The sequence below is a fragment of the Meriones unguiculatus genome, chromosome 3, assembly GCF_030254825.1.
Source record: "Meriones unguiculatus strain TT.TT164.6M chromosome 3, Bangor_MerUng_6.1, whole genome shotgun sequence".
Classification (NCBI taxonomy): Eukaryota; Metazoa; Chordata; class Mammalia; order Rodentia; family Muridae; genus Meriones; species Meriones unguiculatus.
The window spans coordinates 13,494,537-13,636,225 of record NC_083351.1 but is presented as its reverse complement, the minus strand read 5'-3'; the positions used below and the strand labels follow the sequence as shown (position 1 = coordinate 13,636,225).

General features: G+C 50.5%; 1 protein-coding gene and 3 long non-coding RNA genes across 5 annotated transcripts; 3 read left to right on the top strand and 1 right to left on the bottom strand.

Moving 5' to 3' along the window:
* Nucleotides 1-345: 345 nt before the first annotated feature.
* LOC132652725 (uncharacterized) lies at nt 346-2,494 on the top strand. Its single transcript, XR_009590296.1, has 3 exons — nt 346-445; nt 1,075-1,151; nt 1,555-2,494. It is a non-coding gene; the product is annotated as an uncharacterized LOC132652725 (long non-coding RNA).
* Nucleotides 2,495-15,529: 13,035 nt separating this feature from the next.
* On the top strand, nt 15,530-26,980 carry LOC132652724 (uncharacterized). The gene is made up of 4 exons (XR_009590295.1): nt 15,530-15,635; nt 24,975-25,174; nt 25,940-26,147; nt 26,911-26,980. It is a non-coding gene; the product is annotated as an uncharacterized LOC132652724 (long non-coding RNA).
* Nucleotides 26,981-66,012: 39,032 nt separating this feature from the next.
* Nucleotides 66,013-132,061, bottom strand: Vwa5b1 (von Willebrand factor A domain containing 5B1). 2 transcript variants are annotated; one of them, XM_060379211.1, is made up of 22 exons: nt 131,869-132,061; nt 112,081-112,243; nt 109,742-109,885; nt 107,895-108,165; nt 105,287-105,432; nt 104,252-104,383; nt 103,580-103,704; nt 99,118-99,294; nt 94,053-94,163; nt 91,874-92,076; nt 91,333-91,447; nt 90,879-91,064; nt 88,647-88,818; nt 87,141-87,334; nt 82,200-82,401; nt 81,488-81,808; nt 79,074-79,211; nt 76,360-76,494; nt 74,151-74,225; nt 73,473-73,542; nt 72,608-72,725; nt 66,013-71,173 (listed from the first exon to the last, which is right to left on the bottom strand). In XM_060379211.1, exons 2-22 carry the CDS (start codon nt 112,217-112,219, stop codon nt 70,676-70,678), a joined length of 3,672 nt encoding a protein of 1,223 aa, XP_060235194.1. In that variant the 5' UTR covers nt 112,220-112,243; nt 131,869-132,061; the 3' UTR covers nt 66,013-70,675. The 2 variants fall into 2 exon arrangements, with proteins under 2 accessions (XP_060235194.1, XP_060235195.1); XM_060379212.1 differs by lacking the exon at nt 131,869-132,061 and adding an exon at nt 131,207-131,700.
* On the top strand, nt 72,709-79,302 carry LOC132652960 (uncharacterized). The gene is made up of 3 exons (XR_009590543.1): nt 72,709-73,267; nt 74,866-75,000; nt 79,166-79,302. It is a non-coding gene; the product is annotated as an uncharacterized LOC132652960 (long non-coding RNA).
* Nucleotides 132,062-141,689: the final 9,628 nt, after the last annotated feature.

The following is a 141,689-nucleotide window of genomic DNA, read 5'->3' as shown; positions in this document are numbered from 1 at the left end:
GTGAACAGACCAATCCCTCAGCCCTCCCTGTGTAGGCTGGATGGAAGGAGTGGCTCTCTGATGGATCTTTTGCAGGCTCCCATCCCATGTGGGTGTGGGGAAACCCCTAGGAGATTGACACCCCCCTCCACCATCTGGTAGGGTCGGTTTTAGGTGACAAGTGATGGACAGAGGAAGCTGGAGGGCAGCTAGACTGAAATTCTTCTCTCTGGTATCCATAGGGAAGCAGAGTCGAGGCGCCCCGGGAAAAGGCAGAGCGAGAGCTAAAGCCTCAGCCGCCTGACTTAGCGGTTCTGCTTTCTGCTCCATCTCCTCCCCCATCTCCTAGGGCTTCTGGCCTGTGGGTGTAATCGAGAGGAGGCACAGTCAGGCAGGATGGAGCCTGCCCCAGCCCATACTTCATCCTGGCAGAAGGCTTCCTTGGGGCTGCTGTCCTCCGCGCCAGGTGATTATAGGGCTGGTGCAGCTCAGACACACCCTCCTGGGTCTCTCACTAGGGACCAGCCCTGACCTCACTGGCTGGAGCTGGTCCCGTTATTGAGTCAGGGATTCCAGGAGTGTTCTCACTTGCAGGGAGGAGGGAAGGGTTTTCTGCCCCTTCTGTGGGTGGTGCTGTTGCCTTGCTGCCGTGCACAGGTGTACACGTGCACACACACGCATAGGTGCCTGTGTGCATCACGTACACGAGCATGCATGTACACACGTGTGCACAAATGCGTGTGTGCCTGGGTTTGGGTGCACTGTGGACTTGTCCCACTGCTGCGTTGTGTGGCTCTCATTTCTACATGTGCTGAGTTTATCTGATGGCGCACTCGCATTGCATGGGGTACGTGTCCGCAAGCTCTCCCTCTACCGTCTCCTTGTCTGCTGGGTGGGCCTCCTGTACGTGTGATACGTGCAGAGGTTATGTTCTGTGTGCAAGGTGGGTTAGGGTCCCAGAAGCTGGCACTGGGCCGGCTCACAGCTGCGTGCACTGGGTATGTGCCTCAGGCTTGGTGTTCTGTCTGGGACTGCAAGCATGTCCTGCCTGCCTCCCAGTATTGTACCCCTAACCTGACCTGCATTCTGCCTCAGGGGTTCCAGCTCTTACAGCGTGGATGGGCCCAGGACATGGGAATGGCCCGTAAGGAGCTGGAGGGAGAAGGTCATTGGTAGGTAACTCCTGTGCCAAAGCCCAGTGCCAATCAGAGACCTGGACCCCCGCAGCTTCCCATGCAGGAGACAGGAGCAGGCATTGGAGGCTTCTCTCTCCTTTGACCATTGGCCCTGTCTCCCCCTTCACTTCTGGTTTTTGTTTAATTGTCTTATGTAGAAAAAGTCCTGACCCCTCTGTAGGCACACAGGTTCCTGGCCGCCTTTTGCCTGAACCTAACCTCATAGCTGGCCTTGCTTCACGTAAAGATGAAGCTCCCAGCTCTGTGTCAGTGCAGCCCCTCAAACCCCCATCACCACCCGACTCTCAGGGCCAACCCCAGACATCCCTGCGGCCACCCGGTGGGGGCAGGAGGCGATATCACTGGACACCTGTATCCCGTCCCCTCCCGTGTCCTCCAGGGATCAGGCAGAAGTGTCTACGCACCAGGCAGGAGCTCCTCACCCCCACCTCCACCCCGTCTGGGGCTGCCATGGCAACACAGAAGTTGGCTTGCCATCTGCTGTCTGTGGGGACCCCAGTCGGGCCTCTGCCATGCTGAGGATTACTGTGGGAAGACAGCTGACTTGTTCTGGGACAGTCATTGGCCACATCTGGTGCTTCTCAGCCCTGGAGTGTTTGGACATAATGAAGTCTGGAGTCCCTCAGGCTGCTTGCTGGAGAAGAGTGGACAACAAAAAAGCCCGTGTTTCCCCCTGCACAGCCTCTTCCAGGGGAGGGTTGAGGTTTATTCACACTTAAAGGTGCATGTTTAACCCCGGTGGCAAGGCAGGGAGTCCGAGGATACATAGAAACCTGGCCTTCAGTAGTAATTAGAAGCTTAAGTTAATAGATCATCAAAAGGGACGATTTTGGATATGGGATGTAGGATGTATGAAGTGTGCGTGCGCGCGCGCGCGCACACGCACGCCAGTGCATAGGAATGTGTGCCTATGTGAAGGCCGGAGGAGGTTGTCACGTGTCTTGCTCCATCATCCTTCACTTTGTTCCCTTCAGACATGGTTCTTCACTGAATCAGGAGCTAGACTGGCATCCAGAAAGCTAGAAAACCAGTAATCCTCCTGCCCCTGTCATTTGCGTTAAGGGGGCCCATGCCCCACTTGTTTTCATTTTAACTTGAGTCCTGGGGGTTTGAGCTACCTCCTCAGCCCCTAAACCAATGTAAACATTTTTTCTAACAGCTTTGGGTTATAGTGGGGTACTAAGCTTGTCCCTGAGCATTTTAATGAGGTGCGGGAGGTGCCTACACCCAGTTTGACTTGCATCTCTGAGGCCTTCGCTTCTGCTGTGGAGCTCAGCTTTCCACCTGGCAGATTCTCCCCACCCCACTGCTGGCTCCTCTCAGAACTTGGAAAAAAAAATAAAGTTTTCCCTTAGACGCTCTGTGTCTGGTGTGAAAAGAGCAGCAGAGAGGAGGCGGGAGTCAAGATTCCAGCAGAGGCAGGATGGGTTGGAGTCAGGCAGGGTTGGAGATGGAGGTGGGGGAGGAAGAGCTGTGTGGGAACCCAGAGAGGAGAGCGGGGAGGAGAAGGGAAGAGGCAAGTCTGTTGTTTGAGGTTGCCATTTTCCAGGAGAGGGCAGGGTGCCTTTGGGTAAGTGACTTCCCCTCCCTGTGCCTCAGTCTCCTTATCGGAAAAAGAAATGCACAAGCCTACATGAGCCAGAGCTGAAAGAGCTAGGGCAGTGTCAGTGAAGCCAGCACAGGGAGCGCTGCTAGTGGCCGCTTAGAGAAGGCAGTTTGCTCCCTTGTTCCTCTGTGGATTCTGTGGTAGAGATAGAAGTTTCCTGACCTGCCCTAGCTGTTGCTTAAGGCAGATCCGTCAACCCAGCAAGGATCCAGCTCTGGAAGACCCTGGGGGCCCCACAGGCTAAGGAAACCCACACAAGTTGAGCTTGGTGAACTGAGTTCACCCGAGCATCCCCCCACCCCAAGTCCTAGCCTAGGCCCAGCAAAAAGGACAAACCCAAAGATCAACAGGGAAGTCCTTCTCAAAGGTGGAGCCCCACCTCCTCCTATTATTGAGCTCTCTGATTTGAGTAGACTGCTCGGCAGTGACCTTCAGGGCTCTGCTTATCTCCATCTACCCAGTGCTGGTGTGATAAACACTTACCACCCAGCTAGGCTTCCGATATGTACTCTGAGGCTTCAACTCAGGGCTTCGTGCCCACTAAGCCGAAATCATCACCCGCTCCTCCCTGCCACCCCTCCCCCCTTTCCTTGAGGTGGTGCAAGAAGTAGGGAAGAGGCGGGAGCTCAAAGCCTCTCCACCAGTGGGAACCCTTTCTGTTGAAATGCAAGCACCTGCAAATTTATTGCAGCCAGCAATTTACCTTTTCTGCCAGCAAGAGAGATCTGCTCTTGTTCCTGAGTCACGGTGTTAATGGTGGCAGTGAGGGATAGGAGTGGAGACGTCTGTGGTTTGGGAAGGCAGAGGGGGGCGGTGAGAGGGGCCCTGGAGAGGGTTCAGGGTGAGGTCTCACTCCATTCATCCAGAGGCAGTGATTTTGTTGGCTGGAGCTCGAGGGCTTTATTAATAGCCGCCCGACATCCTTTCTGATCTAACAAACATTTCCTAAGTAAATAAATGTGGAAAGAGTTTGATCTGACACAGGATCCTAAGCTGGAAGTTATGCTGTGTAGGAAAAAAAAAAAGTCCACCGGGAAACCTTAGGTCAAGAATGCTTGGGGGTGGGAATCTGCGTGTAAAATGTCCGGCCCACAAGCTTGACGACCAGAGTTCAATCCTTGGAACCCACGCCGCGGTGGAGGGAGAGAACTGAGAGCACAAAGTTGTTCTCTGACCTCCACTTGAGTGCCATGGCACGTGTGTTCCCCTCCTCTCACCGTCTGTACACACACACACACACACACACACACACACCCCAAAAGAATGATGGGGGCCAACATTTGGTATCTTCTCCATAGCATGGGGCTCAGAAGGGTGACGTCATCCTGTCTCTGGGAGTGATATCACTATTTTGTCCTCTGTGGAGGACGCGGCCACCCCTGTGTTTGCTTCACAAAGAATATAGAATAAGCTACTGGGGCACGCAGACCCCAAATACACTGACTTAAGAGAAAAGCCTAAGCTTCCTCTCACGTGACAGTCCAGAGAGGCATGGTCCAGGACTGGTAGGAACCGCTTCTACAGCCTAGCATTCAGTTTGGGCAGCAAGGGGCCTGGAGCAGCCACAGGAGGTGAGGGAGGTGGAGGTGGAGAGACTCACTCTATCCTTTTAAGAGCACAACTCCAAAATTGTCCTCCTCACTTTTGCTGCCACCCCCATTGGCTGAATCCAAGTCACGTGGTCAAAGCTAGCCCCAAAGGAGGCTAGGAAATGTAGTCCTGAGGGTCAAAGGCCATAAAGACGGGAAGGCGGCAGGTAGACTCTGTGCTATCAGGCAGTGTGGGGAGTCATGGGCTGGGGAGATGGCTTGGTGCTTGCTGAGTCAGTGTGAGGAGCTGAGGTCAATCCCTAGCGCTCCCTAGAGCAGCTAGCAGGGTCCCAGCGTGGGGAAGGCAGAGGCAGGAGCCCCTCGCTGTGGCCTGGGGACTTGGCGCTCTGCTTGGCCAGGCCTTTAGAACCATGACTAAATTGGAGCTGGAGAGCAAGAGTGGCTCACACAGCCTGGAGGCTGGGCCCGTCTAGTGCTCCAGCCTGGAGGTTCCTCAAAGGCTGGGTGTCACATCTAGATACTTGTTCTGGACCTGGCATACTGTAACGTCTGTCTTAGCTACACTTCTCATGGCTGTGACAAAATGCCTGAAAATTTAAAGCAGTTAAAGGAAGGAAGGGTTTATTTTGCTCACAGTGAGGGGGTGCAGGCCGTCGTGGTGGCAAGAGGTCGAGGTTGCTGGTCACATGGCCCTCGGGAGTCAGGAAGCAAGAGAGGGTTTGGCCTGCTTTCTGATTTTTATTCATCCCAGGATGCCCAGCCCAGGGAATGGTGCCAGCCACATTTAAGGTGACCCTTCCCACCTCAATCTGCCTCCTGACCTGGATGATCCTGCATGGGTCCTGCAAATGTAGCTCTCCCCGCTCTCTGTATCCCTGTCTGTCTTGTTGTATAGAAACAGACTGGCCTTCAACTCTCACAGTATTTATTTAAAAAATATTAAGCATTTATTTTCATCTTAATTTGGTATGTGTGTGCACACACACTCATGTTTATGTGAGCGGACATGTGTGTGCTCACGTGCATATGTGTAAGCCACAGGTCAATTTGGGGTGTCATTCCTCAGGAGCTATCCACCACGTTTTTTGTGTTTTTTTTTTTCGGGGGGGGGGCAGCAGGGTCTTTCTCTGGGATTTAGAGTTTGACGATTAGGCTACTCTGGCTGGCCATTGGTCCCAGAGATCCTCCTGCCTCCATTTCCCCAGCCCTGGGGTTACAAGCCCACACCATTGTGCCCTGTTTTTTTTTTTTTTTGTTTGTTTTTGTTTTTTAAATTGTAAGTTCTGGGGATCGAACTCAGGTCCTTGAGTGGTACGAATCTACTGACTGAGCCACCTTCCCAGCCCACACAGTGTAGTCAGCATGGAAGTTTTGAACACCAGGGGAAAGGAAGAACTCCGCAGATGGCAGCGAGGGTGACTGTGGGAGTCTGGGAGAAAGCCGTGCTGGGCCAGGGAGACTCAAAAACATGTTGCTGTGCGTGTCTACAGTTGCTCCAGAGATCAGAAAAGATGGCCAAGGATGTAGTTTCCATAGTGTTTGCCACCGTGGAATCCTTTTGATTCAGTGGGAGAAGAAGAAGGCTCCCTGTACCAAGCCACAGGGTTTGCACGCTTTTAAACTGGTCACTTGGAAAGCAGAGTCAGGCAGAGCTCTTGAGTTTGACAAGGGCTCGGTCTACAAAATACGGAGTGAGGTCCAGGACAGCCACAGCTACACAGAGAAACCCTGTCTCAAAAATACAAACAAATGACCCCTCCCCGAGCAAACAAAACAGGCCCCTCAGCTAGCAAGGATAGGAGCAGAGCTTCAGATGAGGCCCTCTCTCACACACGACGGGAGAGAGCGCTGTGACTGAGTACAGAGTCTTAAGTAGGGCAGAACGCCGTTGGACACAAGCACCAGGTGCGCGCTTCAGATGAGCCTAGGCAAAGAGAGGGATTTATTGGTCCATGTAACTGATTTCAGGCATGGCTGGATCCAGGTGCTTGAACCATGCCCCCAGGGAGCAGATGGAGACCTGGTGCCCAGAAGGGACGTGACGCTCTCGAGGACTCAGTGGTGAGCACCAGAGTGAGCTGGGCCTCCTTCAGCTGCAGCTGATGCCCGTGGACCAGTTAGATCAGCACAGGCTTAGCTGGTGCCCGTCAGCACCTCTGAAAAGGCGCTGTGGGAGAGCCCTGCCTCGGGAAGCCTCGAGCAGACAAGGCTAGAGGGGACATGAGATCTGTGGCCGTGAAGGACCAGTCAGGCTACGGGAATAACTTTGTATCCGGGCTTGCTCAGTATACTTAGTGGGTGTGGCTGTAGGGGGCGGGGCGGGGCGGGGCTGCAGCCCGGGCAGGTCACACAGTCCGGTTCCTGGCTTCCAGGCAGGAGTTTGCTGAAGATCTGTCAAAGTGGGTTCTCACCAGTGTCTGTGTGTTCGCTCTCCTGTTCCTTGACTGTCTCTACCGAAGCCATCTCTAGGCCTCCAAATTCAACTTCTAGTAAAATGCCCATTCTTTCTGATTCAGGGGTCCCTACCCTAATAAACTCCCCTACCACCACATCCTGTCTGTCTGCAGAAACGGCCCCTTAAGCCATCTCAACGCTTCCATTGCTGCTCTGCAGCCCAGGCCTTCTCTACAGAGGTGGCTGTGAGCTCTTTTAAAGTCCCAGGTCCAGGGGCTGGAGGGATGGCTCGGCTACCAAGAGCACGTGTGCAGAGGACCCAGCACAAGGACCTGGCACCTCACAGGCAGCTGTGAGCGCAGCCCCCAGAGAATCAACCTTTCCAGTTGACACTGAATGCCCACAGCGTACAGGCACACATGCAGGCAAAACACCCGTGCACATTAAATACGTATTAAATCTAAAAACCACAATCCCCTAGGTCATTTGTCCTCATGGGATTTTGTGGTGGGGGCTGAAGTGGAACAGTGGGACTCTGCAAGCTCGAGGCCCTGGGTTCTTCATCCAGCTCTGAAACAGCTCCTGGCTCTCCCTCATCCTCAAAGTGAAACCCAAGCTGTGGATCCTTCAGCCCCTCCCCTGTCCCTTCTCCCCACACACTCTACACATGGGTGTCTCCTTCCAGCCTTTGAACAGCCCCTAACCCCTGTTCCATCTGCCCCAAACTCTCCTTCCTCTTCCGCTGTCTCATTCCCAACATCTCTTGGTTTTCAGTTGAATCTCTTTTTGAGATAAAGCTCTCATATAGCCCAGGCTTGACTCAAAACTCATGTAGTCGAGAATGACGTTGAACTGATTTTTCCGCCTCCCCCTTCGGGTGACAGGTGCCACCAGGCCGTTTACGTGGTGCTGGGGAAAGTGCAACAAGCTCTGCTACCCATTGAGCCACACCCTCAGCTCCTTTCTGGCCATTTGCGTCTTCTACTGAACCCCCATAGCATGAAGAGGAGATAAGGAAAGGTTCGGAGAAGGAGGAGGCTTAGCCAAGGTCACAGGACCAGCAGCTGGCCCGAGTCGTGTTAAAGATAGTTGGATATTCACTGTGTCTTTTCTTCCAAGGACAGACCAGATCGGGACCCCTGGACAGGGGAGGGTTGGAGAGGGAGAGCAGAGGCACTCTAGACTGTATCTCAGGGATGACATAGGGACCTCAGACTTGAAGGCAAAATATCTACCTGTGGGTGTGGCAGGCGTGAGTGAGCCAATGGCTGAATGTCCATATTAGTGGGCAAATAGGGACCTCACGGTGGACGTGTGTGTGTGTGTGTGTGTGTGTGTGTGTGTGTGTCAGTAGTGTGTGCGTGAGTCAGTATCTGCTCGTGTGCATGTGTCAGGTGAGTTCAGAGCTGGACTTGTGTGGACACAGTGTGCAGGGTTAGTGAAACCTGTCCAAGTCTTGGCTCTGTCACGTATTCCCAGGGTGAGTTAGCTTCCTGCTCAGTCTCTATGTGGCAAGTTTGGGAGTTGGAGCAACTCCCCATCCCAGGCTGGGCTGCTCAAAAGCACAGCCCAAGGCAGGCATGGCTTTATGTAAGGGACTGGTTGTGAGAGGTGCCTGAGAGGGAAGGGAGGAAGCTGGACAGAGCTGGAGGAAGTGTGGAGTCAGCTGGCTTCTAACCTCAGCCTGACCCTGTGGGGAGTCTGGAGCTGGAATGACCTCACAGAGCCTTTTCACCAGGAGAGGAGGCCAGCCCTTGTCTGCCTGTCCCTGGCTGTGTTCCCTTGTCTCTCAGCTGAAGAAGCAGGAATCCCCCAGGCATCCTTCAAAGCAGCAGCTTGGGTCCCACAACACCCCAGGGAAGATGCCAGTGTCACTGTTGGAAGCCAGCTTGGCAGCTGGGGGTGGGGGATGGGCACACCAAAGGCCTGTCCCTCTCCATCCCTCCCCTGAATGCTTGTTGGACATGCAGAGTCTAAGGCCCTGGAGCTCAGAGCTGTGACTTCTTTTTAACAAGACCCTAGTCCCGGGGCCTTAGTGTTTGGTAAGCTCTGTAAAAGTTACTCCTCAGTGTTATGATAAAAGAGGGGTTTGAAGCACCCGGGGAACAGCGTCCGGTCCCCAGTGGCTGCCGTGTTATTTCTGCTGAGGGGTCGTGTCTCTTTACTCATGTGTTTTTTTTTCTGGGGGGGGTGCTGGGGCATGCTAGGCAAGTTCTCTACTGCTGAGCACAACCCCGATCTTGAAACTTAGTGTGAGAATAAACCATACAGGAAGCTGGTTATGTAAGTGTAAGTATCAAGATCTAACAAAGCATGAAGGTGGGCCTCTTGCTGGACCCAACGCTTCTACGCGCCGGACCCGGTGAGACTCTAAAGCTTCTATGGCTGTAAAGCTGACTAGATGCAGGTATGGATGGAGATGAACTACTTCCTAATTTTAATTTTTTTTTTTTTTTTTTTTTGAGAAAAGGCTTCATGTAGCCCAAGCTGGCCTAGACCGTTCTATGTAGTCCGGGCTGGCTTTGAACCCCTGGTTCTCCCTCCTCCACCTCCCAAAGGCTAGGACGACAGGCACACCAGAGATGGGCTGCTCGAAAGCCTTGGCGACCAGAGGGTCCCCTTTCTTTTATAGCTGAGCAAAGCTGTCAGAGCTGGGGAGGATGGGAGTGTCCCGTCTCCGGGGGACCGGAGTGCTTCCCTTGTGCTGCCTCAGAGTGCTCACAGCTGAGAAATGTTCTCTGGCATGGGCGCACCCAGAGGAGCTTTCCGCGCATGTTCCCCGCACGCGCGAGCCGCCAGCGGCAGCATCCTCTCCCCGGGCGCTAACTGCGCTGGAGAAGGGGTGTGAGATTTAATTTGCACTAATTATCCCGAAGTGAGAGGAGTGGGAAATGAGCTGGCTAGGCACAAATCGGCCGCTGCCAGCAGCTCTCTGTCCCCAGGTTGCAGTTTATTTATGTGCAGGGGGTGGGAGTGGGGTGGAGATGCTGTCACCATGGCGACCGCAGCTGCTGGGACTTGGGGGGAGGGGTGGTTGGGTGAGATGGTGGCTGGGATCTAATTGGGTAGGTGTGTCTGTGTGACCGTTGGGGGTGGGGATAGGGCTGGGGGCTGTCATCTTCAGAGCCCAAGCCAGCTAGATGGGACAGAAGTAGAGGGGTGGATGAAGGTGGACTCACTCCCTGGTTCCCGTCTGGGTTAAAGCCTTTGCCTAGAGCATGTGGTGTCTCTCAGGAGATGAACTGCCCTGCTTGGAGGTAGGGATTATTTTTCTCTTGACTCAGCTTTGCAGGTGCGGGGTGTCCCTCTGAAGCCCTCAGAGCCTTAGGAGGAGTTGGAGGACAGAGATCCAGAATGCAGCTAACACAGGGGTCCTGGAGCGGGAAAAGGACCCTGGAGTTGGAAGGATGTGCCTCGCCACCCCTGACCCCGGGCCTTCCCTTGTCACTTTCCCTGCTCCCCTTTCTCAGTGTATGTATGCCTCCTCTCTCTCCCCTTCCCCTGCTGCTCCTGGCATAGACTCTTTCCTGCTACCACTAGAGGGCGCCCAGGCACCACTGTCATCCCAGGACACTGGGGTACCTGGGGGCCTTGGGTGGGGCAGGCATGTGGGGGAAGGCCTCCCAGCTTCTGGTTCCTTTAAGCCTGGGGTTGGGCCTGGCCTACCTGTGAAGTTGGTGCTTGTCTAGATCAGCTGACCTCTGTGGAGCCCTGCTATGCTAGGGGAGGGGCTTAAAGAGGGTGGCTTCTCTTGGGACCAGACAGAACCCCTCTTCCATCCCAACCTTCACACTTCCTTGGAGTGTGACCTGGGAACAGTTACATCATCTTTCCAAGCTACACTTTCCTTTTCTGTAAAATGGTTGGAGCTCTCCGTTACACCCCCTCCCACATTTCCTAAGAGTGCTGCCCTTGGGACCATGCCCTGGACACATGGTGGGACTCAGGTTGTCATGCTTGGCAGCAATGACTTTACAAGATGGGTCGTAAAACCAGTCTCTGCCTGCTGCCCTTCTGTGATGGGGACACACAGCCTTTGAAGGAGAATTTTCAGTTCATCTCAAAGCAAAGCAGGCCCTAGAAGTATCTCCGAGGGCCATTAGGTCACTGGGACCCAAGTGTGGATAGAGAGAGGATATAGATGAGCCACGAGGGAGACACACAGTCCTGGAAGATGAGTGGCAAGAACCAGTACCCTGGGCCTCCATCACTACCATCTAGGCTGTGTCCCTGGTTAACCCATCTATGAACTGGAGGCCACAGGGAACTCCTCTCCAGAGAGCAGGACTGCCCATATCGTACGTTATCCTAAGCTACTTTTATTTTTTTCTAGGTCGGGCTTTTGAAACAGGGTCTAGTTATATAGCTCAGGCTGGCCATATACCCCTAGACCTGCTGTCTGTGTCTAAGCTGTTCTGTTCACACTTGTCGTCTGCCGTGCAGGAGCCCGGCCATGCTATAAACCCTAGGTTGGGCGTGGGTGAGTGGCAGCATGAGGGGCCAGGGAACTGTAGCTGGAGGCTCTGTCCAAAAAGGAGACAGGCTGGCCTAGAGGTCAGGACATGCCCTCTGTGCCCTCCCTCCTCTCTCATCTCTGCTTGTACCGATCTCGTCAGCTACCCACAGCTCTGAGGCCTGTGTGCACCCTCTGCCTCTGATATGTACCACCTTCCTAACCCTTGCCACTCTCTCCAAGGCAGGAAAGCTTGTCCCTACTTTACAGACAAAGAAACAGATTCCGAGGAGTTGAGTGACTGCCCTGGGGAAGGGAGGTACTGAGTCAGACTTCAGAGTGGAATTCAAGCCTGGCCTGCTCAACTGGGGAGGAGGAGGGGAGCAAGAAAAGGATGGGGGCGGGAGAGATCCATCAGTTCCTCTTTGGCCCTGAGCAGTAGCTCTCTGGTATTGAAATGGGATTGCGAGAGGAGAGTTAATGCATTGTCCCGGCCACTGAGGGCGGAGGGTATCATGGTGGACACTGCACTAATAGCAGGGAAGGAAGCAAATGCAGGCCGAAAAGCTTTGACTAGACGCTTCCCCAGCTTCCCTCTCTCTTGCCATTGATGGGGGAGAGCAACCGTGACCCACGCCGTGGCTAAAACCGTCCGTATTTGAAAGTCACCCCTGATTCTTTCTTCTGGGAGTTTGATGTGAGGCAGCAATGACCGGTCTCCAAGACCCAAGCGTATCAGTCTTAAAGTCGGTTCTGCGTCTGAGTGGCTCCAGACACAGTGAATTATGAGTGAACCAACCAGCCATTGTGAGGATCCTGGCGAGTGCAATCCGCTCCTAGGGCCAAATCTGTGGAGTAACTTCATCTTTTCCAGTTATAGCCTCGCTGTCTCCTGATAGCTCTGGGATTGTCACTGCAACCTACATGCTAGAATGAGCTCAGCTTGAATGCAGCTCCTGTTGACCAGAGAAGGCAGGGTGCGGTGGGGTGAGAGTTCCCTTTTCTCCAGAGACTCCCCTGGTCCTTCCCTGCACTAGAAATCTCATAATGAAATTCTCTCTCCCCCTCTCTTTCCCTCTCTCTCTCTCTCCCTCTGTCTTTCCCTCTCACTAAATAAATGCATGTTTTTTTAAAAAAGAAACCCAGAAGACCACTCTGAGTACATCCCTCCACTTCCTCCTGACCTCCATTGCTTCTGAAGAGAAGTCAGCCGTCTTGCTGAAGTCTCTTGGAAAAGGTGACTTTTGCTTTCTTTTGCTGACTTTGAACTTCTTCACCCTCTCTTTACCCTTCAACAATTTCAACTACTCTGAAATTATCTTGCTTGGAGTTCTGTGCGTTTATTCAATGTGTGGATTAAAGTTTTCCATCATTTCTTTGAATTTCCTCCCTTCTCCTTCATTTGCTTCCTCTATGTCTGAGGCTTTTTTTTTTGCGTGTATTTGTATGTTGTGTGACCTCACAGGTCTCTGAGGCTCCGTTCATTTCTTTGCATTCTTTCTTCTGTCTTTTGTATTGTGCAACTCCTATTGTTTTTATTCATGTTTACTAAGTACGTTTCTCAGATCTATTTTGAGTCCCTCTAGTCAATTTCCCTTTCAGTTATTGCACTTTGGAGCAGCACCAGAGGCCATTTAGGGATGGAGAGCTGACTCAGATGTTAAGAGCATTACTGTTCTTGCAGAGGACCTGTATTACTTCCCAGAACCTGCACTGGGCAGCTTGCAATCATGTGTAACTCTAGCTCCAGGGGATCTGGTCATCTGATGTCTTCTTCTGGCCTCTGAGGATAACTGCATGCACATGTACACACACACACACACACACACACACACACACACACAATTATTCATTTTGTATATTTGATGAGGTATTATCCTAAAACCTTTCTTTATTGAAGCATGGATTTTTATCGTTGTTGTTCTTGGACAATATCTATATTCTCAAAATGCTGGGGATTGAACCCAGGGCCCTGTGTGTGTCCAGCAAGCACTCTACCACGTGAATTGTGTTTCTAGACCTTTGAAAATATTTTAAACAGTGATTTGCCTTTTAAATAGAGCATCCGATCATTGTTCCGGGCAGTTTCTGCTGATTGCTTTGTTGTTCATGAATGAGTAGAACATTCTTGTTCCTCTTACTGTTTCATTCTTTCTTTCATTGACAATTAGAGATTTTGTGTAATCTGTGGTAGCAATTCTGGCCTCCCATGCTGCTCTAGTTTACTGAGATCATTGTTAGATATTTGTTGTGGTCCCAGAGGACTCTTCTTATCTGTCTCCTTCCCAGATTTCTTTTTCCTGCAATATTAATCAGTTTATATTTAATTTGAGTAGCACGTGCATCTATCTGTCTCTTTATTCTTTTCACCACAAACTGTTGTTTCAAAACCCCGAACTTCCTACATGTTGTAAATGAAACCGGTTATTTTGAGACACTACTCCAGATCTCTGTTTCAAAGCTTGTCTTTCCCCCTCTGTCAAATCTGAGTCAAAGTTTTGGAGATGGGGGTGAGGACGGTGCCATGTTGTTCTCTCAGTGACCCCTCCCCTTCGGGAGCTGGTACTTGGTGAGGCAGGTTCTGGCTATAGCTTCTGGAACCCTCAGTTTGCTTCTCTTGGTGTGAAAACCTCTGTTTTTGTGACTGAGCTATTGGGAGGAGGGCAACTGGGGCCTCAGTATGTCTCAGTATGCCGTTCTGAGCTTGATCCTCCATCTTGCTGGCAGAGGCCAGGCAGGAGGGTACCTGCCTCTCTGCGGTACTCCTCAGAACTCTCTCAGCCATGCTCCTCCGAACTCAGCCCTGAGGCAGCAAGCAGTGAGGAGGGGACAGATGAGCAGAGAGGTGTTTCAGGCTATGCATTCCCTGGTGGGTTTCTGTAGAGCCGAGACGGGTGGGACAGAAAGGGGAACCTGCACATCTGACCCTTCCTTGCCGTGACAAACAGCCGAGAGAACAGCCTAAAGGGAACACTGATTTATTTTGGCTCATGGTTTCAAGTCATCACGGCAGGGAGGTTATGGGGATCAGAGTACTTCATGTGATGGTGGCCAGGAAGCAGAGAGAAAGAGTGGGAGAAGGTAGGTGTGAGGAAAACTGGGAGGAATGAAGGGAGGGAAAACCATGATCTGGATGTATTGTATGAGAAAAATAAATAGGAAGAAAGAAAGAAAGAAAGAATGTTCAAGCTGGTTCCCAACCTTGTTCTCTGTCTCTGTTTCTCTCTCTCTCTCTCTGTGTAATATCTGCATGTAGAGGTCAATCTCAGGTATTTTTCTTCAAGTTCGGTCTACCTTAGTTTCTTGAGGCAGGGTCTCTCATTGGCCCTGGACTCACCAAGTAGGCTAAAAGGGCTAGCTAGAGAGCCCTAGGGGGCCCACCTCTGTCCTGCCTCTCTAGTGCTGGAATTAGAAGTATAACGTGAGCCTATGACTCAAATTCAGGTCCTTATTCTCACACAGCAAGCTTCTTCCCAGCCGAGCTATCTTCCCAGCCTCCCATTTCCCCCCTTTAATTCTATCTGATGGACCCCAAGCCTGAGGTGCGGCACAGCCCACGCTCAGAGCCTCCGTTCACTCTCTGCGGGAACACCCTCACAGTCTCAAAGTGAGGCGTGCTTTATGAATCTTCTAGACGCTTCTCAGTTCAATCAAGGTGACAATCATGAGATTAAATCATGAGGCGTCTCAGGCTCTTGTTCTCACAGCATCGTGGTAGGTTTTCCTGAATAAACATTTCTTTATTTGCTGAAGTCCTGGGGCCATTTCTGGAGACTTTAAGTGGTTGTTTTTAAGTAATTCTCAGCGTTTTCCCTGGGGGACAATTCCACAGAGCTTCTTGCCTTGTGAGCTGGAGGGGGAGCAGAAAGCTGGCTGGCTGAGTTCACACTAACGAAGGTGATAGTTTTGCTTTTTGTCTTCTTCCTCCGTCTTTTTCTGTTCTTTGCTTTCTTTCCCAATATTGCTGTTTTTTTTTCTTTCTCCATTTAAGATTTTATTTCCCTGGAGTCACTAGCCATCTTTTGAGAAAAGTAGTTTGATTATATTGATACTTAAACACCCTGAGTTCTTGCCCTGACATGTTTTGTCCTTACCCGCTAGTCACATGGGAAATCGTTGTTATTGGGGTCTCCTGAGGGTGGTCAGAAGACGTCAGAGGGGGCACAGTACCCAGCATGCTCACAAGATGGGCTGCCACAGATGCCGAGGCTGCCTTGGTGTTAGGATGGATGTGGAGGAGGGGAGGTGCACTGACCCAGGGGTCTGGCTTGATGATTGTCTGGGTGTATCGTGTGTGTGTGTGTGTGTGTGTGTGTGTGTGTGAGTGTGAGTGTGTGTGTGTGCACACTCGGAGGTCAACTTCAGGTAGCTTCCTAAATTATTCTTCGGTTTGTTTCTTATGGCAGGGTCTTTGGCTTTTACCTGGATTTCACTGCTTCAGCTAACTTGGGGAGTCGGTGAGTCCTGGGGAGGGAACTCTTGCTGCCTGTCAGCTGTGGGGTTACAGGCGTGCATCGCTGAGCTTGCCATTTGTTGTTGTTGTTGGTTCCCCCCCCCCTTTAGGTATGGGCTATGGAGTCAAACTCAGGTACTCATGTTTGTGCCACGGACATTTTACCAACTCGGCCATCTCGCCAGCCCTTGCTGCGTCAATTTCAAATGCCAGTCTGCTCTGGCAGGTTGTCGACTCTAGCGCATGTTGGGGTCCCTAAGCCTTTGAGGAAGATTCTTTCCGCAAGCTGTGGCCTGATAGTATGTGTCTTCTTTGTTATAATGAATTGTGTGACGCTAGTTTACGTTTTAAAATAGTTGTCTATGTTATGTTTGTTTTGCTTGCACTCACGTGTAAGTGTGCACCATGTGGGTACAGTGCCCACAGAGGCTAAATAGATTGGGTTCCCGGAACTACAGTTCCAGGCAGCTGTCGGATGCCATACGGATGCTGGGAACCAAACCTCCGTCCTCTGCCAGAGCCGCAGGTGCCCTTTAACCACTGAGCCGGCTCTCCAGCCCTATGATGTTTAGTTTCAATTGTCAACTTGATACAATGTAGAATCACCAGGAAAGGAATGGGAGTTTGGATGGGAGTTTGTTTACATCAGGCTGGCTGGCTGGTGTGTGTGTGTGGGGGGGGGGATGGGGCGTGGGCGCATGCGCTTGCCTTAATTGATAAGGGAAGATCTAGCCCACCATCGTTGACACATTGACTAGTTTTGGGCCCTGGGCTGTGTAGGAGTGGAGAAAGCTAGCTGGATGTGAAGCACACATTCATGCCTCTCCGCTCTTGACGGTAGGTAGGTGTGATGTGGACAGCTGCTTCAGACTCTCGCCTCTGTGCCTTCTGTATAGGGGTTCACAGTAAGCTGGATCCCAAGATAAAATAAACTTTTCATACCTGAGGTTATCAAAATCCTCAAAATTGGGGTGTTTTTTAAAATAGCAATACGCAACAGTCATTTTTTTAGTGAACACTCACATCAACATTGAGCTTGATATGGGGTGAAAAAAACAAACAAACCAGGCTCAGGGGCCAGCTATGATGGTGCAGCTGAGACCTGGCCCTTTCGGCACATCTGTGGGCAGCTATGGTGTCATACTCTGTCTGTCATGCTGAGTAAATGTTTGTCGAGTGACTAACAGTGGTGGTGAATATTTTGTTGCGTGATTAACAGGGGTGACTGGCAATTACTGGTAGCTGTGTCAACAGTGAAGGGTTTAAACAAACTGATTCTGTCAGCTGAGCCTTTATCAGGGGCAGGAGTTTGACTGGGCCAATCTAGTTAGCGTTTGCAATCAGACCTGGGAGTCAGCTAGATAGTCAGAGGTTCTGGTGGGCATAAGAATGCCCAGGGCCTCTGGCAGCATTTAAAAATTAAATTTGTATTATTGTTGCTGCTGCTGTTATTGTATGTTGTGGGGTTCTGCGTGCCATAGCTTGTGTGAGGAGGTCAGAGGCAACTTCTTAGAGTCTATTCATGTCGTCAACATCCACCTTTACATGGATTCTGGGCATTGAACTCAGATCAAAAGACTTGTACATCAAACACGTCACCAGCTGAGCCATCTTGCCAGCTGACACTCTCCTTTTGGATGCTGAGCCGGTCTCAAGGCAAAGGTCTCTTGGGCTATCTAAGCCCTTCCCATGGAGAAGCATCTCTTCCAGGGGTGCATGGATTTGGTTCTGTCCAGTGGAGAGGCATCCTTTGTAGGGGTGCATGGCTTTGATCCTTAGCATGCTCCTTCTCTGCCTGCTTACTCGTTGGGCTCTGCCTCTCTTTGCTATTTGGTAGATGGAGAGAGTAGCCTGGTAATCAGCTACATGTTTGTTGAATGAACAATGATAAAGAGATTCTCTTGTCCCTTGGAGAGTGAGAGGCCAGCTTGTGTCGCCTCCCGCCTAGCCTCCTGTGATGCTAGCACAGCTTCTACAGCCACGGTACTCTGAGACGAAGAAGCCAGCATTGGCACACTGCCATGAACTATGGTCTGGAAGAGTATAGGTTTTTCAGCTCTGCACCAGTGCCCTTTTCTTATCTGGTATCTGATCCAGTGTCTCCTGTTGCATGGACTTGTGACATCTCCTCGGTGTCCCTTGGTCCCTGAAAGTATCAGCTTTTCTTTGCTTTTCTATGAACTGACTAAAGGATCCCTGGCCAGGTATTTTGGAGAATGTCTCTGAATTTGGGCCTGCCTGATGGTTTCTTCTTAAGCCTGAAAAGGGCCTCCTCCTGGCCCACCAGAAGGCCATGAAACCACAGCATTGCCATGGCATTGCTCGAGCATTATTCTTGACTACCAGGGAAGATAGTGTCTTAGTTACTTTTCTATTGCTGCAACAAAGCACCATGACCAAGGCAGCTTTTTCATTTTATTGGGGGCAGGCTTACAGCTTCAGAGGGTTAGTCTGTGGCTGTCAGGTGCAGAGCATGGCAGCAGGCAGGCGTCAGGAATGGTGCTGGAGCAGTAGCAAAGAGTTTACATCCTAATCTGCAAGTTAGAGCTAGAGAGAGCTGGAGACTGGGCCCAGGGTGGGCTTTTGAAACCTCAAAGTTTCAAAACCGCCTCCTCCATTAAAGCCACGCCTTCTAACCCTTCCCAAACAGTTCGACTCAGCGGGGACCAAGTTCTCAACTCTATGAGCCCACGGAGGCATTCACAATCACCCACGACAGCCGTGGTTTGTTCCTTCTTTCCCCTACAAAGCAGCTAACATTAAGGATGTTTTCAGAGGAAGAAACTGAGGCACAGCAACCTAAAGGGTCTTATCCAAGGTTATGTGCTTAGCGGGTCTTAATCTCAGCCACCAGGCTCGGATCTTTTTGTACCATGAGAGTACACACTGCCTGAGTCACTGTTCTCACTAGCCATCTGGATTCTCCATTTCCTCTGTGTCCTCATCTCTTACCCTACCCACCATTTCAATCTGCTTTGGCCACACTGGCCTCCTTTCTGCTTCATGATGTTACTCCAGGGACTTTATATATACTTCCCCTTCTTTCAGGGCACCTGCGTCACCCAGGGGCCCGTCCTTTTGCTGAGATATTATGCTCTGTATCTTGGTTCATTATCTTCTCTACTACAGCATGAAATCCATAAGGACAGATATTTTGGGTTGCCTTGTTCGTCAGAGGCCCTAGTGCTTGGAACTGAGTCTTGCATAGAGCAAGCACTCTGAAAATCTGTGTGTAAGGGCTGGCAATATATAGTTCAGTTGGCAGGCTGTTTGCCTAATAGGCATGATGTCCTGCGTTCAGTCCTCAGCACTGTACAGAACCAGATGTGGTGGCCCTTGCCTATAATCCCAGCATGCAGTAGGTGTTGGCAGGAGGATCAAAAGTTTAAAGTCATCCTTGACTATATAGCAAGTTCGAAGCTAGCCTGGGCTACATCACACACACACACACACACACACACACACAATCACACACAACCAAGCAAAAACATGTTCAGGAATACCTTGAGCTCACCTGACTTGGAGGAATTTCCCATCATCCTTTGAATCGGGTCATTTGAAAGCTTGAAAGCCTGTCAGAACTGGCACAGAGACTTCATCAGTAAAGAGGGAGGGTCTGTCTTGTTTAATACATCACCATGCACACGCTGAGTGCAAAATAGAAGTTTGTTAGGGAAGATAAAATGAAGAGACCCATCAGTGACTGGAGAAATCTGTACAGAAATCTACAAATGAAGCATTACTCTGGGGTGCTTGTCAGTCTCCACTGGTCCCTCCTCAAGAGCAGCCTTGATCTTAAAACACCCATTTAACACACACACACACACACACACACACACACACACACACACACACATGCATGTATTCCTCCTCCCAAGTCATGATTAGGAGACGTCATGTGTTTGCACACAGGCATCTTAGTGGCCTGACTGAAGGGGATGAGCAGGGAGATGAGGTGACAATTGCATACACAATATTGCACACAAAGAATTTGTTCTGATCAGAGGCTCTGGGGAAAACTGCAGAGTTTGGTGGTGTGGGTGGGAGGTGGAAATCAGACTCCTTTCATCAGGGAGGGCTCCAGAGACCACTAAAAATAACCCATGGTGCCTCCTATGGGCCCAGAGCTTTGCACCCAAATAGCTCATTTCATCTTCACCATGGAGATTCTAGGAGGAGAAACTGAGGCATGTAGAAGTGGGGTGTCTGGGCTGCAGAGCTGATTCCTCCAGACCGAACTGGAAGCTGCTTATCTGCCTCCTTTTTCTTCAGGTTTCTCCTCTCTTTCTCTCAATCCACTGCTCCCCTGTCCCCATAGTCTCTAGCCTAGGCTTGCCCAAGGCTCCATATGCAGCTGTAGGTGACCTTGAACACCCGGTCCTTCTGCCTGCACTTTTCAAGCTTGGGATTACAGGTGCGCACCACTGTCCCCAGGATCTGTGGAGCCGAGCACTAATCCCAGGGCACTGTGCACCAAGAAAATCACTTTACCCACTGAGGTACAGCCTCATCCCACTGTTTTCTCTCTCTCTAGCCCATGCACTCTCCCTCTCAGCTTGGGGCTTGCTCTTTTATAAGGAAGAAATAATCTAGTCCAGATTATATGTCTACACAGCCAGGGGAAGGGGCCGAAGTGTTCTCTCGGGGGACCCCACCATTCCTGTGTATTCCTCCTCAGAATCCCTTTGAGGCCCTCAGTTTCTAGATGAGGTGACTCAGCTCAAGATGGCTGCCCAGGAGGTGCCTTGCCACTGTGTGCCCCATGGTCCCTAGGCAGAGGGGTTGCATCATAGACAGAGGCCGGATGCTGGGGGCCAGATGGGGAAGAAGCCAGGCAGTGACACATTCTGTGTTTCTGTGTCAGCGTTGGCTCTGAAAATGAAATGCCTCTTAATTCCCTCATCAGATCTCCTCTCTTCCCTCTGTGCTGCTGGTCGGTGCCAGGAGGCCCCTGGCCACAGGATGATCATTTAACAAATCCAATAAAGCCTTTGATTTGTCTGGCTGCTGGCTTCCCAGAGCCTGGGCTTGCCTGGGAGGCATTATCTCACACTCACCTGTGTGCAGGATGGGGCGGGGCTGGGTGTGCTGCCAGTAGCTGGAGGCCACGTGGAGAAACAGAGGCCAAGGAGGCTGGTAGTGGGGACCTGCACATAGGTGAAACAGGTGCCCCAGGAGGCATCCTGAGACCTGGGTCCTGGGCCCAGTCCTGAGATGGCCTTTGGGTAATCCTAGGTTATGCTGGGCCACAGTTCTTCTGTAAAGTGGCAGGAATAGACTAGGCCAGTGGATCATCTGTCTGTCTTATCTATCTATCTATCTATCTATCTATCTATCTATCTATCTATCTATCGTCATCATCATCATCTACCATTCACCTATGATCTGTTATTTACCTAGTATCTATTTTATCTATCTATCTATCTATCTATCTATCTATCTATCTATCTATCTTCATTATCATTATTTATCAATCATCCACTATCTGTTTTTAGCAGCAAAGCCCAGTTTCCCCCAGTAGACTGCCAATAGAAGTCTCACCTTGTGTAGCTACTCTGCTTCCCTCTTTTTAAAATTAGTTATTTCATTAATTCAGAGACAGAGAGGTCTTGTCATATAGTCCAGGTTGGTCTTAAACACCTTGGTGCAAGTGATCCTCCTGCCTCAGTCTCCTGAGGACCTTGGATTACAGATGTAACCCACACATACCACTCCCCACTGCCCTCCCCCCCATGCCTGGTTCTTCCCTGTGGTCTAAGGCAGCAGGTGTATTTCTGCCTCAGGGCTTTGCATGGCTCCTCCTTGTGCCTGCATATCCTTTCCCTACAATGACCTGTGCTCTCATCTTTCAGTAGTGGTTCGGCCCTTGAATACAGTTTCTCAAGTCATGGTGACCCCCCCAACCATAAAATTGTTTTTGTTACTACTTCATAACTATAATTTCGCTGCTGATACGAACTGTAATGTAAATATCTATGTTTTCTGATGGTCTTGGGCAACCACTGTGAAAGAATTGTTCAACCCCAAAGGGGTCGTGACCCATAGGTTGAGAGCACCTGCTTCAGGGGCTGGTTCAGAAAACCTCCCTGGCCCTATTTTCAAATATCCTGCACCCCGACCCCAGACTTTCACTTCCATCCCATGCTCTGCCCCGATTCTGTGTAGTCTTCTTTCTGCTGTGTTCGCTGGCAGCATCTATCTTTATTCACTGAGGTGTCTCTAGCCTTGTAAGTCTCTTGCCTTCAAGCCCCCTCCCGGCCCTGCCCGCCTGAATCCCACTGGATTCTCTGCAATTCCGATGGTCCATAGGTATCTCAAAAAGCAATGGTCCATGTCACTGTTCATCTTTATGGAAGTGGTTCTTACACTGCGGTATAACATTTAGAGATGTTTTCCAGGGGTCTTGGGGAGGAAGAAGAAGAAGGGAGGAATTTGGGGCCTTTCCCACATAGCTGGCAGCTAATAGAGCCAAGCATGCCGACAGAGACCAGAGGAGGTAACATGGAAAGAGACAAGGATGGGTATTTAAGGATGGGTGCTAAGGGGGAGAGGTGGGTACTGAGTGGGCTTTGACCAGGGTAGTGAAGTCATCATGGCCTGGCCATCTGGGCCGTGAAGCAGAGAAGGTAGGTCTGAGCAGGAAGATCTGGGAGGATGTGGATGAGGCAGCCTGGGCCAAGGTGGTAGGGATGAAGTATGGAAGGGTATCCAGGAGAGGCAGGAAGTGAGGTGGAGCTGACATTGTTGTGGTGGTGGGAGGGACGGCATAGGGGTGATGCTAGTGTTCAGGATGGTTCTAGATCACTGCTGGCTGGGATGGTGGGGGAGGGCTGAGCTTGAGGCAGGAAGAACCCGCTCTCCTAGCTGGAGGGTGAGCTACACAACTCAGCTGCTTCCCCGCACCCCACCTCCCTATCTGCAAACAGCCTGGACTGGTGAGACCTTTGGTGGGCCACATCCCATAGACCTCAGGATTAGTGAGTGCCTCAGGAGCCTGGGGCAGAGAGTAGGGATGGCTCCTTGTCATTATAATCCCCCATGCAGGGGCGTGGCCAAGTATGGAATGCCCTGGAAGTGTCAGGGCTTGCATCAGCACCACAAATGGAACACACATTTGGGCACAGTTTCCTTCAGTACTGAGACATGGTTGCCCCTGGGGTAGGAGCTCTAGATGGTGCCAGCTAGGGTCATATTTTAGAGACTGGGGGTGGGCAGATACATACCTAGAATGTATGTGGAGACTGCGGAGACTGGAGGGCATTCTTTGGACCTTGGACTAAGTGTTCTGGAGCACCGATCTCAAGGATGGATTTCAAAATCCCAGGCCTGTCCCAGGTCTCTGGGGGTGCTTGGGAAGCCTGGGCTATCTTCTGGCATTCTAGGGGCATTGCTCAGAACTCAGGAAGCCGGCTGGAATCCTGGGATGATTTCCCCATCATTTACCTCATGGGCTTACTGGCTGTGATCTGCCGGTATGCATGGTGATAGGGAGGCAGTTGCTATGGTAACAGTAACTAGGTGGTGTATCAACTACCAGAATTTACTCCAAGCCGGTGACATTTCAGCTGGTGGAGAGTCACAATTTGCCCCTGCAAGGCTGAAGAACGGGGATCCCTGCCAACTCTGTTTTTGTGCCTCCCTTCCCCTTAACCTTAAATAACCTTCCCCACCCCCAGGCCCATAGATCTAGCTGTCCAATTTTCTTCCCCGGCACATGAATATTCAAAGGCAGCCCCAAAGCATATTCCAGCCTCATAAACTCCCTCTTGCCGCACTCCATTTAAATGCAGCTGCAGTGTCGGCTTTGCCCCATTTATCTGCCAGGAAAGTGAATTCCAGGAGTGAGGATAAGCGCCTTGTCCAAGTCACAGAAGCTTCTTTAAGTGGGGTTAGGGAGAGGTGAGGCGGGGCTCTATTCTCCTCTCAATTCAGGGCTTCAGACAAATCTTACAAATGCTGGAAACTTGTGTCCAGGGGCAGGAAAGGGAGCTCTGACTGATAGCAGAGCTGGGTCTCAGCCCGCAGGCTCAGGCTTGGCTTTCTCCTACGTGGGCACTTTTAAAAACCAGTAAGGCACAACCCTGCTTCAGCTAACAGACCCCACAGAGTAGAGAGGCCTGAAGAGCCACAGAGAGTCTCCTGGGAGTCACAGGTAGGGAAGGGAGGCCCATGGGCAAAGCAGGTGACCTCCAGCTTTCTCTTCAGGCTGCAACCCCTGATGACCCCCGCTGAGCCCTGCTACCCTGCGCTCTCCATTTCTACACACATTCATCTATTGTCCTTCCATGCATCCATCCATGGACCTTTCCATTCAAGCAAGCTTACTTCTTCCATAGCTCCCTAGTTTTGAAACTCCCTGTTTCAAAAGACAGACCAAGAGAAAAACATGGGCAATGTCAAGGGAATTATTTAGCATTTAATTTTTTTATTTTTTTTTAATTTTTTTTACTTTTTTTTTTTTTTTTGAGACAGGGTTTCTCTGTGTAACAAAGCCTTGGCTGTCCTGGAACTCTCTTTTTAGACCGAGCTGGCCTTGAACCCACAGAGATCTACCTGCTTCTGTCTCCTAAGTGCTGGGATTAAAGGTGTGTGCCATCACACCTGGCTGTTTTTTTTGTTGGTTGGTTGGCTGGTTTTGTTTTTATTTTGGTTTTTATTGGCATGCAGACAGGGGTTTTAATGATGATCCAATAGAAGACAGTGTGACCATCAGGAGACACTCTGAATCCGAACCAGGTGAAGAAGCAGTGGGGGAGCCTCTGACAACCTGAGGGTGAAGTTGTGCAGGTTGTGTTGCGTTTTCCACGAAGAACAGAATATTTTTAGGGCACCCACAGGGAAAGGAGAAGGGCTTGGGCCTCTAGGGTCTCTGGTCTGCAGAAGATGAGGGATGGCTAGTTATGTGTGCATGCGCAGGAGCCTCTGACCTGTCCCTATGTTGTAAGGGTCTAACGTTGTCATCAGGAGTAGGAGGGGACGGGGCATCTTCCTGTTCTCAAATTCACAACCTATTTTTCTTTTCTTTTACCTTAAGCTGGAATTGTTTAGATTTATTGATGAAACCCAGGGCCTCACACATGCTAGGCAATTGCTCTACCACTAAACCTCATGAGCAAAGAGAAGGAGGGTAGAGAGCATTCTGGCACTGGGCAGGAGGCTGCAGGCAGCTCCTCCTCCTCCTCTTCCTGCTTATCTTCCTTCTCTACTCCTCCTGTGTGTCTCTGTGCGTGACATATGTGTAGATATGCATAGTCCCATGTATATGGTCGCACATGTACATGTGTGCACTCAGAGGCCCAAGACTGATATCAGGAGTATTTCTCCATCACTCTCCCCCTCACAGATCCAAGCGTGGCTTCTCGGTTGAACCCAGATCTTGTTCATACAGCTGGTCTTATCAGCCAGCTTGCTCCGACAGGGATCCCCTGTGCCCACCTTTTCAGCGCTGCGATGGCAGAAAGACCACCGTGCCCACTGGGCGTGTACATGGGTTCTGCCCATCTGAATCCCGTTCCTCAAGCTTAAGCAGTGAGCACTTATCCGGTGAGTTGTGTCCCCAGCTCCCTGACCAGCTTGATTGCTCTTGACTCAAGGGCCCTTTATATTTTGAGGTGGCATAGTCCGGTATGTTTGCATGTAGCTGTAATATAAAGCCAATAACCATGACAAGGAAGAACTGGGTGGGGTGGGGGATGGGGGCTTGGGGATAGATAGGGGAGGGTACATGTCAGGCGTTAGGGGTGAAGCCTGGACCTCACCTGGTATGCGCACAGTGCCAGGTTATGCCTTTAGAAGCGCAATGGTCCTAGGGGAGTAGGAGGGGCCTGCTCCTTAGTTGTTTCTTTGCTGTGCTTTTAAATAATTGTGGGCCATAATAATGGCTTGGTCACTTCTTTTCCACTCATGTGCCTCCTCCTCCCTAGTCTCTCTTCCGTCACTTCTGCAGTGGGGGAAGGCTTGCTTCAGGGAAACAGTCTAAGCTGCCCTTTCTTTCCAGTCTCTCCCTAACCAGGAAAGAGCCCAGGTGCTATTGAGTTCTCTGAGGAGACTCATTTCCTCAGTGGGTGAGGGCAGCCGGGGACCCCACGGGCTTTTTAAGTCTTTTCTGAAGGCAAGTGGCCTCCTCAGGGACAGACTCGTTTCTGCAAACTCAGACGCCCTTGCCCCTCCTCCACGCTGTCTTGGGCTCCGACTTCAATCTTAGCGGTTCTCTTTTCTAAAGGTGGCTCTGTGGCTCCCCAAGGGCCCGTGGTAGGAGCTCTAAGCTTTAAGCACTGTTTTTCCTGCCAATTGATCTTTATTTTCCAGAGCCGAGATCTTGTTACATCACAAGGAGAAAAACTGGATTTTCTTCGAAGCAGTCGGAGTGAAAACACATGTACTGTGTGTTGTCCTCAAACCGTATTCCCATGTGTGCACTGTGAGCGCACAGAGGGTGGCTCCCTGGGACTTTAGCACCTTGGAGCATCTTCCTGTCACTCTGCACAGCTATGACGTCCCCTGGAGCCTCCTGGAGGTCGGTTCTGGCAGGAGAGGGGAGGCTCACTATGCACACGGTCTTGACATGTGTGTGGAAGTGTGTATCTGGGCGTGTCCGTGTGCCGTGATACTACTAAGTGCAGCTGTGAACGTTGGTCAATGCATGTAGCTCCCGCGACGGGGTGCTATTCCCAGCACTGTGTTATCATCCTCTTCTAAGGGCGTGGAATCTCGAGAGCCGGGGGAACAGCTCAGTTGGTAGAGTTGCTTGCTTTGCAAGCATGAGGGCCCAAGTTCGAGTCCCTGAACCCATTAAAAAAGGAGGAGGAGGAGAAAGCACAGTGTGGTGGCAGTTGTAATCGCGATGCTGGAAGGGTGGACACAGGTGGATCCGAGGCTTTGCTGGCCAGCTAGCCTAGACTCCCTGGGGAGTTACAGCTAATATGACTGTCTTAATAAGCAAGGTGGATGGCAAACTGGGGAATGATAGCCTGGGTAGGGCCCTGTTCTCTCTATGCGCAGGTATCACCACATGTACCTGCACACACGTGAACATCTGCAAACACACACACAGAGAGAGAGAGAGAGAGAGAGAGAGAGAGAGAGAGAGAGAGAACAAGGCCCAGGGAGATCACATAATTCTCCAATTTGAATCTTGAATGTCCCCTAAAGGCTCATGGGTTGAATGCTCGGTCACACGTCTGCGGGGCTGTTTCGAGGTTGTGAATTTTTAAGAGGTAGTGGGAAGCAATTAGGCCTTTGGGGACATGCGCTTGAAGGGGGTCTCCCCTCTCTTTCAGTTTTCCAGCTCTCACAAGGGGCGGATTCTTCCCACCGTACACCCCTGCCATGACAGACAGCTGTCACGGGCCTAAAGTCACAGATGGGCTGAAACTCCTGAAACTGTGCTAATAAACCTTTTCTCTCGTTGACTATCTCAGGAATTTTGTGACAGTGACGAAAGCTGACAAGTCCCCACAGCTCGTCCAAGGTTTCGCCACGAGGAAGTTGGAGTGCGGGGGGTGGGGGTGGGGTGGTGGGGGTGGTGGTAGTGGTTGGACTGAGGCGGTGGCTCCACCATTCACATCCCCAAGCCCCGAGGTATGTGGGAAAATGAAAGCTTTTGGTGGAAGCGCTTCAGGGGTTAAACTAGTGTGTGTCTTTCCCTCCTCCACACAGGTATGTAAGTGGATGACATAAGTTCTTCCCACAAGCACGAGACAGGCAGGTGGCCTAGTGTGTGCACCTGTGTCCCAAGCTGTCCTCTTGGGCGCCACCCGGAGTGCTTCAGCTTTCTCAGGGGCTGACACCCTGTGGCCGCTTCACCTGCCTCTCCAGCACTGGCCACCATGACCACGGCCCAGCTGAGTCCCCTCCCTTCATTCATCTGCTCCAAGAGAGATCTGTTACCTTTGGGACAAAAATGTCCACCAGGGACTCCTTTGAACCAGCTGGTCCCCACGGTGTGGCTTACACTAAGCTCTTTGCAGCAGCTTCTGGCTTGCTGCTTCTTGGCGGGGTGATCTTAAGCAAGTTTCTCCCCTCCCTGCCTCCCCTCCTCTCTTCTCTTGTCCCTTTCTCTTTCCCCTTCCTTTTCCTCTTCTATCTTTGCTTTTTTCTTTTTTTTTTTTTTTTTTGAGACACTAGCCCGGACCTCACCAGCTAGGCTAGGCTGACTGGCCCAGCAAAGGCCCCAGGCTTTGCCTGTCCCCACTGTCCCCAGCTGCTCACCACTGGAGTTCTGAGCGCATGCCACCACCATACCCCTCTTTTTTGGGGGGAGGGCAAATTCCGTGGCTTGAGCTCAGGTCCTCATGCTTACAAGGTAACTCTTACTGACAGAGCCACCTTCTCAGCCCATGGGCAAGTTTCTTAATGACTCCGAGCCTCTGTGTCCTTGTCTCTAAAATGGGGGTGACCCTGGGACCCCCTAAGACTAATGGAAGGCTTCTAGGACTCCCTATGTGGAAAGGGATGAGAGAGGCACCCACCCCTTGGCATCTCTCCTCACTGCTCATGCTCAGAGAGTCTGGGCAGGTATGTTTAGTTATTTGTCTTCTTCCCTTACAAGGGTGTGGACAAGCTCTTTCTCCTTTGCTAGGTCCTGGCTTAGTCCTGGCATGCGCTGATGTCGCTCAGCGTTGCCCAGCATCTGAATTCGGGAGTTTTGATTTTCTCCAGGGGGGCCTGTTTCTGCAGGAGTGGACTCCATCCCATTTCTTGGTCTCAGGGGTGGGCTCAGGCTGACTGCCCTATGCCAGGGATGCAAAGTAGGCCAGGCCTCCCTAGGGGGGTTGCCGTGGCAACAAGAAAGTTCTAATCAGCAGTGCCTGCTTAGATGGGGACACAGCCTGGTGAGATGGCTTTGGGGACCTCAGTGAGCTCTCTGTAAAGCCAGGGCTGAATTCTCAGCCTCCTGTCCTAGGGAAAGGGGCTCATGGGTGGGACAGCTGCTCAAAGCTGCAGGGGGGTCATGTGACGTGGCTGCATTATGGTTATCTTCCCACAAACTGCCCCAACACAGGGCAAGGGCGTGGCCGTGCCCTCAGCCCTGGAAACTGTGCCTGAGGTCCAGTATGTGCAGGCTAGTGGCTGCCAAAGGCAGAATCAGTCTGGGAGGTGGAGGGTATTCAGAAGTCTCCCATGACTCAAATTTCACAGGCTGACTTAGAGCTGTGTCAGAGACCCCCTCCCCAACACCTCAGGATGGCTTAAACCCAAGTTACCACCGATACATGCCACTGTGACTTCTGCAAAGGAGGCAGCAAACTGTGGTATCTGGAAACGGGACTAGGTTAGGATTTGGCTGATCACAGAAGTCCGGGGTCTGTTTGAGGGTTGTAGTGGGTGAAATGCACACAGGTTTTCCAAAGAGGGTCTTCTCTTTGACTCTGTCTACCCCATCAGACTCTCCCTGGGGGTGTGTGGCCAGGCATTGAAGGTTTTAGGAAGGCCTCCAGGACTCTGGTGATTGGTCAAGTTTGGGGACTTATGGTTACTAGAAATGAAGAAGCCTTAGTGGGTCTCTCAAGCAGAGGTAGGGTTGGGCACTTCTTGTACCCCCAGAGAGCCTGAGTCTGGAGAAGGATGCACACTGGCCCCGTTCTAACTGGTACCCCTGGCTCTCGGATTTCAGCAACGTCCTGCCTTCTCTGGCTTCAGCTTTTCCATGTTGATTCATGACTGGTCTGGCTGTTCCTAAGGGCTGAAGGCCCCAGCCCTTAGTTATGGGTCCTAGCTAAGATTCTGAATGGCAGCTGATGAGCAAGAGTGCCCCCCACTGAGCATCTTTCCAGAGTTTGCAGCTTGGTCCAGGTCTTGTGACCTCTCAAAGAAGTACCTTCACTTAAAAAAAAAGTCAGCTGGGTGTGGGGACCTTCAATCCTAGCACTCAGCACTCGAGAGGCAGAGGCAGACAGATCTCCTAGTTCCAGGCCAGCCTGGTCTACAGAGAGTTCCCTGGTTCCCTCCCTCCTTCCCTTCCTCTGTCCATGTCCATGTCCATGTCCATGTCCATGTCCATGTCTATGTCTATGTGCCATGACATTCACGTAAAGACCAGATGGCAATTTTGGCAGCTGGTTCTTTCTTTTCACCATGTGGTGTCCCAGGCTTGAACTCAAGTCCTAAGGCTTGGAGGCAGATGCCTTTACCTACTGAGCCGTCTCTCCATCTCCACATTTATCTTTTTGAGCACCAACTCTGTCTCTGGAGAGAGGGCCCAAGGCCCATTTCATGGAGGTGTGGGTTCATAAGAGCAGCATGGAGCAGCAGAACCGACTTGAATTCCAGTTCCTCTAGGCAGAGCTGTGTCACGCCAGGCTAGTGACACAACCTCTCTGAACTTTAGCTTCCCTATCTGTAAAACCATCTCCAGGGAGATGGATCCTAGTGGCCTGGGGGGTAACCATGGAGACTGAGCTGAGAATGGTCGCAAACCGCATAGTATGGGCTCGGACCCAACGCGGGCTGTGCTGAAGGAAGCCGCGGCCTGAGAGTTGGGCAGGCAGCCTGGACCTCAGCTCTGGTGCGGATGTGGCAGCTTTGCCTTCCTATCCTGAAGCAGCTTGGAACTTACAGCGCAGGAGGAGCTGAGAGGCCGCTGGTGTCTGTTTGCCGGACTCCTGCTGAGTCGGAGGGAGCTGGAGGTGGGGTGGGGGGAAGTGACTGAAAAGCAGTTTCCGTCTTGTTATCTTAATGCCTCCTCACAACAGCTCTGGTAATTGTTGGCTCTCTGTTCAGATGGGAGAGGAGAGACCGAGTTAACTGACTCAAGGTCACTCAGCATAGCAGCGGCTGGAGGGAGGCCAGGCCGAGGGTGTCCCTGTCTCTAAGGCGTGGTGATAAGCCTTCCCAGAATCTGCCCCCTCCCCTTTTGTCTATCTAAACTTCCCTCTTGCTGCAACCTCGGGCTATTGGTCCTGAAGAGCTTAGACGCTGAGCCAGGTGTCTAGGTTCAAATCCTGGCCTCACCACTTCCCAAGTCTGTGTGGGTAACTTGCTGGGGTCTTGGTCAAAAGGAGGCCATACTTGCATCCATTCTGAAGCACTGTTTTGGGGAGTCATACAGTCCATCAGTGTATGCCCTAATTTGGGCCTCAGCTTTTCCGTATGCCAAATGGGTGCTATTGACTGAGCACATATTTGGACCAGAGACCTTTGTGGTAAGAAATTGGTTTAATAGCCATAGCAAGCAATGAGTTCAGGCTTTTTAGTCCCAGTCTCCAGATGAGGAAACCAAGACCAGAAAAGTTAATTGACATAGCTGAAACAACCTGGCTGCTGGACAGGATAGTCCAGTTCATACTCAGCTTTGACTTCCATCTCCTCACCTTTGAGTGATGGTCCAGGTGTGTTCCAGTAGGCTGAGACTTTGCAATCCCTGCCCTACGCTGAAGAGGTAGACCCTCCTCCTACTTGTGGGCTCCAGTCCTATCTGGGGCTCCTTTCTTCCAGGCAGGCCTTTCACTGGTCCCAGACCCTGAGTGCTGGGGAATCGGCCTGTCTCTTCCGTGAGGCCTCTCTCCAGCCCTGCTCTGCTCCTGGAACTTCAGCAGGCAATAGCCTCGGGTTACATAACGAGCAGCAGGTTATGTAAGGGGTAAAGTAGGCCCTTGTGGGGCTGGGCACAGAGTGGTCCTCAGCAGAGAGCCTGGCTCCCACGCCCACACGGCTCAGCTGTCCACTTAGGCCTAGAACTGGGTCTGGGCCTGGCATGAGTAGGAGCATCAGCTGCCTGTCGGGGAGTAGCCTGGTCAGAGACCTAGAACCCCGGTTTGGGCCTTGCTCTTCATGATCTGACAAATCCCCTTTCTTTTGGGGCCTCTGTTTTCCTTTCTAGAAGTTAGGCAAAGGGTAGGCTGGAGTTCTCCAGCACCCTTCCCAGCTCCAGGGGCACAGCACTTTTATCTTGGAGAGGAGGCTCAGACTGACACTGGCTCATTCTCTGGACATTGTCCTCTCTGGGTCCACTTACTCAGAAAGGAATCCAATGTCAGCTTTTCTGGGGTACCTGGGGGTTCTGGAGGATGGCAAGAGAGAGGATGGGGCCATCTCATTCCCTCAGCTCCAGTCACACCTGGATATGTTTGAGCAGCCATACAGCATCTTAATATTCATGACAGCTGAGACTACCATTGGCTGAGCACTTCCTCCTGCCAGGTGCTGCGGGCCCTGTTCCAGCTCTAATGAAAACCCTGTGATAAATCCATGCAGGCCTGTTTTACAAACAGAAGCTGATGCCCAGAGAGGGCAAGTGGCCTAACCCAACTCATACAGCTAGTTCATGGCCATGCACAGTTTTGATTTCAGGCTTGTCAGGCTCTGGGGCCTGTGGTGGAGGAAAAGCAAACTCTGCCTGGTTCTCCCTGGGGACAGAAGTGGGGATGGCCGGATGGCCTAAACACACTGTTCTGTGGTCTGAGCTCCGAGGAGCGTCCATCCCCCTCAGTAGCCACCCCCGGACTCCCCCTGGACTCACCCCCCGCTGTGTTCCCTTTGTGCCACCCACAGTGGCCGAGAAAGCATCTGCAGAGTGGGCAGCACAACCTGTAGGCTGAGTGGGCAGCTGGCACAGAGGGCCTCAGGCTCTTGTATTTTTAAACCCTCTCTCTGGCCAGCACCCGTGACTGCTCAGGCATGTGGAGGCTTCTCCTTTGGGCCTCCCTGGGAAGGAGGCTGGCCACCACTGATGCTGGAGCCCTCCATCATAGCAACCATTTGTATGTGGAGTTTTGGGGAGTTGCTCAGCACTGGACTGGAAGTGGGACCTGGCAGTGCTGGGGGCCCTAGCTGTCCAAGCCTCGGGTAGGTCTGAGGCTACAACTTAGGAGGAGAAAACCAGGGTGCGATTAGCATTGGGTGGGAGAAGAGGGAGGGAGGGAGGGCTGAGCAGACGTTAGGTGTCCTGGGCAGAGGTGGGAGGCTCTTAGGGAGCATAGAAGCCATTCTTAGATGGGGAGAGGAAGTGAGTTAGTGGCAGAATGAGGACTCAAACCCAAAGCTCAAACCCTGGCACCCAAGAGTTATTGTGGATCAACTTTCTTTTCATCCTGGTCCTTGGGCAGTGCTGTTTTGGGGGGGCTCTATTCTTGGGAAGAGACTTTACTTGCCCTGTAGGAAGGCTGAAGAGGAGGAGGAGCAGGAAGAGGAGGAGGAGGTAGAACAGGAAGGGGAGGAGAAAGTGGAAGAGATAGGGGAAACCGCAGGAGGTGGAGGGGGCAGATAGGAACCTTTGTCCTGAGCCACCACGGGAGTCTTCGAGAAGGAACTGGCCCAGCTTCTATTGTCAAGGCCACCTGATGGTGGAGGAGAGACTGGAGTCTTGGGGTAACAGTGAGAGTGCTCCCTTCTAAACTGGGAGCATCTGCCAATCTCTCCGCTCAACCGCCAGCTGTCATGGAGCAGAAAATTGAAGTGCTGGGAGATGTATGCAAGAGAAAAACCATGAAACAAAAGACAGAGGTGGGATCCCTGGCCTCTGCCCCAAGATGGATGTTCTCATGGGGTATGACTGTCATGAGGACTTTCAGTCCTCACTTTTCTTACTTGTCACACTGGGGGAATCATTAGCACTTACAGGTACTCATTTTGTGCTGGGAGCAGGGAACAAACACACCCCTTCAATGTTTTTTGTCAACTTTACAGTGACCCATTTTTCTTTAGGGGCTTATTTGATTCTTAGTCGTGGGTGTCTGTGTGTGGGTATGCCCATGGGAGCGCAGATGCTCGTGGAGTCCAGTAGCGGTCTTCTGACGCCTCAGATCTACGATGATAGGTGGTGCGAGGCACCTGATGTAGCTGCTGGAAACTCAACTCTTGACTTTTCGAGCAGTGCATACTCTCGACCTGACCTCGGAGCCGTTTCTCCAGCCCCACAGTGACTCATTTTCCTGATGAGGATGTGGCGTCTCAGAGAGATGAAAGGTGATCTGGCTGATAGGCGGCAGAACCTGGCTTTTCTCAGCGCCCAGCGGTTGCCTTGCTCCTGGTGCCCCCTCCCAGGGTGACAGGGGCTTGATGAACCCTGGCTAGAGAGAAAGGAGGGCTGGAGCTGTGCCCAAGCAAGGTTGTCAGTGTCCTTTTTGGGCCTCCTCCCAGGAACTCCCTGGAGGAAGCTCAAGAAAAGTCCAGGCCCTTTACTTTCGCATGTCCTAGCATGCAAAGTCAGAGCCATAATCTTCTTGCTCCCAATGTGAAATTCTCCCATTGCCCCTGCTGCCTTCAGGCCGAATCCAAGCTTCGCAGCTCTTCCTGAGGGTCTTTTCCTAATGCGCCACCCCCTTCATCCCTCCTTCCCTATTTCCCCATGGCTTTTGACTATAGGCACAACACTTCAGACAAGGGAGGAGAGAGAGAGATGAAGGAGGTCCAAGATGACTTGAGAGCAGAAAAAAAAATTAAAAACGGATGGATGGGCTGGGTGTGATGGCGCACACCTGTAGTCCCAGCACTCTGGGACAGGCGGATCACTGTGAGTTCGAGGCCAGCCTGGTCTACAAAAGTGAGTCCAGGACAGCCAAGGCTACACAGGAAAATTCTGTCTCAAAAAAAAACAAACAAACAAACAAAAAAAAGCAAAACAAAACAAAAAACAAAAACAAAACCAAAAACCAAAAACAAAACAAAGCAGAAGTATGGACATAATGGTATTATGGAGTTTTTGCTTGGAAAAATACTTGGTTCCATTTTATTGTTGAGTAGTATTCCATAGGATGGATGATTTATTTAATCACCTGCCTATCAGGAAACATTTTGATTATTTTCAGTTTGTGACTCCCTCCCCTTAGTGTCTCCTATACTACGTTAACAGAGGCATTCCTACTTCCTTTTGATAACTGTGGTCATATATTTTCTTCAGTGTTTTAATCTCAGTGTTAATATCTTTTGTTTTGCAGTCCTGAGGGTTAAACTCAAGGCCAGGCACATGCCAGGTCAGGACTGTACTGTGGCACCACCTACCCTTGCACACTGTTGTTAAAGTGAATTTTTTGTACACCGTATATAGTTGGATTTTTTTTTTAAATTTATAACCCATTCTGCAAACCCATGTCTTTAAGTGAATGTATTTAGACCATTTACATTTAATGTAATTGGTTTGGTTGTGTCTAGCTGCCATTTACATTTTTGCTTTCTGTTTATTCTTTGTATTTAATTACTGTTTTCTTTGTCTTTTTGCGGGTTATTTGAACATTTTCTAGAATTCTGTTTTGGTATCTCTATAGTGTATTTGAGTGCACCTCTTTGTACACCTTTAAAATGCCTTTTATAGGTATTACTTTGTATATACATAATTTATTGTCTGCTGTTGTTGCCATTTTACCAGAATGAGTGAGATGCAGAAACTACCTTCTTTGAAGTCTCTTTTCTTTCTAATTGAAAATTACAATTATCCTAAATATTTTTCTCTGCACATATGGATAACAACATAAGGCAATCTTATGCCTTTTGCTTTATCATTGATAACTTAGAAAAGTCACCAGGAAAAGATGCCCATAATGCAGATCTATGTTTCTACTTTTTAGGCTCTTCCTTCCTGATGTCTCAAGATCGTTTCACCTCCTTAATATTTTAAAAACTCTCTTCTCATTCTTCAATTTTCCTTTTGTCTGATAATGCCTTTTTAAAAAACTGATACTGAAGATTGAATCCAGGGCTTAGTACATGCTAGGCAAGTACTCTACCAGTGACCTAGATCCCAAGCTCAGTATGATAATGTCTTGACTTTTTCTTTATTCCTGAAGCATAATTTCACCAGACATAGAATTTAGGATTGACAGCTCCCCACCCCCAAGCATTTGAAAATGCTGTGCTAGGCTTATTTGGGCTCTGTGTTTCCTGACAAACCACTGTCATCTGGGCCCTTTTCTCTCAGTTATTTAGTATTTTTGCCTTCAATATCTTCCCTCCCTCCCCCCGTTTCCAGTTTTGCACTGCTAGGGATCAAAGCCAAGACTCCACTAGGAGAATGTTCCACGCACACACTCAGATCTCTGCATCTTCTCCATTGTCTCTAGTTCACTGAAGTCTGATTTGTGGTATGTCTTAGCAGTGGTATGATTTCCTTAAGCTTATCCTAGCTTTTGAAACTGTAGGTTTATATCTTCAGCCAAAACTGGGGAATTTTCAGTCAATTTTTTATTTTATTACCCTCTTTCTTCTTTGCCCTGCAACATTCCTGTCCCACCACATTGCTTTTCAGTCAACGTGGTGGGACGGGCATGTTGCGGGGCTCACACCATATGGGGGTGTGTGGGACGGGGAGTCTTGGAGCAAGATCTAGGCCCTGTGACTTATTTCCTTCAGCTAGGCCCAGTATCTTAGTTTCTAGAACTTTCTTAACTGGCACTACCATCATCTGGGGAGTAAGCCTTTCCTGGGTCACTTCACATCCAAACTTTAACAGGGTGTGATCATCTGGTGTGATGGGAATCCTGGCTGTCCATGGTCTTCTTTCATACTGTGTGTGTGTGTGTGTGTGTAACTTCTTTCTCATAGCCTGGTGAGGGTAGGGTGCCAGGATCTCCACTTTCTCTCTTCTTGGCGTTTGACTGACATGGGTGGTTAGAGTCTAGAATTTTCCCATGTCTGAGGTTCCTGCTCTCTGTGGGTCTAGGTACAGTAAGATTCCCTTGAGGCTATTAAAAAACTCTCCTGTTGGTATTACCAATGCACTGGTGTCCCCAGCCTGTAGCCCAAGATAGTCAAGACAAAGAAAGGGCTCAAAGAACTGGCCATCTGTCGCCTCTTAGTCCCTGAGGTCCCTGCAAGCTTGCCTTCCCTTCTGGACTCTACTTACACTTGTTCTAGACATTACATCTAAGCTTCCTATCTGCACCCAGTAGTAAGAAGAGGAGAAAGTCTGTCTGCTCCGCCTTGGTTCAGAATTGATGGTTCTGAAATACATCTTGGTTTAGAACCAAAGTCGCTAGGTTCTGGAAGTATAGCTCTTAAAAAAGAAGTAGCTCTAAGCCAAGAGAAATAAGCTCCAGAGAGCGAATGGAGACAGATCAGTTGCCTTTAATTTGCCTTCTTTAGGCTGGAAGAGAAAGCAGTGCCTGCTAGTTTGCAGGGTCTGGGCAGGGCTGCACACTACAGTTGGCACAGCAGTGGGATTAGGGTTGTCACCACGAGAGCGAAGCCGCCTGCACAAACCCACTGCATGGCAAGGCGATAGGGATGAGATAAAAGGAGTAGAGGAGCCAGATTTAGACTGCTTTGGGGTTCCACCCGGGAGGTGCTCGGTCAGCCCCCAGGACTGGGATCCGGAGGAGTGGGAGAACTGAGCTAGGGAGCAGTGTTTTCAGGAATGTGTCGATCAGATGTGGTTGTGAGGGTGCTTAGAGATGCAGGCCTGTGTTACTTCTGCTCTTCCTGTCCAGCCTTTACTCTAGCTGTTATTGACAGGTCTGCATGCATGGGTAAGTCTGAGGTTGGTCCACTTTCTAACCTCAGGCTTTGAGTGAGCAGCTTGCAGGGAACTTTCCAGGCATGGGCACAGAGATTATTATTATTATTATTATTATTCAGATGGGTAAGCCCACCAAGACAGGAGAAGACAGCCAAGAGCCAATAGTTTATCTGTTCACCTATTGACTCAGACATTCATGTACTGATCCATGGATTTGCCCACCTGTCCACCCATCCATGAACACACCCAAGGTTGATTTTTCAGGTCTCCAGAAGAAGAAAGAAGAGAGAGAAGACATGAGAGAAGAAGGGATACATAGATATAGAAGGAGGGACCTAGAAATACAGAGATAGATAGATAGCTGATAGATAGATAGATAGATAGATAGATAGGTGATAGATAGATCAGCTCATTCAGCAATCTATCCATCTTCCTGCCAACTCACTTATTCCCACATCCTTCTGCCACTCACATACCTACCCATTTGGTTCACCCACCTACCTATCAATGCTTCGTTTCCTGTCTTCCCACCCAATCCATCCACCTTCCCATCCGTCCACCTCTCAGTCCACGCAGGCCAGACTGAACACGGCTGCTGAATGCCAGCCTTGAGACAAGGGCAACTGCTGTCTTTTGAGACAGCTGCCGAATAGGGGAGGTTAATGCTCGCGCACAGTTTGAGTGCATGTTAGAAGCTGCTGGAGTGTAGGAAGGCATAGCTTGTAGATCCCAGAGGAAGGGGCGACATACGCACTTTAAGAATGGGGAGTCTCAAGCTGGGCGCAGTGGTGAATGCCTGTAATCTCAGCATTCGGGGAGGCAGAGACGGGAAGATCTCTGTGAGTTCAAGGCCAGCCTCGTTTACAAAGCGAGTCTAGGACAGCCAGAGCTGCACAGAGAAACCCTGTCTCAAAAACAAACAAAAATGAAAGAAAGAAAGAAAGAAAGAAAGAAAGGAAGTTTCTATCTTCATGCCAGGATACCAGGCCTATCTTCATGCCAGCTTTAGAGAACTTGGGAAGCAGATGGTACTGTCATGAATGGTGGATTGGGAACTTAGTTGCCAAAGTTATACTAACTCTAGAGTGCAGGTGTTGCGTGGATTCCTTGGGAGACACAGAAAAACATCTATTAACTCCAGATAGAGAGGGCACAAAAGGGTTCCATCCAATTCTAGCTTGTCAAGCCAATGAGTTGATTGGGGTTGCATACAGACTTATAGGCGACTCCTAGCTGTGCCACCAAACAGTGCCACCCCCAGTCTGTGTAGCTCCAGAACAGCAGCAGCGCTGACGTCATCTGTGGCAGCTACACCACCATTGAGTACCCAGGTGGCTATTCACCCGTTATATAAAGGCAATAGGAATCTCAGGGAAGAGAGGGCCTTCCAGGAGGGGGCGGGCCTCAGGGCGGGAGGGGCCTCGAGAGGGAGGGGCCTCTGGATGACTGCACCAAGTCCTTGTGACTCTCCTGGTCCTTCTTTCTCCTTTCCTGTGTAACAAAATATTTAAGACCCCAGCTTAAAATCGCCTTGGGCAGGTGATTACAGCTGCTTTGCTTCAAGATGGTGGCTGTCGTGTCCAACCTGGAGCAAAGACCTCAGCAGGCAGCAGATAGAATGGTATGGCTCGTCAGTTCTCAAGAGTTCTTGGAGGGAAAGCCCAGCTGTCTAGATCTCTGTTGGGTTCAGGGGTAAATGACAGGTCTTTCCTGAAGAAACAATTCATGCGGGAGGAGAGACTTTCAAGTGCTTGTCTGTGTGTGTGTGTGTGTGTGTGTGTGTATGTATTCATGTTTGTGCGTGCATGTGTTCATGCCTGTGCACACATGTATGCGTTAGTGTATGTGTGCATGTGTCTCAGAGTCAACATCTGGAGTCATTCTGGATCACTACATACTTCCCTTTTTGAGACAGGGTCTTTCATTGAACCCGGAGCCCACCCCCTCTGCTAGCCAGCAGAAGGGACCCTCCATCCTTACCAACTCAGGACTGGAATTCTAAGCATACAAGGTAGAGTCCGGATTTATTAAAATATTTATTTATTTAGTGTACGAGTACCCTATCTGCATGTAGGCCTGCAGGCCAGAAGGGGGCACCAGATCTCATTACAGGTGGTTGTGAGCCACCATGTGGTTGCTGGGAATTGAACTCAGGACCTCTGGAAATAGTGCTCTTAACCTCTAAACCATCTCTCCAGCCCCCATATTGGAGGGGTCTTTAGGGGCCCTGGAGCCACCATCAGATATCCAGGGATGAATGTGTGCCCCAAGCACCCTACAATGTAGTTTTATTTTTCAAAGGTTCTATTTTTAATTTTGTGTATATGTATAGATCTCTGTTTGGGCCTATGTGTGCAGTGCAGTACCCAAGGAGGTCAGAAGAGGGAGTTGGATCCCCTGGGACTGGGAAGTTAAAGCCTTCCCAGCGGCCTTCCGTGAGGCTGGGCAATGGAACTTGGCTTCTCTGCAAGAGCAGTGTGCGCTCTTAACTGCTGATCCATCTCTCTGGCCCCCGACATGGGCTTTTTATTGGCTCAGTTTCACAGAAGACATATGGAGGCCCCAGGAGCTGACGAGACTCATACGGTCTCACGCAGGGAGAAGATGATGGAGATGGGATTTGAACTTGGGCACTTGGCTCCACTATTGGGGGAGGGGAGAAAGGGTGGCATGAGGGGTCTGCAGGAGCTCATCTTCTTTGGAGGGCTCTGGAGCTGCCCCGGTGGCAGTCTCGTCTTTAACCCCCAGGTCCCTGAGTGTGGGCTTTAGAGAGATGGACTAAGCCAGGCCTCCGCTGCCCTTTCCCCAGAAGGAGATTGAGCAGTGAGAATTGTAGCTGCCCACGCCCAGTATGGATCCTATGAGTTTATACAACCCCCTAAATGAAAATTATATATCACTGCAATTTATAATCAGCAGCCCGCCATTTGTAGCTGCAGGGGGAGGTGCTGAGGGCTCTGGGAAGCTGTCAACAGTGCTGGGCCTGCTGGGCTCTAGAAGGGAGGCAAGTCACTCAGTGTTGACATTGCCAGAGCCACAGTGGCAGGAGGGGGACCTGGGTCTGTGGCAGATTAAGCATTGGTTCAGTCCTGTGAATTTGACAGACACACACATCCGGCAGCCCTTCCAGAACCAGAACCCAGTCACAGTGACCGGCAGATAGCGGCTGTCATAGCTGCCTCTCCCACGGCCCCATACAGGAGGATTTGAGGCTACAGGCCTCAAATCCTCCCTTCTCACAGCCACCCTGAGAAGTCGGGACCTTGTCACCCTCCTTTCATGAAGGCGGAAACAGGCTCATCAGGGTTAAGCAACTCACTCAAGGCCACGCTGACAGGAATTAGGGGAAATCATCTTCAAAGAGCTGGGATTGCTTTAAACACCAGGCTGGGACCACAGTGCTGCCTGGACCTGACTCCTCCCTCCCCGACTCTCCAAATGAAGCTTCTACTTGGTTCTAACAGCTGAGGCTAACTCAGCATCATCCAAAACATAGGAGAGTACCGTCACTGGGTTCCATCCTAGATCTCAGAAGCAGGGTCTGGTGGCCCAGGAGTCTTCGCTTCCACAGGCCTCCACAGACCCTTGGGCACACAAGAACCTGAAGCCATGCTGCCTGGGAGAAGGCCAGCAACCCAGCACCTCCATTCACTAGCTGTGGGTAGCTTCCATCTGCTGCACGCCCCAATTTCCATGCCTCCAGAGTGGAATAAGGGCGGTCCTGGGTTAACTCCCATAAAATGCCTGGAGCAGCCCATGGTGCTGTCACTGTCCTTATGCAGGGACAGACATGTGACCCACTCCTGCCCAATGACTTCTGCTCGCCCCAGTGGGGGGAGTGGGGGAACAGTTCCTCCTTTCATTGGGGCAGGATGTATGCCCCCAGGTGCTACTGCCAGGGGCGAGCTTACCTGAGCTTAAAGCTCTAAGAAGCGAAGCCAAGTAGGGGACTTGGTTTGGTTTGTTTTGAACCAGGGTTATACGTGTCCCAGCCTAGCTTTGAACTTGCTATGTAGCTGAGGGTAACCTTGAACTTCTGGTCCTCCCATCTCCTCTCTCTGAATGCTGGGATTACAGGCATGCTCCACCACACCTGGCTTCTAGTAAGTGCAGGGGGATTGGATTCAGAGCCTTGTGCCCGGCAGGCAAGCACTCAGCCGACTGAACTACACCCCCAGCTCCACCAGAGACATTTTTGGAGCACTGGGATCCAAACCTGAAGCCAGCAGACTTGTCCAAACAGGAGCAAACACAGAAGTGGGTTCCTTTCACGGAAAGTCAAGCATTCGACTGAAGCTCCAGTCTGACCCGAAGAGTGACCGTCGGGGAGCCCAAGACTGGTCAGTGACTCGGGACAGGGCTCCAACAACCCAACACTAGACCAGCACCTTGCTGACTCATCCTGACGAGGTGACTCGGGACCTCAGTGGCACCGTCAGTGGTGGTTCTTGTAGAGGCGTCTGGTGATGGCCTGCTGCACTGCCATTGCTGCAAAGTGGCAGCCATCTGCACCATGTGGCCTCATCGTGGGTGGAAGTCCTTAAGCCATGTGGGGACTTTCCAGTGAAGACCCCTGGCCTTTCAAACATCACATGAATCTTTCCTTCTGAGGTTCCTGCAGCTGCAGTAGGCTCCTCAGCCGCCAGCTGGGGATGGATTGACATCAGAAGTTGAGGCCCTCCAGCATTAGTGATGTGTCCCTTTTCTTATTAAATTAAGGTGTGTGCTAGCTGCTTTCTGCCTCAGTTTCCCTGGCTTGCACTCTCTGGCTTTCTGCTTCTTTACCAGCCTAACCAGGTACCCCCTACCTGTTCTTAGGGCTTGCCCCATCTCCTCTTTTATTCCTTGCCACTCTCCACACCTTCCCTCCTTGCCTGGCTTCCCCTCCTTCAGCCCCATCCCCACCCCATCTGAGTCTCTCTCAGCTCATACCATATCCCTGTGCCTCTCCTTAGGTCTTTGGGTTTAGTCCCATCAGTTCTGTCTCAGGCAGCAACCTAGCACCTGTCTCTGTTTCTCCCTCCCTCTCCTGCAGGTGGCCCACTGCCAGTCGGGTACCAGCCGGGTTGCCATGGGAACCACCGAGCAGCTTAGGAAGCTGCCATAGATCTAATGACAGGCTGTGAGGCTTCAAGGAACAGTTCCCTTTCTGTATGAAACACCACTGACAGCCAATTAGGCAGAGACTGGGAGGGGGGTGGAGAGAAGGGACAGGAGCCACAGAAGATGTCAACCAAGGCAGGGCCAAGCAGGCCTCCTGGTCACCCAGGGCAGAAGGTTATAGCTACCCAACCCACACTGTCTATGTTTCACTGGTGCATTCAAACCCTCCGAGAAGAGAGTAATGATGTCTTCAGGACATTCTTTCTGTCAACCCTGTCATTCCATTCTGATTTTCTCATTCAGCCATTCATATACCAGACATCCCTATGGGTCATGGTCTCCAGAGACCTGCTGGACAGCGGTGGAGACAGATCCTTACATAGAAAGCTGCCCCTAGTGGACCCAGCCTCGCTGGTAGGAGGCACACAGGCCTGAGGAAGGCCTGGGGTGGGCAGGAGGCCCTCCTGGTTGGGCTGGGTGGAGAGAATAAGGGACCTGGGAGTGGTTTCACAGGGACCCGTGAGCTGTGTCTTTAGGGGAGAAGTAGGATCATGCTAGCCACACCACAGGGGCCCTAGACTTTGTTCTGCAGATGGGCGTGGCACATGTCTGAGGGTGTATCCCAGGAGATTTAGGCAAAGCAGGTGGGACCCAAAGAAGCCACTGTGGGTGGAGATACCTTATAGCGCCCAGGTGCCCTGGTGTCTGGGAGGCAAGGGTGGGGGATGGGCACGGGTCCCTACCTGTGGTCACTCTCCGCAGTGTTCAGCTAACAAAGTTTTAGCCGACTTCTGGGGCTAGAAGGAGCTTGGTCCTTTCTCAGAAGCCTCATCCCAACCAGAGAACTTGTTTACATATAATTTACATACATTTGCATGGGGCATCACTGGGCCCTGTAGTACAAGTGGAAAGCGCGTTCTTCTCACCAGGGTGCTTTCATCCTGCAAAGCCCAGGTGCAAAGACAGCAAGGTTCTCTGCTCTTCCCCAACCTAGCCCACTGCTCCTGAATTCCTCCCCTCCCCTCAGAGCCTTGACCTCACCTCCTACCCAGCAGTCAGCAAGAGAAGGCCATTCCAGCCCAGAAGCCAGGGTTTCTCCGGCTCTGGAGCTTCGTGTCTCTGTGACTTGGGTAGGCCGTGTTTCCTGCATGTCTGCTTGTCTGGGTGAGTCTGGTGCTTATGGCAGGAGCGGGATGGAGGGTGTCTGTTCACCCTGTGAGCACAGCACCCAGGGCCCCAGCATTTCAAGAAGACCATCTCCTGTCAAATGACCACCCAAGTTGACACACTGTTGCCACCAGTTCGGGACAGAGAGGCATTTGGGCCACGTGGGAGCAAAGAGACTATGCACTCACAGAAGAAAGTGTCTTTTGGGTAGAGAGCATCTGAGTAAAGAGGGGGTAGGAAGAGCCTGCCAGGCAGCAGAGTAATGTGCAAAGGCCCTGGGGTGGGAAAAGCAGATGGCTGCAGAAGGCAGTGTGGCTGAGTGGGGAGGGGTGTGAGGAGAGAGCAGATAGGAAGGGCTGCCGAGTCATCAAGGCCTTTCTTCGCTTTCCCTCCCCCTTTTTCTCTCCCTTTCGGAGACAGGGTCTTTCTCTGTAGTCTAACCTAGCTATGTTCCAGCCTCCCAAGCGCAGGGACTGTAGGCTCGGGCCATTGCACCGGGAAGGTGCTCTTTAACCCAGAGGCACCTTTGTTATGGGAGCCATGGAGCTATGAAGCAAGGAAGCGAGTAAGAGCGTGTGAATAATGGGTGGGGAGCAGCCGAAGGGCTGAGGGGCTGTCAGGGAGAGAGGAGGCAAGAGCCAGACAGGCCACAGCATGAGAGACAGGAAGAAGGGAAATCGAGCGGTGACCTACTTAGTGTGTGGCAGACCACCAAGAATAGTGTGAGTGTGTGTGTGTGTGTGTGTGCGTGTGTGTGTGTGTGTGTGCATCTGCGTGAGTGTGTGTGAGTGTGTGTATGTGTATGAATTAACTAGACTTTGAATAGGAAGTGGCAGATAATGGGCCAGGAAAGCCCAGACAGAGCTGAGACTGAATTATGAGTCTGCTGGGTTTTCACAGCCTCAGAGGCAGCTTTGCAGCAGCTGGCCAGGAGTCTGGGAGACAAGATGGGTGTGGGGTCCTACTTACTTACCACCGCCACCACCATTACTATCACTACATCAGCCCTTACTGCAACCATGACTATCAACAAACTACCACCACCATCACCATCACCATCAGTACCATCACCACCGCCATCATTCCCTTCACTGCCACCATCGCCACGACCATTGTCATTACCACCATCATCATAATTACCCTTATGGTCACCACCATTGCCAACCACCCTTATCACTGTGACTGTGACCGCTGCTGCCATCACCCCCACTTAACAGCGTCACCCCCAGAAGCCACAGAAACCATCTCCTCCCTTCCTAGAAGTGCTTGACTGCCCTTGTAGGGCTTATTTCTAACCCAAGGGCAGGCAGGACATTGGTAAATAACACCGTTGTCCTTGGGGTGTTTAAACATCTCTCTCTCCATCAGGCTGCAAGTACCTGCACGACTGACTCTCAGTGTTCTCAATACTGACCACAAGCCTACGAGGTGTAGGGTGTATTTGTTGAACGAACAGCTGGGGCCAGCATTTTGTGTTAAATATTTCATCTTCTCACCCCCTCGCTACATTTGGCTTGGGTTTCCAACCCACCTCTGTCCTTCACAGAGCTTGACCTGCACACAGTTGGTGTTGAATGTATGTCTGCGGTTTACTCCGGTACGCAGAGCCCTGTCCCCAGCAAGGAGAATCCAGGCTTAGATTGCCGCGTGCGGCTGCGGCCTCTCTTGGTGGAATGGATACAAGCTTGCTGCCCACGTGTCTCACTCACCTTCCCTGCGGAGCAGCGTATTAAGTGGCTGTTCGGCAGCTTGAGTGCACACACATTCCTTTCAAAATTATTACGTTCACCTTTTGTTGGCAGAACATGCCACACAAAACATCCCAACCCTCTTATTGAGTGTGGGCGTCTGCTTCCCGCTGCTGCCTCCACCACGGTACTGAGGCCCAGAAGCCCTGTCAGGGTTCCAAGCGCCTACTAGACCAAGGAGGAAACGAACCCATGGCCAGTGAGGGAGCTGACTGGACTAAGTAACTCAGGCAGAGAAGTCATCACTGTCCCAGCACCATTATCTCCACCATTGCCACTACTGCTGGCATCGCTGCCATAACCACCGTCATACCGTGATTATTACCAGTTCCGCCATTACCTCTGTCGTCAGTACCAGCACCTTCAGCGACATCACCACTATCACTGCCACCACCCGCTTTGTAGCACTTTCCTTCTAGATGAAAGCCTTCCATCTTAGAGGAAAGCTTCTTAAGACATAGGATGTCCAAGAGAGGTGGAACGTTCCATCCTGCAAGAAAGTTCCTTAAGCTCAGGAAATAAACAACTCAATGGCTTCAGGAAGTCCCTGAAACTGATCAGCTATACTAGTCAGTAAGGACTGTGGAAAGACACTCTCAGACAAGCTGAGAAGAGACCAGGAAGAGACCCTGACAAACTCAGATCTGTCTGGGAAAGACACTTTCCAAGCTGCTGAGCTACCTGAAGGCTGTTTCCAGCTTCTTGGGCTGTTACCCCTGCTGGGGTGGGCTTTGGTGGTGCAGCTGTCCTTGAGTCCTATCTGCTCCTGTAAGTAACCTCTCACCCATATTCCCATAAGTAACCCTGATAAAACTCTGGGTCCCCAAGCTGGACTTAGGTGGTATCCTTACTTTGGTATATTGTCAGTTCCCTGTCTGGAGTAAGTAGACATTTGTTCTTGTCTCTCCAGGAGGAGTGCCATAGGCCACCATTGTCATCAGTATCACCCTCTCCAACCTGATCATCACTGTTATATGTATGACATTATCACTACCACCATTGATGTCATCACCATCATCCCATCACAGCCACAATAAAGACAGCATTGCTGCCATCTTTACCTGTGGTAGGCATGCAGTCAAGTACCTCCTGTGCATACCTGACCTTGGAAGCAGGTACATTTTAGTACTTGTTCTTTCTGCTTTACTTTGTTTTGCTTGTACCAGTCTAACTGCATACCCCAGACTGATCTAGAGCTTGCTATCCTCTTGCCTTAGACTCCCAAATTTTGGGGTTACATGGATTCTCGGGTTACATCCATGCTCAGCCTTTTGTTCTTATTTTACCGGTGAGAAAGCAAACTCAGAGAAGTTAGGGATTTACAGAATGTGATACTTCCAAGCAGGGGAGAAGGCTAGCTCAAAAGCAAAACAAAGCAAAACAAAACAAAACAAAACAAAAAATAAAGCAGAGCCCCTCCCCCCCAAACCATGACCACCTCCAAAAAAATTCATGCCGGCAGGCGTTTAGTGAGTGTTTATTATCATGAGCCTTCTGTTACTAAGATCACAGAAAATGAGTGTGTCTCCTTCAGATACACACAATCAACACAAAACAGCCTGAAGAAGCATGTTTTATAGGAAATATAAAGCGAAGTACCCCGAGGGCCAGGAGAAAGACATCATTTGTGGTGGAGGCTCTGTAGACACAATTTTGAGAAGAATCTACTCTTACTTTTGGTTACCCAAAAGCCTTCTTGTCTTTGGCTGTCTTGTCCAGAGTCCAGCCAGCTCAAGGAGCGCTCGTCAGTCATCCTAGCTTTACGTACCCTGGCCCAGACGGTCTCGTTCCATGTATTTCCCAGACCAGCACGCCTTGGTTTCCTCGGGGAAAGGGAAACAAGATGGCCTGATGCTGTGAGGGAAAGATCAGTTGTAGGCAGAGCTGAGTTACCTTTCAGTTCCTAACAGGCTCACTATGTTTATCAAGAATGGGCCCTTGTCAAGACTTTTTTCCTCACTATGTGGATTATGTAGCAAACCATGGCAGTGCTGGGGGCCTGGCCTCTTGTTGTCACTCTTTCCTGACGCCTCTCAAGGAAACCTCAGGACACCTGTGTGGGCCACTGAAGAGGCCAAGATTCTCACTGGTCCATCAGTGGCTCACTGGTCCATGTGGCTGGCCTTGGCGGATGAGGGTCCCACGCCCACATCTGGGCCTCCAGGTCAGAAATACGGGCCAGCAGTTTCAGCCTGGCCTCCTGCCCAGAGCAGCTGCTGGCCTCCTTCCTGAGAGCCTGCGGCAGGCAAGAGGGAGAGCTGAAAGATTAGAAGCTGTTTGGTCTGGGTGATGCGTGTAACTCCCACCTTTTGGCACACTCTCAAGAGACCAAAGCACAGCAGTCAGTGTGCCTTTTGAAGGTTTCTGCGTACGAGACTGAAGTTCCTTTGCTGTGACTCATGCTCAGGTTGTCTTCAAGGAGGAGGCAAGATGGCTTAGCTCCAGGAGCTTACGCTCAACTGGCTCCTTTACTCTTCTGACAAATACTTTTTGACCTCCTCTGGTAGGACCAGGAGGGTCTGGGCTGGGAAGGGACCCTTGGGAGAGGACAAAACAGAGGCAGATTCGGCCATCATGACAGTGAAGGGCAGGTAGACGGTACTCCCGTGGCTACTGGAAGGAAAATGCAGTCCTAGACGATTTGGGGCCCTCCTCCAAAGAAGCAAGGGCTGCTGGGAGAAGGTGAAAGTGACGTGGGTGGCACAATGGCAGTGCTTATGGACAGCTACCGGGTGTTGGATGGGCTGAGCTTTCCCCTGAGAACAGTTTGGAAGCTCTGGCATGGGGACCCATGTTATCTCAGGAATTCTTACTGGATTGCTTCCAGAGCCACACCCCAATCTGAGTGCTTTGCTTTGTGTTTAGGGACACATTCATTTTATCCTTGCCCTTAGGCAATTAAAAAAAATTATTTTATGGATTTGGAAACTGAGGCACAGAAAGACTGGGCAGATATCCCGGCGATGTACAGTTAGGAAATCGTGGGGTGAGGGCTTGGGATGGGGTTGAGTTCCCAGTGGATGGAACAGACAGACATGGAAAAATGCCTCAAGGCAGAGCGTTCCCAGTCAGACTCCACAGGCAGCTGAGTGTAGGGTTCCAGGACAGCAGGGCCCCGGCAGGCCATAAGCAGGGGATGTGGAATGTGTACTGAGAAATCTCAGTACACACTGAGTTAGGATCTTGCCAGTAGTAGTACTGTAGGGCAGATCTGTTCTCCCCTCTGTGTATACTCAGCTCTGGATACATGGCCTGGCCCAGGATAGGGGTCACCCAACTGTCACTGTTACCTGATGAATGACTGAAAAGGTAAGTCCAGCAGTCACGCTGCTGACTCCCTCAGTTCCCACTGTCCGTCAGTTCCCAGGGCAGATGTTGAAATTCTGCTTCTGCAAGTCCAGTCCAGTAACCCTTGCTGGAGCTGGAGTCACACCTTTCTCTTATGCTTCCTGGATGAGTCTGACTTCAGCCAGCTGCCCCTGGGCACCCTGGGAAGCCAGTGGCAATGGCAGCGTGGGGTTGGGGTTCTGTTCCTCAGGTATGTCCAGGAGCACATCTGGAGCTCATTGCCTCTAGTCTGTCTCAGTGTGGCCAAGATAGCATCCTGGGCTGATTCACAGGTCCCTTTTCTGACTTAGGGCTGTTGGTATCAGTTCCTGGGCTGAGTCTTAGCGATCCCCAAACATAGGCTAGATCACAGCTGATCTTGAGATTTGCACATTCTATAAACTGCCTAGAAATCTGTTGAGAATCAGTCAGTTAGTCGATCAATCAATCAGTCAACCAACCAACCAACTAACCAATCATTATTCAACTAACCAATTAGTTAACCTAGAGAAGAGAGGGAGAAGCAGTAGAGGATGATGGGAGGAGGTGAATCAGGAGAACAGATGGAGGGGAGTGCCAGTGCAGCTGAGGGATAGTGTGTGTGGGTCAGGGGAGAGAACAAAGTACCGGGCAGAGGCTGAGGGGGCAGATGGGGCCCACAGAAGGGACAAGACAGCCCTCAGGTCAGTCCTGAAAAGAGTCTGACAGAAAGACTGTGTCATGCACCTGTTAGTTCAGTACTTCGGAGGATTCGGAATTTGAGTATAATTTGGGGGCTGCTACATGGTGAGACTCTGTCTCAAAAAAAAAAAAAAAAAAGAGAGAAGGAAGGAAGGAAGAAAGGAAGAAAGAAGGGAGCAAGAACAGGGAGGCAGGCAAGCCCTATACCAGCTATTCTTGATGAGATACCGGGAGAATGACACAATTTGCAGGTATTGAGGGAGGGGGCAGCAAGCCTCCCCACCTCTCCCCCATGGTTCCGGGGTTCAGTTGCTCTGAGCTGTTCCTCACAGTCAAAGGGCATGGTCATGGCCACAAGATCCATTTGCACCTGGAGGTGAGTCCTATCTCTGCCATGTACTAAAATGTTTGGCAAGTGATGTTTCCTTAGGCCTCAGTTTTTCATCTTTGAAGGGGAAGCACTTACCAAAGTACCCAAAAGTAGTACAAACAGCAAGTGACTCTGACCCTACAGGGCCACACTCTCAGTCCAGCCACTGCAGGCCAGTGCCTGCTCACGCACTTGTTTTCTGCCTGGTGCCCAGAAGCCTTGACCTCTGACCTGGAAGGCTCATCCTCAGGGAAGCCTACTCTCTCAGAGCAGGGCCAGACCTGGATTGGCTGGTCTCTGCATGGCTAGCACAAGGATGTCATGATCAGAGTGTGGACCAGGGTCTTAGCACCCAGCATGCGGCTCAGTACAGAAAAAGAACAAAAGGAAAATCACTTGAAACAGTAGATTAAAAATGGATAATAAAAATGAGTTAGTGAGGAGAGGTAAGGAGAGAAAGAAGGGAGCAGGAAGGAGAAACAAAAGAGAAAGGAAAGGAGGGAACAAAGTCAAAGAAGTGATGGGTGAGGCCAAGATGGTAAGAGGTGGGATAACCTTGGCTCACACCTTCACAGTGCCCCCCACTTCACAGAACTGACACCCTTCAAGCCTGCCTCCTCTCTCCTGCCTGCTCTCTCTCCCTTTAACATCACCCTGCCAGGGCTTCAGTGCCTCTGGCTCCTACAAAATACTCATTTTTCTCTTGCCTTCTCTGCATCTTAGGTGCCAAGAATGGTAGAATTATCAGAGGTAAAGCATGTCTGACGCCAGGCTTGGTGGGGATGAGTCATCCGAAGATGCTCTTTGTCCCCCAGGCTGGGATGCAGAATCTGGCTTAGCTGGGCTGAGTGTGCCCAGATGTTCCTGGCTTCAGAGGGTGGTAGTCTGACCCAGAAAGCAGCACAGGCTACACCGGTTTGGAAAATGTAGTGACAGGGATGGTCAGAGAAGCCTTGGCTGAGGTGGAGGGGGCAGAACTCCTGGATGCTGGGGGTGGGGTGGGAGCTGGTCCCGCTGGCAGAGCACTGCTATGGGCAGTTCCTTGGACAAGATACAGGGTATATGGGATGTGGAGGACAGGTGAAGCTGGCAGGGAAAGAGGGGCAGACATTCCAGATGGAGTGAGGGCTGGCCAGGAAAGAAAGATAGAAATAGAGACAGAAACATCGAGACATACATGTAGAGACAGATACACACAGAGACAGAGACACAGGGAGATACAGAGACATAGAGAGAGAAACAGACAGACCAACACACACACACACACACACACACACACACACACACACACAGAGAGAGAGAGAGAGAGAGAGAGAGAGAGAGAGAGAGAGAGAGAGAGAGAGATTCTGCAGACTGAGAGTTAGGTGCCAACCTACAAGGAATCATCCAACAGCTGCTTTTTACTCTGTGTGCCAGGGCCCATGCTCAGTGCTCTAGGAACCTTGACTCATTCTGTTCTTGCACTAGCCTTCTGCTGTAGACAACTCCATATGAGAAGATTACAGGATGGAGAGGTTGAGGAAATCCTAAAGTCCGTGGCTGGAGAATGAAAGCCAAGATTTGCACATGGAATTTAGATCCCCCTTTTTGTGGCCCCTGGGGGCCTTTTGTGCAGGCCCTCCTGACTATTGTAAAACGTAAAGCGAGCTGCCTTAAAATGTTAAATGGGAGGCCAGAAAGACGGTTCAGTAATTAAGCCCAGTGGCTGCTCTTCCAGAGGACCTGGGTTTGGTTCCCAGCACTCACGGTGGCTCACAGACATCCGTAATTACAGTTCTGAGGGGATCCACTGCCCTCTTCTGGCCTCCACAGGAACTAGGCACACATGTGGTCCACAAGACACACAGGAGGCAAAACGTCCACACACATAAAAATAAAAGTTAAAAACAAAACAAACAAACAAACAAACAAACAAAAAAAAAACACTTAAATGTTGGAAAGCAGAATTCAAGGATGAAAAATAGTGTTTAAGCCATGCATTTTTTTTTTCCAGACAAACTTTTGTGTTCAGATTTTATTTTTCTGTGATTTTTGGATTCCTGGACATAGAGACAGGCTGGGTCAGAGCAGGGCTAGATTGAGGAGTTGGCGGGTAAGAAGAGATCTTGGGGTCCTACCATGGAGGATGACATCCTTCACAGAAGGCTAGCTGATGTTCCTGGCTTCTGGCAAAGGGTCATGATCTGAGCCAGAGTTTCTGAGATGCCCTGTTGACCCCACCCAACACATGCTTAGAAGGCTGGTAGTTCCCGAGAGCCTTTCAGGCCTTCATGTTTCCTCTGTGCTCCTAGCGGCATCAATGACTCTAAAAGCCTGCTTGGGAGTCAGGTCACTTATTTCTCCCCAAACTCAGCAGGTGTGCCATTTAACAGAAAGGTGTGTGTGGGGGGTCTCTTTCTGAGTCCCTCTGTTTTGAGAGTAACTCTGTTCTTTCCATAATATCAGTTGCTTTGCACGTTTTTGATTCCAGGTCATATAATTCTGTCCCCTGAGCATAACGAAGAGCGATTGCTGGGCCCACGGTTGCCATGGCAACACCATCCCAAATTTCCTCCTTAGAGGGGCTAGAGAGGCCTGTGGTGAGGGTGGGGGCTGGCTTGGATGGGCCTGGAATCCGCTGGGTTTAGGGTATTGGGATTTTATTATCCAGATGCCTTTAAGGAAGCCCTGGGGCTCAGTGCAGAGGCTGAACTGTCACCAGTGACACTCAGTTCTGTCCCTCTGCTGTTGTTCCCACATGAAGAGAGGCAGGATCCAGGGTTCTTTTTTTTCCCTCCCCAAAAGATATGAGGGAGAGCTGAGTCCTGTGCAGACGGAGCCACCTGACAGGCGAAGAAAGGCTGCAGAGAAATTGTGTCAGGCTCTTTTGAAGTTCCAGGCAGGGAACAGGAGAGTGGAGGCTGCAAGCGGTGGGTGACAGGGATGAGCTTGTTCCCAGAAAACAGCACAGAAAAGTACCTGATGAGGAGCTGGTCCGGATGGAAATCAGGGGAGGGAAGAGCTAAGAGTCCTGAGCTTGCAGGCAGGACTCTGAGCCTGCCCTAGGCACCCCGGAAGAGCCCTGCACTAACAGGGGCTCACCTGTTGCTTCAAAGGACACCCTTTAGCTGAGAGAATGGAGCTGGGACAGGAAGTGTCCTGAGTCTGGGATGCTAGGGGAGGCTGTTCTCATTTCTCTCTCTCTCTCTCTCTCTCTCTCTCTCTCTCTCTCTCTCTCTCTCTCTCGCTTTTTAGAGAGTGCTCTGTGAGTCACTAATGGTCTCTCTCTCCTTTCTTCTGCATTTTGCCTCTTCTTTTTCCCTCTGTGTGTTCCAACTCCATACCCTCACCCATGACTTTCTCTTTCTTCTTCCTCTCTTTATTTCCCCTTTTCTCCTTCCACCCTTCCTGTGGCCTCTCTCTCTCTCTCTTCTCCTTCATCCTGGACCCCATCAGCTGACCAGAAGCACGGCAGTTCTCTGTGTCACGTGCCGCAAAGCCAATCTTAATTAAAATTAATTAGTTCAAAAGCCCACAGGGCTCCTTCTACCTCCCAGCTACCATCTGGGCCTAGCCCCATTTGCCCATAATCTAAACATCAACCACAAGGAAAATTACAGGAAAAAAGAAAAAAAGTAATCCGTTGCTCAAAATACCCAGAGCTAAGCAGACATGCATTTAGGCCAACACCTCCCACACTGGCTAGTGTTCTTTGAGCCCTGGAGTTGGGAGACACAGTTGAGCTGGGCTGTAGAAATCCCAGACACCAGAGCCTGCACAGCCCAGTCCACATCTCTGCTTTGTAGCACACAGAATGTGTGACTCTGGGCAAGTCCTTTGTTACTCTGAGCCTCAGTTTTCCTCTCTGAAAAATGGGAATAGTGATAGCACCCATTTCCTAGGAGAGTGACAGTGCTTGGCCCTTAAGGAAAATTCACTACATGTTATATTTTTCTACAAATGTTCCAAGGGAGCAAGAGTGGGAGCTTTGAACATTTCCCACCCGTGTCTCAGAAATAGTAAACCACAATGGCAGCACATCAGAAGGCCCAGATGTTCTACAGGCAAAGACCCATTTGACTAAGTTTGCCTTCATAATCCTAAGACTTACTTTAGCTGTGATACCCCCCTTTTTGTTTTTTTATTTGTTAGTAGTTTGCATCTGTCATTGTTTGAGAAGCACTTGTTTAAGATAACTCATTTTTTTGGGGGGTGGGGATCCTGATGAGTGAGGTGGCTGGAGAAAGCAGCTTTGAATCACTAGACTACCCGGGGCCAAATATGCCCTGTGCCAGCTTTTTCCCTCACTGACCACGAAGTCCCCAGGAATGTCATGGCTAGGTCTAGAGAAGGGAAATGAGAATGTTGTTCCCAAGGCCACACTGTCACCCAGAGGGAGACTCAAGAGTGTTCATAGGATTTCCAGGCCAAGGCTAAGCTACCTTATCACTCTTTTCTCCTTTGTTATTAAACACAAGTTGTTTTGTTTTTTTTGTTTTTGTTTTTTCCCCTCCTTCCTTCAAGACTTGGGCCCAGAGAAGGATATGAGAAGCCCCTTGGTTTACTTTCTAAAGAATTTAATTATTTGTTTTTTTCTGAGATAGGGTCTCATGTAGCCCAGCTGGCTTCCAACGTACTGTAGAGCTGAAGATGACTTTGAACTCCTAACTCTGCAATCTCTTCCCCTCTGGTCCTGGAATTACAGGTCTGTGATACTACCGCCATTTTATGAGGTTCTGGGGATCAAATCTGAGACCTCTTGTGTGTGCCAGGCAAGCACCGTGTGCCAACTGATCTGTGTTTGCAGTCCTGTTTTAATTTTTCAAGAGCCAGCTTCACTGGCAGAGGGATGGGTGGCCCATACAGCCAAGGCCTCCTCGCTGTCCATGGTGCTGAAACGCTGTAGTTCCCAGCTCTCACGGAAACAGTTGTGGGATATCCTGGGATGGGTGGGTATCCCACTTAATTATACGCCTCCCAAACCTCAGATCTCACCCACCTCAGAACCCTCAGGGCTCAGTGTCTGCCTCTGGAAGCTGGAAAATCTTTTGGGTGATGGTGTGAAACCTTGATGGGTATTAGGGCCTCCCATGTCTAGTTCTACACTGTTTGCTGGTGATATGTATTCCATATGAATGGCTAAATGCACATATTTATGGGCTATTTTTGTTGTTGTTGTTCTTTTTCAGTTTTACGGTGGCAGCAACTTTTTCACATTCTGGGAACTCTTGGTTCCACGAGTGTGGTCCTCTGAGGTCCATGGGGGCTAAGTGAGACAATTCCTGCTCCATCACTCTCTTTGGCCTCTAGGCCTAGTGATTGGGAGCTGGAATGTCCTAGTTTTTCTCATGTGTTTCTGGCCCTCATAATGTACCTTTCCATAGCTGCACAAGAAGGTGCTAGGTCAGTATTGACCATAGATTCTTCTTTCCCCTGGGACATGAAAGGAAATACTCTTTTGTGGAGAAGGCTGTGGCCGTCTACCATACTATATGATGGAGCCATCAGGCTTTAATATCCTGGGAGGAATCTGCCTATGTCTAATGCTGTGGAGAGCAGTGGATTCCCACTCGGGCCCTGTCTCAGCCTTTTATTTGCTACCCCAGAGCATACCCCAGGTAGGAAGATTTGGGGACCAAAGTGGTCAAGGCCACAGGGTTCATTGGCTGCAAAACTAGAGTGTGCTTTTTGTTGAACCATAGGGCTTACTAGGTACCTGCTACCAGTCCAGCACTGGCATAAAACAAAAACAAAACAAAAAACAAGGGGAGATCAGGGTGTCTAGGAAACAGATTGTATGGATTCTGAGGAGCTTAGGGTACAGACGCTCTGGGTTGGCCATAAGTTACAATGAAGTTTTAACTCTGCTCCCTTCCACCGTTATGGGCCTAGACACCTGGGGCCTCAGTTTCCCCATCATGCAGTGAGACTAATAAGAAAGTTGAGTTCTGTCAGACAATCGTGGTGATATCTGCAATGATTATTCTCCAGTGCGATGTCCCCTCCCATGCTAAGCTGTTGATTGAGGAAGTACAGGGGTCACAAAGAGGCAGGCACAGGCAGAACTGAACCACCAGTGGTGGGAGGAGCCTGCTGTAGGGCAGTGAGTTCCCTGTCACTGGAGGTGAGCAAGGCCCTGGTGAGGGCGTAGCTCAGAGGATGTGGGCATCTGCAGGAGAAATGGGCCAGCACCTGGATGTTCAACAATGCCCATCCCTCCCCTTTTCCACACCCTGGCACCAGCTCACTGGGGGCCTCTGTTTTCCAAAGCAGTAGGCAGCCTGCCTGGTAATTACTTTTGGACTTATTAAGCATAATTATCCCCTAATCGCACACAACCAGTAATTACTGTGGCTGTTACCAGGGGCCTACCCATGCAGTACTGCCTGCAGCACGAAGGTCCAAGTCCCAGCTGGGGCCTGAGGTGGAGTTAGGGCTCTGTGCCCCAGGGTGGGGGGATGTGTCGGTTGAGACACTTCATTTCAGTTCTCCAGTCTAGCCCTCTGCCACCAGGGTACCAGACTGGCAAAGGAATGGCTCACACACAGCCCCAGAGCTCTCTCCAGCTCCAACCAGCCAGCATCCTTCCCCACCCTGCCCACACTGGGCACTTGCCCGTGTCACCCGGCCCTTGCCCAGTGCCGTTTGCTCCCACCTGGAAGTCTCTTTCTCTCTTATCACCCCCTCCCTCAGACCTCCATTCTTCCTCTCCTCTCCTCTTTCCTTCAAATTTGAAAAATGGGCTCTACTTTGATGCCATCTGGGGAATGTTCTAGAGAGGAAGGTCACCCAGTACCGGGGTACAAGTGTGGAAACATGTTTGGCATGTTTGAGGAACAGGGAGGAGGCCTGGGGATGGGGTTGGACCAGGAGAGTGAGGTCAGGGCTAGAGGGTGGTGGTGGTGGAGTAAATTTCCAGGGCCTGTCAGGCCATTCTGAGAACAATGGCTTTTCCAGATGCCTTGTTTTTATAGCTCCACAGGGAGGGGTCAAGGTGGGAGCAGGGAGCCCAAGGAAGAGCTATTGATACGGAATGAGCTTGGCTAATACTGGGCAACAGAGAAGGAGTGGGAAGATTCTGGAAGCATCTCCAAAGCAGAGATGGTTAGATAATCTGATTGGTTACAACTAAGTGAGAGGAGAGGCATGGAGAGTGATTCTCAGGTTTTGGCCTCAAGGGTAGAAAGGGGAAGCTTCCCATTTTCTGATCCCAGACGATCTGGGTAGGGCTTGTTGGGGTAGGACCTGTTCACGGCTTATAGGCTAAGATCTTAGGCCCCAAGGGAGGTGTTCCATCTTGTGTCAGAAGAGACAGATCTTTTTGGAGGGGTACGTGGGAGCTCCTCAAGCCATGGCATTTAAATAAGGAAGCCTTTGATAGCTACTGTTGAGTAAGAGATGAGAGCAGCCAACAGCCCCAAAGGCTGCCCTATGAGTCCTTGTGTGGACATTGGCTGTGCAGATGTCAGTCTATCTAGACTGAGGAGACCCAGGAAGGGGGAGGGGGCGGGAGAGGAGGGTGCACAGGCTGGCCAGAGAGGGAAACGGAGCCTTGTTTCCTCTAGGCCTTCCGTCCACACTCCCTTGCTTCAGTTCATTCCATTTTTTTTTTCTCCCCTGAGACAGGGTCTCACTATGTAGCTCTGGCTGTCCTGGAACTCACTATGTAGACCAGGCTGGCTCTGCCTCCTGAGTACTGGGATTAAAGGTGTTGACCACTACACCCAGCTTATCCCATATTCTTTTTTTTTTTTTTTCTTCTTTATCTCTGTTTTTCTCTCTTAGTTTCAGACTCCATCTCTGCTCAGCCCCTAGCCATAGGTCTCGAGGCTCCCAGGGTTCGGGGATCCCTGGCAGTCGCAGGCCTGTGCCAGTCTCCAGAGATGGAGGCGTCACCACTGGCCCGCGGGTCCCGGTGCCTCCTGCTCGTGTAGTGTGCTCTAATATTTATTTACGTGCCTTTCTGACTATTATTTATTGAGGTATCGCTGCCAACTGTGCGCGGGCTTAATTGCTCTTAATGTGCCCCCTTCTGGTTCCCACGGCGACGTCTTCCTGGTTGCTGAGCCAGCGCTGTTCCAGGCGGGGGGAAGTCAAGGACAGAGTTTGGGGACTGCGAGGGACAGGGTGCAGGAGAGCTCAGAGTGCGAAGCCTGGGGGCAGGGGTGCAGCCCGCAGACTGGGGACCTGGGCAGCTTTGGATGGAAGCTAGTGCTCAGGTCCATGGGAACGGCTTGCAGTCTTGGGGGAGGGGCTGCTCGTAAGCCTGGGGTGGGGTCTAGATCCAGTAGGAGACTCTGGGATCAGGAGCCGCATGGGGATCGGGTTGGGGGTCCAGTAAGAGTGGAGGATCAAGAAGTAGATCAAAGAATCAGATTGGTGCCCTGTAGGGTTGGGGGACTTAGGGAGTCAGGAAACCAGGGCTGGGGCACCTCAGGACCTTGGCGTGACCCTGGGAATTCTCGGGGGATGTGGAGTGCCCCTTCCTCATTAGCACGAGGCTGGAGGGAATAAGGTTGAGACCAGCAGTGCTTGGGTCTGTGGGCGGACAAAGGGACGGCAGCGCATCCTGCTTCCCGGGGGCAGGCGGCTGCCTCTCCCTGCTCCACCCACGTAGGCGGCTGCCTCTGCGTTCGTTTCTCCCGACGTCAGCAACAGCCGCTGGAGCCGGAAGGAACTATTTAATTGGCAGGATTTTGGGTTAAAGACAGCTGTGGAGTCTCTGGGTTTTGAGGGGAGCGTGCACACCCGGGCGGGGACAGGAGGAGGAGAAAAAGATTGAGAAAGAAAACCCTGGCTTGCAGAGGCTCCAGAACAGCGAGTTCTCAATCCTCCCTAACGCTGAGGTCCTTGAATACAGTTCCTCACGTTGTGGCGACCCCCAAACATGAAAATATTTTCGTTTGCGACTTCATAACTGTAATTTTGCTGCTGCCATGAGTCATACTGTAAATATTTGTGTTTTCCGATGGTCTTAGGCGACCCCTGTGGAAGCAGTTGGTTCAATCCCCAAAGGGTGACGACCCACAGGTTGAGAACCACGGCTTTAGACACAGGCCACAGGGCTGGGGTGGGGGACCAACTGGGAGAGAGGAGCGGATCAAGAGGACCAACAATGATAAATGGAGGCAGCTGACGTGACTCTGGAGTGGATGGCCTGCACCGGCTGGTTCCTGCTGCTTGTCTGCTGTAGGTGGAGACCCTCTCCTGCCTCTTTTGTCAGGGCCACCTGTCTCCCAGCAGCTGCATACCTTGATTGGAAGAGGGTGTAACGTCGGAGTATCTCTCCATTTAATTATATCATTGGGCCTGCGGGTTAAGGTGTCTGCTGGTTTCCAGGCCTTCCCGAGCTTGGAACTCTATATTAATAACGCCAGAGAACTGTGCCCTGGCTCCAATCAATAAAGGTTGACTGAAAAGAAGCCATGCTTGGCCTCTGGGACCTCCTCCCAGCCATCCCAGGCCAAGTCCTGGCCAGGGAGGTGTGATTTTAGGATGGGCCAGCTGAGGCACTGTGACCTATCAGGCTAGTGAGATTCGAATGCTGGCTGGCCTGGAAGTCCTTGTGTTTTTCCCTCTGTCTGATACACGGTGGTTGAATTTCATTCAGTCTCTTGCCTACAGTGATGACTCCAAGAACCCAGGATGCTTTCTGGAATGGAACCTGCTCCGTTAGTGATTGCTGGAACACAGGACCACCATTATCTTTCTCTGACCCAGTTCCTCAGAACTCAGTTCTTCATGCCTGGTTCTGATTCATCCAGGCTCTGGGCCCTTAAAGCTGGGGACTTTGGTCCAGGTTGGGGAGGCCTGTCCTCAGGAAAGGTGACACAACCTTAGAAAGGGTGAGGTCAGGTGGGGACAGTACTCATTACTCTATTTCTTTCCATCCAGATTGTAGCCCCCTCCCTCCTCTCTTCCTGGTCCTACCCTCCCTCCCTTTTCTCCCCTCCCACCTTTCCTACTCCTCAGAAAAGGGGGGTCCCCACCAGCTCGCCCAAGCGCATCAAGTAGAATCAGGACTGAATGCATCCTCTTCCCCTGTGGCCTGGCGGGCAGCAGAGTCCTTGTCAGAGACAGCCCCCACTCCTCTAACTAGGGGACCCACATGAAGCCTGAGCTGCCCATTGGCTATGTCTGTGTAGGAGGCCTAGGTCCGGTCCATGCATGGTCCTTGGATGGTGTTTCAGTCTCTGTAAGTCCCCCTTGGCCCTGGTTGGTCTTCCTGTGGAGCTCCAGTCCCCTCCCTTCTATTCTCCTCGATCTTCCACAGTCTCCCTGCACTCCACCCAGTGTTTGGCTGTGAGTCTCAGCATCTGTTTCCACCCTCATTACACTTTCACTGCAAATTTAAAGGTCTGGAATCAAGATGTTGAACTCAGAGCCTCAAGCTGGAGGGAGGGCTCAAGTCTTTCTTCTTCTTTAAAAAAAAAAAAAGGAGAAACTGAGGCTCAGAGAGAGAAGGGACTTGCCTAGGAGTGTGTAGTCTGTGTACCTGAAATGCCTCATACTTTCACCCAAGGGCTGCACCTCATATCTTATTGAACAAGTTTTGGGGCAAAAGCCCTGGTTCTAGCAGCTCCAACAGGCAGAGGGCTCAGCTTCAGTACACTAACTAACAAGGAATGGTGAGAAGCAGAGAGATTTAATCAGTGCATAGTGAGAAGAGGGACAGGCAAAGGATGAGATAAAGGTACCCAGTGGCTCCAAATTCACCATCAGGGCACCGCTGAGAACTCTAGGTGTAAGCAGAGGGAGAATTGGGCCAAGGGTGGTAGGTTTGTGTGTGTAAGTGTTCATGGTCAAGGTGCGGGGTCTTACCCAGAATCCTTTCAGTTCCAGTCCTGTGAGGAGGTCTGATGTGAAACTGTGGCCCCTTTGCCAGTGCAGCGAGGCCTAGTGTTAAGTTTACAAGCTGACCTGCTCCAGGGAGTGGACTCTTCCCTCCCAGGAGCTGGTTCTCATCTCAGGGATGGGCTGTCCTGCTTGGCAGACATTGCTGTTTCTTGTGGGGCCAAGGGGAAAGTCGGTGTTTTTTTAACCAAATCAGCCTCTAAGTGTCTGTTACAGTATCAGGAGGGAGGCTTTCTTCAAACTGGAGCGTTGACAAGATATACCTGTGGGCCCAGCCTGTCTGTCACAGATTTCTAGCTCTTGATCCTCCCTGAATCTTCCCATCCAGGCATCTAGCTTCTGCCATGGCTCCCCTGAAAACACCACACTGCATGACCCTGGCTGGACTGGAAGTCCCAAAAGACCAGGCTGGCCTCGAACCTGCGATGATCCTTCCCTCTCTGCCTTCTAGGTGCTGGAATTATAGGCATGTACCAGTAGGCTTTTTTACTTCTACAACATGTGTGTGCGCACACACACACACACACACACACAGGCTTGCCTACAGGTCAGTCTGATGGGGGTATTTTCTCAACGGAGGTTTCTTCTTCTCAGATTACACTTACTTGTGTTAACCTGACAAACAAACAAACATTTAGGTAGGGCAGTTTGGTATACGTTTACTTGATTTTGTGTTGCTGTCTTTCTCTCTTTCACAGAGCGTTCTCCCCATGGAGACAATGGACAGGTTCAATGTTGCTCTCCTCAGTTCCTACACTGAAATTCTAACTTCCAGAATGAGATAGGATCTTTCTTTTCCTTTCCTTTTAATTTTTTGGGTACATGTATGTGGTATGCATGTATGTATGTATATTATGGATGTTAGCATGTGTATGGGTATATATGTGTGCGTGCATGTAGAAGTCCAAGATTGATGTCAGGAATCACCCTCAATTGCTCTCCTGCCTTGCTCACTGAGACAGTTTGTCTTAGTCAAACCCAATCTGATTGTTCCTGTTAATCTTGCTAGCCAGGTGGCTCTGGGAACCCTCTGTCTCCACACTCTGGGGCTGGAGGGAGGGCCACCATGTCCACTCAGCACTCACATGGGTTCTGGGGACCCAAACTCTGGCTCTCTTGTTTGTAGAAAAGTACTTTAATCACTGGACGACATCCTCAACCGTGAGACAGGTCTTTAGAGAGGTGTTTTAGGGACAGCAAGAAAACTGAGTGGGAAAAAGACGCACAGACTAACAACAACAACAACAATAATAATGCATTTTAAAAGGGGGCACTTTAGGTAAGTGAAGTCATCTGGACGGGCCCCGACTCAGTGTCTTTGTAAGAGAGCAGTGTTGGAGCCGGAAGCTGCCAGGGAGGCTACCGGGTGAAGAACGAAGCTGTGGTCTTGGACTCAGGGGTCCCCAGAGCTGCGGGACAGTAGCTGCCTGTGATAAACTCTCATGTGGGGTGCCCTACCGTGGCAGCCTTGCATAGCAGTGCAGCCAGGGACTTTGTTTCCGCCTCTAGCTGTATCTCAAAGTCTACCATGGACCCTGGGGTTTTAGTATGTAAGGTGGCTTGTAGAGGGAGGGAGTGGCTCTTGGTATGACACATAAGAAGTGACAAAAAAAAAAAAAGCAAGACCCACCCCTCCCCAGTCTATGTTAGAGAGAGCTTGCATGTGAGGCTTAGTTTGGACTCCCCGCCCCCACTGAGGCAGTGGGAGACAGAGAGGGCGTTTGAGGTTTCCCTGGTTGCAGTGTGGAGCCTGGATGCAAAATCACCATCTGCAGACCAGAACAGGCAGCATGGGAGGGCAGGGGTGTGAGCAGAGTGTGAGGTGACAGTCTGGATGGAGTATGTCTGCCAGGGAAGAGTGAAGAGGGGCAGTGGTCTCCACTCTGCCCTTTCCTTTTCTCCCCTGATTTTGGTGATATTTTCTAAGTCTAAATGTGTGCAAAGCTCATGGGACTTGGGTCATTTCAGATCCCTTCTTGAGTGGGTGACAGAGAGGCTGATCCCTGCCCGCAGACAGTGCTTGAGCAGGTGCCTGGGGAGCTGCAGAACCTTTGCTTTGACGACGGACAGTCCAATGGAGGAGACAGGAAGCTCGATTTGAGAAACTCCCTGTCTGATGGGGGACATGAAAGCCCGCCCGATGGGGACAGGCTTGGTACACAGCACACCTGTCCTGAGGGGGCTGTCTGAACACACACAGCTGGGCACTCCCAGTCCGATAGAGGAGACAGACCACCCCACCCCACCCCCCGAAAAACACGAAGTTACGATTGAGAGGAGGTCTGGGAAGCTTGCCTGAAAGAAAAAAGCATTGTGTAAGCTTGCAGGGAGTGGTGAGGTGAGGAGGAGGAGTGGGCCGAGAAGGCAAGGACCACATAGTCACTTTGGAGTCTGAACACACAGCTGTTAAGTACCGCCTGTCAGGGGGCTTCTGGGCTGCTACAAGATGCTATTTTATTATTTTATTTTGTTTTGTTTTAGCAGAGAAGAAAGGCTGTTGGCAGGAACAGCTTGGTTGCAGGTCTGCTTACTCCTCGGTTCCCTACAGCCAGGCTCTAGACAGTCCTGGTCTGGTCTGGGAAGGCAGTGCACACCCACAGCGCCCTCTGCTGGATGTCTGGATCGCACTGCCAACTTGAATACAGCCGCGGCCTGAGAAACAGGCCCCTGCTTTCTTGTGGTGTAGCCCCAGGTTCTGAAGCCACCCAGGCCGGCCACACAGGGAATGTGTCAGCGCCTGGGAAACGCATGTATCTGTCCTATGGAAGGCCTGAGGATGTTCTGGGACCGGTTTGTTCTGACAGCTGAGAAAGCGTCTCTACTGCTGTCTGAGCTGGCTTTAAAGGCAGGGTCTGGCCGACATCCTAGGTAGCTGGGCTAGGAAAGGACCTTTTGCATCACGTGTCGCTGAGATGACTCAGGGTTCATTGTGCAATAGAGGATTCGTGGCCCTTTCTCCTTCCAAGGCCCTAGATCTGGGGCAGCTGGATTTTGGGTGTGGGTGGGCTGGGTGCTCCCAGGAGAGGGTCACACTGGGAGAGTGAGCACAGCTGGGGCTTCCAGAAGAATGATGGCATTTGACAGAATCCACATGGCAGAGCAGGGTGAGGGTGAACTGAGAGCCTAGGGGAGCTCAGGCTATGGAGTGACAAGGGCAACAGTGCCCTGCAGGGCACAGGAGAGAATGCAGCATGCCAGAATCCTGGGTGTGGTCAGTTCCTGTCTTACAGAGATGCTGGAGTCAGCCCAGGAGTCCCTGCTATCCATCTGCACGTCCTTCCAAATGTGAGGGGCTGGGAGGTCCTTACTGCCATCCTGGCCCTGACCTTTAGAGGTCAATAGAATGAAGTACCAAGTTCTCCCCGAAGGCAGAGATGGTGTCACGGGGGCCTGGAGTGGAGACGGGACAGTGACAGGGCTTGCTGGTTGCACTGAAAGCTAGTTCTCTGCAGGCCAGCAGGGCGTCATTGAGTGCTTTAGCTCAGCCTGCTGCCCCCCCCCCCCCATGCTACGCCTACTGGACCTGGGAATGCTTTAGAGCAATATTGTGGGACTGGGGCGGGGGGGGATTCCTATTTTATTCAACCATTTCCCCTGCAATCCGAAAAGGGCTTATACTGTGCTGTGACCAAAATACCTGACAAGAAGCAACAAGGGGGGGTGTCTTTTTTTTTTTTGGCTTATAGTTCAAGGGGATACAGTTGGCCCTGGCTGGGGCAGTTGTCAGTAGGTCACCTCACATTACATCTGTAGCCAGGAAGCAGGTAGTGATGGAAGTTGGTACTTAGCTCATCTGCTGCCTTTTCCGTGCAGCCTGGGACCTCCGTCCATGAAGTGTCCCACCTGAAACTAAGGCAAGTGTCCATAATTTAGTTAAGCCAAGCTAGAAACATCCTCATGCCCAGAGATGAATATCCTGGGTGGTTCCAGGATCTATCCTGCTGACGATCAATACTGACCACTGTGGGGGTGACTAATTTTGGGGTGGGGGGAAAGGAGAGTTGCTTTGTGATGTCCAAATGAGTCTTATGCTTGTTTTGGGGGTCAAGTTGAGTTTTACCTCTGTGTGTCTGGCCTGACTCCCCACTCCCCGCACCTACCTTTCTTTTCTTGTTTCACTTACAAAAAAAAAAAATCAGAGTTCAGAATCCTATTTCAAACTATGTCAAACGTACAGAAAAATAGGGTATCCTATCCTTTGTAAGTTAGAAAGTCTCAGTTGGAAATGTCCTTCCGGGTCACTTACTACTACAGATGGCTTAGGATAGTATGCAACACAGGTGGCCTTGATCTCTGCTAAGAGGCCATGTGCACATCTGGCTCAGGCTCTCCACTGGATGGTGCCAACATCTGCATTGGTTTGACTGGCAGCTTTTTCAGCCTGAAGGATCTGCACAATTGATGCGCTTGGGTCTCTGGCTAATAACTGAATGGCGTTGGTACACACACGCCCCATTTCTTTAATGGTAAGCTTGAGGTTTTCATCACTCTGGCTCCCAGCACTCCTGGTGGGATGAAGGTACGTGTCCATGGTAGCAACCTGAGCAGCGACATTTTTCAGTGGTCCTTCACAGTGCTCTGTTGGGTGGCTGTTTCCTCTGGTGTGGATGTGGCTGGAGTCTGAAACCATAGCAGAAGTGACCGCCCCAGAGGTGGGTTAACACTTCCTCAGGAGGGAATGGGTGAAGAAGCTTGGGAGCTCTTCCTAAGGCCCTTCCTTCCCTGAGGTCAGATAAAAGGAAACAATTACAAGTTCAGGTTTGTCAGGAGCTTTCTGGGTGTGGGTTGCACTCTGCAGTGGCGTAGCTTCCCCCCAAGTCACCCAGGGTCTTCCCCTTTGAGTCACCCATGTTCCTGAGTAACCCCAATAAACTCATTGGTTCACTAAGCTGAACTTTTTTTCTTTCTTTTTCTTCTTTCTCTCTCTCCTTTCTTTTTCTTTCTTTCTTTCTTTCTTTCTTTCTTTCTTTCTTTCTTTCTTTCTTTCTTTCTTTCTTTCTTCTTTCTTTCTTTCTTTCTTTCTTTCTTTCTTTCTTTCTTTCTTTCTTTCTTACTTTCCTTTCCTTTCCTTTCTCTTATTCTTTCCTTTCTTTCTTCCTTTCTCTCCCTCTTCTTTCTTTCTTCCTTCCTTCCTCCCTCCCTCCCTTCTTTCTTCTCTTTCTTTCTTTCTTTCTTTCTTTCTTTCTTTCTTTCTTTCTTTCTTTCTTTCTTTCTTTCTTTCTTTCTTCTTTTTGTATTTCAAGACAGGGTTTCTCTGTGTACCCTTGGCTTTCCTGGACTTGCTCGGTAGACTAGGCTGGCCTCAAACTCACAGAGATCCTCCTGCCTCTGCCTCTCCAAGTGCTGGGATTCAGGCGTGCACCACCGCTCCCGGCTTAAGCTGGACTAATGCCTCACCCCCCCCCCCCCCCATCTAGGGTGAGTAGACATTTCTGTTCATCTCTCTAGAAAATATATCACAATATCCTATTCCACGATTTATTTCTTCCAGGTTGTTTCCTGGGATTTCCCAATTAAACCATATATGTGCCCATGGTTTATCTTTATCTCAGGCTCTGCTTCCAGGGAACCAACAGTGACCAACTTTTCCCTATTTGACCACAACTGTCTCAGTTTTAAAACACCCTGATGACCTTTCAGTCCCAGGCAAACCAAAACCATTGGTCACCTTCAGAGGAACTCTCACCAAGAAAGGTACAAGGTGTCCCTGTCTTGCTAGTCTGGGATCTGAGAACAAAAGCAGCAGACACAAGGATAATCTTGTCACATGGGCAGTTTTTATGAGCCGAAAGCCTGTAGGAGGACAGGAGCCACCATGGCAAAGAAGCCATTCCTTGGAAAATAGACACACACACACAGTTCTAGCGTAGGCATGGCTAAGTGGTGGAATCAGACAGCGGGCCCCTAGGACTTCTGCAACATCAGTGTAACCAGCTACTCCAGGCAAGAAGCAGGAAGCGTCCCAGGCACTTGGGGTCACTGGGGTGAGCGGGGAGGGAGGGGGAATAATACAACACAGCATGTGATAGGCACTTGAGGCTCTGGCAGGGACAAGCACCGGCCATGCCACTTAAGCCAAAGCCACCTGAGCAAATAGTTGAAGCTATCCCACAGGTCACCACACGAACGCACGCGCTTTGCCTTAGAAGCGGCTGTAATCCCAGGACAGTTGGCCCAGAGTCTGGGAGAATTGCAGCGCCAACAGGAGACATCTCACACGGGCATTGTCACCTGGGGAGGCAGTGCTGGGATGAGGCTGGTGGAGTCACTAGGCCAGATCAGTGGTGGACACAGGGGTCAGGGCCCTCTCCAGCAGGGAACTGTACAATTGGCTGGGCATGGTTACCGAGCCCCTGACCTGGGGACAGATCTTTGTGGATCAGGTTACCCAACCACACAATGCCATGCATGCCCGTGCCCCAGTTATTTTCAGTGGCACAGTAGAGAGAACCATGTTAAAATGTGCCTCTTTGTCGCTGCCGCTGTCAGGGAAGAATTCAAACAAACCAACCAACCAACCTCTGCTTAGTAGCAGTGAATGCATGCCCCATGCCTCCCCTCTCCTGCTGCAGGGCACTAGGACGTAGAATGCACTTCTTCCTGGGTTACCCTGAGATATAACAGTGTGTCACAACTGGGGCACAACTTAGAACCCCAAATGACAAGTTCTGGGGTGTCAGGCAGATTCCAATCAGGAGAATGGAGTAACCACTCTCTGGGGGAGGGCCGCTGTGGCCAGATGGAGCTGGCCCTTTCCACACTATCTCCTCTTATGGGTCCCTGCCAAGGGAGAGGGCGGGGCTGTGGTTAGTAGAGGAATTTTGTCTCTCAGATAGGGTGCAGACAGGACTTAGAGGAAACCCCTAGAAGCCTCTATTGGCTAAACCACCAAGCTGGAAGGCGGCGGGCCTTGCTTTTTCACCCCTCCAGAGAACAGATGAAAATCAGCAAGAGTTGGTATTGGGAGTAGATAATCCACCAATCAGCTACAACCATGCTGGCTCAGGTCACGGGGGACACTCACTTGCCTTCAGGCAGGGAGAGGATGGATTGGAAACCAAGGCCACATATTTACCAGTGCAGTGTGGGCTAAGTTACTGAGGCCAAGCTTCCCTGGGCTCCAGAGCTAGGCTGGGCCTTAGAGACAGGGCCTGCCTGTGTCAGGAGATAGACCCATAGGGCATCCTGTTGCAGGTACTCCCCTGCTCCACCAGGAAGCAGAACCCATGGTGGCACTCCTCTCTGGTTATCACTGTGGCCAGCTGTCCTCACACAATCAAGAATTTCTGAGCACTCAGGAGATCTATAGATTAGTGTAAGCCAAGCTCAGACCGTGCTAGGCTCAGGCTATGCCCACACATGCAAGACCAGGGGGCTGGAGAATGGTCAGTCAAGATAAACCCAGCCCTGGACCATTGAGTGCCAGAGGGAGCCATGGACACTCTTCCAGTACCCCTTGCCAAACTCTAAAGGGACAGGGACATCGTGCTCACGGGGGCACTTCACATGCCTTCCATACAGCAAGCACTCCATAAAGGCTGTTTAGATGTTAGTGGCAACTTAGGGAAATGCCCAAAGACCAGCATTTTTTTTAACCAGGCGTCTTTGGAAGAGCTGCATGCTGGGTGACCTCCTTGGGAACTGGTGGTGCTGTTAACCGATTAGCATCCTGACCTGCTTTGTTGTCTGTTTTCTGGGGGTTTCCCCAGCATGTTTGCCATACAGAAGTTCCTTGTGGATGAGCAACAGGCTTGGAAGTACACATCTCATAGAATCCTAGCATTCTACAAAAAAAATAAATAAATAAATAAAAGAGGGCCTTGGAGGAAGACAGCCAGTTGCCAGAAGCCACACAGCCCACTGGCGGCTGGGTTGGGACCAACCCATAGCTCCTCAATTCTTGGCCCAGGTTTTGACCACTGAAGGCCATGTTGAGGCTGACTGGGCAGTCCCACTGGACGTTTCTTCACACAGTGAGGACTTTGGTGTCCCTTTGACATGACCTTGAAAGCAAAGCTGGTTTAACAAACTAAACGAGTTCAAGTTCATCTAGCTCGCAGGGACAGCAGTATGCCCCTTTGAGATCTTTGTGCCACTCTGGTCTCTCAGCATGCACCCACTCTCTATGACTCTTATCTTTTCCTTAAGGCCCAACCCTTTGGTCATCTACTTGGTGAGGCAGGTAGTGGGTTACTGAGGCACAAGTCATCCCAGTACCGCCGAAGCAGTTTTTACAAACATGTCTTGTCTGGAAACTTCCTTCGCCAGTCCTTGGGTTATTGAAAACCAAGGGATTTGTTTCTTGGTACTGCGGTGCTGGGAGGGTGAGTTCAGGGCTATAGGGACCAGCATCTCTGTATACACCAAACACACTGCTGAGCTCTGGCAGCTGGTGCGTGGGCAGATCTTTCTAGGCATCTCATAGTGCTAACTCCACTGCCCCGAGCCATGGACACCGTCCTCTCCAGGTCCTGAGGCTCTGGGATTAAGCTCATGGGCTCACTAGACAGTGCAGCTTGCTCATTGCTAGAGGAAGAGAGGGGCCTGGGGTGCACACACAACATGTTCAAAGTCACACAGAGGGAGAGCAAATCCCTGTTTACCAAGAGGGAATCCGGGGAATGTCAGAAGGAAACTCACTAGCTCTAGAGTGCCGGGAGAAGGGAAGTCCCTCACTGTCCGAGGGAGCATCAAGACTGAGACCCAGGTCCACACGTTCTGACTCCCAGCCTGACCATTTTTCCACCCACGATGACCAGGCAGTGGGCACTACCCTTGCGGTCCTGGGAAAGCTAGAGCTGCTAAGTAAGGAAAGTGGTGGGAGTTTTGAGGAAGCAGGGGAGTTAACTTTCTCCTTGTATCTCCTTGGGACCTTGGGTGAGGCGGTTTCTCTCCAGACTGTGAATTAAAAGCACAAGAGACCCGTGAAGTAGGGAAGAGACTTTGCCTCTTCAAAAGGGGACCCTCTGGGAAGATACAGCAGTGTAGCTGGACATGACAGGGCATGAGGGCAAGGAGCAGAGCACCCAAATCCTGTTGGGCCTGCCTCTCCTCCTTTCACTTAGCAGGTGTTCTGTGGAAGCATCCCCTCCCCCCAACTCTAGCTGCTAATATAGACTGCATATCCTTTAGAATCTTTATGGGGCCCTGTCCTAGCTCAGTGCCCATAAGACCCTTGTGGGTTGGTTTAATCAAGATTTGTCTCACCAGAAAGAAATTGTTGGGAGGATTTCCTATCAGGGCCTTGGTGACTACTTTTGGAGACAAACATCAGAAACTAAGACCTAGGACTAAGGGTTTTACGAGGTCCACAGCTTCTGTCTAGGGTCCTTGGGGAGATCTAGGCACACTTCTGGGCAAGTGTGAGGGGAAGGCTTAAGGCCTAGACAGTCTGACACCAGTCCAGGGGTATCACATGATGCTCCTGGACTGGGGGATGCCCCCCACCAGCTCCTGCTTTGAAGTTTCGAGATCCTTTTATTCCTTTCCATCTACAGACACAATGCAGCCAAGCCTATTTTTTTTTTTTTTTCTACAGAGAAGTTTTCTCTCTGCAGGTCATTGCTAGAGACTCCACTATCCCAGAATGCAATGCACACGGAGGTGCTGTTCTAGCCCCTCAGTACAAATGGAGGGAGTCACTTGTGTAAGTTATTTAAGTCTGGTCTCTTTGCTGGCTCCGGTGAGCTTGCCTATCCTAGAAACTAGTTCTGCAGGCCACAGCTACAAGGCTGGAAGGGAGTCTTTCTCCCATGGTCCTCCCTACATCTTCTTAGACAGGAAGCCAAACTTCATACCACAGATGCAGTGCTCAACTACTAGGAGGAATCCCTTGCAAAGCCTTGGGAAGGATGGTTCTCTGTTTGGCTTGCTAGTGGGAGATAAAGCCCCTGGACTGTTACCAGGAAGATTCAAGCCTATGCCACAATGCAACTGACAGAGGAGGTCTCTCAGTACCCGGAGGAAGCTTCTGGGTCTGTCTTTGACAGGTTTTCTTATGGACTCCTCCCCCCCCTTTTTTTTTTTACTGGACTTGAACATTGCTCTCTCTAGTGCATGCCAACATTGCTCTCCAGGGAAACTCCTCTCTTCTCTCCTCTCTCTCTCTCTCTGTGTGCACACATGCGTGTTCATTTCTCTTGCCATGCCCCAGCAGCAGCAAATCCTGCAGCTGCTTGAAGGTCTGAATGGAAAGGAAGTTTAGGTCCATTTGAAAATCTATCTCACCTTCTTGTTTTGTAGATGGGGAAACTGAGGCCCTGATGGGGCAGTCACTGATCTATAAAGTTGGTAGGTGGTAGCAAGGTTGGGATTGAATTCAGGCCTACCCACTGCCAGTCCAAGGCTCTTTCTAACAAGACTATATTGAATACAGCTTTCAAAAAGTTCCCCTATCAATGCAAACAGCCCATCCCTCTCCCCCTCCCTTACACATAATCGGGGTTGTAACAGAGCATATTGAATTCCAGGTTCTCATCCCAGTGTCGAAGGAGCACAAACAGCTGGCGAGCCGTGGCCTTGAGCGCGCTCGGCGTGCGGCCCTCAGGCACCTCCTGCTGCTCCAGCCACGAGCTGGCCTTGGCAGCCACCAGCTCCCACTCGATGAAGAAGTTCGCTGAGCTGTGTTCCAGCCATGCCAGGGCCACCACAGTGGCCCACAGCTTTCCTGTGTACTCCAACATCGCGTTTGGCTCCGGATCTGAGCTGCCTTCGGCTTCGGGCTCTAGGGAGCCGTTGTCACAGGGTGGGGGAGGTGATGAGCTGGTGCAGTGCTGTGGACTCTTTAAACCTTGCCGGCGGGTGGTGGGGGACATTCGGAGGCAGATGAAGGGTGAGGTCCACTTGAGTTTCTCCATGGGGATTTGGATGGCCTCGCAGAAGGCCTGGTTGAGCAGAAAGGCTCCCGAGGCCAGCTGTAGCGACAACTGCGGGCAGGGAAACATCTCAGTGAGCTTCAAGCCCATGGAGGGCCAGGCCACACAATATCCAGATACACTATGTCTGTGCGCTCGTCAACCTCTGCTCCCTCTGCCTGTCTAGGGCATTTTCAGGATACCCAAGTCAACTGGCCATGCCCTCACTGTATCTTCCAGCATCGCAGGCCAATCACTCTCTAAGGCAAATGCACTCACTATCCCGGCTCTAAACCTGCCTCACCCTATGTAGATCCTCCTGGGCCACTGGGATTGCTCAGGCATGTTCAGCAGCCTCTGCTCTGCTCACCCATGTCCCTGCACACATCCTGGTCACTCTCCAGTCCTAACAGGCTTGGCAGTCCACTGCCTGTTCTCCTCACACCTTCCCTGCCCCTCTTCCCTCTCCCATGGCTGTTTATCTGTTTTGTACTCAAAGGGACCTCCATCCACAAAGCCTGGATTGCACGTTCTCTGAAATCCCACCCAGATCAATTTCCCATTTACTCAGATTTCTAACTCTAGTGTGTGATTTATAAAGCCTTGCACCATTGGCCCCATTTTTCCTGCACTCTCACACCTCAGGTCCTTTCTCCAGACGCCAAGCTGTCTCCCCTCTAGGCTTTTGGCCATGACTCCTCAAGATTTAGTTCTTGGAGTCATACTCCATCCTGTCAGCATCCCTACCTCAGGCCTTGGGGTCATACTATCAAAGCAAACCTTCCCTCTCCCTGCTCCCAAGGGGTGGGGTTGCCAGGTTCCTTCACTGGCTTAATCTCTAGTTCAAGGTCTTCTCCTCAGGGTCTGCATTGAGCCCGACTCAGCTAACACTGGCAAGTGATTACGTAAGTGCCCCGCTGCCCTGGCTATCTAGAGATTCCAAATGACCCCAAACATGCCCCTGGGTGTGTGGGGATGGAGCTATGAGGTGATGTTCCCAACCCGCACCTCTCTTTCATGTACCCATGAGCCCTAAGCTCAAGAACCCCCAGATGCAGCAAGACATGGCTGCCTTGTGTTATTGACTGAGCAGCAGCCTGCAGTGGAGGCTTCTCTCCTCACTGTAGTATGCTGGGCCCCCTACAGAGCCACTTTTGAAGCCAAGGCATGTCCTTGGTATGCAACTTTGACTTAAGCTGTGAGTCATTTCAAGGCTTATTTTTATGTACTGAAAACAGACATGTGGATGTTTTAGGACGTTGCAAAAGTCCTACAAAAATGTAAGGCAAGGATTGCAGAGAGCAGAGCAGTCTCTTGACGGTGGCGCTGGCTAATACCTGTACCCCAAGCTGGGACTCCTGGCCCCTCTTCCTGGGTGGGGATGTCTAGGAAGCTCAGGAGTGTTTTGGATAGGAACTCTGAGAAAAGAGCTCCTTCTGTGTGACCACCGGAAGGCATGGACAGGGGCTGAGCTGGGTGGGAGGGGCTCTGAGTTCTGGAGCTCACCAGTGGTAGGTAGTCAGAGCTCTGGCTGCCCAGGATTGGCTCTGAAGCCTTGGCCAGCGATTTGCTGAAGAAGCCTTTGGCAGCTCGGCTCAGTAGCTTGGACTTGTTGAGACTCAACCTGTGTAGAGAGAAACAGGTTCTCTGGTCATCCCAGCCCTCTAGCGTCTTGCCCAGGAGCCACCAAAAGGCAGGGCCAGAGGAACCCAACAGACGGTCTCCTCCAACCTCCTCACTTGACAGCCAGGGAAACTGAGGCCCGGAGAAAGGGGGAGGTGGCCACCCCTAACTAATCTGTTAGCAGCAATAGGGCAACGGCCAGATAAGTGTTTTCCTATGGCTGTCTATGGACACCATGCCCTTCCAAGTCCAGTGATGGAAAGACTCCTAAGATAGTTTGACAGTTCACAGTGTCAACCTGACAGGATCTAGAAGCAACGAAGAGACAACTCTCTGGGCTAATTGATGAGGGACAACCCACCCTGGATGGAAGCAGCTCCATTCCATGGACTGGAGTCCTGGACTGAATTGAAAGGAGAAAGCGAGCTGAGCTCTGGCATCCACCTCTCTCTGCTTCCTGACTGTGGATGCCATGTGACCAGCTGCCTCACGCTCCTGCCGCCATGCCTTCCCCGCCATGATGGACAAAAGACAAAGACAAAGGTATCTACTTATTGGCCTTCCCATGGGTATTTATGTTTAAAGAGACCTTGGAAATGGTGGGGGATATTTAGGCAGCTTGAGACCTGGCACACTGTGGTATCTTAAGGTGACAGGGCTTTTAGCATCCTTGAGGTGAGGCTGTCTATGCCTTTGACACCAGCAAAAGGAGAGAAAGCGTCATGTTCTCAGGGGAAATTCCACTTACTTGGATCCAAACATAGCCTCGGAGGTCTTCATGGAGGCCAGAGCACTACTGGATAAGTTGTGAGGGGGACCTGGAGAGCCACAGAATGATATACTGAGACTTGATAGGGGGGCTGTCCACTGAGTCACCTCCCAGCTGGGCGAACAGGTTTTGAGTGGAATGGAAGCTTGACTTTGAATAGATGGTGCCAGGGTGTGAATTGATTGATAAACAAGGGACAAGGGAGACATAGGTAGGGGCAGGGACAGTGGGTGAGGGTGACATAGGTAAGGGGCAGGTGAGCCTAGGTACTTGCAGGTAGCCCCTGGCAACTTCTGGGAGGTGACTGAAGGGCTGTGACAGTTCCACACCAACCACCTTGTTTCCCAGATCAAATACGGAGTTAACAGACTCTGCTAGAGGGTGGCATGGTGGGTGTGATGGAAGCAGGGGTCCCCAACTCTAGGCCCAAGTCTATAACAAACTTGCTAGGTGGCCTTTGGAGAATTGTTCCCTCTTTCAAGCCTCCTTCTTCCTCTTTAAACTCGGGGACAGTCCTCTCCACCTCTCGCTGACTGTTCCGAGGCCTCAGCGAAGGAAGGTCTGGGCACTCCGCTGGTGCTGAGACATCTCCCTGTCCCTGGTACCCCTCACGTTCCACCATCAGAATGAAAGAGTCAGCCCCAGCTGCCTGCTTACCGTCCGCAGCTGTGTGCTTCTCACGGCCAGGGGACAGGGTTTTACTGAAGGTTGAAGCAGAGTTTTCCTTGAGGGCTGCAACAGAGGACGCCAGTGGGGCCTGAGCACCCCTACCCTTCCCTTCTTCCTACCAGTCTGGGAACACCCCTACTCACTAGATGGTGGGCCCTTGGCAAAGTTACTTTATCAGTTTACATTGTAAATTGGAGCTAAAGAGACCTGTCTTACAGTCATTGGAAGGAGTCAGTTAACGCTCAGCGCTTCATCAGGTATTTGTCAAGTACTCTTGTGAAACCTCGAACCACAGACCCCACAGGGAATCTGGGGCAGATGAGGAGAGTGCATTGGGATGGGAGTCAGGGTCTGGGCGTGGCAGTCATCTCCTCCCCAGGTCTGTGCCTGCTGAGATGATCATTCCAGGTTTTCAGAAGGCACCAGTCCCTAGCCCTAGCTCATTAGAAGGCTTTGGGCCTCACTTTCCCTGTCTGTAAAACAGACATGATATTCATGGTCCACACCTGTGCTTGTTGGTGGTTTGAATGCAAGTGTCCTCATAGGCTCATGGATCCCCAGTTGGGAGGACAGTTTAGGGGAGATTTTGGAACCTTTAGGAGTCAAGTCTAACTGGAGGAACTATGTCAGTGGAGGTGGTCCTTGAGGCTTTAAATTCTCACCCCACTTCCCATTCTCTTTCTGCTCCTGTATGTGGATGAAGATGTGAGAAGCCAGCTTCCTGCTCTCGCCACCATCCTGCCTGCCCTTTCCCCTGCTCTCATCACCAGGATGGACTCCCCCTCTGGAACCATCAGGCACAAATGAATCCTTTCCTTTCTAAGTTGTTATTCTTGGGGTATGTTATCGCAGTGACAAAGGTATAACCAATGCAATGCCACACCACCATGATTATTGGGACTGACATCTAGAAGTATCCTGGGGGACAATCTGACGTAAGGGAGGATCTAAATTACAGAAAAGAGGCTCAAGCACAAACACATTCAGCAAAGCTTCTCTCCCCCAAATGAGACAGGGCTCATTGCCACAGCATTCAGAATGAGGATGAACTAGAGGCAGAGGGACTAAATGGCTGAGCAACCAGGAAGTAAGCACAGCATCACTTAACCTCACAGTTCACAGCCAGATACTGAGTCTAAGCCTTGATTCCATCACACACTGGCTGGGTGACCTTGGGTGAGTCGCTTAACATCTCTGTTGCCCACTTTCCTCCTTTCTTTGCCGAGGAGCAGAAAGTCTCTTAGGAAGCGTGTGAGGGGTTCAGAGTGGTGAGGAGGAAGCTGAGCACAAGGCCATCTCTCAGCACGGGCCCTGGCAGCTTTTGGTAAGGAATTCGGAGAACTACAGGAAGAGCTGTGGAGCTAAAGATGTGAACCTTGAACAAAGCATGACGGAAAGAAAGGGGCTCTTAATCTAAATGGAAGCTACAGCCTGCCAAGGGCTGCAGAGAAGGAATTTTCCCCGAAGCTCAATGACTGGGCTCTGCAGGTCCCATAATACAAAGAGACCAAGACATTGATTGTTCTTCATTCTGAAGAGTGTCACTGGGAATCCTTTCCTCTCCTTTGAGGATGCATTCTTACAGAGTGGGTGGCTGATGAGGGTCAGGGTGTGGCCTCTGACATCCCCCCAGGTTCAGTGGAGAGCGGGGTGTCCCCATTGGGTACAGAGGGTTGCAAGGGCTTAGGATGAGAACAGGCTATCTGGAGAGCCAGAAAGACAGGCATCAATGAAAGATGCAGAGCGGCCAGCCTGTCAATCAGCTCAAGGTCACACAAAGGTCATGTCACAGCTGTCTGAGCACCAGGCAATCAGATCAAGGCTGAAAGGGAGGTTGCTGGGAACCTAGAAAGCAGGAGATGGTGGGACCCAGGCAGCTGGGATGTCTTCCTTGGTTATCACTTTCTCTTGCTCATTCGGTTCCCAGAACTTGGTGTCTGGGAGAAGCCAGAGGCTGGAGGGAAGGCATCTGAGGATGCTTTGCAGGAAGGCCAGGCAGAGAGGCCCTGCCTGTTCTCTGTTTCCTGCCTTTGTACAAAAGAGTTATACCAGCCCCTTTGGTGCCTATGGTAGTCCACCAGAACCTGAGAGACGTGGCCTTTCCCTCCCCTTGCTTAAGGGTCTAAGACTGCAGACTCAGAGAGTCTGGCCCCTTAGGCCTCAGACGCAGGGTGCCTGAACTTTCTGAGCCACTTACCCAGGCTCTGGAATTTGCTGTCTCCTGCGGCCGAGGAGTGTTCTCTGAGCATGGCCTGGGACCGTGCAGAGCCTGCAGAGGAGCGCTTCCACTGCCGGGTCAGGTTCCGGAAGCTGACCATTCGTAGCATGCCACCTTTGTGGAGGACAAGGAAGGACAACGGATCAGATGGGTGTGAACCTGTTGCTTTCTGCCCTTTCCCCAATGCTGTCAGCAATGAAGGGATGTCCCTTCTGTCTTTCAACTAACCCAAGAGAGGCAAGCCTGGCATAACAAGACTATGAACTGAGTTTGAGCTCTGGCCCCATCCCTCACTAAGATGTGAACCCCTCTGAGCCTCAGTTTCCCTCTCTGTAGAATGGGGATAACAGTCTTTGCCTTAGCAGGTAAATATAACTGCTGACATACTGTGAAATGTCCCACGTCCCGGCCCCCTCCTCATACACAAGTCCTTAAAGCCCCGGGCATTGCCAATAGCAGGTGGAGAGGTAAAGCCAACTCCCCAAAGTATGTTTAGGGGGCCTCATTCTCAGAGGACACGAGTTTATGGGTCATTCCTTAAAAACAAGAGTTGTGTTGCTGGGCAGATGGCTCGGTCAGTGAAGCCTCGAAGGACTTGAGTTTGAGTCTCAAGTCCTTAGAAAGAGCTTGGTGTGGTGGTACGTGCTTTTAATCCCAGTGCTGGGGAGGCCGAGGCAGGAGGATGCCTGGGACTCTGTCCAGCCAGCCAGCTAGCCCACGCTCTGAGCTTCCAGTCATTGAGGCTGTCTCAACAACACCTGAGGTTGACCTCTGGCCTCCGTGTGTGGCCACACACAAATGTATGTGCACACACACACACACACACAAACACACACACACACACACACATGCACCCATGTGGTCACACACCTACAAATCCACAAATGAAAACAAAGTAACAGTCTCACTGGGAAGGCACTTGGAAAAGCTGTAGCCCACAGTCCATTCTCCTGGCCTCTCGATGTGAACCAGAACTTTAAGGGCTCTGAGACCTTCTGCAGCAGGGAAAGAGTTCAGCTGCATTTAACCCAAGGTCCTTGCACTTCCTGACTTGAGATTTTCTTTCTTTTTTTTTTTTTTTACACTAGACAGCTATTTACAGGCTAAGAAATGTGGGATTTGTTTCCTAGCACACATATGGGAAGGCTGGACTAGACCACAGGGGCTTTAGGATTTGGAGTAAGAAGCACCCTGGGTCCTTGCAGCCACATGGTGGGGGGGGGTGCTTCTCGGAAACAGGAGCAAGACGACAGCAAGGTCACAGTCGGTCTCTGGTCTGAGCTGGAAATGGCATGTGGAAATGGGATGAGAAGGGTAAAGGAGGGTGTTCTCAAGTTGTGGGTTGTGACCTCTTTGGGGTCAAATACTCCTTTCACAGGAGTCACGTATCAGATACCTTGTGTATCAGAAACACTATGATTCATAACTCTAGTGAAATTACAGTTACAAAGTGGCAAGGAAAATGCCTTTCTGGTTGGGTTCACCACACCACGTGGGAACTGTATTAAAGAGCCACAGCACTGGGAAGGCTGAGGACCACTATCCTACTCAGATACCCACAGACCTCGCAGACATACACATGGCCGTCACAGATGACACACACGAACACAGGCACTGTACACCTACGGCTGCACATACAGCTTGCCACTGGGCACACGTGGAGGTCAGAGAACAACCCTCAAAAGTTGGTTCTCTCTTAAACCTAGTGGCTTCCAGGGGTCAAACTTAGCTCCCCAGGCTCGGCAGCAGGTGCCTTTACCTGGTGTACCATCTTGCCGACCCCAGGTCACAACAAATATAAAGACAGTATGGAGGAGTGGGGGAGAATGCAGGCTTTGGACCAGGCCATTGGCATTCAAAGCTTAGCTCCTCCAGTCCTGCTGTGTGACCTCAGGCCATGTCACTAATGGGGCCATAATGGAGTTATTTTGCAGAACTGTTTCGAGGGTTAGACAATCTAAAATATGCTTTAAGGATGAGGATTGAGTGTGAAAACAAAGAACAAGTCAGCCTTAGCGATTGATCCCAGGGCCTCCCACACACCGGGCAAGCTATATCCCTGGCTCTCTTTTTGACTTCTTATTCTGAGACAAGGTCTTGCTTAGTTGCCCAGAGTAAGTAGCCTTGAAAACTGTGTGTGTGGCCCAGGTAGCCCTGGAACTGCAACCTTTCTGCCTCCATCTTCTGAGTAGCCAGGATGACAGGTCTGTGCCACCAGGGTGGGCCTGATGGGTGAAGGGATATCCCCACAGTGGAATACGCTGTATCATCAAAAAGAACATTTAAGCGTCCCTTCAGGGATGGATGATTTTTCACATCCACAATTTGAAAAAACAGAGTATGTGTCAGTGTGTTCTAGCTGAGGTCACCTTTTCTGTGTCTCTTGATTCCCCTCCACGTAGACACCCATCAAGGGCTTTCACGGCAGGGCTGTTCAAGCTCTCCTTCCTGGGTGACTGTTACTCTGACCCATCTGTACCTAGTGTGTGTCATTCTAGACTCTCTCCAAGGAGCTTGCATCATTCATTGTCCCTCCTGAGGAAGACCAAATCCCGTAAAGGCGGTTTGCTCTTCTCCCCCTGAGCGGCTGAGCCACCTGCTGGGAGCCATTTTTTTTCCTGCTTTTGCTTCACCCGCCTTGCACCCCTGTCTGCAGGGCTGAGGCGCTCCACCCCGGCACGCACACATCTTACCAGAGTTGGGGTACTTCACCACGGTGGGCAGGTACCGCCGCTTGCTTATGTCCACAGGCACGAAGACTGTGTATTTGCTGATCACATTGCAGGCCTTGCTGGTGTGCACGGCGTTCACCTGGTATCGACGGTTGGAGCCTGTAGGAGGAAGAGCCGGGGCTCACTGTCTGGGATCAGGAAGTCCTGCTTGTGTGGAGACTCTGGAAGCTAGAAGGAAAGCTTGACCAGCAGACTCTGTGCTGGGGATCACCTAGGTCTTGAAATCAATGGCGTGCCAAAGGACCAATTAAACACATCAAGACAACAAAAACAAAACAACAAAAAACCCCAAACCTTATCATTTCATAAGATAGAGGACATTTTAATGTAAAAAAATTACGTCATTATCTTAGAAGAAAAGGTAACTAATTCCTTTAAATAACTTGCGTTATTTAAAAGGTGTTCTGTGTTGTCTGTATTTTATATTCAAATTTCACAGATTTCCAATGGGAACCTTGTTACAGGGCTTTATGGGTTCTGGACTGGTGGGATCTGCTGCTCTGCTGTGGAGATTGAAAAGCAGTGGCCCGGCAGATGGTTCCGTGGACAAGAGTGCTTGCTAAGGGAGCATGAAGTTTGTGTTCCCAGCATACAAGTAAAAAGCTGGGTGTGGCCATGGCCACCTGTAATCCAGTGCAGGGGATGTGGAGGTTGGGGATAGGGCAAGGAGACAGGAGGATCCCTGGGGCTTTCTGGCCAGCCACCTAGCCAAAAAATCCCAAGCATCAGGCTTGGTGAAAGACTCTTGTCTGAAGGGAAGAAAGTGAAGAATGATAGAGAGACTCACCCAGCATACTCCTCTGGGGTCTGGATACACCCTTCCACCTCCATAATCCCCACTGCTTACCCAAAACACACGGATGACAGACAGACAGACAGACACAGAGACACAGACACAATCTCTCTCTCCCTCCTCTCTGTCTCTGTCTCTCTCTGTCTCTCTCTCTGAGCTTGAAAACCAGAGAAAAGGAGTCAGTGCAAGGTCACACAGTAAGTGTGTGACCTTCTGTCAAATAGTGATCCTTCTTTATGGCTCGATGCCTTCTGAGGGATGCTCAAGAAGCCAGGGAGTAGGGGAGTATTCATGGGGAGAAAAGAGTATCATTATCATGCATTACCCCAAAATACAAATTAAAAATAAACCGCATAGTATGTAGATGAAGAATAAACTTAGAACAAAGAAATTACGTAATTCTTATTGGCCCTTATCTCTGTTCTCCAAGCGTGTTCCATGGAGATTTCATGAGTCAAGTTCTGGAGAAAGACTGCCCCAGTTCCCGAACTAAATTAGCTCAGGACCCATCCCCCTGTTATACGTGGCTTGGATGCATGTGTTTCTGAACAGGACTTAATTAATTATCTGTGTAATTGTTTGATTAATGCTGGCCTCTGTTAGGCAGTGTCAGGTGCTCCTGGGAAAAGATGGGCTTGCTTTATCCTGTGCCAACTAACCCTTGGAGGCATCTACAGGGCCAAACACCTAGCCTGGCCCCCAGCCTGGTCCCCAGCTGACTGTCGGAAGTCATTGGGGCTGATGAGAGAATGCAGGATGTGGGCTGGGACTAGGGACCCTGGGTGAACAGTTCTGCCTCAGTGGAGCTCTTACCACTGTTGGGTCTCCAGAACCACCACAGGACCCTGCAGAGACGTGCTGGATATGGGGGGGGGTGAGTGCAGGAGAGTGGGAGAGATGGAGGGGACCACAGGTTGAGGATGCAGGGGTGTGGGAGGGTGGTTACGTGTCGGAGATAGGGGAGAAAAGGTTAATAGTGGGGCCTTCAGCAGAATGGAAGCCTTCCCTTTGGGCAAGGCATGGGGTGGGGTCTCCATGAGAGAATGGGTGGATCTAGGGGGTGGAACCAGCTCTTACTTTGAGGATAGATTTTGGGGCTGTGGGAGGGCTTTTACGAAGGGCAGGGATGAACGTTTGTTAAGGGGGAGAGTGGGTTTGGCATTGGGAGGTGCTGTGAAGAGGGGTGACATACATACATACATACATACATACATACATACATACATACAAGAGGGTAGGGCACTGGGAGGCTAGGGGGAAGACCTTGAGATATGGGCAAGGCTTTGCTGAGAAATGGGGTAGATACTCAGGTGTGGGAGGGGACGCTGGGTGGAGCTGGTTGGTGTGGCTAACCTAGGGTTACTGGGACAGTTAGAGCAAGGGCTTTGAGGGCTTTGGGGTGTGGGTGGGACTTCGAAGATTAGGGAGGGTATCTCGGGAAGCAGGTTGGGCACCAGGATGCTAGAGGGCAGGCCTTGGGGTGTGGGCGGGACTTTGGAAAGGAAGGGGTGTGGCCTTGAGCAGCGGGAAGGGCGCCGCGCTGCTAAAGGGAACACCACCGCCCTGAATCCTGGTTGCTCACCCAGCTCTATTTCGTCCTCACGCACTGCCAGCTGTTCGAAGTCCCGGATGATGGCGCGGGCTGCCAGGTGGTGGAAGGTCTCATTCCACAGGTCGGCGTCCTGTATATCTCCCTTCTCCAGGGCTGGCGGCTCCAGCTCAAAGCTCACCTCCCACTGCAAGCGCTTGTTGTTGCACAGACCTTTGACCAAAGCCTTGCCCAGCACAGGGCCTGGAGTGGCGGGCCTGCAGGGACTCCCCTGCCCCTCTGACTCAGCCATGGGGTCCCAGTCTGAGGATGTTTCCGTCTCGAAGGTGGGGTGTTGATGGGGTGGCTCTATGGCTGGAGGGACAAGAAGGCTGAACCCGACGGCCAGACAGGCAGCCACCCACGAACATCTCCCTCCCCTGGGGGCAGTCATTTCTAGAAAACACGAAGGCTAGCCCCACTTGAAGAAGAAGAAGACAGCTCCTTTCTAGTGGCCTAGTGCAGCACAGGTGGCTTGGGCTTGTCTCGGAGAGGACATAGCTATCTTTCCAGGAGCCTATCCCCGAGGGGCTGGATAGATGGGTTGAGATGGTCAGGTTGAGTGGGGGAGGTGGGACCAGAGAGGTTCTCAGAGCAAGAGTTTCACAAAGACACAGAGGCAGGTGCTGGTTCTCTGTCCCTATCATCATCTGAAATTGGGCCATAGCCTTCCTGTCCCCTGGGATCTTGGACCTTGGGCACTTACCCAGGTCCTCAGAGCTTCTGCTGTCAGGGCCAGACTTTGGGCTGGAACAGGGATCCAGATCCTTCATAGAGCTAGAGGCCTGGGGCTTCTGGCCAGACAGCATCAAGAGCTGGCAGCCCTGAGGCAGTAGGGAGGGCCTGCGGGCCCCTGGGCCGTGCAGCCTGGGGCCCTGCCTCAGGTCATGGCCACTGTTGAATAAGGGCTAAGGAGGAAAGCAAAGAGCAGGGGAAGTGAGGGAGAAGGGGGGATGCAGGAGGAGGAGGAGGAGGTGGAGAGAGAGGAGTACAAGAGGAGGGGGAAGGAGGGATGGCAAGGAAGGGAAGAGGGGATGAGGATGGAAGGATGAAGAAGAGGAAGGAGGAGGAATAGGGGGAGGAGGAAGGAGAGGATGAGAAGGGAGATGAGAAGGAAGAGGATGGGAGGAGGAGGAAGGGGGAATGAGGAGGAGTGGGAGGAGGACAAGAAGAGAGGAGGGAGGGAGGGATGACAGGAAGAAGAAATAGGGAGGAGGAAAAAGAGGAGGTTAGGAAGAGGAGGAGGAATGGGAGGAAAAAGGGGAAATGAAGGAGAAGGAGGTGAAGCCCATGGTGGCTAGAGCCTCCTTCTTCTGCCCCCACCCCATCCCATCCCACCCCTCCCACCCCATCTCCAGACTGCACAGGTCTTCCCAGGACAGGTCCCTCAGGGACCCAGGGACTCATGACTTAGTCTCCGCCACCCATGAGAAACAGTAACCAGAAAAATCCCAGGCCATGGGTCAACTCCAAGGCACAGAGAACCATGTACCATGGATAATTCCAAACCTACTTTCTTTTTTGGCACACGGCTTAAAACCTTCTTTGTGTGTAGTTAAAATTACCAACCCTTTCCCTTATGTCTCCCCATATGGTATGCTTAAAAGGCCTTTCCCACCCCCCCAAAAAAATCTTCCAGAAGAGTTTTGTTATTTTTGTTTGTGTTTTTTAAGTCTTTGATTCATATGCAATTTATTTTCCTGTAAGGAGAGAGGAACCAGCTTTAACTTTGATTTTTCCAAATGCTACAGACCTTAGTGCTGTTTACTGAATACAGGGGGCTCTCTGTGGTCTATCAGTTTGCTACACTATCCTTACAGAGCTTGCATGTGTGTTTGGCTTTGTTTACAGGCTTTTCGGTCTGTTTTGATAATTTCATCTATCTGTTCTCGGCTTGTTATAAACACGCATCTGAAAGCCAAGGGGTAGATGGGAAATACCCTTGCAACATGTATGTTGGAGTTTTTTTTTTTTTTTTTTTTTTTTTTTTAAAGAAAATGCTCTTGGTATAGCTTGAGCTCCCTGGGACTTCAGAATCCTTTGAGTCCCACCCAACCACTGATTTCTGTAAAAGCACGTGTTTTTTTTTTTTTTTTTTTTTTTAATGCATTTTAGTTTCTTTACCATGTGTGTTTGTGGGTAAAGCAGTGCCATCAAGCATGTGTGGCCAGAGGACGCACACGGGAGGAGTTCCTCCACTGCATGGGACTCAGCGATTGTCATGGAGCCCCAGGCCAGGCTGATAATGACACCATAGAACGGCAGCCCAGTGCCAGGTGACCCACCCACGACTGCCATGCTGCGTAGCAGAGACTGCATGGCTGCATAGTTCTACCGTGGCGGCTCACGCTAAGACTCTAGAATCTTTACCAGCTGCTCCGGACTGCCCTCCTCCTCCTCACAACACAAACTTCACGCCCAGAAGCCAACACAGGGAACCCCCCCACTTCAAGCACAAAAAGGCATGCCATTCCCTTGCCTTCTATAGCCCATTGGCCGAAGCTGCAGGGGGCACCCCACTTACTGCCCAGCCCACTTGCCCTCTTCTGGTGTACCCAATAAACAATCATTCTTATTCTGGCCTTAAAAAGGAAAGAAAAAGTTCTCTCGCATGTAATCGGAGGGAACAGACAAAGTTAGAATAGTGGAGCCACACACCCACGAGCAGTTTGTATCAGACATACCAATAAGCTGAGCAGAAATGGTCAGAGCCATGAGTTAAGACAAGTCACGTTTTTCCGTATTCGAGGTTGGTAAATATCTAAATGAGAGGCTTGACGTGTCAGGGTCTTGAATGGACGGTAAACGGGAATGGCAGTGGTACAAACTGGGACAATGGGCTGTCTGTCACCAGCTGAAATCCACGAGCCGGGTCAGCGATCCAACTCTTACAAATTCAACCCCGTGGGAACCACAGCGTTACAAGGGTCTATGTGTGTAAGCCGTGTGTATTTGCCACAGAGTAAAATGTGGCAGCCGTGAGTATGTGTTGCGGTACTGATAATCAGAGTAAAAATCTGGAAAGTGGGGAGGTGGGTGAGGTGTGCTGTCATGGGTGTCATACCAGTACTTAGGAGGCAAGGGAAGCAGATCTCTGTGAGTAGGAAGCCTGCTTGGCGTATACACCAAGTTCTAGGCCAGCCAGGGATATACAGCGAGACCCCGACTTTAAAAAAACAACCTGGAAATGGCATCGCCATTAGTAGGGGAGAGTGAGTAGGTTATGGTATATCCATGTAATGGAGTATTACGAAACACTGAAAAGAAGGAATTCTTCATACCAGTGTGGGAAGCTATTTGAGAAAAATTTGCCGTAAATTTTAAATTGTGATAGATCTCTGTGATGGCAAAAGAACCACTTGGTGATTGCCAGCCTCCCAGGACTGTTTATCAGAAAGGGTGATTTTACTGTATATAAAACTGAATTCAAAAGGCATTAAGAGGGACATCCTGAGTTTGATCCCTTGGCCCCACATGGTGGAAGGAGAAAACTGCCTCTCAGGAGTTGCCCACATGGGTGCTGGAGCATGCATGCCCACTCGACCACCCAAACATACACAGAGGAAACAGATGAGAGCAAAATTTATTTTTAAAAGAGGATTAAGACAGTAAGTTGGAGGGCAATTTGCATAAGCGGCTATTAAAATATGCATGTGTTCTGTATACGTGTTTGCACACGGTATTTCTAGAAAGACATAGTCAGAAGAAAGTGGGCGTTGGTGTAGGAGAGGGAGGCTTTACTTGTACTTTACACCCAGCTGAACTGTTTGAAGGATTTAATTCCGAATGCTGAGCATGTATTACTTTTGTGATGGAAGAATATTAAGATAAAATGAATTTCTCGTTTCTTAGACCGCACACATGTTCTGGTAGCGGAATGAGATGAGAGGGGGAAAAAAGCTTTTACAAGGTGCAATGGGATTTTGGAAGATACCAGTAAACCTTGGGGGCCTTTCACACTGTTAAGTATATATTCGTATGTTTTGGGATATTATGCCTCCTTATAAAAGGGGTATTTTATTGTCTCTAGGCCAAGGACCTGTATATGGCTCAGGGCATGGAAAGAAAAGGAGACTGGCTACTTTTAGGGTGCCTCTGAGGAGGCAGGTGCCCAGCTACAACTCCCTGGCCTCTCCACCCATGGGAGACAGGTATTCTCTACTGACCTCACCATCACCTGCAGTGGGTCAGAGAGAAATGGACTCTGCTATGGTTTCCATGGCAACAGAGGCCTCGACATGCTAGCCTCTCACCCAACCAGAGTCTCTGGGGAATCTACACGCACACACACACACACACACACACACACACACACACAGAGAGAGAGAGAGAGAGAGAGAGAGAGAGAGAGAGAGAGAGAGAGAGGAGAGCTGGAGAGAGACAGAGTGAGGGAGAAAGCCAGGCAGGAGATGAGGAGGAGACAGAACAAGAAGGAGGGAAGAGCTAAGGAACAAGCTTGAGAGAAGAAAGGAGAGCTCAGTGGATAGAGCTGCCATTGAAGAGCATCTCCTGCAGCCAGACACTGGACTCGGACTGCATCCTGCATCCACGAATGCCTCCTCCACCTGGAGTCAGCTCCCCCTCAGTGTCTGCTGGTGGATTATGGCTCACCTATCTACATACAATTTTCCCCATTTTGTAGATGAGGCAGTTGAGGTTCAGAAATGTATGAGGAAGAGTTTACCTGACTCCACAACTAACTAACATATCTTAAGTACATCAGGGGTCCTTGGAAAAACTCAGAGGAGAGCCCTCACGGGCCTGGAGGTATGTGGCCCATATATATATATGTGGAGATTGGGAGGGATGAGAAGGTGGACAGACACACAGGAGAGCATGGAAAGGCTGCTTTGATCCACACTTTTAGGACAAATTTACACCATTTCTGTCCTGAAGAAAACGCTTAAATTGTGATGTGGTTTAGCATAGTGGCCTCCACTGGGTGGTTTTACCTCCTGACCCTGGAGACAATCTATCAAGCCCAGGACCAATCCCCATGGTGGAGCCTTGATAGCAGCAATGCTGAGGTTACGGAGGGCTGACCTAGGAGGACACTGGGGACCTTTCCTGTGGTGTCTCTGTCTCCTATTGGCCTTGGGTGACTGTCATAGAAGCTGTGGAAGGAGCAGCCGTGGAGAGAAAGCAAGGGCCCCAAGGGCAAGGGCTTCCTGGGTCAAATCCACAGACGGGCCGTGTGGTTCTGGGTAAGTCAGCTTACCTCTTTGACCAGCTTCAGTTGCCACAAGTGAGGGTGGCTGCTCTCCAATGCCCCTCCTCTCCCAGGGGCCATAAAGTCTAATGCCAAGAGTCTACATTGGTATCCTGGCCTGATAGGGAAGGGCTGTGTACAGGACTGAGCAGTGAGCTTCTGATGAGGAAGGCATCATTAGGAGTTGACAGATGAAAGTCCGGCTAAGGATAGAGGGGTGTCTTACTAAGCCAGTGACGAGCCAGTCTGAGGGATCATCAAAAGATATGCTTCAAATGAAAACTAACATTGTTAGGAGGCTGGGTGTTTGTTCATCACCAGCTGGATCTGGACTCTGCGTCCTCCCTGAGACTTGGTGGCCCCATCCTTGTTTGTTGTGTGTGAGCATAGCCCAGCCAAGCTCCTCCCAGCACCTCCCACCCTACCCTGCTTAGGTACCTGCAGATCAATCTGCCAACACTGGCTCTCCGAGCTGCTCTGATTGTCAAGTTCTTGCAGCACCTTAGCTTTTCGCAGTGGGTATCTCCTGGTGGTCCCAGTTGGGTCGCTGGCTGTGATGGCGCGTGGGCAAGCCTTGTGCCTGGAGATCTGGTTAGTGCTGTATGCTCTCCGTCGCTGGGAGACATCCAGACCTGGGCAAGGGTAGCGAGAGGGGAGCTATCAGGGTTGAGAGTAGTGGGGGAAAGAATGGGACCCTATATGCCTCCTGTTTTGAGACTCTTAAGTTTCTCCTTTCTTACAGAAATATGTGCAAAGTGCCTCATTTAGCATCCAAAGCCTTGCCAGGTCTGGCCCTGGTCTATCTTCCCAGCAACTGTTCCTTCTGTCCTCCCCACCGTGTGTGTGTGTGTGTGTGTGTGTGTGTGTGTGTGCATGCGTGCACACGCAGGTAGGACCCAAAGTTGAAGTGGGGAATCTTCCTCAATTGTTTTCTACTCAACTAATTTTAAATTGGTTCTGGGGATGCAAACTCTGGTCCTCTTGCTTTGTATGGTAAGCTCTTGATTCACTGAGACATTTCTCCAGCCCCAATCTTATCTGTCTGTCTGCTTTATCTCATGTTGAATTTATTCAACGCTATGAAATGCTGCATGGATTTGCCTGTCATCTTTATGCAGGGGCCATGCCAATCTCTTCCTTGTCCTTCTGATTTTAGTATACAAGGTTGCCGAAGCGAGGCAGTATCTCTCACTAACTGGAGCTCACCCATAAGCTAGATCAGCTTGATCAGCAGGCCCATGGCATCCTCCTGTTCCTGTCTCTCAGCACTAGTGGGTACTAGGGATCAAAAATCAGATCCTTATGCTTTCCCAACAAGCATTTACCCACGGAGCCATCTCCCCAACCCCTTTTAGAGATGTGGTGTGGTCAGAGGGAACCAGAACTGGATGAGTAGCCCCTGACAGAAGCTCTCTGTGTGCCATGCCTCCACAGCTTTACAAGTGTGTTTCTGCTACCAGGAACTTCCTCTCCCTCCCCATGGTCCTTAGACTGTCCTCAGTCATCTATGATCTTGAGCTGATATGCTTTTCTCTCCCAGAGTCCCTGTTGTGGTCTCTGTCCTTCTGCCTTATCAGAGTTAGGGTCTAAAGGGGGCTCTTAGAAGGCAGGTACCAGATGGGAGCTGTCCTAACCCCTCCACCACACACTCACTGTGCTTCTTGTCAAAGAACCAGCAAATGCCCTTTGAGAATGGCGTCAAACTCTACAAAAGCAAATATGCTGGTCAACTCTTTAACATTTAAGAACTTAGCTAATTGCTGAGGTTCTACAGTCTTTATCTTCTCTGTACAGCACACATCATCATATCTACACCCACAGCTGCTAACTGGTCCCAGAGATGGTTTCCATCAAGTGCTTAGTGCATGGTAAATGCTCAACATAAAGTAGCAATCGTTATGGCCTCCATGGACAAGGGAACACAACAGGAAGCAGAGGACCAACCATGATGGGCGAGGGAGTCTCCATCACATGAATAGGCATCTTTGGTCTGCCCTGGGTTGAAGTTCTTGGCACAGTTTGCATTGCCTGGGCCATGGCCCTCCTCCTGAGAGTGGTAGAAGACAGAGCTGTTGGATTCCTGAGCATGCAGCATGCCATACTTTCGCCTTTTGTCCTGGAGACAGGAGAGTGAAGAAGGGTGAGAGTCAAGTTAGATTCAGTAAGGACTTCCATAGGCAGAAAAGGGTGTGCAGTGGGCCTGGGGCAGAAGTCCACCTCTGAGGGTCTAGCACAGTAAGGAATAAGTACTTGCTTGTTTGTTTAGGAACTGAGGTTGATTTCTGATCAAGAGACGGTGAACATGGAGCTGGATATTGTGGCTTTCATCTGTGATCCCAGAACTCCAGAGCTGTAGTACTAGGCTAGCCTGAGCTACACAGCGAGTTCCAGGACAGCCTGGACTACAAAGTACAATTCTTTCTCAATAACACAACACAAAGCAAAAATGTGTGTGTGAGAGAGAAAGAGAGAAAATAATCTCTTCTTATGGTGATATTTAAAACATTGACTTCACTACAAATTTTTTTAGAAATGTAATTCTAAATGTCACTTTTGTCTCCTAGTAGATAAACTATGTGTCCTTTCGTTCTACTCTTCATGACATAAACACACACACACACACACACACACACACACACACACAGCACACGTTTGGAGGTCATGTTTTATCAGTATCTTGAATTTTGTACTTCAAACATCCTGCCTGCCATTCCCTTCAACATCTGGCTGCAGGATATCACACCACCTTTCCATGGGAAGCATTTGCATCATGGCTTTTTGTCTTTACCGCCATAAAATCTGCGGTCATAAATCTGCTACACTGTTGCTATACCCCAGAGGCAGCATCTCAGGATGAAGGGTCTGTGTCTTTCTAATTTCACAAGTTATTTCTAGATTGCCTTTCAGGCAAGTAGTGGCGAGTCATACTCCCAGCAACAGCGTATGAAGGTGCTGCCTACCCAACATCTGCCCGTAGCTGAAGAAAGCACGGCCGGTCTCATGGGGGAAGAAAACAGAACTTTGAAAAATGGTGCATGCAGGTAGGTGCATTTGTGTGCATGTTTGTACGTCTGTTTCACACACATGAGAATGCACGTGTGTGTGTGTGTGTGTGTGTGTGTGTGTGTGTGTGTGTGTGTAGAAGCCAGAGAGCAACCTTGGGCATTGTTCTCAGCAACATTCAGCACTGTCTTTTTGAGACAGGGTCTCTCAGTGTCCTAGAGTTTGCCTGGCCAGGAAGCCCCAGGGACGGGTCCTCTTGCCTCCACCTCCCCATCCCTGGGATGACAAGTAAGTGCCACAATGCTTCCTTGAATATGTGGCTTCTGTGGTGGAACTTGGTTCCTCAGACTTGTGAGGCAGGCACTTTATCTTGCCTGAACTATTTCACCAGCTCAAGAGAATGAATTGATGGTTTGGTTTGGGTCCCTTCTGTGGGAATGTGTGTCTTTCAGGGCTCCAAGTACAATTTAAAATTAAATAAAACATAACCATGAAAAAAGCATTTTGTTTAGAATCTTCTCTACATAGTTAAATAGCCCACCTTCTATAACACATTTGTATTAGCCATTAAAAATCTTGGCCATTTCATAAAGCATTCCGATTATTCTTGGAAACACGTTCAATACATGGCCTGTGTTCCAATTAAGAAACATTTCAATACGATGAACGGAAGCTGCCCAGTCTAGGCGAGCGAACCTCCGGCAGCTGGTCATATTCCCCTTAAGAGTTCAGTAATGGTTACTCTCCTTGGTGGCTTCCCTCTTTCATTTCTACCTATTTTATTTTTTAAGGCATGTCTGGTTTTGCATGTATGTTTCCCTGTGTGGGTACACGTGTGTGTGGTGAGGTGGCCCACACATGCATGTGCAGGCCAGAGGACAAGTGCATGCCACTGTACCTAGCATTTCTGCCCAGGGATTGGACTCAAGTCCTCATGCTAGCACAGAGAGCGGTCCACCGACTAGGCCACATCCCCGCCCCTGGGCCACACCCCTGGGCCACGCCCCCAGGTCCTCTGGGCTAATGTGCTAAGTTCATTTTATACTTCCTAACTTCTCAAAAGCCCGACCATGATGAGCGCTCCTTAGAGGGGGATTGAAAGAAACGTAGTAAGGGCGGGAGCGGAGGGAGGAGAGCTCCTCAGACAATCTCCCACGTGTTTGGGGTACTTACAGAAATGGAATTGGAAATGTACAAGGAGGCATCACACACAATGCCATATTCCATCAGCCGTTCCCCAGGGAAAAGGGAGCTGGTCCTGACAGGAGAGATCAGGACCTCCGTGGTCTCAGGGAAGATCCACTCCACGGTCACGTCGCACAGCATCGGGGCCATGGCCTTCTTCAAGGATTTCATCAGCTGTTGGAGAGCGCCAGAACAGAGTAGGTGTGGGTGGGTGAGGAGATAAAAGATGAGCCTGAGGGGAGGAAGGCCCAGCAGGCTTGGGGTAGCGGGTCCAGCAGTGGACACACGTCCTTAGGCTCTTGGAATGGATCTTTGCCGTCATGTCTGAGCATAGCATTTTATAAAAGCTGGGATTGGCCCAGAGGCCCAGCGTAGAGCTCATCCTCTGGCCTGAGCTGCCGACTCGGCAGCTCTGGGAGACCCTGGAGGCCCTTCCACATACCTTCGGTTGCAGCCGCTCCCCCTCCATCAGAAACTCTGCGCTGCCCTTGGATACAGACGCCAGCCCCTTCACCAGTCGGTAGCAGACACTGGGTCCTATTCCAAAACTGTAGCACCTGGGGGACAAGGACAGAGGCTGCTCTGTTTCATTATCCCCAGTGGGATAAGAGACAGAGCATGGTCCAGCAGAGGGAGTTTACAGATGGCCCAGTCTCCAGACAAAAGGCTAGGGGGGAAGATGAGCTTCATGGACACACAGACGAACACTCACACACACACACACCATTCAACTCCCAGTCAATACTCGAAGCAGGCTTTCCCTAAGCTGCACTTGGACTTGCAAACTATGGGCGACTTTCCCCTCCTCATCTTAGGAAAAAAAAAAAAAAAAAAAAAAAAAGGACAAATTTGGAAAGCAGCCCTCAGCATCCTGGAAACAAGGCATTCTGGGAAATGTAGGCGCTATCCTCTCCCACATTTTACTCTGGTTTTCCTTAGGCAGCCCAGAATAATCTGACCCTAGGCCTGCAGGCTGGGCTGACCTGGTAGAAGAGGAGTGAATCCGCACCAGCTCCAGAACCTTCCCGGTGTTGTTCACAGCCCCTTCCGTGATCAGGAAGAGGAGCCGTGGGTGGCCTGGGTGCACTGGCTGCCGGACGATCCACTTGAGAGGGGAGAGGAGGTTGGTGTTCCCCATATCACCCCGAAGTCGCTGGATACAGTCACATGCTGTGGCCAAGTTCTCCTGCAGGGAGGGACCAAGGCAGGGCAGGCAGGTCCCAGGTTCGCCTTGTGGCGTGGACTCTCTAAATACCCCACACTGCCTCGCCGACCCAGGATGAACTGTGTTCTCTGGCTCTTAGTTCGGCCACACCCCTGCCCACCCATATGGAGAATAGCCATCCCCATGTCAATGCCTGAAATGCAGAACAATGGTAATATTGTCCTTTCTGGATTCTTCTTTAGAAATATAAGCACCTCCGAAAAAGGTAGAATTCCTCAGCACAAATATGCTTCCTGCCTGGTAAGGGAAGCAGGTGACATGAGGCCATCTTTAGACAGGACCATTGAATCTGACTTCAGCATCTGACTTCCATGGCACTTTGAGAAGAATCTTGCTTCCCCCGTTTGTGCTTTGGAGTTCCTCCCTCCTAGATCAACTGTGTGCGCCCTGACTCCCCAACAGGTGGATGGTATTGCAATGGGAGTTAATTCCCTCTGGACACATTCTCCTGCCCCGGGCTCAGAAGACTCTCTTTATATCCATGCTTGGAAGGGGCTTAGAAGGAACGGTCAATACTGAGGTTGGGGGGCAGGGTTCGGTTGGTAGAGTGATCACCCAGCACGCAGGAGAGCCCCAGGTTCTATTCCCAACCCCTCGTAAACCAGGAGCATTGGAGCACAGCTGCAATCCACTCTGGAGGCAGAGGCAGGAGGATTAGTCCTTCAAGGTCGTCCTCAGCTATTAGGGAGTTTCAGTTAGCCTAGACTATGCAAGACCCTATTTAAAAAAAATAGTAGCAATGATCAATATTGTCAATATCAAATCTTATGATGAATGTGCAGCTTTGAATGCATCCTCAGGAGACAGGCAGCGATGCATGGGAAATCCATAAGCAAAAATGACTAATTAGAAAAACATGGGGAGCATGGAAAGGCCAGCCTCCAGGCTTCATAACTAAATCCCAGTCTGTTTGTGTTGTGGGCCAGACAGTCATTAAAATGTTGTAGAGAAATGGACATTTTCTGGCATGAAAATATGTTCATAATAGACTAGGGAAGTAGGTTGTGTCACAGTATGGAAGACCTAATTCTAACTTTTAAAATGTGTGTAAATGCACAGAAGGTATTCTGGAGACAGCGCTTCTTTCCCTTGTCATTTTTTGTTTGTTTGTTTTTGTCTGACTGATGTAATCATGGGTCACTTAAAAATGGTTTTTCTGTTGATTATCTAAATCTAACAATCAACAATCAACATGCATTTTCATTCTTTCTTATTTGAGACAGGGTATCATGTTAGCCTGAGCTGGCCCCAGAGTTATTATATGGCTGAGGCTGACCTTGAACTCCGGATCATCCCAGAGCTGGGATTGCAGATGTGCCACCACCCCTGGATCAATTTTTCTCTTTTATTGTGAAAATTTGTCTAGTCACTCTTAGTAGTAAGTAGCCAATAATATCCCTCCTTCCCTTCTGCTCTCTGCCCTCCCTTCTGTCTTTCCTTTCCCCCTCAGCTCTGGGTAGGAGGAGGATGCAGTTTTGCTGCTGGGTCTAGACTCCTTTTGTTCCCTAGAGCAGCTAAGCCTTAGCCTTGCAAGTACCCCCACAGCCTCTTCCCCAGCCACTTGGCTGTCTAATTGTTCTTCTGTCTGTCACCATCCATGGCTATAGTTCAGCCTTGCAAAAACCCATGGTCTTCAAGAGATAGAGGCTGTGGTGGCTAGCAGGCCATGAGCATAATAGATGTGTCCCCTGTCCCTTGTCCCCTGTCCCTGCTCTCCAGGCTCCATGTTCTCACAGACTCTATTGTAAGCGACAGAAGATTTCTGAAGGCCTCAGCAAGCATGGTTTCACTTCAGTTTGCTGCCCCAGCTGTGATTTGGGCTCTCCCTGGGTGGGCAGTATCTGAGGTTGTCCCCAGGATGAATCTTTGCTCTTCCCTCTCTTTCCCATTCATCAATGTCCATCACCCACCCAAGCCCAGACTTCCCCTCTTCTTACCTCGTTGTAGATCTGACTGGAAGGAAAGACTGTCTTAAATGTGGATCCAAAACCAATGACATTGAAGAGACAGGCTGGCACAAGGCTCTTAAGGGCCACCAACATAGCCTCCTGCCAGGTAAGAGAGGGATCCTCAGGACTCAGACAGGGGCTCTGTCACCGCACACCAGTGTTGTTCTTTCCAGCATGGAGCCACCTCCAAAGGGACCTGTCACCCTGCCTGCATCCAGCAACTCCTTCTCTGTGTATCATACAGTCTGCTGCTCCCCACTAGAGACTGACCCATCAAAGCTCTCAGCATATGACATATCAACAGGCCTGACTCATCAGAGCCACTCTGCCACGGCCTCGGAGTCCCATCACCTCTTGCTGACTTTCAGTGGTGACGAGAGCAGGGTCTGCCCATTCCCCTCTCCACCAAAGCAAAGTCGACGTTGATGGGAGGTCACATTGTTGGTCCAATGGCGTCTGGCCCTCATCCAAGGCCCCTGCATCAGCACCATCCTGTCATTAACCAGTGACAGATCCCCATGGAGGTCTCTTTCGTTAGTATTTATTAGATGCAAATGATGTTACTTCAAATGTGCTGCCTTGCTACTCAGCCCTCAGCAGCAGGCCCGTTGGTATCCCCATTCTACAGATGAGAACATGGGCACACAGAGAGGGCAAATGATTGGTTGGAGAACATCCAGTTAGTAAACAGTGCTGCCAAGATTCAGTCATGCCTCTTGGCCTCTGAAGTGTGTGGACATTAGAGATCTCTATCATCTGTAGCTATGCACTACCAGGAGATCTTGATAAAAGTGCTAAAATTAGTGTGGGGCTGGAGAGAAGTAAGGGGATTTTCTCCGAAAACACAAGGACCCAAGTTCAAATCCCTAGCACCCAAACAATAAGCTGAACATGGCTGTGGGTACCCATTGGTGGGTGGAGAGAGGTGGATCATGAGAACTGGCTGGTTAGCTGAAAAAGCGAGCTTCCAGTTCCGGGAGGCCCTGTGTTAAAGGATTCAGGTAGAGAATGATAAAGAAGGACACCCAATATTCTACTCTGGTCTCTACACACAAGAACATAGGTGCATGAATCTGCATTCTCACATGCAATGCAAACCCCCCCATACTCCTGCATATAACATGAAAAAAGAAAGGAAGAAAGAAAGGAAGGGAGGGAGAGAGAGAGACAGAGAGAAAGAGGAGGGGGAGAATCAGTGAGGCTGGGTATGGTAGTGCATGCCCCAAATCTCAGCACTGAGGAGTCGAAGGCAGGGGAACTAGTAGCTCATGGCCAGCCTGGGCTATGTTGGGACTTCCAGGACAACCTGGGCTACAGATCTCGGCTCTATACGAAAACATAGAAAGCAAGCAAGCAAGCAAGCAAGCAAGGAAAGCAGTGGAAGTGATGGTGGGCAGGAAAGTGACAATAATGATGACCAGCGCTGTGCTCAATGGCCAGCAGCTACGATATGCTCACCACAGAGCTAAGCACCTTCACTTAACAATCACATTCAATCACTGCGGCATGAATTAGAGCACAGTGGGTCCGTGGCACACTTTGAAGTTAAACCTGTCTCAGTGGAAACCCCACCTTCCCATTTTTCACTTGACTTTGGGTCTGTCTGGGCCTCAGCCTGGCACAGAGGGAACATTAAATGGTTGTTATTACCAGCCAGTGAGTCTGTATTAGCACTAATGCGTCCGTCTTGTAGAGAAGGGGATGGAGGCTCAGGAGAACTGAGGCATTGTTCTGGGTCATAAAACCTGGGTGTCTGACTTTGGCTTTCACAAATACAGCTCTAGCTCTGGTGAGATGGCATCTACTGCCAGTCCCTGGAACCCACATGGCGGAAGGAGAGAACTGAACCTCACAAGTTGTCCTCTGATATCCACACACACTCCAGAATAACCACAAAATAAAATAAAAAGAATTCTCCCAGTACAGCTCTGAAGTTTTCGGTTGTGTTGGCTGTGCCTCAGCACAGAGGCAGAAATGAAAGGTCTTTCCTTAACCCCCACATCCTACAGTCATGCTCCCATCCTCTGGCATCTTGGCATGGTTTCAGGTAAACAGACCATAATACTCCAGAATATAAAGGCAAGCAGTTGCCAGTTAACTCCGAAATTGCTGTATCTCCCAGACACTATGGCCCTGCAGCGATCCCTCTTCTGCTCCTCTGCAAATGCTCACATTAGATGCTTCCATTAATGTCCCCACTGCCTCTCTGCACTGCCTGTGTCAATACATTTTGTGTCTCTACAAAAGAAGTCAATATCTGCTTTTTTTCATTAGCCACTAATGCATATTCCTGCTGGCAGGGGACTCTGCTGATCCGTACAGATTGTCTCGACTCACACCTATTAGAATTTTAAAGCCCTGTTTTTTTGGCAGCAAGTGGTGGCTGAAGAATGAGACCAGCTGCCGGAAATTAAATTGCCTGAACTTTCCCCTTTGGCGTGGGCTGTTTGGACTTCTACTCCTTCCCTCCTCCCCAAGCCTTGCTGTCCCTAAAACTTCTACTCGGTGGACCATAATGAATGACTCAAACATCCCGTTCCCCCACCAGCCTTGGCAAGGCTTTCCCCAAGTAATTTCTGTGCCTTTCTCTGAAAGGGTCACGCTTAGCAGAATGGATTGCGCAAGCACAGAGGCATCTGGGAAGGGATGACCTTGAGTGGAACTAAGAAGAAAGCAAGGGGGAGATTCCACAGGGAAAGTGGTCTGAAGGAAAAAGCAGAGAAAGTCACGGTCAGAGAACTCTGAAGCGCTAAAGGCGGAGGAGGGTTGCAGTTCACAAGAAGGATTTTTGCTCATAAACAATTTCATTTCAATGATAATAACTTCCTGGAGTGCTTGCCTGAGAGGACTCAAAGACTCAGTCCAGGCTTGGCAGGGGTGGGAGGGTGTTGGGAAATAGTCAGGATCAATTATTGATGTCTACCTGGACTGAGGAGAAACAGCAGAGGGGCCACATGATGTACATTTGCTCTCCCTGAATTAACCCTTTCTCCTCACTTCATAGAAAGGATGAATAAAGTCCAGCATTGGGAGTCAGTTTGTCCAAAGCCACATAGCTGTTGTGACAGAATCAATTCTGGACCTCAGAAATGCTCCTTCAACAATGCCGTGCCGCAGAGGTGACATGAACAAGAGAGCTTTGTAAAACAGAGGGCATGCCTTGTTCCTCATAAGCAGTGAATGCAAAATGAGCACAGACCTGCCCTCCACCAACCCTGTGATCCTGGGAAAAGCATTTCACTTCTTCAGGACTCAACTTCCTTACCCCAGAAACAAGGGGTGGGGTATGAAATGCTCCCCAAAGACCTTTTTAGGTTTATAATGCTGGGGGGCGCTCTAAGGTGACCAAGGGGGTGTCCCGATGTGGCTACAAAACAGACTACAGAGAGCTGCTGGATCTGCAAGTTCAGAGTGGCACGCCAGCACCCTGGACAGCTCCCCACCCTCCTTCATCTCAGTGGCCCGCAGGCCAGAAGGTACCCGCCAGTCTCACACCCACATGTCAGGATGCCTCCAGAAGGATCTTTGATTCCATCTATGATACTTCTGTCATTATTCAAGAGCAGGAGGGCCTAAGAGGACCAAAGCCTAGCTGGCCTCAGTGATTCTACATAAGCACCCCCCACCCCTTGCTCAGTCTGTTGCCCTGGAAACAAGAGCTTGCTCCATGGTCGAGATAAGGGGAGGATGGAATGCTGGGTGACAAGAGAGCCCACTCTTTTCTCGCCCCTTCCCTCTCTTATTCTCCTGAGCTACGATCTATTACTCAGTCCACTACACAGAATGAGGGGTTCTATCCAGAAGGACAAAAATAGGCCACATGGGGACAGATGAGGATGAGACAGTCCTTTCTCTTAATGAGCTCATAACTCCAGATAGGGAGACAGACACCTGCAGCAGTCACAATAAAAGGGAACATTGGATAATTCAATAACAAGATTAGTGATTTCCTGACGGGGAAGAGGGGCTCTCTGGTAGGTGAGGAAGGCTCTATCACTCTTCTGGTTGTTTTTTTTTTGTGGCGCTTCCCAAGCAGCAAGAACAAACCAAATTCCCAGGCCTTCTGACTGGCTATCAAGTATGCCACACTTGGCCGTGAATGATATGAATGCGTTGAATATGTTGGTATCTTGTTCTTGTTTTTGTTTTTTCCTAAGATGGCTGCATGTAGAGCTTTGCTCCTTTGGGAGAAAGAATACCTAAATGCTCTAAATTATGCAATATGTTGTGTGTGGTATGTGTGCATGTGTGTGTGTGTGGTGTGTGTGTGTGGGGTATGTGCACACGCACGCATACGCTCATGGGAACCAGACAACCTTGGGTGCTGTTCTCAGACACTCCCGTCTTATTTTTTGAGACAAGGTCTATCACTGAACCGGAACTGACTCGCTAGGTCCACCCGTCTCTGCCTCCCAGTGCTGAGATTACAAGTGTGTACCACCACGCCTGGACATTTCTCTAGACATGACTTCCGAGAATCAGGTCCTTGCAAGCAGTTCACTGAGTTAGCGCTTTTCTATTGAGTTCATGCAGCAGGGGCCGTGTGCCTGATGACTATGATGTCAGGTGGGGAGAAAAGTCAGGCGGCTGCTGGTTTGATCACAGATTATGTGTGATCTTGGGTTAGGTTACTACAACTCTCAAGAACCATTTTCTCATGTGGAAACAGTGACAAGGGGAGCAATCTCTCAGGATAATAGCATTAAACAGACTCGGAGCATCTAACACTCCTCCTGCACATCACATTTAGAATTCCCCCCTCCCTCTGTGCTCCTCCCCAATCAGGACTTAGGGGAGTGCTTCATCCAGCACAGGTGTGGAGCACTTTTGCAGAAAGTGAAGGACCTCACTCCTTGTAGACACACAGCATCTCTGCTTCTGCTCCCATCACTTCAAGAGGTTTATTTTGAGAGCAGTTTAGGTGTCTCTGCTTAAACTGATTTTGAACAAGTGGCTTCTCAGAACACAAAGTCCTCTGGAAGCCAGGCAGAGGAAAGCACAGCTGATGTACTTGAGCCCTGGCTCCTGGGGCGCGGGGTCCTGCACACAGTACCTTGACACACTGGATGCTGGCCTTGCTCATGCTGCTGCTCCTGTCGATGAGGAAGATAAACTCCCCGTGGGTCTTCCTCAGGCTGGGCTGCATAGAGTGGAGGTCAGGACAGAAGTTGAGCATGATGACTGAGTGGTGAGGAATGTCTTTGTGGAGACGCTTCCGGATGACTTCTGTCTGGAGGAGAAGGGAACACTCTTGGATTTGATTTGGTGTGGCTGTTTCCTCCTAATTGAGACATCTCCTCCCACAGGACAGGAGGGAGGCTCCTTAAGACTCAGGAAGAAAATTATAAGGTTTGGGAGGTCAACACAAGTCACAGGTCTCAGGAAGCTCCTGAAACCTACAGGATTAACAAGCTCTCTGCCTGGGGTTTTAGAAGCAGCATTAACTGCTGGGCTGAGGAGACTCTTCAACATGCCCAAGGTTTGAAGGAGCTCCCAGGATGAAGCTTTCGTGAGTCATTGTTCATGCTCAGTGGGACTGTTCAGTGAGGCAGCTTGCCTTTGAGTCAACCATGTTCCTGTAAATAATCCCATACTCACTGGCTTACTAATTTACACTTGAGGTGGAATAATTTCCTTAGTCCATTGTTGGTGGTCTATCTGGGGAGCAGAGACATTTTTTCACCCCCTCCCCCAGAAAAAGTCATAGAACTCTTGAACAATTAAAAAATCTTGAGACTCATGTTAGCAACCCCCCCCCCCCCGCAACTCCTCATCACTCACTAAGCACCAGCTAGATCCAAATTTTACTCTATGCCAAAAGCTTCCAGGCTGGCTGTCCCTGGCTCCTGTGCTCCATAATGTCAAAGGCTGTGAGAGTAAGCACAGCTTTGCACATTTCTGAGTTTGAACCCCAAACTCTGACACCATCCAACTGTGACTGTGTGGTATCAAATAAGTCCTTCCTTTGGGTATCCCTTCCCATGTACAGTGGGGTGAAAACATTCACCTCTTACAGTTGTGAATATTAGCACATAGGAAGGGCCCCCCAAACTGAATAATAATCTTTCCATGTGCACACTGGATATAAGCCCCTCTCTGGTTCACTTGGTTGAGAGCTTGGTTCCCCTGCTCAGTGGATCTCTCCCACTGATAAATTCTTCCTTCTCCTTCACAGTTTTCATGGTTGGATAGCCACCCCCCAGGTGGATATTCTTGCTTAGCTTCCTCATCCACGAAATGAGGAACATGTGTGCATGCCTCATGGAATTGTCATGTGGATGGAATGCCATACCTGTGACGCTGGCCTCCTGGCAGATTCCATGCCACGATTGTTGCTGTGGCTGCTGCTGCCTGTCCTGGGGGCTTCAGGTACCTCTCAAGCTGAATGCAGCCTTTGCTGTGCTCTCCCCCTCCCTACTAGCTACTGTGCTGCACCTTGGTCTCTTGTTCTCCGGGAATCCCCATGGTGCTCAGTTAGGAGCAATGACAGTACAGGAGGGGGAGCAGCTTCATTCTACTTCTATTGTATTTTATCATCATGTGTGTATGTGCCCTTGTGTGTGTGAATGCAAATGGAGGCCAGAGGTCTGCTTTGGATGTCTTCCTCAATTGCTCTCTGTCTTAGTTTCTGAGTCAGGATCTCTCAACTTGGAGATCGTTTATTCAGGTAGACCAGATGGTCAGACAATCGCAGCAATCCTCCTGTCTTTGCCTCCCTGGTGCTGGGATCACAGGCCTGCAACCTCTGTGCACCTGGATTTTATGTAGGTGCTAGTGATAAGACTCTGGTCTTCGTGCTTACATGGTAGGCTCTTTACCGCCTGAACCCTTAGCTAGCCCGGTTTCTACTTTTGTTCACCTTTACATGGATGCATTGTTATTGTGTATGCCTGTGCATACGAAGGTGTGCATGTGGAGGTCAGAGGGTAGCTTGTAGAAGTCACTTTGCTCCTTCTATGTTGGTTCTGGAGATTGGTCTCAGCTTGTCAGGCAAGCACCCTTACCCTCTAACCTTCCGTATTGTTATGCTTGGGGGTTTGGGGTCCTGCTCTGGGGGCACATGCTGCTGCAAACCCCTCTTCTTGACCCTCCATTCACCTCACTCTGAATTGGATCTATTTCCTCCATCTCCACTCCCTCCGCCACAGGCTGTCTGTATCCACACATCTCTTTGTGTCTGTTTCTCAGTCTCCCCTTGTCCCTTCCCCACCCTAACGGTGGGCTTCAGCACTCATCCAGTCCTCACACCAGAGACATAGCAGTCTTCCACAATGTCTCTCTCTTCCAGACCCTTCCCATCCCATTCTTCAGCAGAAACTTTCTCTCTTTACCTAACAGACACCTGATTTGATGATTTGTCCTGATTTGGTGTCTCTCTGGCATCACCCAAGTTTGGGGCAGGCTCTGTGACCTCCACAGTCGCCTCTTGGTGGCCTCATCTTTCTTCCCTGTGGTCCATGTATACACAGCAGCTAGCAACAGCTTCACCCCATACTCTAAGCTGTACTTTATGAAACTCCAGGTGTCTGTCTACCACTCAGCTCTGGCTATTTCAGCCCCATCCTCCTATTCTGCTTGCAGTTCCGGCACCTGTGTTTTCTCTGCCCACCCTTCTCCTCATGGGCCTTCTGCCACCCGGATCTTGTTCTCATATGGGCATTTGCTTGGCACCTGGCTATAGAATACCTGCCATCATATTGTCCTGTCCAATTTCTCCCCCAGTATCAACCCCTCTTCTAGCCAATCTTGCTCACTTGGTATTCCTGGTCTAGGATATAAGGTCCTTAAGGTAAGTAATATATGTTTCCAGGGCCTTTAGTACCAAGAACACATAGTATTTGTTGGATGAATAAGTGAGACACTGGATCTCTCTTTTCAGCCCCTGCAACCCTCTGCCTGCATCAGCTACTGACCTCTGTGTGCGAAAGTTTGGTTGGTTTGTTTCAGTCTCTGTCTGTCTTTGAACCTCCATCTCTTCCACAGTGTTCTGCCCTTTCTTTGCTAAATAAGCTATGGACAGTCCATCAAGCATCCTCTGGGTGATGTTCTCCTTCTCGGTGCTCCTGACCTGACATCTCTCCCTTCTGTGGATCCCACTCTCCCACCCATCCAGAGCCCAGTCCAGCTTGGCTTTTTGGATGACAGAGCCCAAGGCAGAAACAGCCACCTCTGCTCCTTTCTCACCACGAGAGCTCTTTTCAGCAACCCGATTATTCTGCCTTTCAGAGGGCTGAGTGGGTGCTTGGCTCTGGATTCCCTAATGGCTCCTCAAGCTGCCATTATCCAATTACAATACACTCATCATTTCTGAGCAGCTGCTTCTTGATCACTGTCATTCTCAGAACTCATGAGACTACTGGCTGTTTGCATAACTAACCCAAGGTGGTAAATTAATTCTCATTTGCCACAGCGGCCCCGGAGCTAATTGGTTTAAGGTCTGACAGTCAGGACAGCCATCTCCAGGCCAGGGTAGGGGGACAATAAGGGAGTTACCTGCCCTCTCTACACCATTATTTGTTCTTGGAGATTGATGGCACCTCTGGCATGTCATGCTTGTCCTCATCTTTGAAATCTAGCTCAGCTTCCCTTTTTTTGCAAATTCATTTGGAAGACAAGTGTTTCTCTCCTTGACTCCCCCCCTCCATCTCTAAGCATAATGATGACATCAACTCCCCAACATCTCCCCAGCAGGAGTTTTCACTGGGGTCCCACAGTGGGGTTGACACCAGCAGTTAGGTCACCCACATTTTCCGGTCCACTTCCCTTCTCCCTGTCCTGTACCATCGGGGTAGCAGGAAGGTGAGGAACAGTTAAGCCCATTTCCATTGCACCCCATTCCAGGAGTGTTACCAGTCCTCTAGTCCTGATACCCCAGATTAAAGTCTAGAGATAACACTGGGTACTGGACCTCAGACTACTCATCAGCAAATGAGCCAAGGAAAAGAGATGTGCCATCCTGACATTCAGAACATGCGCTGTGGGGGCGGGGGAGCATGTGTGGAAGGCAGATTACAGGGCTTACAGTGTGGTAGGTTCAGCACTCTCCTGCCCTCCTGAGGACGACGCCTCCCCACCCTTCAGTGTTGGGCTGGGCAAGGGTTTCATCCAATTTGTAGGAGAAATTGAGGACCCCAAATGGAGAAAGAATGAGGAGCCTATTTAGCAGAGGGAGCCCCAGGAGGTGAAGAGGAGGCTTGGAGTGGCTTGGAGAAATAAGGCCAAGGTGGCATCTGTAGTTAGCTGCAGGTCCTGGCAGGCTTGGGAATTTTGAGCGGTACTAGGAGAAGCTGACCCAGAAAGGGGTAGGCTGGGGTGCCTGCTGTATCCGAAAGTCCACTCCCACTTTCCTTGTGGTGCCTGGGACCCCAGAAGGAAACACCTTTCATTCCTTGTCCAGGCTCTGCCACCAGGATGCGACCTCAGGTGAGTCATGCCCTCCACCTCGGGCTCAGCGCCCTCGATGGTTCAATGAGACCAAGTCCCCAGTGCCACCCAGCTCTGCACCAGGGTCTCACCTTTCTCTCCGCGCTGCCGTCCTTCTTTATCTCCCTATTGACACCTGCTTTCTCGTTCAAGTGCTGTTCAAATTCCTCCAGGGTCATGTCCCCTTTCTCCACCAGGATGTGTGGCATGTGAGGCTCTGCACAGACAAGATCAATGCTCAGCACTTGCCTGGATGTGAGGGGCACGGCAGGGGTGGCAGTCTAGGGGTCCTTTCTTCATGGGGTTGGGGGTGGGGTGGTTTTCTAATTGGAGAAGAGGGTGATATTCCTGAATGTGTGAAGCACTAGGGGTTAGGAGATGACTCCTTAGCTGTGGTAGCCTAGCACCACCTTCTTTTCATGGGCCTCAGTTTACCCTTATGTAAAATGGACTGGGGCTGAGCCAAATGCCTGTGAAATCTTTTCAGGACCAGGCATTTTGTGAGTTTGTGAGGAGGCAACAGATGACACGCCCCTCCCCCTGAGGGTGAATTGTCACAGCCCTTCTGCTCAGCCAGCCTGAGGGCTCGAGGCTGCCCAGGCAGATGACACCTGGGGCTGGAAATTTGGCTCTGCCAGATACACACAGATTTCCCTTGGGGGCAAGTCTCTGGTCTCCTCCCCCATCTCCCACAGTGCCCCCAACTCTTGCACTGACTAGCCATCTTCCGCAAGGGCAGCAGAGCCCCACGTGGGGTACCATACCACTGGGGTGGAGAAGGATCTCCACTGGCCGGTCAAAGGTGTGTTTGTTGGCCAAGGTAATGATGATGCTCTTGGCTGAGTGTGCCGACGGGGAGGCATCTGCACGGATATCATGTGTGGGACTCTCCACCCCTGAGCGGCACAGAAAGACGGGACAGAGGAGGCACAGATTTAGGAGTGCAAGAGGGAAGAGAGCTCAAAGGGGGTGGGGGACTGAGACTGAGGCTGGAGGTGACTGAAAGGCCATCCCTAACATGGACTCCTGTCTTGGTGTGTGAGCATGGGTGCCCTCCTCAGCTTCCCCCAGTGTATATGGTTTTCAAGATGGTGCCCGGTGGTCCTTTCTTTCCTGACCACAGGATCTAGCAGGGATCATGGGGGGCATGCTTGCTCTTGGGGCACAAAGTGTATCCCAAATGCTAATAAGCATTAAGAAAGGGCTCAGTGCTCCATGAGTGAATGTCTTTTTGTGGGTGTTCTTAAAGTGTAGCTTGCATTGCAATAAACACCCATTGATAAGAAATCATGCCCTGTACCCTTTAAAAACCCAAGTTGGCTGGGAGGAGAACCATCCAATCCCAGTTCTCAGCCCTGGTTGCATATTGGAATTACCCAGAGAACTTTATAATGTTCCATAACCAGGATGCACTTCAGAATCTCAGGATGCTGCGGGGGGAGGGGGGGTTCGGTGGCTAGGCTGCAGGGAAGGGTTAGACTATTTCCCAGGCGAGAATCAGAGCTCAGCTTCTGCAAAAGGCTGAGCTACCGACCACTCTCCAGAAGATATTTTCTCAGGAAGTCACAGCATGGGGCTGAGTGAACTTGAATACTGTTTTGGGGAGAGGTGTATCTTGGGATAGCTTGCTCATCAAGCTCTGAGTGGTTCAGCTTGGCTTCTGCTTGACTTCTGGGTTAGGTGGTCTTCCTGCTAGAACTCCCATACTCCCCCCCCCATCTCTCTGGTGGCTCTGAGGCTGAAGCCCTATCTCCCCATTCTTCTTCGTCTCTTTCTGTGCCTGGGCATCTTCCTCTCACCTGCGAGCAGACATGGTCCACGGATCTCTAGCTGAAAGTTGAATTCATATTCCATGGGGTTGGTCACATCTGTGTCCAGGAGAGTGGCCAGACACAGCCCATTGTAGGAGTCCATGCTATGCATGCCGAAGCAGTGTGGGTCTTTGCTAGAAAGGGTATGGAGGAGAAGGGGGAGGAAGAGGGAAGAGGGGGAGGAGGAGGAGGAGGAAGCTCAGAGACAAGCCAGCATGAGAAGACTATGGGTCTCAAACAGCCAAGCCTCCTCCCATCCCAGGACGTCTGTCATCTCATTTAGCCTGACTTCAGGGATAGCCTGGAAACAGAGAGAAGCTACCACTGGGGAGTACCTGGGATGGGTCAAGATCCAGGTATGGGTTCCCAGTGCCCCAACCCTTATCATTCCCACCACAAACCCAGGAGGAGGACACCAATGCCCAACTTCTCACATGAGGCTCTGAGGCCTAGCAAGCAGAGGTGATGCACCCAAAAACCTACGGCTAGGGTTTGGCAGAGCTGGCTGCTCTCCTGGTTTGCCTGGCTCTGGTATGGATGACTTGTAGTGTCACAGCTGCCTTGTGCCTGTGGTCTATCATGCACCTCAGTGGCTCTATTACCGAGTTTCACTCGTTCCGTCTGCACGGCTGTCACTCCGTTCCTGCTATTAACTCCACGCCACACAGGGCCTTCCATTTCTACGAATTCACTTCCCTCCTGCACTCACAGACACCACTGCTAACATTCTAGCTGTGTCTCCTTTGGCCTTCTAAAGAACATTTTTTTGTGTCCCTGGGCAAAGGGCATATGCTGAGCATAGTCAAGCTGCTTTCCTGCTCTGTAATCTAATCCCCATATCCTTGGCAGTGAGCAGGAGTCCCTTGCTTCCCCATGGCCCAGAAAACACTGCATCAGCTGGCTTTCTCATTTTCCTTGTGTCCAATTTGGGTAACTGTGAGGGTCATGGGGAGTTGATACAGATTCTCAAGAGCATAGCTGTCAACTCTGCCAGCTGGAATGAGGGCTAGCACACCAGGGCTCTTTGCTCTACTGCAGTCCAGAATGTCCCAGTGAGATCCTGCCTTTGTTGTTTGTTTGTTTGTTTGTTTTGAGACAGGGTTTCTCTGTGTAGCTTTGACTCTCCTGGACTCACTTTGTAGACCAGGCTGGTCTCGAACTCATAGAGATCTGCCTGCCTCTGACTCCCTGAGTGCTCGGATTACAGGCATGCACCACCACACACGCTGAGATCCTGCCTTTTAAACCTACACTGCAGCCCCATTGGCAGTGCTTGCAAAGTGACACATGGGCTGATGATACCTGCCCAGGTCTTTTTTGCCACCTGCTTCTGGCATCTTCAAGATCTACGTGATCTGTTCCACCATCCCCTGGGCTTGGCTCTTCCTCTATCACTCTGATATAGCCGTGCTTAGCCCCACCATAGCCAATCAACCTTGCTGCAGCCTCAGGATCTTTGTATACTATCGGCCCCAGTGCTCTTCTATAATGCGTTTCCATAGCTTCCTGAGCATTCACAGAGAGGGTAAGGATATGGGTTCCATCCCCAGCCACTCAGGAGGAAGAGGGGGAGGAGAGGAGAAGTGGAAAGGGGGTGGATGAGAAAGGATGAGGAAAGAGAGGAGAAACAGAAGAGAGGAAGGAGAGGAGGAAGGAGAAAAGGAGGAGGAGGAAAACAAGGAGGAAGGAGAAGAGGAGGAGGAAGAGGGGGAGGAGGGGAGAAGGAGAGGGATATGGGAGGAAGGGGAGGAAGGAGAAAAATGAGAGAGATGAGGAGGGGAAAGATGGAGGGAGGAAAAGAGTAGGGGGAGGAAGAGGAGAAGAACATAGCTCTTACTTAACCCTGGTCTCTTCTAGATAAAGCAGCAGCCACACACCCATTCTGCTTGGCTATCCCAGCCTTGCAGCCTATCACCTGTTGCCTGTGTCAGATCTCCCCTAAGGCCCTGCCCTCACTGTTAAGCTGTCAGTGAAGCCTGACCTGGTCTCTGGATGCCCAAGGTTGGACTCTCTTCTTCATCCTCTTAGCCCAAAGAAATTCTTTCAAACCAGTTTTTATATAATTAGTTATGCTTTTGAGCCACACGCATGAAGAATCACATGACTGTTGCATGATAATAATGATAGCTTCCCTTCAGTATTTTTTTGTTTTTGTTTTTGAGGCAGGGTCTCACTGTGTAGCCCTGTCTGTCCCGGAACTCACAATGTAGACCAGGCTGGCCTCAAAATCACAAAGATACGTGCCCCTGCCTCTTCCTCCTGAGTACTGAGATTACTGGTGAATGCTGTGACATCTGGTTCCTCTCCAAGTTTCTAAACAGCAAAACGTCAAGTTGTTTTATTCCTTTTCTATCCATAACACTTAGTCCTAGGGTTCACCACATCGTACGTACTCAGAAAAACTATTTTAAGTGCATCAAAAAAATTACCCCTGGAAATGCTAAAGCCTTGAACCTCTGCCAGTACCAAAATGGGGCACTTCAGGGAGATTTTTCTGGAACTTTGAAAGCAAAAAGAGTCCAAGAGCTTCCCTGCCCCTTCCCGTCTCTTTCCTGCTGCCCCTGACCAGGCCTTGGTCTGGGCAGAGCCTCCTTACCCTTGAGTCTGTTTGCTGGATGAGCCAGATCTTCGGCTGCAGAACTTAGATACGGTAGGGGCACAGACGGCTGGCAGAAGGACCCTCACAGCCCCGCTGGGCAGCGTGAGGAGTTCCGAGGAGGTGCTGATGAAGATGGTGACACTCTCCATGGGACCAATGGTCCCCAGGTTGACCACGAACAGAATCCGCTCCAGATCCTCATCCAAGGCCACCTTTCCCGGTGTGCAGGAATGAGGGGTGATGGAAACCCCCTCTTGTGGAATGTTCCCTAAGTGCCAGGTTGGCGTCAGGTGCTGTGCAGATCTCATCCCTGACCCCCCTCTAAGCTTGCTGTGGGGTAGCTTTGAGCAGCCTTCTTTTGCTGATGGGGAAACTGAGGCCTGACATAGGGGGTTGACTTGCCTAAACTGTTCAGCTGATTAGCTCACTGGCCGGAATCTGGTCCTTCATGGGTCTGCCTGGAGCCTGTGGATTTCCATCAGGAGACACAGAAACCCAGAGCACCCACCAAAGGATCACGAATCCACCCTGCAAACCCCACCCAGACCCCAACTGAAGCTCATGATCTTTGCTTCCATCTGGAAGGCTCAGTTTCTCCAAATCCCACTGGCCTAGTCTTACCCATTCATCAGCTAACCACCCCACCCCCACCCCATAGGGCCCTTCCTCTCTTCCAAGCCCGGCCACTTTTGATGTCCCGTCATGGTTACTCCTGGGGACATTCCTAGCAATTTTCCCAGGTCGTGAAAGATCACAACAGAAATCAATGTGCATCTGGATGTTCATGCTAACATCTTCAGCTTCATCTGGATCCATGACAGCCAGTGATCTCATTGGCTTACATCATGTGCTACTTGGATACGTGCCAGGCCTCTAGCATGCTGTGTGACCTTGACTCTGCCACTGTCTCTTTCTGAGCCTTAGCCTCCTTGCTAAGGAATCACTAGCCATGCTTCCAGAACTTTACCGTGGCGTAAGTTCTTGGTAGGCAGCATTTTAGCATTGGGTGGGTCTGATTATTTACTCCAGTTTACAGATGAGTGTGTGTGCATTGCACACAAGTGCACCAGTGAGTGCAAGGCCAGAGGAGATGCTGGGTGACTTCCTTTGTAATGCTCTCTCTCTCTCTCTCTCTCTCTCTCTCTCTCTCTCTCTCTCTCTCTCTCTGTTTTTTAAGACAGGGTTTCTCGGTGTGGCCCTGGCTGTCCTGGAACTCACTCTGTAGACCAGGCTGACCTCGAACTCAGAGATCCCCCTGCCTCTGCCTCCCGAGTTACTGGGATTAAAGGTGTGTGCCACCATTGTTAGGCTCTCCACTATTCTCTTGAGACAAGGTCTTTCACTGAGCTTGGAGGTTAAGGATTTTTGCCTGAGCTGGTTAATCAGCAAGCCCCAGGGATACTCCTGTCCCTGTCTCTGCCTGTCCCCATCAAGTGCTGGGGTCGTAAGGTCAGAAAACCACACCCGACTTTGTACAAGCTCTCTTACTGTCAAGCCATGTCCCCACATCTTCAGACTAGACTCCCTTCTTATCTAAAGCTCATCAGGATAGGCACCCGTGCCTCCTGTGATTCATTCCACGAGGCCTCTGAGCCAGAATGATCTATAACCTGCCCTCTTTCTGATCTTCATCACACCTTGAAGGTGAAAACAAGGACAGTGTCCTGCTTTCGAGAACAACAAAGCCGAGGTACGGATGTTCATACGATTCTAGCTCTGGATTCCTGGCTGTAGTTCAGTCCTCTCTAACATGCCCCCATGCTGCCTTGCCGTGTGCCTGAGACCCTAGCTCAGGTGGCCTCCATCCAGGCCAGCCTCACCGTGGTTCTGATGGGTCTCCTTACCTGTGACAGTGGCAGACTGGATATCCAAGTAGCTTCTGTCCAACTTGGCTTTGTCTTTGATCTGTATGGTCACAACCCGGTCACCAACGACTGCCTCAAAACCAACCACTGTGGTGTACTCATCCGTCGGATACACAAAGAGAGCTGGTGGAGTAAAGCCCAGCATCACCCTTCATGCCTGGGTTGGCCATGTGGGTTGTATTTACTGCCCCGGAGGGGACATTGCAGAGCAGAGTTGGGGCTGGGCAGGTGAGGGCAGCAGCCGGCAGTAAAGGGCAGCTGTGTTCTTACTCTTGGGTGTATGGGCTGCCAAGGCCAGAAAGTCTGGTGTCCAAGGAAAATGAAAACCTGAGCTGTCATGTAGGCTGTGTCTAGGCCTAACAGTACAGGTCTGGTGGTGAATGTGGTCCATGGTCATTGATTTGCCACTGGTACTGAGTGGCAAAGGGTGGGGCTATAGAAGAGCTAGAGGAGGGTTCAAATCCAACCTTGTTCTTGTTCCCCAACCTTGCTAGGTTGGACAGGACTCATCTCTAAGCCACTAGGAGCCTCATCTACAAAATGAGGCTAATACATGAGGCAAACCTTATGGTGCCATTTATTAAGTTATGTACCACATCGTAGGCGCCACACACTCTTCTGTCTTAGGGGTTGAACCCAGGGCCTTTCACAAGCTAAGTAAGTGCTCTACCACGGGATTACATTTTCATCCCTGTTGTTACTTTTTAGTTTGAGACAGGGTCTCCCAAGCTAGCCTTGAACTTGCTACCTAGGCCAGCTAGACCTTGAATTTTTATTTTATGTGCATTGGTGTTTTGCCTGCATGAGTGTCTGTGTGAGAGTTTCAGCTCCTGGAGTTGACACAGTTGTGAGCTGCCATATGGGTGCCAGGTCCTCTGAAAGAGCGGTCAATCCTCTTAACTGCTGAGCCATCTCTGCAGCCCTCACCTTGAATTTTCAGTCCTTCTACTTTGACCTCGGGAGTTGCTGGGATTACCAGCTTGGACCACCAGGCCAGGCTATCTTTTTAGAGTCAAATTTCTTCAACATGAAGAATATGTTAGTCACCTAGAGTCTTGTAGGCATTTGGATTTGAATTCATTTGGGACAGAGCCTGAGATTCTGCATTTCTGTTTAGGTTCTAAGTGATGGAAAGCTTGAAAATCTCAAGTCATCTTCTCTCCAACATGGAACCAGCACAGTGCTGGGACCATGGTGAGACCTCTGAAAACCCTGACTTCCTGTCATCTAGAACCTCAGTTTCCTTATCTATAAAATGAGAACACTTGTCCCTCCTGTAAGAGGAAAGTTGAGTGTCCTGTCTCCAAGCTTTTCAGTAACTTTGTCTCCAGGGTCCCCCTAGGTAGGCCCTGTTTTCAGTCTCCAACTTCAGCCTCCCTCAAATAGAAGATTAGGGCCAATTGTTCAGCTCAAATCCCTGAAGAGAAGAAAGTTCCCATGTGAGTTCATTTCAGGTGTTGCTGGCCCCCAGGAGAGCACAGAAACGGTGGCAGGGTTTGGGACATGGGCAGGGAGAACGGCTTAGCCATTAGGAGACTCCATCTCTTTGAATAAGAAGGTGATCCTGGTCAGATGTGGTGGCACATCTGTAACCCTAGCACTTAGGTAATTGGGGCAGGAGGATTGCTGAGGGTTTGTGGCCAGCTGGGACTATATGGTGAGTACCAGAGCTATAGAGCAATGCCCTATCTAAAATAACAAAACAAGACGGGCACAGTGGCACACACCTGTATTCCCAGCACTTGGGGGCGGGGGCACAGGCAGGTGGATCTCTGAGTTCAAGGCCAGCCTGGTCTATAGAGTCAGTCCAGAATAGCCAATGCTACCGAGAAACCCTGTCTGAAAAAAACAGAAAACCAAAAACCCAAAACCAAACCACCAAAACAGAACAAACAAAAACACACCAAGCAACCAATCAAATAAATAGGCAAGCACAGAAGGGTTTGGGGGAGAGAATCCTGCCCAGTTAACCCCTGCCCAGACCTCTGTCGGTCCTTGCTTGGGGGAAGGAGGGCTGTGTGGTGGCCATCCCTGTCTTTACCCTGACAACCACCCCCAGTAATGAGTCGTATCCACCGGTGCAGCTCTTCTTCAGGTGTTGTTACTTCTTCCACACCTCCCTGCCGAACCCAAACCTTGACTCCAGTCTTGACTCTCCTTGCTTTCAACTCTCCGTCAATTTCAGACCTGTGGGGGCGGGGCAGGCCTGGAAATCCACTTTACGGATGAGGAAGCAGATGCTGATCACACACTTGTCTGATGTCAGCCAGCTGGTGAGCTGCAGGACAAGGGATCAATGTGGAGATGGCAGTTCTTACCTTGGAAGGGCTGAATCTCCAGGTTGCCATAGGTGAGGGAGGCTGTCAGGCCCAGGGCGTAGCCATTGACATAGGAGGTGACATCAGATGCCATGAGAGGCAGGGCTGCCCCAGTGACACGGTTCAGCAAGCCGGGCATTCTGCTGTCTTCTCAGCTCAGGGCCTGCAGAAGACAGGACAGTCAGGTTCCTAGGGAAAGGCCCATGATCCCCCAAGCTTCATTTTCTCATTTGAAAGGCATAAAGCTGGAGCTTCATGGCCTTCGCTCACCTTGGGTTGTCAGGGTTAACAAGTATCCTGAAAGAAGGGGTGTGGTCACTGATGTCTCACGTCACATCGAGGAAAGCTGTAAAGCCTGCTGGCACCCACTGTCAGGGCCGGTGATGAAGTGTCTGACCAAACAGCTGAGACTTACCTGTCCCCAGGGTCTACGCTTGGGGGGGATTGAGAGACTCAGTGTTCACCCCAACCCCATCCCTGTAAGTCTCTTGGTCTCTGAGCATCACATTTCTCTTTGGAAAAGGAAGGTCTTGGGACCATTCCCAGAGTCTCCTTCATGTGGCTGCAGAGGACCAATTCACTACCGTCAACACCTGAGTTGTGAGGAGCCTATGTCACCAAAGGCACCACAATCAGGAAGTTGCCCTCCTTCCAGGTGTGTCTTTCTTGCCATCCCCCAACCCCAAGCCAAGGCCAGGGCTGGGACTCATCTCAGGGAAAGCCCTTGACTCTGTCCACGGCCTTTCTCCTCTGTCCCCAGCACCCAAGTCCCAAGGTATGTGTTCCACCTGGACCTTAGGTCTTACTGGAGTCAAATACACTCTTCCCGGATGATGCCAATGGCCAGCAGGCCCATTCTGGCACACACAGTGAGCACGTCCTACCACCTTGGACACCCTCTCTTACCTGGGGAACTACCAATGTCCTTCAAATGCAAGCTAAACCCCAGGGTCCACGTCTTGCCTAAGCCCCACCCTTCAACCGTCCAGTCAAACATGCTTGTTCGGTCTCTGCAGCCTCTCCTCACCTCTGCGTTTGCCACCCTGCTTGGAAGTCTGGCCCCACTCCCGCCTTTTATCTGAGAACTTTCTTCTCTTCCTTCAGAACCACAGAGGCCAGATTATCTGTGCCCAGGATGCTTCCTTCCTCTCCCACAGCCCAGCCTCTCTCCCATGTGATTTTTTTTTTTTTTTTTTTTACTGTTCTCTGTGCTTGGATGTGGGTAGGACCTAATTTGTTCTCCATGGGCTTCTCAGTGTCAAATGAGTGGAAAGAATAACAGATCACCTCATCCTTCCAACACACAGGGGTTTCGGAGTGCTCAGTCTCCAGGACAGTGAATGGAGGAGATCTGACGGCTCTCCGAGGACCTCCCACATAGCCAGGTGAAAAGCAAAGAGAGTGGGGTACATGCTGGATGTGGGGGATTCTCTCTGGGTTTTCCTCTTTATGTCCGAGCCAGGCAAAGCTGTTCACGGCTGGTGACCTTTTGCCATCTGTTTGCAAGGCTATTTGGTGAGAGCTGATTACTCTGCCCTTTCTCAGGGAAGGTTGTACTTTTCATCTCGGTCCTGTCCGTGTCCCCAGTGAGACCGTCAGGTGCTCCTCCTGCCCCCTCCCCTGCACCAGGCCAGCATCATCTTTTTAATTATGTTCTCCCTTGTGGCTGGAGCCCAGACAGCTCTGGCTGAGCTTATCTCCTGACAGGCTGACTGATAACTGGAGAGAGGCTGGCCTCTTGTGGAAGGCAAACAAAGATGACGGGCTTCATTTCCTGAGTGAACAGCACCCCCTCCCCCAGCGTTCCCTTCCTCCTCCTCTCCCAGTTTCACTACTGTTCAGAATGTCAACGGCAGTGTGGGTGAGCGTGCATGTTGGGGATGGATGGAGGGTGGGGGGTGGGGAAGCAGGCCCCACCAGTGTGCGGTGAACTTGGACTTAAGCTTTGGAACATCCTGAGGTGGAGTATGACAAGAGCATCTTGTTCATTCCACTCCTCCCAGACCTCGCACCCAAAGAGTGGATGTGGATGGGAGATTCTGCTAACAAGGGCCAGACTGACTCTAAAAAGATCCACTTGACGCTGGCTCACAGGAAGGCCAACAACTGACAGCTGACACCCACAAGATTAAAAAGCTTCTGTACAGCAAAGGAAACAGTTGTGTGATGGGATGGCCAACAGCATGGGAGAAGAATCTGTCCATACAATAGAGGGGTTAGACTACACACAGAACTCTAAACAACAAGAAATAAAAAGACCCAGTGGATAAGTGGCTTAAGGAAACGGCCAGTTCTCAAAAGGTGAAATACAAATGACCATATATATATATATATATATATATATATATATATATATATGTTCAGCTTCACCAGAAAAGTGCAACTCAAAACATGATGAGAATCCATCCCACCTGTCACAGCGGGAGCCATCCAGAAAAGCTGGCGTGTAGCACAATGGGACATTTTAAATTCATCAAGAGGAATGAGGTCACATCATTGGAAGGAAAATGGATGCAGCCGAGGCTGCAAACATTAAAGAAATTAAGCCAGTCACAGAAAGACAGATACTGTATTCCCTTCCACTTGTGGGGTCCAGATTTTATGTACATATGTATACTCACTCGTGTATCGTGAAAATGGAAGTAAAATTGTCATTGGAAGACAAAGGGAACCAGTGGGAAGAAGAGAGGTGAGAAGAAGGAGGGGCAGAAGTGTGTGAGGTATTCAACAGCACCTGCATATCTATGTGTACATACGTGTCACAGTATACATATGTGTACAAAAGCTTTAAAATAATATTTATAATAATATATTTATAATATTTAAACATTACATTAAATTATTTAATTAAATATATAATTAAATGCATAATAAATAAATACTATATTATATACTCTATAAATATATAAAATTAAATATTATATTTAAAAAGGATAATATTTAAAATAATAAAATATTTATAGATATATTTTTAAAAGAACCTTCCAAGAGAGGTAGACTTTAAGCTGTACGGGGCCCTTCTTTATGCACGTTTTCCAGGACCTACTGTGCTCCAACCTCCTCTACTAGCCTCTGAGGATAGAAGATAAGATGCAGCTCTATCTCTGGGGTTTATAAGCTTGTAACAGAGGAAACAGGGAAGTCAAGATGACCCAGCAAATGACAGTGAGAATTTATTAAGTGTTAACAATGTGCCAAGCACCTATACTGTCTCATTAATTCTTTTCAGGACTGATAAGGTGTTGATCATTTGTTGACAGGACATAGAGGCCTGGAGGTTTTGGTCCTAGAGGTGAGTTTGGTGGCATTGGAAGGACGTGCTGCCACGACAGATGCCGTGGGTCTGATGTTCTTTCAGAAGGAGCCTGGGGTCACTGGAGATCAGTTCTGTTGGAAGCCCTTTCTTCTAGGTCCCTCCCAACTCTGGGCCTCCGGTGGGCAGCAGGCTTTAGGAAATACTGAGGGTGGGGGACAAACCCGCCCACACATCTCCAGGTCCAAGCGTGAGAGCATGGCCTGGTCTGCAGATGGAATCTAGTGTGGGCTGGAGGCTCAGTATGTCAGGGTGTGGTGGTCAATTTGAGGGATTCTCTTGATTAAGTTAATTTTAGGTGAGGGAAGACCCGCCCTCAAAGTGGGAAGGCACCATCTCTCAAGCATGGGTCCTAGAGCAAATGAAAAGGAGAAAGCTGGCTTTACAGGAGTATGGCTTCTGTGAGTCAGAGGCCAGCCTGACCTATGCAGAAAGTTCTAGGCCAGCTGGGGCTGATGAGACCCTGTCTTCAAACAGACAAACAAACAAACAAACAAACATTCTAAGAGAGGCAGGAAGGAGAGTTTTAGAGAAGGGATGTTCTGAGTTATCATTTGTTTCATGTCCCTGAGAGACAGATGGAATGACGGGACTGGCCTGAGGTGCAGACCAGGCTTCTCTGGTGAAACCCTGGATGAGATTCTTACAGGAACTCTATGTGGCTTTCTGGGACATCAAAACTGGCCTCTGGTGGCTTAGAAATGCTGAATCTCAGATGATGGCCGATGGCCTGGTCACGACATTATTTGTATTTATGCCTGGCTCAATAAATATTTATAAAGTAAAATGAATGAATAAATATCAGCTGCCCCCAAGGACATTAAAGGACACTTGGTGCTGGGTTTCCGTGGGGGACGAGGCAGGTGTGACTGTAGACACTGGTGCAAGAGACAGATGGAAAGACTGAACATTGGGAATCTGACCTCCTTCTTGTCACCTCCACAGCTGCCACCCCATGGGCCCTTACAGTCTGTTCGCAATGGAGCAGTCAGAATAATCCTTTGAAGCTAAGGGCCCTGTCATGTAACTGCCATGGATCAAATCCCCTGAGGGGCTCCATGGATCTTAAGGCCCCACTGGGTGCTTTGCTGATGGCCCTCCGGTGGTCTCCTCCCTCCAGCTCTTCCGTCTCAGGTCTTTGGCACTGGCTGTTCCCGCATGTAGAAATATTTTTCCCTTAGACGTCTCCTTGGCTTCCTCCTCGCTCAGGCCTCTGCTTAGGCGGGTACATGCTCAGAGAGGCCTCCTTTTCCTGCTTCACTCAGTCTTGCAAGCCCTTGTCCCACCCTTCCCTCCAGGACTCACCTGGATTTCTCTTTGTGCCCACTGTAGAGGTCTCCCCAGCACCTACGGGTAAATGCTTAGTCTGTCTATCGTTTAAGCGTCGATTTCCCCTCCACAGCCCAGGGGCAGAGCCTGATTTGCCCATTGCCAAGTCCCAAGCCCCTGGAAGCAGCCTTGCATAGATAAGGCAGTGAGGCAATATTCATTGTGAGTTCATGCAGCGTCAGGGCGCCCAGCTGGACAGTGGTCTTCCTGAGGAAGGGAGGGGTCACCAGATTCCCCGGAGACTTCTCCGAGGAACCGCTTGCTGCTGAAGCCGTTAAATTCCGTTCTGGTGTGTGTCACCAGGTCCCTAAAAACCTCCCTGGCCTCCTGTAGCAAGGCCTCACTCTCTGGTAACAGACCATCGTTTCTTAGAGGATGCTTGGCCATTCTAAGCCCCTGGACCAGCCCCTGGCCATGGCCCATCTCACTGAGTCTCCCTTAATGCCACCATTCCATCCATTCAGTTCCTGAGATTCTGCATTCTGGGTTAGCATTTACCTAGCCTGTACCCTCGGCAGGATGTGCTGCTGAGTCCCTGGTTGGTTCCTCAGTGGCAAGGGGAGATGGCACCTTTCTTGGTCCCTCTTACTGCTGGGGGAGCACCACTCTTGTGCCCTGAAAAGAATACTCTCTGAGGGAGCCCTGCTGCCCTTTGGCCATCCCTTTCGATTGCTCACTGAGTCCAAGGTCCCAGTCACACATTTTATGCATCCCGAGAGGCTCTATAGCCTCTCTTTCCAAACCCCGGGTCCCTTAGCATCTCTGAGGACAACAGTGTGTCTGCTCCGGGGTTTGGTCTTGACCCAGCATTCTTTGCTACTTTCTCTCTTTGTCTCCATTTCCACTCTCATGCCATCAGCTTTAGAGCCCACTGGTGTCTGCTCTGCTCAGTACCCACAACTGCCCAGACTCCCCCGCTGTGTTTCTTCCTTAGCGCACACACCTGTTCAAACGTGTATTTTGTTTATCTTGTTTAACGTATCTCTGTGCCTGAGTAGGATTCTACGAGGGCAGGATTTTGTTTTCGCTTGTTTAGATTGTACCTGTTACCTAGAGAACAGTGTCAGCACACAGCAGATGCTCGGTGAGTGGATGAAGCCCACTCTGAGGGCCCTGAACATGCAATTTGGCAACACGCCTTAGAGGCAGCTACTCTCTAGTCTTTCCTTAAAATCTTTTATTATGCTTTATTTAGTGTGTGCGTGCTCCATGGGTGTGCGTGACACAGCATGCCTGAGGAACACCTTGAGGAAGTCAGTTCTCTCCTCCCACCTTGTGGGAGCCACGGATCAAACTCAGGTTTGGCAGCAAGCGCCTTCTGCTCTCTCAGACACCTCACCGGGCCCCATTTCTACCCCTCTTCTATAGACAAAGCATCATGGCTTAGAGAGGTGAGAGATGTGTTCAAGATCCCACAGCTGGGAGGTGATGGCGCTTGGAGCTGAAGCGAAGCCTCAGAGCTGTGGAGCCCACATACGTAACCACGAGGATACACTGCTTTCTGCATTAAGCTTTCCTCTGAGCCTGTGTGTTCTCTTGTCTCTACCAACCCTGCTGCGTTGCGGTGACCGCCCCCCCCATATTATTTTTGTTGCTGCTTTGTAACTGTAATTTTGCTACTGTGAATATCTGATATGCGACCCCTGTGAAAGGGCGATTCAACTCCCAAAGGGGTTGAGAAGTGCTGTCCTAAGTGGTCTTTCAACTGATTTTGGATCCTCTCCTTCACCTCACACCTTCATTTCTCCTGAATTGGCTTCCATTGCCTTTGTCCAACAGGGCAAGACTCTCCTCAAGGCTTTCCCCCCTAGGTCTGGGTCCTCAGCTCTGACCAGGGTCGCCTCCTGCCAAGTCCTGAACACCCACTTTCCTCCAGACACTCTGATCTTCTCACTGACGCCCAGGCGTGCTGGGGGTGGGGGGTGGTGTTTGTTTGTTTGGTTTGGTTTGTTGTTGTTGTTGTTTTCTTTTTACATGAGTTCTGGGAATCAAAACCAGGTCCTCCTGATCACATGGCAAACACTCTACCCATATCCCATGTATGTACCCTTGTCCATCACATCTTACATTCCAAGGCACTGCAACCATCTCTCTCTCATGTACAGGCTGACTAGTTCTCGGAGGACACTGGTGGTGACTTCTTTGCTTCTGCCCTAATGTCCTCTGTCAGAGAAGAGGGGTACCTTAAAGGTCCTCTGTTGTCAACTGACACGATTAGGGTTCACTTTACAAGTTAAGACATAGTCTGTCACAGCTCACTAGAAGCGAACATCAATGGACACCGGCTCCCCTTCCATAGGTCATGTCCCAGGCTGCTTCTCAGTCAGTGCGAGTGTGGGAGGAGCAACAGGGACAGAACAGAGCAGGCAGAAGACATCTGGAGCCTGCATCTCCAGCTGCCGTGGGCAGGATGGGGCTAGAGGATGGGGCATCCATATCAGGGTTCCTGGGGCTCAGGGCTGTCCACACCCTCTTGCTAGGGAATTTTGGCATTTTAAACACAGATTTAGAAAGGCCTGCGGATACGGCATATTGGTAGAGCTCTTGTGCAGCGGGTATACATGACCCTTGGTTTGATTTCTAGCATTTCCCAAAAGGGGGGGGGGGAAGCAAGCATGAAGACAGAAACTCGCCCAGGTGTGGCTGGGCCTGTGTTCAGAGCAGCGCTGGAGCCCTGATGGGAGTCAGAGCCCAGAGGGCCACTAATAGAGAAACAGGCCCAATGGTTCTGCTGTTCTGGCTGTGTGCCCTGAGGATCTGAGTTAACGCTCTGGATCTTAGCTTTCTCTGCACCTGCAGAGTAGAGAGCTCTCTATGTCTCTCTGCTGACATACAGTCGCTGACCAGGGTCTTGTGTTGGAAATGAAATCTGTTCAACTGCTAGCAACTCGACCCATTACTGTCCCAGACACAGCAGTTTGGCCCTGTCCTGGCATTCTGGAAGCCTCTCACCCCCAACCTGGCCAGATCCTTCCACCTCAGACAATGCTCCAAAGATTGGAGTCCCTTGGCTAAGTAGGCTTGACTGGGCTTGTACTAGACAGACCATAGAGTCACCACATGAATCTGGCCTCACACCTACCCTCTTACCTCAGTTTGGGGGTCCCATTTCTTCTGTTACCTCTGGAAAGCCCTTTCACTTCCCTAGGGAGCTCAAGCCTCAACCACAGACTGGCAACGGAATCCTTCCATCAAAGTGACCCATAGCCGGTGTGTTCCTGGAGTCTGAGTCAATTGTCGCAAGCTTCTAGAATTCTAGGGTTCTCACATTCTGGTTTCCATCCTCTAACTGTCCCTATTCCAGGATCACACACCCATGCCCTCGATGGATCCCCACCTCTAGGGCGCTCTCCCACCCTGTGGCTCACCTACACCTCCCACTGTTATTCTAAGCTCTGTCTTCTGGCACGGCTGGCATAACCTGAGCCCCTGGGGAAAATCTTAGCCGCTTTCGAGGCCCTGCTCCCACCTCCATGGAGCCCCCTGAGTCCTTTCTGCAGAGAGAGCCCACAGTTCTCCTCTCGCGTATTTCATGTGGCTGGGCTGTGTTTTGTCAGCAGGTGAACATGGCATGCCTACTGCATGCCAAAGTCTGTGCTAGGCCCAGCACACAGAGAGAAGACAAGACAGACATGCCATTGTTCTCATACTTTGTGTCCTTTTTCACAGCCACCCAACCAGGACACATTCCCCTAGAACTGGAGGCTGGAACTCTGTTTACAGGCATGGGCAGGGCTTCTCTGGAAAGGATCCCAGCAGCACAAGAAATAATTACAAGCACTGACCAACAGAATTACAGAAAACAATCAGCAGAGTAAGAGACAACCTACAGGAAGGGAAAACATCTTTGCCAATTACACACCAGCCAGGAGAATTAATATCTAGGATATATAAAGAACTGGAGAAATAAGCACTAAAGCCTAAATGAACACATCAGCACACAGACTAATGAACTGAACAGACAGTTCTCATGAGAAGGAACACAAATGGCCAATAAACAGTTGAAAATGCATTCAATATTCTTAGTTACCAGGGAAATGCAAATTAAAACTGTTTTGAGACTGTCTCACCCTAGTCAGAATGGCTGTCCTCAAGAGAACAAATGACAGCAAAGTCTGCCTCTGCGGAGGTTATGGGGTGGGGAGAACCCTTCACTGCTCTTGGGAATATAAACCTGTGTAACCACTATGGGAATCAACACAGGGCATCCTCAAAACCAGTAAAAACAGAATGTACCGTACAGCCCAGCCACGCCATCACTGGGTATTTCCCTAGAGGACTCTGGGTTAACACATCACCGAGATGCTTGAACACCCATGTTGATTGCTGGACCATTTGCACTAGCTGGGAGTGGGACCAACCCAGACATCCATCAACAGACGATTGGATAAAGAAAATGGTTATAAGGGGACGTTATGCAGCCCTGAAGCAAAGTGAAATCATGGCACTTGCAGGGAGATGGGTGGAGTAGGAAAATCATGACGGTAAGTGAAATAAGCCAGACACAGAAAGACAAACAAACGTCTTCGCTTTTCACATTCACAGAGGCTTAAAGTTACATGTGGGGGTAGGTGTCTGTGTGCTTCTGTGGTGTGTGTGGAGGTCACGGATCCAGAAAGGATTGTGAGAGGTGGGAAGAGATCTTAGTGGGGGTGGGAAATAGAGTATAGTGGAATATCCATGGAAATGGAAGCAGCAAGAACGGGATATGGAGACAGCTCACAGGAGGCAAAGGGAGAGGGGAACGATGAGGACAAAGCATACCCACACATCTGCCTGGAAATGCCGAGATGCAGCCCATTACTTCATATGTGAACCTACCAAATCAATCAAATAACAATAATAAAAAAAGATCCCTGTCTTCCCTCCTCAGTGTGGGACCCATGGTTGATAGTGAACAATAAATGGGTTAGATGTGGTGTCACGTATCTCTAATCCCAATTCTTTGGAGACTGAGGAGGACAGAACAGAGTGTGAGGCCAGCCTGAACTACATACCAAGACCCCACAGCAAACAAACACGATGAATGGATGCCATGGACTCTACTTGTAGAGTCGAGCGAATAAGATCGACTGTATTATCAAGAGGCAAGGCTAAGGCCTTGGCTGTAGATTCATGTAAGCAACTGAATAGCAGAGAAAATTTTCTCTGTCAGTCCAAAGCTCATAGGACCCATTCCAGAAGCACCTGTAGTCTTCCTCAGATGAACAGTCAAGAGAGAAAAACAGCCAGCCTTGCTGTCCTTGCTGTCCTCCCCTTGCCTAGGATCATGGAGTCCAGCCAGTGCTGATTTCCAGGACAGTCAGCTTCAAGGAGGTAGAAGCCGAGGCTGCCCACGCTTAGTGGCTGACCTGCTGGGGGAGAACTGAGCAGGTGGCCACTGAAAACCCCAGAAGAGAGCGGCCTGCTGCAGGCTATCCATCAACATTCTTGGCTTAAGTGGAAGCGAATGTTGCTTGCTTGCGGGTGGTCTGTTCCCCGGGGGCCCCCCAGGAGCTTGCGGTGCCGAAGTCTGCCTATGAAGGCTTCTCAAACAAGGACACATGTTGCTAGGAAAATTAGATTCTGTCTTCACCAATTCAATTTAAGTCACCCTTCCACGGTGCCTTTAAAGGTGAACTTACCCACGGAGCTGCCAGGATCCCTGGAGCTTCGTGGAAAGGCACTAAATGGATTCTTATATGGCTTCCAGCTTTATCCCTGTCTTCACACCATGCCTGCCTGCCTGCGGAGGAGAGCACAGGGTGCTGGACAGAGGACGGACTGTTTTGAAGCTGCTCTTTAGAGGTGGCCTTTTGCTCTGGTGTGCTAAAGAAAGTAAAGTGCTCATTGACCTGTGTTCTCTCCAGACACCTTTGCATGATGTACAAAAACAGCAGACAAGGGAGCTGATTTCTCTTCCTAGAATCTTTCTTTGTCTTCCATGGCTATCTTTCCCCAGCTGGGAACATCTTTGGAATTCAGTTTCTCTACTCCACAGAAATGGAGAGGTGCCAAGGCTATGGGGAGGATGCAGGAGAGAGATTATGTATAAGATGCTCACATGGCTTTGGTCCTCAGCAATGGCTCACAACTGCTTCATCGTTTCTTTTCTTACGATGCTGTCCAACTCACCCACCTACTTAGATTCTACCTGGGCTCTGAACTTCTGGCATTTCCTATGGTGGCCCTGGGCACCCACGACCCTTCCCTCCCCACCCATCTGCATCCAGGCATGCTGCACCACATGCCTACATGTGTTGGTGTCAGTTGGTATCTGTTCCTTGTCTTAGCTTCCCTCGTGAGATCCTAGATTAGTTAGTGGCAAGATGGGAGGCCTCTCCCCACCATAGCCTGCCCCTTCAGATGGCATAGGGAGGCCATGTGGGTAGCAGTGAAGGCTACCAGGGCTGAGCACCAGCTCTGCCACCCACTCAGTATAGACCCCAGACTGAGACTCTTGATATTACAAACTGACCAGAGCTGTTGGGTTCACACACAGAGACCACACACACACATAGAGGGTGGAGCTTGGAGATTGGTGGGTTACTGTTTTAGTGTCTGTCTTCACCTAATACTTCTAGAAGTATAAGAAGTAGGACCCAAGGATGTCCTTGTCTCCATTCAATCTCCAGCATGCAGTTTTAAAAAGCTGTTTAAACATTTTTTTAAAAATGAAACAATGATACATAGGACTAATGCCAGGCAGTACCCTGAATGCTCTCTGTAAGCAGGTGCAGATAATCCTTGGGATAGGCCAGGAAAGCAGGCGTGGCTACCACCCTACCACCCAGATTTTGCAGGCAAGAAAACAGGGACATGGAACGGGTTCCATCTCCTGCCAAAGGCCATACACCTGTGGGTGGTGAGGCTCTGAACCATATCACCCTGCAGCGCTTGTTTGCAGAGTGAGGGAATGGATGGCTCAGATAGGATGACCCCCATCACGCTGTGCCCAGGCCAGGTGACATCTAGGCAGTCCAGGGCCTGAGGAACTTTTGGAGACACAGCATGGGTCAGGCTGGAAGCCATGCCTGCATCACAACCCTACCACTCTGCCCCTTTACGGAAACTGTTTGTTCTCTACTTAGTCTGGTACTCATCTTGGTGGGTAGGTTTCTGGAGGACCCTCCATGATCTCATTTAATTTCTATAAGGGCAGATCATCTCCTTACAGGGGAGGAAACCAATGTCCAGCCTCCAGGTCACACAGCCACATGGTGATAGAGGCAGGATTTGAACCCAAGCCCAGGACCTGTTTGGCCACGGCCCTCTGCTGCTTGCTGCTTCCAGTCAGCTCATGTCTTGAGGCCCAGTCAGCGCACCTGCAGCCAGCTTGCCATCACTTAGACTTCGCTTGATTCTGGGGGTGCCATCAGGATCACCCTGCCTCCCTCCATTCCTTCTGCTGTACTTTGTGATAGTTGGGGTGGAGTGAAGGATTCTAGCTGACATACAGTTCAGCCTCATTGCTCTCCTCCTGCAGCCAGCACTGGACATGTGACCTTTTATGAGAGAGTGTCTGAATGAAGGGGAGGGAGATGTCTCAGTGTGACTCTTCCCACGACTGGCACGAAGCTGCAGAAGAACCAACCCAGGGCATGGTTTGCTGTGCCCTTTGGCTTGTGTGAACCCTCAGAAAGTTAATAAGCACAGGTGGGTGTCACTGACATTGGGATGGGCCCTTTGTGCCAAACAGGATTATGGGAATAGGATTTGGGGGCTCAGAGGCCCCCCAAACTCCAAAAAGACTATCATGGAGTCAAGCACCCCTGGTTTATCACCTGACTCTAAGTACCAGCATCATTTGTTTTGATTTGCAGATGACTGATGGGAGTAAACTCAAGAGGGGTTAAGATACCCCCCTGGGGTCTGAGAGCTAGAAGTAGGTGATGGCGTGGGAGCAGAACCTTGGCTGTGCCACGTCCCCGTGTTTCCTACAACGTCATGGCAACACCCAGAGCTGTGGGATCACTCATCTGTACAGGAAGAGGCAGCCCTGTCTTTGGGAGGCCCAGGTACCAACTGGAGCTGTTAACAACAGAGACTAAGCCAAGCAGAGATATAGGTAAGAGGGGAGGCAGCTGCCAGGCCCCTGCTCAGGCGGCCTGGGAGCCAAAAGCTCTCGTCTTAGATCCCCGATAGACTTCACCTGGAAGCCAAGCTCTGGTGTGTGCCACCGTGGCGCATTTACTTCGCTTGGCTCTGCCTCTTTTTTCTGACCTGTGGAAACCTGCTTGTGACCTGTGATGGTGATGGCACAGGGCTCCAGCCCGCTGCCCAGGGCCACCAGGAGATAGTGCGGCATGCCTGGAATGCGACACACAGAGACCAGCGTTCTTCTGTGTAGCCCCGAGTAGACTGGTATTCACCATAAAGTGCAGACTTGCCCTCGAACTCACGACCAGCCCCTCTACCTCATCATCCTAAGCGCTGTGATGAGAGGCGTGCACCTCCGCACGCAGATTTTGCCTGATTTTTGAAGGCACGTGGGTGGCTTCTTCCTGTATTAGGCATGATAGGAAAATGTGGCCAATGTAGCCAAGCCTGGACCTCTTAAAACGCTTGTGAGAGATATCTTCGAAATAGGTTATCTCAGAAATCTTTGGTGGCTCAGAAGAGTAAAAAATGATGTAATTAAAAGTTGTCCAGAGAGCTTTTAGCCTGTGACCAATTAACATTTTCGAATTCAGCCGTGAGTCATAAAAGCACCGATGTTCATTCATACCACATGCAATTTGTAATCAAAGCACTTTCACATCCATAAATGTTAGAGCGCTGAGAGGCAGGAGAGAGGAAAAACAAGAAACAAAACCGGCAGCCCGGCAATTTTCATCTTAGGGAGTAGGAGACTGCAGCTCAGAAGGGAAGCAAAGGAGGGCTGAGGCCTCTGTTCAAACCAACCTGTCGCCTTGCTAAGCTTGGACCTGCGGGGGCTGGAGTTTGGCTCTGTTGGCCACAGGGAGCCTCACCGATTAGAGCTAAGGGCCAGTTGCTGGGGTTTCGGTTGAGAGCTAAGACACTGGAAATGACAGTGCAGGTTAGTCACTCCACCCTGCCCTGTGCCCTGTTAGTGTTCTGACAGAGGCTCCCTGCTCTCCTCTTGGTTAAGCCTACGGTGATCTCTATGCTGCCAAGCAGACCTGGGCTCTCATCTTCAAAGAGACAGGACAGGCCCCTGCCCCCTTGAAAACCTGAGGTGCATCTTGCTTCAGCCAATGAGCTATGGCAATGGTTCTCAACCTGTGGGTCATGGCCCCTTTGGGGGTGGCATATCAGCTATCCAGCATATCTGATATTTATTGATTCAAAACAGTAGCAAAATTGCAGTTATGAAGTAGCAATGAAATGATTTTATGGTAAGGGTCACCACATCGTGAGGAACTGTATTAATGGGTCGCAGCGTTAGGAAGGTGAGAGCCACTGAGCTTTGCAGTTCTGAACCTCTTCACTTCCAGGAAGAGGCTTTGAAAGCCAAGTGTTCTTGTGGTGTCCTGTTTCCTGCCATAGTGATCTTGGAAGCACATGTGTAGGAATGATGCACTCCATGATGACATGTGACCTGCTTTGAACATGTGGCACGAACATATGCCTCTTGTTACTGCAGCACAATCAGGCTTGGCTAGGGAAGCCATGAACATTCCAGTCTGTAAGCTAAGGTGACGGTCAGGGACAGAAGCCACCATGCTAGGGGACTAAGATGAGGAGGAAGAGGACACTGAGCCGTGGGGCCACTGTCATGTACACTCCCCGGGGAAAGAGCCTTCATTTTCTCAACAGTGCGTCTCCAGTGTTCAGGAAAGGAGCCAGCACCCAGCGGGGGCTCACTAAATGTTGAATAAATGGACTAAGAGTGGGGTGTGGCGGTGGACAGCTCGGAAGCAAGCCACCCAACAGATAAAAGTGCTGAGTCCTGCACTAGCTTCGCAGCTCCCCACTCGTCCATCCTCTTACTCAAGTCCAAGCCTTAAAACACAGACCACTGAAGACTCCCCCGAGGGCTGGATCAGAGATGGCGCTTGAATACAGAGACTAGGTTTCACAGCAAAGAGTGAAGAAAGTTTGCAGCTGGGATTTTGTTTTGAAGAAAAAAATAAAACTAAAAACTTGGAAATAGAATGCTACATTGGGCCAGGGTAAGATTATAATCGTCTGTTAAACTTTTCAATGAACAAAGAACAAATCAAGTATTGAGTTGGGTGGGCACTGTGACTTTTCATACTTCACTGTTGTCAATTGTCTCTTGTTTTGGTCAGTCACCAGCCTAGTGTCCAAGTTCTCCTTTGTCTATGGCATTGTGTGGGACAAAAGATGCCAGCATCCCCTGTAAATCTTCTCATCGAATCTCATGGCTTCCATGGGATTTCGGTTTTCATGGCATAATCCCTTGGCATTCTATGGCCATCGCTTCTCCTACCCAACAGCTTCAGAGACACCAACGGACATAGGTGCTGGACAGCTGGGCAGAGGTTGACATGTAGCTTGAGCATGCAGATCACATAATAAATACATCAGTATTCTATGAGGTGAACTTTGCATATGTGTGTGAAAGGTGTGTGGGTGTACGCGTGTGCTAGTTTCATGTCAGTTTTGGCTGTGAATAGGAATTCTCACTTGGGAAAATGCCTCCATAAGATTGGTCTACAGGGTTGTTTTGCTATTCATGATTGCTGTGGGAGGGCCCAGGCCACTTTGGGTGGTCCCACTGCTGGTCTGAGTGCCATTAAAAAAATTTTTTTTTTTAAAGCAGACTGAGCAAGCCATGGGAAACAAGCCAGTAAGCAGCACTCCTCCATGGCCATTACATCAGCTCCTGCCTCCAGGTTCCTGCCTTGGGATGGAGTGTGACCTGAGAGTTATAAGCTGAAATAAATTCTTTCCTCCCTGAGTTGCTTTTGCTCATGGTGTTTCATCACTGGAGAAGAAACTCTAAGATTGTATGTGTGCTAGGAATACCATCTATGTCCTTTTGAAACAGGGTCTTTCACTGGCCCAGAGCTCATCAATTAGGCAAGACTGGCTGGCCCAGAGAGCCCTAGCAACCCACTGTTGAAGCTTCTCCAAATGTGGGATGCCGGGCACCTTCCGTGACACCTGGTATTTTTATGTTGGTTCTGGGAATACGATTCAGGTCTTCCTGTTTGTGAGCTTCCCCCCTGGCCCTGGTGAGGAGTGACATTTAAGCCTAGACTCTGGCAAGTGTGCAGTCTCAAGTTGCATGTTAGACAGAGGCTCTCATGGTGCCGAGCAAATAAGTGGGGCCACAGTGTAAACCCGACAGACCACCCTATTCCGTGTGGCTGTGCCTGCACCTGGCCCCATGTTAGGCTGTTCCCTAATTCCCCACTCTAGCCCCATTTGTGTTGGTCTCTAGTAATCTCATGAGAAGAGTCACCGGGCTAGGAGCTTGATTCCCCGTGTGGTCATCAGAAAAGGAAGACCTTACAATGGGCCTCAGATTGGACACAGGACCATGATCCCATGGAGGATTCAAAAGGCCTGATGGCATACACTCTTCCACCAGGTTTTTGCATATCCATGCTTGTTCTCTGTGCCACCATGGGGCCAGACTCTGTGCCCTGGCCTATGCTCATTCTTCAACTCTGAGCCATGCCATCCTCATCCAAGTTTCTCCAAAGCTATCTGCCCTACTGGGCTCTTTTAAGCCCCACCTCCTTCATGAAGCCCATCTAGATTTTTCCCTCAGAGCTTTTCTGAATTATACCTAAGAATTCCCACTCACAGAGTAGTCTGAACATATCTAGAGGTGGCAAAGAGAGACCCTTCTTATGGTCACCATTCTCACATACCCAGCCTATACAACACCTGCTCAGGAGATGCGGGGACCCCTGACCAACCTGTAGCCTCACTCTAGTAAAATGACTTTTCCATTTGCTCTGTGCTCCTGACTCTTTAGCTCTTCAGGGTCCCCAGAATGCCTTTTAAACATCTGCAAAGAAGGGGTGAAATCAGACCCCAAGGTAAGGGTTTGCCACAGTCAAGGAGCACCCTAGCCACTGACTCTTCCCTAACTGCTCTGTCTGCTTTTGCAAATTCATTCCCAGGGCCAGGAGACAGTGAGACAGGTGACTGGAAGTGAGCATCCCTCAAGCTCTTATCTCAAGCTGTCCCCCTTGCCAACTCTCTGCACCCTCTCCCAGATGCAATGGGTGAGCTGATGAAACACACACACACACACACACACACACACACACACACACACACACACACACACGTTTATGTATATAATGGCTTCTGTGCCCTAGACTTCCTCAGGCCTCCATCAGTTGCTTCTTGACCAGCTCATAGAGCTTAAGTTCAAGAGCCCTCCTTGTGGGCACTGGTTGACATAAGCTTAGAGAGCAGATTACCACACTTTCCAACTTGAGCCCTCATTTCCTCGAGAACAGAAACCAACTACCCAGCTCAGCACCTGGCATCAGGTGGCACCCGGTGACTCTGGCTTTCATTTCTTTCCCCCTTCCCACCCCGCCCTGTCTGATCACGCAAACAGACTCAACACTCTTGAACCAACCTTTTTGCCCCTTCTCCAGTGATATACACAGCCCAGCCATATAAAAGACACCTCCCTGCTCCGCTTTTCCCACGTGGCCACATGCCTCCGTTGCTTCTTTCACATCCCTGCATTAATATCATTTCCTTTGGAAAACCTTCCTAGTCCCACATTGACCTCCCTCAGCCCCAACCTCCTTCCCATAAAGAATACAGGCATGCAGAGAGTGGCAAGCGTCAGCTCTACTGCTGGGTAAATGCCCAGGGGCTAAGGCAAGAAGCTGGGCTTCTGGGAGGTTATTAACAAGACCAAAAGACTTGTGTACCCCCACCATGGACTGTAGCCATATGTGGTCCATTGACTCTGCTGACCCAATTCTAGACCCCAGAATGTCTACTGACATCACTTGGCCTTGCCAAAGCTCCATCCCCAGTTTGGCCATAAAAAGGAGCTTGTGAGACCAGGACAGCTTATGGCCACGGGTTCTGGAGCTAAGTCCTTGCAAAGGATCGGCAGGGAGGCCCCCCGAGAAACCACAGCACCCAGCAAAAACCTGAACCTGGTGGCAGCACAAGCCCACAGTGTTTATTCAGGATCCAGACAGCTCTTCCCCAGAGCACCCACTCATCTCTCAGGGTGGGCCACATAGTCAACATCACCCATCTGGCCACGAGAGAGCAGCCAGTCCGAGAAGGTGCTCACTGGGGGGAGAATAGGAGAGGCACAGAAGGTCAAAGCCCACAGCTGGTCCGGTAATGGGTAGGGCGTCTTAGTGGGCACTCCAATCCCTCTGACCAGGCACACTGTTGCATCCCAGGTGCATCTCCCCACAGCCTGGACAACTTAGCTCAGAACCTGATGGTCAGTGTCTAGCGAGCATTCTGAGAGCATCATTTGGCCCACGATAGTGGTTAAGACAGGAGGCCATAGACCCCTGAGTTTCCCAACTCCTAAAGCTGGCATGGAAGGATGCTCACAGCCCAAGCCACCCTCCTGCCAGGCATCTTGGCCTGTCTCAGGCCATGAAAGCAGTGGGGTCCACAGGTTCCCCAGAGCAATACAGTTCCCAGACTGCCTTGAGCCATGGGCTATCACCTGGGCAGGGTTAGAAATGGTCCCAGCACATTCCCCTGGAGATGAGTGAACATCCCAAAGCAGAAGGGCATTGCATCCACATGTCAGGCCTTGCGGAGAGGTTGGGGAGAGATCCTGCTAAGTCACGTGCTAGCCAGGCTCAACCCTCAGTCTCAACAATCTTAACTCACACACACGCATGTACAGTGACACTTGATCCCCTTCACGTCGCCGGTTAAAAGGCACTCTGCAAGTGCACTCCTGAAATGCGAACATGTTTATATACATTGATCATGACCCCCTTATCTACTCATGTGGCTTGCTGCATTCGTGTCATGTCTCGACTTTCAGGGAGAGGCAGCTCCCTCCAGAAGTGTGCCTTTCCATACCTCTCCAGGACATAGCTGACATACATCATGTGCCCCTGGGCTCAGCCCCAAGTCTGATCCCAGTTACAGGATCTCTGTGCCCCCATGTGCCCCTCCTCCAAGTGAGAGAGCTTCAGGTCACCCCGTGCCCTTTGGCCTCTGCCCAGTTCCCATGACTTGCTTGGTTTAGATGAGTGGACACAGGAAATGGGCTTAAATCCCAGCAGAGAAAGTGAGGAAGGATGCTGCCTACTAAATTAAAGAGTGGAGATAGATGAGGGGCGAGGGAGATGCCTACTGCTCTTCAGAGTGGAGGAGGGGCTAGTGGGTTCTGGTCCCCCACCTTCTGTGCCACCGGCTGGGACAGGAACATCAGAATAAAATACTAGGACATCCTGGGAGCTCAGGAGCTGCCGCAGCAGATGTGAGGGCATGTCCGACAGGGGCTTGATATGTTAGCAGAAATCAGTGTTCACAGGGCCAGGTTCCCTGACTCCCACCACCTCCCACTGCCTAAGGATCCGTCCTCTCTGTTCAGAACCTTCTTACCTCCAGGATCTCAGGATGTGAGGTTCAAAGAACGCACCCTCCGCCAGCGACTTTGGAGACAGTCACACGCCAGGCGCCCAGAGGGCAGCAGGCACGAGCCTGGAGCTTGGCAGTGGGGGGGAGGGGGGACAGCCCGCAGAGCACTGACTGCCCTGGGGCCCTAGAGGACAGATTAGAAATGATGGGGACAGGGAGATGGTGGAAAGAGGTGGCAGGGATGGGAGGCTGGGGCAGAGAGATAAGGAGAGACAGAGAGAAGAGACAGAGACATAAGGAGGAGACGCTGAGAGAATTACACACAGAAGACAGACATCAAGAAAGAAAAGGAAGAGACAGAGATGGGGAGAAGGGAAGGAGAGGGGAGGGAAAGAAGGATAGAGAGGGAGGGAGAAAGACACCGAGAGAGAAATAGGAGAAAGGGAGAGAGAGAGAGAGAGAGAGAGAGAGAGAGAGAGAGAGAGAGCGTGCGAAAGAGAGAGAGGAGCAACATGTGGTCACATCTTCACTTCTGATGCTGAACCGTCCTGAGCCCCTCCCCTCAGAGTGAGCACACAGCACATGGCGCTTTCACACAGATGCATATTCAGTCCTGCACACCCCTCTGCCCTTGGGATAAGGTCTCTGTCCTTGCACAGCAGGGAACCGGTTGCACCAACCCTTACCTTGTCCCAGCAGCAACACGTGTGAGGACAAACACTGCCTCTCCCCGCTGCTGCCTCCCTGTGCCCAAAGCTACTGGAGAGGGCTCTCAGGCTGGGCTTTGGTACCCAAGCCCAGTGCCTGGTCGCCCTGGCAGCTGGCTTGATCAATGCCAACATTGCGATGGCTGTTTAGGTGGCCTCCAGGAAGCAGAGCCATTTGTTTTGTCAGAGCGTAACCATGACAATCACCCCGGGCTCGCACGGCTGTGCTGCTTTCCCCCCACCCCGCGCCCTCCCTTCCCCCTTCTCCTGAGCGCAGGAGGAGGCAGGAGGCCACTTAGCAGGCTTGGATAACTCCTGCAGGGGCTGAGAGCAAATGCCTTCCTTCCAGGGACTTCAGGCTTTTGGGCAGGCCCTCCCGGAGGGAGTAAATCACCTCACCTTGAGACAATTCAGTGCTGGACAGAGCCCTCAAGGTCCGGACTCTGGATCTGGCCTCCCCCAGATCCCAGTGTTGTTCCTCAGCAAGTCCATTTGTGAGGCAACTAATACAAGCTGTCATTCTGCTTCCCCCCAAGAGGCCATGATGCAGGCAACCAGATGGCCCTGGGCAGTGCGGTCCCAGGCAGCATATCTGCCAGTGTTTTTGCTGGGTCTCAAGGCATCACTGGCTACCCAGGGCCAAGCCAGTCATGGGGAAAATTTCAAAGTCTCTCCAGGAAGTAGGGCCTCTGGGTATAAACTTGGGTGACCCAGAGAACCAAGGGGCTTATTTCAATCAGGACAGGTAGAAAATCCAACAATCTGCATGGGCAGACATTCCAAAGACCTAAATCTAAAATTTAAGCCCCAAGTTAAAAGTTCCAAAGATGAGGGGACACAGGGTGGGAATGAATAATAACGCAAGGTGTCTGGGGACACAAGGTGGAACCAGCGATGGCTATGCACCTCAGCTCACTGACTCTGGAAGGAAAACCCCCAAGAAGAAAGGTTCTTCTCCCAACAGTACTGAGAAAGTGTGCACAGAGCGGAGCAACCCTCCCAAGGCACACGGATGAGCAACGGCAGAGCGGGGGTGCACACGCTCAGACTCTGCTGGAAACGCTCAGTTCCAGCCTATTGGCCTTTAACAGACATCACTATGTGCCGGGCACCGTATGCAGGTCTGGGGGGGACACTGTATTCTTGGGGAGCACTGCGTTCTTGTCAACACAGGAAGTAATGCTATACTCATACCGTGAATCAGCAGAGAGGTGAAGGCTCTTGGTTGAAGGTGCAGAAAAGGTTGAGTGCTGGGATTCACTCTTAGGTCTGCCTGCCTCTGTTTCTCTACCCCGCCTTCACTGGACTTTGCTTAGAGAGGGTGGCTTCTGAGGGCACACCCGAGGTGGTGAGTGGGTGTTCTGGTGCAAGGGCGCAGCGACCTCACTGCTTTCTGCCCAAGGTCATAGACACCGTGGTCTTACCCAGAAGCCCTTAAGCTGGTGATTGCACAATTAGACAGCCACATTAGGATTGGGAGAGACTTTCATTAGACATGCCACTCGGAGCCTCGGGTCTCGTCCAGCTTGGTAAGTATGGCTGGTAAGTGTGACACCCCAATAGAGGAACTTTGGCACACAGTCTGGGGAGGGATTTGGAGGACTGCTTGGGAGAGGCAATGGAGAATGGGGAGGAAGGAGAGCATGGGGTGGGACACAACCTGCCCAGAACTGTTTTACCCAGATCCTCCTTAAATGTTCCTGGGGTTGGGGACTGACATCCACAGTGAAGAAAGCTCCTGTCATGGCGGAGGGCAAATGGCCTGTGGCATGGAGAGTTTCCCCCAACCTCTGAGGATGGGCTGAGGCACACGACACAGTTCACTTTGGCCTCTTATGCTCACCCATCAGCTATCAGCCTATTTGTGAGACTCCCAGGAACCTGGAAGAGGTAATGAGGGCACTGGCTACCCAGTGGGCTTCTCTGCTACTCACAGTTCCCTGTAGCCACCCTGCTGAATCCTTATCCTCATTCAGTGTTAGGCAAGGTTGAGTAGCCAAGAGGAGAAACGAATGACCCAGCGTCCCAGTCAAGAAAGGGATTCCAGCTCAGTCTCCGAGTCCCCCGAGTCCAGTGCCCTGTCAACAAAGCCATAGGTCTCATGAGTGCTCACGAAACACTCATTAGTAAAGAGGGTGCTGGTTCCCTGGGACCAGGGCTTAGGTGCAGCCACCTAGGACTCTAAGCCCCACCCACCCAACCCCATAGCGCTCTAAGCCCAGTCCTTAGCTCACACCCCCCCATGAAGGTCATCATCTCTGTTGCAATTTCTTCAGTGGTAGGTGCTCCTGTAAGCAACCCTAATGAAATTAGTTTGAACACACACAAAAAGAGACATGAAAGCAGAAGCAGAGGATAGCTGGGAAGAGGAAAGGGACCAACAGGAAGCAGGGGCAAGGGGGGTTAATGTCATCAAAATACATTATACACATGGATGAAAATGTCGTAATGAAATTCATTATTATGGTAATAAAAGCATTTTGAAATGCTATCAAGGCTGGGAAGGAGCCTCAGTGGCTTAAGCAGTTGCTGTGTGTGGTGGTCTCAATGAAAATGGTTTCCATGGGCTTATATGTTTGAATGATTTGTCCCCAGTTGGTGGAACCATTTGGGAAGGATTAGGAGGTGTGCCCTCGTTGGAGGAGGTGTGAGGTTTCAAAAGCCCAAGTTAACTCCCTCTGTGTCTCATGCTTGCTGAACTCTCAGGTACTGATCCAGCAACATGCTTGCTTGCTTCCATGCTCCCTGTTCATGATTCTGGAGCATACACTCCTTTTCTTGTCTACAAGTTGTCTTAGTCATGCTGTGTACTAGTAGTCTTATGTCAACTTGACACACAGACTACAGTTATCTGAAAGGAGGGAAACTCAATTGAGAAAAGGTTTTCCTAAGATTGGGCTGTGATGCATTTTCTTAATTAGTGCTTGATGGGGGAGGGCCCAGCCTACTGTGAGTCTAGTGGTCCTGGGTACTATAAGAAAGCAGGCTGAGCAAGCCAGTAAGCAGCATCCCTCCACGGTCTCTGCATCAACTCCTACCCACTTGAGCTCCTGTCCTGGACTTCCTTCAATGATGAAATGTGTTGTGGAAGTGTAAGCCAAATAAACCCTGGGTGCTTCTGGGTCACTGTGTTTTGTTGCAGTGATGGAAACCCTAACTTAGACGTGGCGTCTTACCACAGCAATAGAAAATAACTAAGACACTGTGCAAGTGTACGGATATGAATTTGGATCTCTAGAACACCCAGGACCACTAGACTCACAGTAGGCTGGGCCCTCTCCCATCAAGCACTAATTAAGAAAATGCATCACAGCCCAATCTTAGGAAAACCTTTTCTCAATTGAGTTTCCCTCCTTTCAGATAACTGTAGTCTGTGTGTCAAGTTGACATAAGACTACTAGTACACAGCATTACTAAGACAACTTGTAGACAAGAAAAGGAGTGTATGCTCCAGAATCATGAACAGGGAGCATGGAAGCAAGCAAGCATGTTGCTGGACTCAATAGTGCACGTCTGTAATTCCAGTGAACCCATGATGAAACAAGAGGCAGAGACAGGAGAATGCCCACAAGCTTGCATGCCAGCTAACTGGTAATGACAAGAGAACCTGCCTCAAACAAGTCAGACAGCAAGACCAACACCAGAGTTGACCCGTGACTCCACATGTGTGCTGTGGTGCTGGTGTGTCTTCACTCACAAGCCAGGGACACACACACAAAGACTGAAAAAAAATATCTGTCACACAACAGGCACCCCATTCAGCATGTACACCCACCATCATATTGCCGGCTCAGCCACCTCAAGCCCAGAGCTTGCAGCTCATGACGGTGCTAGCCTGGATGAGTGGCTACAAGATATGTGTCATCTATGAGAATGATACCAGAGGTGTCCAGAAACAAGGTCAGAATGGCGGGCTAGCTGGGAACGGAAAGTGGCTGCTTTGAAGGTGTTTTCCAAAGCTGCTTTCTCCTGAAGGCTGCAAGATTTTCTTGTTCCTTTTATTCCCTTCCTGGAGCTCCGCAATGGATGACCACAGCCTGAGTAGCTCAAGACACAGATACTTATTGTCTCAGAGTTCTGGGGATCAGAGGACTGAAACAGAGATGTGACAGGCTGTGTCCCCTCTGATGGCTCTACCAAAGACTCCGCCCATTGTCTTGCGTTGGTTGGCAACCCTGGCCAGCTCTAGGTTCAGCACCACCTCACTCCAGTTTCTGTCTGTGTTTTCACACAGCCATCTCCTCAGCATGTCTCTCTCCTTTCTCTGTTTTTTAAAGAAAACCCAACAATTGTTTATTATTTTGTGTGCATGTGCGTGTGTGCTGGAGTTCACGTGCCACTGGATAAGAGTGGAGGCCAGATGCCAACTTGCAGGCATCAGTTTTCTCCTTTTGCCACTGGGTTCCAGGGATTGCAGTTAGATCCCCAGGCTTGCCCTGCCAGTGCCTTCGCACACTGAGCCATCTCCCTGGCCCTCTTTTCTCTTAAAAAGATGCTGATTGGATTCACCCTGATGGTTTCATGGTATCCAAATGGCGTGTCTATAGGACTAATGTCCAAGCAAAGTCACATCCGCTGGGGACCAGAGTTTAGGACTTGAACGTTCCTCTCTGTGAGGCAGGTGACGCAGTTCAACCCCCAACATCCATTCAGAGAAATTAAAGAAAGACAGAGCAGGCAGGACGCCAAGGGGCCTTGTCACTGTGCTACAGAAATTCAGAGAAGATCGGGGGCAAGGTGAAGTCATACACATCAGGTGAGGTGTGGCCTGGTACTGGACTGATCGCATTTAGCTGCTGACACTGACATTCTACAGCTGTGTGCCTTGGGGAAATGCTCTACCCTCTCTGCGCAGCAGTCTCCCCACAGTAAAACGGTGATGCTTCAAATCACCGTTCTGATCATGAGATGAATTACTATTTGCAAAGCACTTAAGATAGCAGGACACTTGGTATGAGCCATATGAGTGTTTGTTAAACACCAAATGTTCCTTCCACAAACGCTACTGTTTTATAGGTGTGAAAACTGAGATGCTGGATGGGGAAGAAACTCCCCCTGGTCACCCAGTTGGAGAATGAGGGTAAGGGGAATTCACACTCCCTTCCTTTCAGTCCCCTTTCCCAATAAGCCAAGGCAGGTAGCCTGGTGGAGCAGCAAGGAAGGAGGTGAGCTGAGGAGAGGTGGGGATCCCCAAAGAGACTTCTCTCTGCTTGTAAGCACACACTTCTCCCCACCCACCCTCTCCTTTTGGGATTGGAAACCCTACACTTGTCTGTGCCCACACAGAGGAAAGGGAATCTGGGGAATGTGTGAACAACAGAGGCTCAGTGAGAAAAGCCTCCCTGGGGAGGCACCTTGGTGGCCCAGGGCAGGGCTGGCAGAGGATTCAGAACAGGCATAGGTAGAGCACCAGGACCCAGGGTGTTTGTGTTTGTGAATGAGTGAGAGAGAGAGAGAGAGAGAGAGAGAGAGAGAGAGTGTGTGTGTGTGTGTGTGTGTGTGTGTGGCTCAGGGCTCTTCCAAAATATTTTGAGCAGGGAGCTGACATCACAGACAGTGTCCCTGAGAGGCTCTATACTGGTATGGTTAATGAGGGGATCCGCTGAGTGTGACTGTGGGGTCTGCAGGGGCCAACGCTCCAACATGCCAGCAGTTGAACTGATAAAAGTCGCTTTTGTGGGGCAGGAAGAACATGTGCACCCACCCCCTTTCCGATACCCATTTGCACGGAAAAATTGCATACAAGGCTCTGATTCTCTACCCACACCTGTATCCGTGTTCATTACCATGCGGCTTAGCAGTTCTTCACCTTGAACTCGGGGACAATGACAACCAATGGACTATGGGGGCATGTGACATAAATAAATAAAGCCTCGTGGAGCACTTGCCTGATCGAGCTTGCTCTCTGGTGCCTCTGGTCCTGCTGTCGTAAGAACACATCCAGATTGCACCCCTGGTCCAAGGAGGAGGATGAGAGCTAAGCAAAGCAGGATTAAGCCAGACCGATCAAGCTGAGGTCAGATGGCTGAGGGCACACTGAACAGTCCAGCTTCTCCAGCCCATTCCCGGGCAGCTTAGCCACCCAATAGGATCCAGCCAAGACCCACTGTGCTTAGCTGATCTAAAGATTGGTGAAGCCACTGTGTTTGGAGTGGTTTGATAGGCAGCCCTTCCTGGCAACAGCTCATTGACACACTGCATTCTATTTCCGGCTTCTCCTGGCATCAATTCTGGCATATCAGCATGACTCTTTACCTCCAGTCCAATGGATCCCCAGTCTAGACCCCAAGCTGTAGCCAGGTCTGGGTATTGTCTGATGAGGGTTGCTCGCAGCCACCCTTTCCTCAACTAGCCCCAACCCTTCAATGGTTCTTCCCTTGAGTTCTCACAAAGCCTCACTTTCTCACATGAAACTCAAGACCTTTTGAAGTCCGCTTAACCCTGTCTCTCTGACCCGGCTCCTGTTTAGTCCTTCATGTGGGCCTTTTATTCTGGCCATACAAAAGGATGAAATTTCTAGACTCAAGTTGTTTTGTGCTCCTGGGATTCTACTCATGACGAACCCTCTGTCTAGGTAACACCCATCCTTCTCCAGCTAGCTACCTTCCATGTAGAATGGAAGGCACAATGGAAGTACCATATCTTTAAGGAAGCTTGACTGGGCCCATGGTATCCCATTGCCAACCCAGGGCAGCTGAGGTTTTGGTTAAAGGGATCCCAGCAGCGCATGCTGCCTGGGTCATGGGATTTACATGCTTGCTGTCATGCTGCCTAGCTGTCGTGTGGTACCACGAAGCCACAGGTAAGAGAAATACAGGACACAGCAAGAAGACGACAGCATAGGATCTGGACTCTCAACAGTGGGATGTCTGAGTTCACACTCTCCACTTCTCTCAGGTCCTGCTTCCAGCTGGCCTTCAAGCTTGCTCTCCTCGTGGTCAGAGCTGGTGCTTTTTGACTTCGGCTTCAGACTCAGCATGGCATAGGAAAAACTGGCCAGGTAGTGGGGAATAGCCAGGTTGGTCACCAACAGAGCAACTGAAGCCTTAAGTAAGAAGCCAGCTCTAGCTTAGGGGACACTTCTTCCTCAGAGCCAACTGGCCTTCATGTAAACAATGGCAGCAGACACTGGTTTCTTGAGATGAAATCTCTTCCTCTCATGGCTGAATGTGAATTCTTGCCCCATTGCTGGTTATATGTGGAGGATGCTGACCCTTTATGTCCCTGCATTTCTCTGACAAATAACAGCCCCTCCTCACCGGTGTGTGGCCAGCCATGTGGATGCTTTTTCTAGTTCTGCCTTCATCACCCTCATTTCTTTTGGAACAGTCCCTACAGCCTGTGTTCTCTTAGGTCCCTCCAACCTTGCACAGCATAAATACCCTAATGAGACCTGTGCATGCCTTCCTGCTGCTCAGGAGAAGGACACGATGCCCTTGGCCTCAAACCAGCAGGAACCCATAGGTCTTACATCACTGACTTCTCAGTCCCTTTCCCTGTCTAGCCACCTACTATGCAACCTGGAAACAATGGATTTCCCCTTAGGCCCCTGTGGTCTCTGGGCTTGGTCCTCAACTAGAGCTGGGCCTTGTGCCTAAATGTTCCTTCTGGCTGATCTTTAGTTAGCACCTCTACTTCTTCAAGTGTCAGCTCAACTAACTATTTCCCAGGGGGACTCAAGATCACATCTTCTATTGCAGATGCATACCATGTCTCTTGATAATCATCCTTTGGAGATTTTATATCATTAATTATGACTACAAGTTAACATCTTATTATGAGATCACTTGATTGATATCTTTCTCCCCTACCCCAGTGCAAGCTCACTGAAGGCAACACCTTACCCCTTGGACTGCTAGGTATCTACCATACCTAGTTTAAATCCCAGCAGAGGATGAGCACCAAGCAGAACAACTGGATAAATGAAACCAAACAGACTCATGATGAAAGAGAACTTACTTAAAAATAGAAGATGAGCACTCGTTGAGAATTACCATTGTACCCATTTTAGAGATGAGGAAACAGAAGGACAGAAAAGTTAAGAGACTTGTTCATGTCCTGGTTAGTGGCAGAGCCAAGGCTGGAATCCAGACATAGCCCCTTGCCCATCAAGGGGCTCATCCTATGCCTACTGAGATGAAATAGGTTTACTGATAACTCCCATTCCCAGTTCCTGCATCCTACTCCCCCTGCAAGAGGCAGGCTACCTGGAGTTTGCAGACAGTGGCTGACAGGGGTCAGGGCTGGCAGGACACAGCTGTGTGTCTGTCAGGTGCCTGTTCCTTATTCATGATCCGTTGCCATGAGTAGTGCCTGGGCACAAACAAATAAGCGGTGACAACTCTAGGCTTCAAAGCTGTCCTGGGGGAAGGAACACAGCCAACCTTGTGCGTGGTGGGAGCTGGCAGCTTACTGATGATGAGGGGATGGGGCAGAAAGAGGTGGCTGTCTCAGAACAGGTGGCTGCTGCAGAGCAATTGGAGTGAGCTCAGGGAACAGAGAGGGCCAAGCTCCGAAGCTGTCAATCTCATGCCATGCTCTTCCAACTTTGTAAAAATAGACATGTTGCAAAAAGGGTGAGAAGGAGAGAGAAGAGGAGACTTTCAGATGTGGTATGGGAGCTCTTCCTGTCTCTTGTCTCTTTGTGTTTCTTCCCTGGAAGAAGAGATAGCGCATTTCTAGTCCCTGTAGTCTCCAGGGACATACTGTGTATGTGCCGATGACCTCAAGAGTACCCAGCATCATGTCCAGTGCTCATGTTGTCTTCAAAACAGATGTGGGAAGTCTTTGCTGTCCGGATTCAATAAGCACAGTGTCTCCTTCAGGTTAAACTCGGCTCCTGCAGCCAACAAGATGCCACTGTTCCTTTCAACATGAGTCCCGTCCCATGAAGGGGTGTGTAAAAGTTATGAAGGAAATCACTTGTGAAAACTGCTATAGTCAGTGAGGCATGGAGTGGCCTGTTGGTTTAGGAAGTCCTGGCTGCTGTTCAAGAGGGAATGGCATGCATGATTAAGTGGAAAAGCCTAGGATCTCAGTTACTTGAATAAGGCAGAGAAGGAATATCAGAACCGGGGGCAGCAGGTGCACACGGTGGTAGGAACTCTTTTAGGAGGGGACCTGGGGCAAAATGAGGGGGTCCACAGAGGATGGTAACAGGCAAGAGGTAGGGAAGAAGTGTGAGAGTCCCTGGGAGGCTTGAAATGTTTCCTTTCCGAAAATGCAGTTACTGGAAAGATCTAAAAAGGAGAGAAACATGCTTCTGGTTCCATTTTCTGAAACCCTCCTGGTCGCTGTGGGGTGGGTTCGAGCGCGGTGGGAGGTCTGCAGGGGAGCCACTGACAAAGAGAAAGGATGCAGGATGGGGTGTGGCAGTGCTGGTGCTGGGGATGGTGGCTGACAGGAAAAGGGTGGGGGAGGGGAAGGGAAGGATCCAGGATGCGTCCTAGGTTATGAGCTGTGCACTGAAGTGCGGAGATAGATGAAGGAGGACTAGGCTGGGTGGCGACAGTGGCGGGAATCTGGGCAAAGCATGTGTCCAGGTGGAACCGGAAGTTGGATATGAGTCTGGAGTGCAGAGGATACCGAGTGGATCTAGAGGATTGGTTGAGCGGCTCTTGCAAGCCCTGTGAGGGCAGGAAGCATGGCCTGTGCTGGTCATCTCGGAACAGCCGCAGTCCAGCCCTGTAACACGTTCTAGTTAGTCACTGTAAACACCAGGGGAGAGGAACAAAGGCAGCCAAAAGCATGTTCCCTTGCTTCAGGGAGTCCCTGTGATGTGAGGCCACATGGAAGCGAAA

What these genes read in the sequence shown, in the direction of transcription:
- Vwa5b1 (XM_060379211.1), bottom strand. Translation starts at nt 112,219, where the DNA reads ATGCCCGGCTTGCTGAACCGTGTCACTGGGGCAGCCCTGCCTCTCATG. An exon ending in ATTCACTCCTCTTCTACCAG is followed by an intron (nt 91,448 to 91,873) that starts GTCAGCCCAGCC and finishes CTTGTCCCCCAG; the next exon opens with GTGCTACAGTTTTGGAATAG. An exon ending in AGACTCCCTCGCCCATCATG is followed by an intron (nt 87,335 to 88,646) that starts GTTGGTCCTCTG and finishes ACCCTTGCCCAG; the next exon opens with GTCTGGATGTCTCCCAGCGA.